This window comes from Xenopus tropicalis, chromosome 8, assembly GCF_000004195.4.
Source record: "Xenopus tropicalis strain Nigerian chromosome 8, UCB_Xtro_10.0, whole genome shotgun sequence".
Taxonomy (NCBI): domain Eukaryota; kingdom Metazoa; phylum Chordata; class Amphibia; order Anura; family Pipidae; genus Xenopus; species Xenopus tropicalis.
The window spans coordinates 86,680,071-86,819,238 of NC_030684.2; the positions used below are offsets into that span (position 1 = coordinate 86,680,071).

Sequence of the window (139,168 nt, forward strand, 5' to 3'; positions counted from 1 at the left end):
GAATAGTGCTTTTGCCTATACTACTGCCATCTTGAGAAGTTGCCAGTGTTTGGCTCACCACTGTTGCATTGACCACACGTTCACAGCACTGGACAAGTGGCAACCTTAAAACTATCACAAAATCTTGATGGCTACTTCTTAAATATATTGCAAAAATAATGCCTTTTGTCAGTCAGGAAACTTACAAAATACTAGTCTACTCATTGATCATCTCCTGACTAGACTATTGCAACCTCCTCATATTGGTCTACTAATTTATTAGTAACAAATTGTAGCATCAATATAAACCCCTGACCCTTACCTACAAAGCTCTCTTTGACAATGCCGCCTTACATTTTTAACCTTACCTCCAAACCAATGACTTTGGTCCTTCAGTGAGCTTAGACTTTGTTCCTTTCTAGAGTTGGGTTACTAGAAAATACAGGTAGCCAGGGCGTGACTAACTTTCATTAGACATAAACATTCCCAAAAATCTTTTTAGTACCTTGTATTTCACTTTTCCCTTCTCTGTAGATTGCAATTTAGTGTGGACAGTCCCTTATTTATCTGTATGTTAATTGTTTTATACCCTTATATACAGCTTTGTAGAATATGGTGGAACATTGCAAATACATTTAATAATAATACCAACCTGCATAAATGGTCAGTCCTACTTCAAAAAGGATTTTTTTTCATTTCAAGAACCCCTTTGAGGTCCAATAGGCACATATTAGGGCCTTTTAGCTCATAACAAGGTTATTAACCAAGTGGATTATGGATGTTGGTCCATACCTCCCACTCCAGACCCTTATTTCTGAGGAAGGATTCAGTATTATTTATATTGTGTAGGTGTCTTTGGATCAAGTCAATGTTTACATGGGCCCTTCAGATTAAAGAAGAACAAGAGCTTTATTTTAGAATGTAACAAGTATTCTTCCTTTAAGTGAAGGAAAAGGCAAAACATAAAAATGGCAAAATAAAATGTGATTATGACATAATAGCTTTTATATAATAATTAAAATAACATTTAAGGGCTATAGCACATGCAGTTGTTATATGCAAGAGAGATCAAACACGGCTATTTACCACAGATTGTTTTACCTTCACTGCAAGGTTGATTACTGCTTCAAAACATATTTATGCAGATAATAGATACTATGCCCTTTAAACCAATCTGGAATAAAAATTTGAGACAGAAAATAATGCTCTGTTAAATATTGGTGCCCAGCTTTGTAACTTTGAGTTCTTTAAATACTGGTTAAAATTGTTTGAGAACTGTAAACTTTAGGCGTTATTGTAGTAAACAATGTAAAAGAAAGCATCAAATCTTGCTTCCCAGAAAGTTTTACATTAGATGATTCTCCATCTTACAACTCTCTTAAAGGACTTCACAGTATGCTATCAGCCAGGCCATGCTGCTTGTCTGAAAGAACGAGAAACATAAGTTCTTCCTATTGTCAATTTTTATTTCCTTGTTTAGAAATCCCCAAACTGCAGAGTAAAGATAAACGTCTGCTTAAGTCCAATTTTTGCTGTCCCTGAGAGTAATGTTCCTTTGCACAGATTCAGCATGCAATGAACCATGCACAGATTCTCCAAACTGTTGTCAGCAAGCTAACAAATCACTACTGAATACTGGTGCATTAAAAAACACATGAAAACATCATACATAAATTATACATGCTTATTCAGCATATATAAACAAACCATGACATGTACAGCAAAGCAAAATTTAAATTGTTATATATGGTGATGTACTTTTTAACATTCTGTGCTGCAGTTGGTATTGGCCAGAATGAGAAGGAAGGAAACTATACAACCCGCTCTCCATCATCAAAAGCAATTTGTTTTCTTTTTCAGCTTCTGTATTATTTGACTGCTAGAAAGGAGCGCTTTGGCCCACATGTTCTCAATAGAAAAATAAAATTGTGCAAGAATAGAAGCATAGAAGTGGATATGTACATATAGACATCACATTTACCATTCAACCTTAAGTTACCATTATATTCTGAAAGAGAAGTGTTTTCAACAATTCTTTGCAAAGCAGTACTTTTCCACAGTCCCATCTCAAATGCTGGTATAAAACACCTCAATATTAATTGCTTACGATACACTCAGCTCTTTTGTTTTACTTATCCCTTAAGGCTACCATCTTTAACATTGCTCTTCTGTCTTTCTGTAAATAATGGTCATGAAAAATGGTTATGTGTTTCTAATCATGGACTCATTCTGTCCTAAGTGATTATTTTGTACAAGTTTCCAAGAAAGAATGAGTCTATAACAAAAAGCCAAGTCTTGAAATTACAATATATATATATATATTATAATTATAGGAATTAAAGGGTACTCTTTTAAATACACATTGTATAAGATACATTAAAGAAATGACATAGCAGACTTGGCCAATGTCATTGTTATTAGGCTACTATGGAAGCCATTTTTAATTTGCCCCAGAAGCAAAAATGTAAAAGCAATTCCATGGGCTGAGATTTGTAACTCCCTTTTGCAAATATAAAGTTATTTGAATATTAGAGCACACTTGAATATTGGGGGTAATTAGGCATTTAATCTAGGGTTGGTGAAGTTGTCAGCCCTTTAAAAAAAAGAATTTACCTATGTTTTTAATGTTTGATATGTTATAGAATGTGCTGTCCTTTTTTTAAAAAAAGCTTTTGATTTATTTGCCTTCTTCTCCGCTCTCTTTTTAGCTTTCAAATGGGGTCACAGACCTTGGTAGCCAAAAACTCTATTGCTCTGTGAATTTTACTATTACTTTCAGGCCCTCTCATGTTCATCTTCCAGTTTCTCATTCAAACCCCAGTCTAGTTGCGAGAGTAATTTGGATTAAGGCAACTCAATAGTGGCTGAAGTTCCAAACGTAATCATTTAAAGCCAAGACAAAGACCAAATGCATATTGTCCTAGGATGTTACTGTCTGTACTAAAAGTTATTGTGAAGGAAAGGTGAACTACCCCCTCTCAGATTACAGCAGCCTTTGGTGCACTTGAGAAAATCGATCCACTTTTAGCATTTTACAATAAAACAGAAAAGCCTATTTGCAGCTCTGAATATTTGAGGCATAAGAGGTATTTTAACCTAAAATTATTTAAAAGACAATGTAAGAAAATGTACCAATTGCAAATCTGCAAAGAAACCATAATAATTCTCCAAAGCATTCACCTTTTAGACAGTCTTTGAGTATTGCTTGAAGTCCAAATGATTTTACAGCAATAACACTGAACAAACTCTTTCTAGTGCTGTATGAAAGGTACCCAGACATTAAACTTGCACAGTGCACTTATTGTAGGGGTATGTGAGTCACACAGTGCACTGGTCTGGCACTGAAGTGCTATGGATTTGACGTAAAAAGAGGCTGTCGGGTTCTTGCTGTGAAGAGGTAATTATCCCTCATTTCCCATCCAAAGCATTCTGTGAATACATAAGCAAAGCATTCAAGCGTTTTACTCAGCATAAAATCTCCTAAACAAGAAAGAAAGCCATGTATTTTAGCAAGAGGTGTAGAAACAGGAAAATAAATGGGAGCATAGGCATAGTTTTATCTCTGTGAATGAAAATTATAACAGTAAAAATTTAACAGTAGGTAGTCTAGCTGTCTAGAATTTTCACGGATTTCTGGGATTAGCTCACCCCTAAAACTAAAGTGGCTAATTATCAATTATATTAAACATATACTGCAAGCCTGCAGAGCATTAAGAGGCCAAGGATCTTTAGCACCCAAGGCAAGGGCAGCAATCTGCTTTCCCCCAACCATGGCACGTGCATCACATATGGCACCCCAGAGGAGTATTTTTATTTCTTATTTGCAGTAGTAGTCATGTTTTTTTATGGCCATGATTGCAGTAGTCTACATTTGTATGAAGTCATGTAGAACTGTGATAGTTAATTGGATTTAAACAATATAATGGCTGCACACTTTCATTTACACTTTAACATTTTCTGGAATTTAGACCCTTTTTCCAAAATGGCTGTGCCATAGAGGTCTCTGTTGCCCACCACAACGTTTACTATAGTCTTCATAACATGTCTAAACTGTTCAATATTTAGCCATACATAGTGTGGCATTAATATGTGTCTGGTTTAAAAGAGCTAAAGTGGCATCTACCCAGTATATGGCATATGAGCATTGATAAAAACACTAAGGGGTGATTTATCAACATTCTAATTCAATTTTTTCTCTGTGAAACAATATTATTTTGAGCAAAAACTCCCAGACTCGCATATTACTTATTTATTAAGTGGAAAAAATAACCAAAAATCCAAAAATTTTCATGTAGAGGTTAATTTGAGATGTCCAAGGCAAAATGTATGCGATTGTTTAATTCGAGTTTTTCACATTTTTAAACAATGGGGTTATGTAATAAGGCACTAAGTTTGCCAGGGTGCAGTAACCCATAGCTACCAGTCAGCAGACATAATTTACTGGTCATGTGTTTAAAAGCAAATATCTTATTGGTTGGATTACTGGTACTGGGAAAACTTAGCACCTTTTATTACATACAGGGGATGGGGTGCTGGGTGCAGCATGATATGTAGGACACCCTGTAATTCTGGCCAGGCCATGGCAAGTTGTACATAACTACACTCTCACACATTCAGTTTTCTATAAAACCATTCATTTCATTTGGACAGTCCTGAGAGGTAAAGATGCAGGGCTGGTATTAAACAGTTGCCTTTACAATAAAACACCAAATGGTGTAATAATAGTGCAAAGTTTGCTACAGGACTTATTTCACTGATAGCAACCAGTCTGCATCAGCATGGTCCCCTGTTTAAAAGCAAACATTTTAGTTGCTACGGGATATTGCACATGAGTAAATTTTTTTCCTTTTGTTACATGTGGTGTTAATTACATAGATACTCGCTTATAGGTTATTATAGTATTTTGTTCCAGGTTGGTGGTATTTGGCTCCCGGTGTGAGGTTTTGGAACTGCAGCACAATATCAATTAGAGATTTTAATATCATATGTCAGACGTGGAGATCGTGCTTAATGGTGCACATTTTATGATGCGTTTGTTATATAGTAGGCAATGACAGGATGATGTCAACTTTATATGAACATAATATTTTCATTAAAACATAAATATGAAACAATGCTTAATAATATGATAAATTTTGATACAGGTACTTTTCCAGGTATTTAAGCAGAAGAATCTTCATTATGACAGTCAGAAGTAATTACAGGATTAGTTGCAATGGGCGTGTTGTACTCCCTTAAGGAAGAAATGGAGAACAAATGTTTTGTAAAGAGCTTCTGTCAAACTTATCAGAGCAGCGATTAGAGGATTTCTGCATGTCTAACTCTTGTTATTACACAGACAGCGAAGACATAGATATTGAATTTTCAAGACAAGTGCATTCAACCATCGCATATGCATGTCATGGCAACAATCAGGTTTCAGTTTGTTTACCTCTAACTGCCTGGATTCAGACTGTAGTTCAGATGTCACTAGTAGTCTCTGGGATCAACAGGGATATGGCCAGCTCAGCAAATGTTCTATGTGTTCTAATTACATTCCCCAATGAAGTGAATAAGTGTCACTTTAATGGGAAAACTATACCCCCAAACAATGTAGGTCTCTATAAAAATATATTGCATAAACAAGCTCATACAGTAAGTAAAACCCTGCTTTAGCTACATAAACCATTTTCATAAAAATATACTTATTTAGTAGTGTGAATTAAAAATTAAGGGCCGCCTCCTGGGTTGATAGGATTCACAGTGCACACAAACAAGCCAAGGCACACATACATGCTAGGCCACATCAGCTAATAAATGGACAGAGTCCTGCCTTTTGCTTCCACCCTTCTTCCTGTTACAGTTAAAGCTGCATTATTCCTAGTCATGTGATCACTGAGTGATTACACAGCCCATCACTAAATGGAGGATCAAGGGAAAGGCGTAAAAGGGCAATATTTACTGATATATATATTCCAGTTTGGCGAGATTCTTTGATAGGCCACTTAACATAAAATAAACTATCTGTTGGTTAAGTATTAATTCTGGAGGTATAGTTTTCCTTTAAGTGTGCTGCATCTATACGACATTTGCTATAGAGGAATTGCTCGTGAGGATAAAATAAAAAAAATGAAGATGAAATGAGGAAGGGGCTAATTTATGATGGAGTGGAAGGCGCAAAGTGCAAAAACAGGCTCCTGTTAGTGCTTATAGTTCCATCCCCTTGTGCTATACAAAATGTGCACACAGCAGCTACAGCGCTCACAGGTGCAACAAGCCCTGTACCTAACAGTGTATGGTGTTCCCTGGGGCTCTGCAGCTTGTTTGTTCTAGAATGGTGGCTACATAAAACAGCCAGGGCCTTCCTGGAAATAAGTCTTCATGGCTTCATGTTATTTTCAAACTCTTACTTTGGTATAAATGGTTTCTCCTTACATATTTATACATACAGCACCTGCACAGAAGGGCATCGCATAGTGCAAGCTGCTCATTGCACCTCTTGTGTAACATTAAACAAAAGGCTAAAAGCACACAGATTAGGAGCAGAAGGGAGTCCAGTCTAAAGCCAGTCTAGAAAGAACTTTGGGTAAATACAGGTACTCTACGTACCTTTGGTCTGCCTCCTTGTGCTCTCAGGCCCTGCTTTCTTGCAACTCTGTATGGTGCACAGTAAGCAGCATGCATGAGGATGCCCAGGGTCCTCCTTTGTGTATGCTGTTTACATGGTAGGCACAATTTGCACCTGCTGGCATGTTGTTGCTTGCCAGGTAAAATATGTTATGTTTCATACCAATAGCAGAAAGAGTTGCACCTAACAACCCTAGTTGCTATTTTAATTTGCTCCTGTTTTTGCACTTATTGTTCCCTCCTTTGACATTGAGCCCCTTAGTTTAGCATTAGTATCAGCAGTTACTTAAAAAAGATTATTTGCACTTCATTATCTTAGAAGATTGCAGTGACAGGTCACTCCTATTTTCACAGTAAGCAGAAAAAAATAAAAACTTAGGGAGGCTTATACTTATTTATTATAACAATCAACTATTTCTGATTCCCCAATACAAATATTCTCATATCTTTATGGAACTGCATTTTGACGTTTCTACTTAACCTCCATATAATTTGACATTAGAATTTCTTCGTCAGCTATTATTGATGGCACATTACTATTACTTATGTCCTCTTCATCTAAATTGTTGTGTCCTAAGTACATTTTATTATCAGTTTTAAAGCATTAGCTTTACATTTTATCTCTGTATGCATGTACATATTGGGTTTTTTTTTCAAATTTGAAATTTCCAAATGTGCTTAGCTTAATAGTTTAAATAGTTTCACAGTGCAAAATTATATAAAATGTACAAAGAATCCTACTGGTAATTGCAAGGTTCTTTTATATTTTGCTGGCTATACCTGATGAAATGTTAATCACCCTTCTATTATTCTACAGGGGCCATGTGGAATCCAGGAAAAAAAAGGTTTTCTATGAAGATGCTAGGCGAGAAGCAGGCTGGCAGATGAAAGAAAGCTTAGTGAGACAAAAGAAAAAAAAATGGCTTAATCTCTATCAGTGTCTGTCTGCAATGACCAATTACAAGTGATCAGAAAATATGAAATGTTAAGACCCATGGCCTCTATGTAAAAACCTTGTACAATTAATAGAGAAACTATTTGCTGTGCATGGGGAAAAAAATCATTTCACAGTTCTGCCCTTTAATTGCTGCTAGGTTTTCTCCAAACTGAAGATCCAACAATTAATACCCATCTGTCAGCTTAATACTGACAGGGTGCTTACTGCTGCCTGGTATGCATCTCACCCACACAGTGGCCTTCACCTTTAGTAAATATTCAGCTGGCTCTTCTTACACAGTTGTACAATACAAGCAACATAAGTGAATTAGAAGGTTAGGTATGTTAGTTGGTGTGAATTAAAAAGGTCTCCAACATAGTCAAGCAAATAATGTACCTATCACTGGCAAAGTCAGTCAGGGGCAGGAAGAAAGCACAATGGGCTCTATCCTTTCGCAGGAAACTGCTCCAACAGAGCAAAGCAAAAGCAGTGTGTCCATAACTGAAACAAACCCAAGATAGTGAAAATGAGGCATGAAAATGAAAGCTTTGTATTTGTCACACATGCAGTTATAATATCTTTATCTTAAAAACACAAAAGAATTCTGCATAATGTACTGTAAGTCTGTAAAGTGGGAATGTCAAACTGGTATCACTTCAGCTGCTGCAAACTGATCTGTTTGGCTGAGACTAATGGGAGTTATAGTGCAGAGCATTGCAATTCCCTTAAAGTGACACTAAAAAACTACTCAAAATATTAATGTACATTAAACATTACCTATAGGTCATTAATCATTTTTCACTGACGGACCTGCTTTTGTAAATAATTGTTACTTGAAGTTTTAGCATAACTAAAATGATGTTTCATAAGGAGAAAGGCATGTGGTGTATTAAATAGAAGAATGTTTCTACAGCAGAAGGGTTAATCTCTAACACAAGCAGCTAAAGATAAAATAAACCATGGGAAGAAATCAATTAGAACATCAAAGAGAGTGGAGAAAAATGCCTCAAATAAAAGAGGTAATATAATCAGCTGGAGGAGTCTTACAATAATGAAGTGATAATGAAATGCAATGCTGAAAAGCTCACAGGAAATCTGCACAAGGCATGGGACCATCTAAGCTGAACCAGGCTGATCAATGAAATCGCATCTTGATGGTGGGCGGCTTAGTTTCATATTTACAGGGAACTCATAAGGGTATGTAGGTCTCCTGATTGTCTTTGTTTCTTCTGGGTTTGATCCATAGGCATAGAAACCACGCTCAATAAAATAATTCAGATACTTAAACATTAGTATTTTTCTATCCCACAGATCTGTAAAGGCAATGTTTACAAGGTTTTACTATGAACCATCTTTATTCTCTGAAAATGTCTTTATTTTATAGATTTCTTAAACTGTGTGTTCTGTAGCTCCTTAAATGTTTAAATAGAAATTCATGAATATAGTGTTTTGCCCCAAGCTGATCTTTAAAGCAAAACTGTAATAACCAGGCAGTGGCTTTAATATTAACATTATCGAGACAAAAAAGGATTGATTAGTTCTCAGTAGAAAGCTTAATAATAAAAAATATGCAAAACTGCCATGCTTTAATACAGCTACATGTAGGGGCAGATTTACTAATGCACGGATGCTCCAAGCGTATTTTTGCCGAATTTCTCTGCGCTTGTGCGACTTTTTCATACGGTTGTGAGACTTTTTCATACTTTTCGGATCGCAAGCATTTTCATGATATTTTCATGATATTTGCGATCTTCAGAAATTTTCGTATCCAATCCGAATTTTTCCTATTCGGTATTCGAACTCATGATTTGATAAATCTGCCCCATAGTGTGGCTTTAGCCACTTCACTTAGATCCGCTTCAAGAACATTTTGCAAACTTGATAAAATCTAAATTGTTTTCAACTCATTGATAAACATTGACTTTTTCACCCAATTCATTGCTTTTGTACAGTTCATATAAAATCAAGTCAAAAATAGAGCTGCTGACCGAAACACTGGGCATCCGAAAGCCCCTTCTAAGCTACTGTATCAGAAACTGTATTGAGTATTAGGGATGTACCAAATCCAGGATTCGGTTTGGGATTTGGCTGAGATTTTTCAGCAGGATTCAGATTCAGCATTATACATACAGGCAAGTAGCTTTTTCCTGGTATCCCTGAAACCCAGCCTTGTTTGTCTGAATGCCAGATGGTGACACACAACTCATTGCCCCAGGTACATGTTTCCACTCATCCAATGGCAGCAAGCTTTGCACCACTCCATCCAACTCTTGGCAATGCACATGGTAATGTTGGGTTCTCCTGGGCATGCAGCCACACATATCTATCTTGTTAAGCTCATCATTAGTCCCTGCACTGATGTACTTAAAGAGCTTAGCACTGAGTGCTCCTATAAAGCACATTCAATTTTTTATGCACCACATGCTCCATACAGAGTGGTCTCTGTGAGCTTGGCAAAAGTTGTATGAAGAATTTCAGGCTCCAAATTCACATGTTGTGGAAAAAAAAATTATTGTAAAGTGTACAAAAGCACTGTAGTGATGGACTGATTTAAGGCTTTTGTGAACTTGATCTCCCCCAAGATCTATTGTTGCTTATAAATGTTTCACCAGTCACTTCACTTACAAATGACAGACAGCACAGTTTTAGCAGGACACAAATTTGACAAAGTGACTTGTTGGAAGAAAGGCATCCTATGATGATGCCACATTTAAAGTCACTGAGATGGCATGGCTGTGTGCTATATTATCTGTGTCAGCATTGGCCCTGGCTTAAATAGGCAATTTCACCAATTCGAAAGGGTATGAACACTGTGGTTGTAGGCAACTAGATTCAACAATCCTGCAGATCTGTTTGTTGGACTGATGCCATTAAAATCAGTTCATTAGAAGTATGGTATCCCTTATCCAGAAACCCAATATCCAGAAAGCTCCAAAGGCCATCTCTCATAGAGATAGATTTTTAGCAAATAATTCTAATTTTAAAAATTCCCTGTTCTGTTATAATAACTGTATTAAACTGTAAATGCACTTGATGGTTACTAAGCTGCATGAATCCATATTTGTGGCAAAACAATCCTATTGGATTTATCTAATGTTTATTAGTGGATTTACGGAATAGTAATCCAAATGACAGAAAAATACCTTTTCAGGAAAACCCCAGATCTGAAGTACAGGTATGGAATCCCTTATCCGGAAACCAGTTATCCAGAAAGCTCCAAATTACAGATGCCCGTCTCCCATAGACTCCCTTTTAATCAAATAATTCAGAATTTTAAAACTGATTTCCTTTTTCTCTGTAGTAATAAACCAGTACCTTGTAATTGATCCCAAATAAGGTATAAATAATCCTTATTGGAGGCAAAGCAATCCTATTGGGTTTAATTAATGTTTTATTGATTTTCAAGTAGACTTAAGGTATGGAGATCCAAATTACGGAAAGATCCCTTATCCGGAATACCCTTGGTCCCGAGCATTCTGGATAACGGGTCCTATACCTGTACTCCAAATAATAGATCCCATTCCTGTACACAACAGACAGCTAAAATGTAGGAAATTCTTCCTCCTGAAGACATAATAATGACAGAGAGGTCATTTTTTTGCAGAAACTGCATTTTATGGGAAAGTGTTCATTAGTGCTAACGATTTATGAAAAGGTGGCAACATTTGTTCTGGTGCCGTCATTAATACAGACCATGTACACAAATCAATTTGTGCCACTAAGACTTGGTAGAACAATGTTTTATGTCTTTTTTCTTTTTGCCATACGCACAGCAAAGACTTTATAAGATCTAATTATCACAAATAATTTCTTACGTGTGATTTCTACTGGGGCCATGCAGAGCAAATTCAGAGGAGGCAGGAGCTAGCTTGTGAGGAGTCCTGATGTAACGAGCATTTCTTGTCTAATTGGCAAAGAAACAATCACACAGGAGAAAGATTCTGGGATTCTTTAACTGACATACAAGACAACAGTGAAAATGATATGTAGCACAGAAACTAAAATCCCTAATGATTTTTAGGCAACCTGAAAATCAAAAAGATAATGTTATGGGCTTATTTCTTAATTTTCAAGTTTGCTTTTCTAAATCATATAAACTTGCATAAAGAATACTTGCTTGTTAAAACAACTTATGTGCTTAAAAAACTATCAAAAACATCTCAAATTGAAAACATGTACCACAGTATAGTTTAGTGGTGTCAATGAGTCTAAGAGACAATATACTCTCTTTTTTAACATAAGCTCAGTAAGTAGGGCTTGTGCTGAAGATAGTTTTTGCCTATTAAGAAATCTCTACGGTTTCTGTTATTTATGTAAAGCCAGATTTACTTTAGCACTTCCTAATCCCAAAGAACCTTAAAGGAGATGATAAAACTAATTACCACTCCACTGAGAAGCCCCTGATAATGAGCTGCTCAAAGGCAACTGCTTAGATGAGAGGAATTTTCAAAAATTAAAAAGATAGTACTTGTGTTGAAATTACATTCTATTTATTGTATAACTTTTTAGTAAAGCTGTTTTAGGTGTATACTGCCCCTTTAGGGGTAGGCTGAGTATGCAGCTACCTAGGGCCCTGCAGCTAGGAGGCAGAATTAGAAGAAAAAAATTACTATACGGCTGCTCCTGCCTGCCCTTTCTTGCATCAAGTTCTGTGAAGTGAGCAGGAGCATTATGAGGCAGGAGGCAGCAATTGGATTGGGGTTGTGGCTGCAGGAATCAAAGTTGCTAGGGCAGGTGGTAGGGAGGTGGTGAGTGGGAACCAGGACAAGAGGTACTTGCCTTGGGCACATAGTACTTTGTTCTGAGAGTAGCTGCTAAGGGCAAGTGAGTCATTTATATCCATGTATTGTTACAGCAGCATTCCATAAAATACTTGTCACTTCCAGAACTATATATTGCATTACATACCATTGTTATTAACAGGACATTCTCCAGAGATGTAACTAGAGGAAATACATGGGTTTGCCACCACACCACCAATTTCATATAATATTTTAATTAAGAAAAATTGCAGTATGAAAGAGCCCTCAATTGATCACAAATACAGGCACACCGGCAAAATGCACACGTACCTTTAGCAGTATTATTTGCACTGATTTTTATAATGTACTTTGTTCAGGCATAGCCAGACAATGAGAGGCAAGTCTATGAAATAATGGAGAGATTATGCCAAGTGCAGGGTACTCAACCTGAAGCTCTCCTGCTATTGTAGAACTACTCTTTCCTTGACCAGATGACAGATGAAAGAATATCCTCAAAATGCTAAGCTACCATACAGAGATGAGAGACACATTTATCCAGTTATTCTGACAGTGTGTTTACAACTCATTTAATGAATTCAGTTACTTGCAACCTAATATTTGACAGCATTCATCAGGTGTTGAAAGTTGCTTGGATTTGTAGCCGAGGGATACAAAACACAATGTTGCTATATGGAGACCCCTACTGTACAAAATACAAATGTTGCATAATTCAACTTTTATTTTAGCTATCATTTGGACTGAGAGATGAGAATAACATTAGAGATAAAATATTATTACTGGTATGGGATATATTATCAGGGAAGCTCCAAACTATGTGAATGCTATTTTCCCCACAGGGTCCTATTTAAGCAATCCTATATTTAAAGCAAGCTTCACACCAATCACCACAGATTGTAAAGAAGAATTACCATTGCAAATTTATAGCAAGTATGAACTTAGACAGTAAGATTACAGTTGCATAGATCTTTAGCTTGGCCGTATAGTACATGCATGGCCTTCTTCTGTGCATAGCAAAGCTACAGCCAGCTAAACTAAAAAGTATGTATAGGATCTATAATCTAAAATGGTTGGGACTTGGGGTTTTTGTATCACCATACCTTACGCAGACTAAAAATCATTAAATAAATAATTCAATAAACCCAATAGGATTGTTTTTCCACCACTTAGGATTCATGAAGCTTAGTTACCATCAAGTACAAGGTAGTGCTGGGCGGTATGACCAAAAATTTATATCACGGTATTTTTCAAAATTATATCGGTATCACGGTATTTGACGGTATTTTTTTTTCCCCATGCATGATTAGGTGACCACCCCAAACACCCGCCACCCGCCCCGCCACCCCAAACACCCCCCCATCCGCACGCAGCCCCCCCACCCCCCCATCCGCACGCACCCCCCCACCCCCTTCACATAAATATAACCCCCCCAAACACAACCCCATCCCCTTCACATAAGTATAACCCACCCACCCCCACCACCCCCCCCATCCCCTTCACATAAATATAACCCCCCACCCCACCCCCCCAAACACAACCCCATCCCCTTCACATAAGTATAACCCACCCACCCCCACCCATCCCCTTCACATAAAATATAATTACTGGCCAGGCACCCCCCGACAGCTCACATTGGTATCCGACTCTGAATGCGTCCTAGCGATGGCGCTTTTGTAGAGTGTGCGCGCTGACGTCACGTGCGCGCTGACGTCACGTGCGCACCCAGAAGTATTCAGCACACCGGTATGGGGGTATGTCAAAAATTTATATCGGTTTCAAAAAAAAAACCGGTGATCGGTTTTTACCGGTATACCGCCCAGCACTAGTACAAGGTACTGTTTAATTATTACAGAGAAAAAAAAAAATTGAAAAAAAATTAGATTTGCTTAAAACCGACTAAAGATGTAAGATGGACTTCCCGTAATTTAGAGCTTTCTGAATAAGGGTTTTAAAATAAGGGATCCTGTCCCTTTACTAGGTAAACCACTAGACAAGTTTTATGAAGAAATGAAGAAATTATAGGAAATATACTTGCAATCTATGGTGGTGAAAATTGAAGAGCTCTTTTACAAAGAGCCCACATTGGCCTGTGTCAATAGACACAATACACTTGCCCAAACAAACCAGGTGCAAATGCAATTTGCACAATTGTCTCATTTGTTTTGAAGCTCAAGCATAATTGTGCTCAAGCATAATTGTTCTTTTAACACTTTAAATTTTTGTCCAGTGCTTTGTGATTACACTGGAATTGTGAGAGAAAAAAAAACAAAACTTTGCATATTATGTAAATTATTTACATAATGTGCAAAGTTTTTTTGCACATAGGCTAATGCCACACGATTCATATGGCTTAAATGTTCGGCAAGCTAAAACTGGGCATTTTGGCCACATGTGCCTGTACACGAGCATATTCAATTCATCCAGGTGCAGGCACAAGTAGGAGCGTATGGTGCGTATTCTTGGCAAGCATTTTTCAGCTTGCCGAAAGTATACACCATACACATCAAGTGGCATTAGCCTTAATGTTGTATGTACCTTTTCTACAAACCCATGCAGGTTAGTTCCTAGGAAAATGAACCAATAAGTTAAACCATTTTACAGTGTTTATTTTGAGAATGCGTATATCAAAATGAGGGGAGGACGTTATATTTTTGTGAGCCTATCTACCATTGTGTCACACAATACAAAATGAAAGCTATTGATAACAGCACCTCTCTTCTGGTACTTTCATGTCTTAGTTTTTTTTACATCTGATCTCCCAATTAATATGGTGGACTGACTTTTCATTTTCATAGTTTTGCTGCAGAACAGTATGCAACTCCTGAACATTATCAATGGAATGCCCATACATTTATTTTGTGAGTTATAAATAGAACATTAAAAAAAACTTGGAACAATAAGAGCTCTTAAGAACTCTTTGTATTCTCATCCTCAGGCAGTTGATCCCAGACTGGATATCGAACATGGTCCGGCAACCTCTCTAGTGCAGTCTACAAAAAAAGGTTCAAGTTAGTCTGGTACTTCTTATATTTAATATTTTTAAATAGAAAAAGAAATACTGCATGTAAATAATGTATTACAGCTAACTAAACTGATTCAAGCACAAAAAAAATCTAACAAAATAACTGTCTTTGGTACAAATCCTGCATTAAGAAAAATAGGATTCCTGGTGATTTTTAAAAATTGAGCTCTAAATCATGCTCTTGGCAAAATGAGTCGCCTTAAACAATATATTGGATGTAACTGTCATTCAAAATCAGACTCCCAACTCTTACGTGAAAAGAGAAGGAAGACAGACAAATGCTGAGGGGGCATAGTATAGATTACATTTATTATTTCAGAAACTTTTAACAGATTATATTTAGAAAACTTCTTATTTCAGTATGCTGAAGCTTATATTATGTTTTCATTTTTGCAATAATTCCCCTTTAACAATCCTAAAAAAGGAAAATGTTACAGGTTTTCTCACACCTGGTAGTATGCTATAAATCTATGTGTGCATGGGTATTCCTGTAGTGTAGCTTAGTTTTGAAGGAAGGTTTGAGGATATAGTAGCTTTTAAAGCAAAACCAGGCTACTGGCTTTTTGCCAGAAAGGAAGGATAGACTGTTACATAGGGACCAGGAAGTAGCCTCCCCTGTGCAAGCACAGAACTAATGTAAATTTAGTTCAGGTTAGCTACCTGAAATTACACTTCCATTGTTGCAATAGAAGTTTACAAACATACAGTTGTTATTTTGATGATACAATAAATCTCACCTTTGTTATCTCTAAGGCAACCCCTTCTGGTAGATTCCGCTGTATGTACTCTAAATAAACATCAGCTGTGCTCCCAGTCAAATGTCTTAACTGTAAAAAAAAAAAAAAAAAAGTGTAATAAGGCAAATTAAAATAAAGTAGATTTAAACCTGTCAGTCAGCTATTCTATGTCTTTCTAACAAGGCTTGTGTATTTTATCTTTATTGATACGTACAAAATATTTAACGGGCTGAAAGGATGTTGGCTATGCATTTATATTATGTTATGTTATAACCAAGTAAAGAATTGATTGAGGGCTGCTGAAATTTGCAACATGCATATGAGTGCCACCACTCTGCAAATAAACTATGATAATTAATAAATGATCCAGCTCTATTTTTAAAAAGCTAATTTTACACTTACTTCAAAGCACCTGTAATGCGTCCTCATTTCATACTGCACTCTGTGTTTTTTGAAAATGTGCACAGACTTCAAAAGGGTGAATCTTTCAATTTTTTTCTTTGGTTCATGCCTTTAAAACAAACAAACAAACAAACAAACATTAACTACTGATGCTATATATAAACAGTACATATATACATTATATTATATATACATTATATATACATATATTACATTATACCAGTAAATCAGACTAATATTGTAGGACAAGACAGAAAAACATGATAAATTTATGAGAATACAAATATAAAATAGTTTTGTATAAGGCTACAAAGCTTTAACAGAAATAAGCCCCATTTTAGCTGTGACAGGTGCCTCATTACTATAATATAATAGGGATTTAGGATTTGCATTAGAAGACCAAACAAATATAAGCTGTGAAATCCAGTTCTTGGCAGTAGTAGGTTCTTTATAAGTATATGTGTATATTATCTGAAAATATTAAATGGTGACTCTATACTGGCCAACTTCTTTGCAACCGATTAGTTTCACCCCCTACTACTACTGCTGCCGTTTTAAGTCTTAAAAGACATCTGACTTGCTGCTACCTCTTGGGGCACTTCAATAGCACCTAAACTGCCAAATTATATTGCAGTGTCACCCAATGTAACCTGCAGCACTAAATACCCTCTTAGATTGTAACCTCTACAGGGCAGGGTCCTTCATCCCTTTGTCACTTTGACACTTTGCTCTGAATGGTTACAGTGACAGTGACAGAATGTTACACATGCATTCCTTTGTGGGAAATGTAAAAACTGTTAATTGCACAATGAAATAATTACAGCCACACTCAAATTTAACACTTACACTTTTTCCACATTAATCCCAAGTTCTTTAGCAGCAAGGACTGCAAAGTACTCATAACTGTCAAGCACAGTTTTATCGTGACATTTTGCCAGCACTTCTATTTTCTTGTACAGTGTGTCTGGTTCATCTGTGGCTGATATCTTTATAAATATAAATAGAAGTGTTATATAATACCTGCATTATATATCAATATATAACAATACATATAAAGGAGAAGGAAAGGTAAAAACTAAGTAAGCTTTATCAGAAAGGTCTATGTAAATACAGCCATAAGCACTCACAGTAATACTGCATACTGAGTCCTCTATCAAAAGAAACACATGATTTCTTGTCTCTTTTTTTGTAAACATGATGTGACATGACTTCCTCTCTTAGAAACCTCCTTAATTCCCTGGGCCAGAGTCTGCACAGTTCTCTCCTGCTCCCCCTCCCAAGAGAATTCTAAGAACTCCCTCCCCCATCCCTTAGGAATGTGTGATCTCAGCACTGAAGGCTAGACTGCAGGAAGGAAGCTGCTGAAAATGGCAGCTTCTATCTTAAGCAAACGGAGAAAGATTGTAAAGCTGTTTACTCAGGTATGGTAATGGTTTCTGCAGAATAAATATATTGTTCTAGGTGGCACTAATGTGGCAAATCTATTGGCAGTAAAATGCCAAAATGACTTTCCTTCTCCTTTAAGGAACGTTAACATATGAATGAATTCTTTTCCAGGCATTCCATGGGTGAGCTTCTCATCTTAATAGCAGAAGGATGCCATTTCAATTATATCAACCAATATGAATTGTTTTTATCAATCAGTAATACTTAAATATCTTAAGCTAAAATGCCAATCATAGGCGAGCTAGTAAAATAGATATATGTCTGCTAACTTATACATCTAACCCTCAGAAAGTATTACTGTATTATACATCTACACAAAAGCTAGCAAAACTAGCCCCATCAGCTACATTACTTCAAAAGTGGTTTCCTCCAAATGTTTCCCCTAAAGCTTTGAACTAGAAACCACAAAAAAATCAACTATCAGACATGTAGTTTTCACTTTTTGACACTCCTGGTTGATCTAAACTGCACATGGTCCAGGGCACAAGTTACATCCCAAGATTTACACATAAAGTGGGTTTCCAGTGAAAAGTAATTTTGCAGCTGCTGTCCAAGTATTACCATTTTCTCTTTCTAAAAATTTTTATCTCTGGATAAAAATCCACTCAGTGACAAGTAAATGGCAGTATTGTGACAAATTACATTTACATTTCCTGTCAGTTGATTCAGATTAACACCAAAAACAGAAAAGTATATAATTTAAGGAAAGAAGTTTACAGCATATATGCCTAGTCTGCAACCCTCTGAATGTTGTTCTACTGCCAACTCCGTGCAATTATGACTATCTTGTCTCGAGGCTATACACACGAATGCTTGACACAGTTAACAGCCTTACCTTTACAAGCTGCAGGACAGTTAACTTGCACTAAAAAGGTTTATAATAACTTGTTACTGAACAACTACACAAAATGCTTAAAATGAATAAACATATACATACCAAGTTTCTTACTCTAGACTGAAATGCTTCTGAATGAATCCCTGCTGAATGTATCTTTCCATTGTTTCTAAACAACAAATGTGTTTTGTTTTTTTTTTATCATCAAAACATTCAATGCAATTCCATGCAATCAAATTATTTTACTATAAAACATGGGCATTATATATAGGTTACATAAAGCTACAGCAAATAAGAAAATACTTATATTAACCTAAACAGAAAATAATCATGTCACTTAGATCATGTATGCTTTCTGAAGCTCATCCTTTAAAATGACCACACATGGGCAGATTAGATGCCAATTCATTGTCCCATAAATAGAACAAAACTATCACGTTTCCCTAGACAATATGTGATTGGATTTATTTAGACACTAATCAAGCATAGAAGAAAGTCCAATTGTTTGAGAACTATATGTGTCTGTATATATAGACACCCTGCATTGCGATTTTGATCATAATATGGGTGGCTCAGTGGGATAAGTCTGTGCTTGTTTGTTAATCTAGCTAGCTTTACATCTATTTGTCCTTAATATGTAGTTTATTCTTGTATGGCATAAACCAATGCAAATAATCTATATTGTCCTTTTGTGTGCAGTATAGAAATGGCTGTAGTTCCCAGAGTAATGGAGCTTACACAAAGAATATCATGGTAACCGCCTGTAGCAGGGCAGGAACTTCAGGGTTTTTAAGGGAGCCCATTCTGTGAGTTAAAGGGGATGCTAATCTTAAAATTAACTTTTAGTATGTTGTAGATGTTATTCTATTTTAATATAATATGCAGCTGGCATCTATGTATGTTTGATTTATTTAGTAAGGTAGTAGAAGCCCCATTAAGGAAAAAATGTCTCTTTACCTTGTTACTCAATAGGTAAAACATTAGAAATCCTTTTGATTTTTATTTGCATTACGGTCCCCACTACCGTTTTCATTCATGGTATTCACATAAACAGTGTCTTCCTTTAGTAAAAAAAGAGGTTTCTATGTATCTCTTAAATTGCCAAAAAGCTGGCAAAGTTTGAGACAAACACAGGTCGCGTCTCTGAATGTGGCTCAGAAGCAGTAATTCTGAAGCCAAGACAATGTGCTTAAAAGTCTGAGCTAAATTGACAAAAAAATGTATTCTCATAGAGCTTTGATAAGGATAGCATGTATAGGAGGTCTATGTATGTGAAAGAAAAACAAAGAGGGGACAGGAGTGTACTTTAGAATGACATACAAAGTATATTAAGGCCATGCTGCAGTTCAGCAAAACATACATGAAGAAGATATGCCACACTCCTAGTATTTATATGTGCTCTTCAAAGAAAAGCATTTGCCTGTAAAGATTTTTTTCCCCATTTACCACAGGTACTTGGCTTTCCCACCTGTGCTGTTGAAAATCTTGTTATATGAACATTAGAATGTTGATAAAATATAGATCACATTTAAGAAACATTAACACCAAAAAATTAAAATGTTTTAAACAAATTAAACTATAAATGCACTGCTGCCCTTCACTGGTAAAACTGGTTTGTCTGCCTCAAAAAGACTGATCCTGGGTCCAGGCTTGTGCCACACATAAAGACTGCTACGGTTTAGTGGAGTTTAAGGAATAGTAACATTTAAAATGTAACTATAAAGCATTATTGTCCTGCTGAAATACACTGTGTGTTCCTGCACCCGGGCCAAATCAGTGCTTCCAGGAGCAAACACACGCAGCGTATTTCAATCTGAACTTGCTTGAGCATGCAGTTTTGGCCCGCTACATGTGCCTGCGAAGCAATACTTCACTAGCCTAAAATGTAGCTTTCATATTTTGGTGCTACTGTTCCTTTAATTCTTTGTGCATCCAATTTTTCTAAATAAACTTTTACATAAATAAAATGTTTTCAATGTTTTAATAATGTAGGAGGGAAAGTGTCTTCACTCCCATAAAGTGACAGCTCTCCCAGGCCCCAGTAAGTTAAATATACAAGAAATTAACCAAAGGTAGATTTGGATACATAGTTTCCTTTGAGACAGATATAGGGGGCATCACATATGCAGGTGTGTCAAAACAATGAAAAGAAATGCTCTTTTTTATTATTCATGTAGGTTTGCCCTGGTTCCATTAGGTTTAGTTTATTGTAAAATACTTACAGACCATATCTAGATTTGCCAGAGACTGTGCAGAAGTGGGATGATATTGTCCGTAAAGCCTGTAGTGAAGAAACATGTGATATGTAAATTAAAGAGTACCTTGAGACAAGTGAATGTCTGCCTTATGGGAACATGTATGTATGTATGTATATCTTTATTCATAAAGCGCTACTTATGTACGCAGCACTGTACAGTAATACAAACAGGGGATTATTAAGATAATAGATAAATACAAAGTACAACAATAAATACAGATAAATACAGTTGCAATGAGTTAAGAGTCAAAGACACAAGAGGATTGGGGTCCCTGCCCCGTAGAGCTTACAATCTATATGGGAGGGTAACTTACAGACACAAATAGGCAAATATAAGTGCTGTAGGTCACAGTGGGTGACATTACAATATAAGTGCTATTTTCCTTGTCAGGTGCTGGGCGAGTGCTCCAAAAGGTAGTCTTTTAGTTTAGTTTTAAAAAGACTGAGGGAGGATTCTCTCCGAAGGAAATCAGGGAGGGCATTCCTAATGTAAGGGGCAGCAGGGAAAAAAGGTTTAAGGCGGGAAAGTGCAGTAATAGTGGGGGGCACAACCAAGCGGTTGCTTTGCGAGGAACGAAGGAGTCGGCCAGGAACGTACGGAGACACAAGGGAAGAGATGTACTGAGGGGCAGAGGAATGGAGGGCTTTGAAGGTTAAGAGAAGGAGTTTGTAAGATATTCTTTGTTTAATAGGAAGCCACGATAAGGACTTTAGCAGGGGAGGGGCCTGAACTCTCCTGGGTGAGAGGAGGAGAATTCTGGCAGCAGTATTTAGTATAGACTGTAGGGGGGAAAGATGGGAGTTAGGGAGGCCGGTTTGTAACAAATTGCTGGACTGCAAATTGCCAAGTCAAATGAACACCGAGTGATTCATATATATTATTATTATGTTACATTAACTGCATGTCTGTTTTCCATTAATCATCTATAGACTGAAGGGCAACAAATATACCAGCACTTGTGCATGTCCAGCAAAATCTCATACAGTAAGCAGCGTGCAGCAGTAAACTACCGCAGTGATTACCGCAGTGACAGCGATTACCTGGTACCGGAGAAAATTAAATGTGCAATGGTTCAGAAGGACAAATCCCCTTCGCACACTCATGTTGCTAAACCTCTTAGGCTTCCGTATCCCGCATGTCCTTCCAGACTTTCTGACAGTAACTTATTTCCGTGTGCTTACATATTACTGTCGTACGCTACTCTCCTGTGACGTATTTCCGCATTTTAGGCTGTCAAGATTTGTCCCTTCTTTGACGCCGTTTAGTGACGTACATCCGGAGTCTGCGGCCGGCTGAAAGAAGTAGACATGGTGAGTGAGCATCTTTCGTCTATGGGGGCTGGCGAGTTGGCAGCGGGGAATATAGGGGTTGTTTGGCCCTAATGGCATCGTTTGGACAAGAGAGACAGTGCCTGTGTTCTCTGGGCGTCCTTCCGTTCCTCAGTGCCTAAGCCAAAGAATGTGATGCCACCGCCGCTCAGTGACTTGGCTCATTTTTCACAATAGCTTCCTACCTAATAGGAGCCGGGCAGTGCCTTCCTATGTAATAACAGTGGCGCTGGCAGCTGGGGCTAATCGCCCTGGTGTCTCTAAATAAATGTTTGTGCTACTACTGTACCAGCAGTCTATGTAGTTCTATTGTTGCCCATATAGTGTATCACGCAGGTGTGCTTATTAATGCACTGAAATGGAGAAGCATATATTTTAACACAAATCACAACGTGGCTTTTAGAGTATATGATTCAAAAGGGATTTATTGGTATTTATGTTTCCCAGTATGGAATTAAAGCAGCATCATGAAAATAAGTGAGCAATGCACACAAAGCATTAGGTAAACCTGTGCCTAGTTCTTTTTGGCACCATTCATGCTTACTTTAAGCCAATGCTAGTTTTATATGCAAAATGAATCTTTAGCTTATTGCAGCAGAATATAGATTGCATTTCTAAGCCTGAGGCCAAAGACCACTATCAGTGTAGGGCATTTTACTCAGGAACCTGTAATAGACAGAGGAAACATTAGTAATATTAGTTCAGCAGTAATGTGTTACTCACAATAAGTTGGCATGTAGCAAACACACACAGTGTTTAGGAGTAAAGGTGGCCATACACGCTCAGATTTCAGTCTTTGGATGAAGGTTTGGATACCGATCATACTTTTAAATGCAATGATCTAAAACTAACATTCAGACTGAAATTGTATAAAGCCCTAAAAATAATTGCAGACAACAATTGTACAAAAGTGACATCCTGGAAATACATTGTAGGTCCCCCAAGGGGTCCAAAAACTATGTTTCGTACAATTATGTTGGTGCATGTATGGCCAGCTTTACAGGGAATTTGTTAAGCATGCAATCGGTGCTACTCAGGAGAGCCCTAGCCTGGTTTAAATTAACTTTTAGTATAAAATAGAGTGATATTTTGAGAAAGCTTGCAGCTTGTTTAGCAGCTCTCCAGTTTGAAGTTTCAGCAGCTAGTGTCTTATTTTTTGTAGCAACCAGACAGTGATTTGAATAAGAGACTGGAATAAGTAAAGGAGGGGGACTGTACAGGAAGATAAGTAAATAAACTCACAGATCAATAGTTTTTTGCCTGCTGGTGTCAGCAACTCCCATCTGAAAGCTGGAAAGAGGTAGAGGAGGAAGGCAAATACATATATAAAGAATAAATAATGAAGACCAATTGCAGAGTTGCTAGGAATAGACTTTTTTCTAACATACTTAAAGTTATCTTAAGGTAAACCATCCCTTTAAGTGTCTTGTATTTCTAGAGTACCTTAACTTATGATCTAGGTCCTAGAACTGGCAACACCTCATTCACAGGGTCTTAAGTTATGAATTAGGATTTACTGAGGCCCTGTGCCTCCTGCCTGTCCTCATGACCCCTTTATGCCTTGGCTAGATTGAAGCTAAAGTACAAATACACATATATACATATTAAGTACAAATATATAGTACACAGGGAGGAGCACACCCTATACAAGTCCAATTGTTCTTGGCGCAGGTCAAAAACAAAAATATAATAGAAAGAGTGCCGCACACACAGGGACTTGATACAAAAGATAAAGTGTTTTTATTGAAAAAATTCCAACGTTTCCAGGCACAACAAGTGCTCTTCCTTAGGGACAGAGCACTAAATGTGTTCTTCTTCAGGGTCAAACTATATATATATAATATATATATATATATATATATATATATACACACACACATACATACATACATACACACACACACGATAGAATCTCTTTTGCTTCTTTTAGCTCTTCTCGCCCTAACCATGGTGGTTTCTCACCTTACATGATAGAATCCTCATGGATATTAATGTTACGTTTGCTTATTTATTTCTTATTTCCTTTTCTTTCAGGGTCAGAGTCAGAGTGGTGGACATGGCCCAGGAGGTGGCAAAAAAGATGATAAGGTAAGGGCCACATTAGAGTTATCTTATTGGGGTCTGGGCATTTTCTTTTGTTATTTTCTTTGTGCATGAAATTCCCTTACAAGGATGAATTTCTGCTTGCCAACTTGTCTTCAGACATAAAGAATGTTTACAGTGACGTCCTAGCATCACCTCTGAGCTTTTTTTAATGTGTCCCCAGATTTAAATTGATATTAAAGAAATGGATCTTACTTGGGATTTAAAAGGGTAAATTAAAAAAACTGAAAGGGTTTTGCATGTATTTATATATTGTATGTTGTTAATCTGAATGGGTAATACTGTGTATTTGCTTCAGAAGCTCTGTATATAAAAAATAAGCTACTATATAGCCATGGTGGCTGACATTGAAGCTGCAGTAGGGTTGTAAGGCCCATATTTGCATTGCAGATATTATGTGCAGAATACAATATTGTTAGTATTTAAGTAGAGATGCACAGACTCTCTATAGATTTATAGTATGAATATTCCTGCCAAGAAATATAATAATATTCACACTTTATGGAGATACTGGCCCTAAGGTCTATTGATTAGACTAATTCCCAGGCATTAGGGCACTCAACGACTTTTTACATTTCTGGCCTCCTATGCATAACATATGAATTGTTTTCTTATTAAATAAAATTAAATAGTTTTATCTTAAGTAATAACATTTTGTTACACCTTGAACTGTACTATGTTTTGACAGACCATTCTCCAATCCACCTTGATGATTAATTAGAAGATGAAGAATTTAGTTTAGTTGCAGCTATTTGCATACAGTCATTTGGGCCATGACCTGGAATGAATAGAAAAAATGAATAGCATTTAAAGTTTGTCTTATATGATCCCATTGTATAACATCTGTCTGTTTGGCTTACAGGCTGATTGGTCTGTTACCTTCAAGTAGCAAAAAAAATTCACAGCTGCGCTCACCTTAGGCGATTTTCTGTGGTGCAAAGTCTCCTATCCATATGGCAGTGCCCCAACAACGTATAGAACAAAGCAGAAATAGAGACTGCATTCAAACAAAATTTCAGCTGGGGAGCTTACCCCATTTATTATGCCAATGTACCACAAAAAAAATCAACATTTCCAACCAAAACGTTGATTTTTTTTGGTGGTACATTTGCATAATAAATGGGGTAAACTCCCCAGCTGAAATTTTGTTTGTTCTGTTACCTTCAAGGGCAGCCAGTTTATGACCACCTTCAGAGGCAGTCTTTGCTATCTAGTAATTTATTACATTGTTTTTTTTTATTTTGTGCATGAAAGGATAAGAAGAAGAAATATGAGCCACCAGTACCAACCAGAGTTGGTAAGAAGAAAAAGAAAACAAAGGGACCAGATGCTGCCAGTAAACTGCCTCTTGGTAAGTGACAGAATGCCCATTGTTAAATACAGATAGTTTCTGCATAGGATAAAAGCACATAATGCATTTTTTTTCACACAAAGGCAGAATCTGCACATATACATTTTTAGTGACAGATTCTTGCCCTTTTTGGCAATTGTCCCCAGCAGAGAAAATGCAGTAACAGTAAAGTGTAAAGTTCAGTATCCCTGCATTGGGGATTCTTAAGTCCCTTTGCTGTTCACCTGTAAATCATTGCTGTTGCATATATATGTATCCCATGCTGCAATCAGTTTTTCTGTTGCCTTGTGGTCCGGACTGAATGGAGAACACCTTGCATGTCAGAAAGCTCTCTTCATGTTTCACACAGCAAATTACCATACATTTCACTAGACAGTATATGTTTTTTTCTTTGTCACCTCAGCTGTGTTACATTAGTAATTCTGGGAAAAGCCTGGCAGGACTAAATGCTGAGGCGAGTGTTAGTGCTGCCTGCACGTAAAGTTGAAAACAATTTTTTGCCATATTCTTCAAGGTTCTTTATTTTTCAAAGCATTTGTTAGAGCAGAGTATAAATTGCAAATCTGTGTAAATGTTAGTGAAAATAAAATCATAATTTGAAATCTGCCACTTAGAATCCACTTTTGTCTTTGATTAATTTAGTAATTGGTGAATTTAGCAGGACATTGTGCTCACATGTAATGGCTGTCTTACAGTAACACCACATACACAGTGTAGGCTGAAGTTACTGAAGCTGGAAAGGATTAAAGATTATCTCCTAATGGAAGAAGAATTCATCAGAAACCAAGAGCAAATGAAGCCTCTTGAGGAGAAGCAGGAGGTAATTTCTTTATGATGTGTTACTGATATTGATTCTTCTGTTGGTACAGTAGGTGGAAAATTGCAATGAATGTTAATGTTCAGCACCTCTTTGCATCATTTTCCATTGGGTCGGTTATCCAATGTAACCATTTTGGGGCCCAGATTATCATACAATGATATGGGGGCCATAAAGATCTTTTGTAGGGTAACATCCAGCCCAAGGACCTCCAGATGGACAACCCTTATATAGCTTTTTCTTAAAATAAATGAATATGCACAATTTTCTATAATTGGCTGCTTTGTTTCCCAGTAAATAACGTTCTGTTGTCTGATATAATTTTAGGAGGAGCGATCAAAAGTAGATGATCTTAGAGGAACTCCCATGTCAGTTGGTACTCTTGAGGAGATAATTGATGATAACCATGCCATTGTATCTACGTCAGTGGGATCGGAGCATTATGTCAGTATTCTCTCCTTTGTGGATAAGGACCTACTTGAACCAGGATGTTCTGTTTTATTAAACCACAAAGTAAGTTGATTTCTTGATAAATTAGGCAATATTCTAGTAAAGGATTTGTATGTAAAGTTTCATCATAAATCTATGCTTTGATTAGATTTTGCTCCTTCTTATTTTATGCCAAGAAAACATACTTTTTCATTGGATTAGAACTGCTTTGCCTTCTGCCTTTCTACATCGTGATTTAAGTTATACTCTTAAAAAGGGCCACTAGGGGGATTTGGGATTGGATGTATTTATCAAATGTCAGTACAATTTTTGCCGCAGGCTTAGCACTTAGACTGGCTATCTTTTGTGTTGTCACTCTTTTGGACTACTGACACTAATGTCTGCTAATAGATAACTTTTTAATTACGTTACTCATAATGCATATTTTGCAGACAACTAATCTTATCCGGATTACCGAAGAACAGCTCCTTTCTGCTTAAAGGGATTCTGTCATGATTTTTATTTCTAAATAAATTCACTCTACCATTTAAAATTTTATTCTTGAACCAACAAATGTATTTTTTTGTTGTTGTAATATTGGTGTGTAGGCAGCCATCTCAGTGCATTGTGCCTGAGTTTGAGCTTTCAGAAGGAGCCAGCGCTGCACATTAGAGCTGCTTTCAGATAATTTATTGTTTCTCCTACTCCCTTGTAACTGTAGAAGTCCTAATCCGGACCTTGTTTTTTTACCATCAAGTGCTATTTTGATATCTATTGTGAGCTGCTATCTTGCTACCTTCCCATAGTTCTGCTGATCAGAAAGGGTTAGGGTGATATCACTCCAACTTGCAGCTCAGCAGTAAAGTGTGACTGAAGTTTACCAGAGCACAGGTCACATGGCTGTGGCACCATGGGAAATTAAGAATATGGCTAGCCCCATGTTAAATTTCAAAATTTAACAGGCTTTAGAAAGGATATTAACTATTGCCCAAAAACATGCTATAATACATGGTAGTGGTTACAGGTTGCAGTCCAGTGTATTCATTCTGGTTTCCACCCAGGTGCACGCAGTGATTGGTGTACTCATGGATGACACAGATCCACTGGTAACAGTGATGAAAGTGGAAAAAGCTCCTCAGGAGACCTATGCAGATATTGGAGGGCTTGATAACCAAATACAAGAAATCAAGGTGCAGCATTGTTTTTATTTCAATTAAAGTATTTTAATTTGTTTTATTGCTACCTCACTTTGTCTTTGTTACCTTTATGCTTAAAATAGAATGTATTTGTCTGTACCAATATTTTCAAGCTATTTGGGGGGGGGGGGTATTTTTCAGCATTGTTAATGTTGTGCTTGTTATGTTATTTTTTTTCTTAACCTCTAATATTTGACAGAGGGTTCATGTTGCAACAACATTTCTTTATTGTTATATGTAGGGTTTATTCTTTTTTTGGGGGGGGGAGGGTTGGTATCATAATGCCAGCGAGATGAGAATTATTGTATATTCTGTGGATATAGTAAACCTGTACCTTTTAAGTGATTGTTGCTTAATTACAAATTGCATACAAGGATTAACCCCTTTTCTTATCTTAAGGAATCTGTGGAACTTCCCCTAACTCACCCAGAATATTATGAGGAGATGGGCATAAAACCTCCAAAAGGAGTCATTCTGTATGGCCCCCCTGGCACAGGTACAGTGTTTATAGGCATCTCACCAATACAGACTAATGCTATGTTGATTTGTAAGTACAGAGTCAACCTGTTTCAAGTTCCTTTCTTATCCTTACAGGTAAAACATTGCTGGCCAAAGCAGTTGCAAATCAGACCTCTGCCACTTTTCTCAGAGTTGTGGGCTCAGAACTTATTCAGAAATACCTAGGAGATGGCCCAAAACTTGTCCGGGAACTGTTTAGAGTAGCTGAGGAACATGCACCCTCCATTGTGTTTATTGATGAGATTGATGCGATTGGTACAAAGAGGTAGTTATACTGTTTACTTTTTACTCATTTCTGCCTGGAGTCGTGTTTCTGAATATTTATGCATATATTTCAGTTCTTTCATTTTTACCCAGGGCCAAAATATATAAAAATGTAAATATATTACAGAGGTAGACATAGAGCCTGTTATGAAGTGAGGGCCCTTGCACTCATTTATTAAACAATTGCTTGCCTATAAAAATGGTACTTAACAAACCTAATCTGTTGTCACATCATCAGGAAAGAAAATTGCAAAAATATCACTCCACATTATTAGACAAAAAAAACTATAATGCACTGCAATGCTGGACTGCATACATACTTCTATATGAACTAGTAAAATGGTGCAATTTATAGGCTTTGGTATATATGACCAACAACACATGAGCTGATTTTCATATGCCAGAATACATTAGTAGAGAAGTAATAACTCTACACAACTGATTCTAATCACAAACAGGATACAGTGAAGAATTTAGGAGTCCCACACATGCAGCTGCATTAAGGGTATTTATTTTGGCCACAGAATTTGTAGAAAAAGAATAATGTTAAGGGCTGTCAAGCAATACTTAGATCTTGATGAATCTGACAAAGGGTGGCTTGACTGCCTGAAAAGTTATTTAATTCCCACACACACTGCGGCATCTGTATTCTTTTTTGTGTTTGACTTTTATATGTGACACCCAGACAGTCCAGAAATACAGAGAGCTGAACTTTTAGTTTATGACCCCCAGACATATCAGCATTTCAGTACATAAGATAGATTTATCAACATGGTCTAGCAATACAGTGCACTGGGCTTTGTGTATATTACACCTGACAAACCAGCAAACAGCACTGTAGTTTTTGTGCATATTAAAAATTGTACATATTGGACTGAGTGCCAAAAACACAACAATCAAGCTATGCATTGCTTGAATAATGGCTATGTAAATTGTAATATGTTTTGATGCTTTGCTGATTTTCAGCCCAAACTTTCATGTAGAATATCACATTGTTAAAAATATTTTACTTTTAATTGCTCTATGCATTTCTGTTTTTTCATACAGATATGATTCCAATTCTGGTGGGGAACGTGAAATTCAGAGAACAATGTTAGAGCTTCTCAATCAGTTGGATGGGTTTGATTCACGAGGAGATGTCAAAGTCATTATGGCAACAAATAGGATAGAAACACTGGACCCAGCACTGATCAGACCAGGTATTAATAACACACTTAAAAAGTTTGCACTGTGCCAACTTCAAAAATCATTTAATTATGGGGGCAGTTAGACATGGAAGTTTGGTAACATATTCTTACTGAAACATACTTAGTATATTCAACTGCAAGCAGGCAATTCAGGTATGTCTAAGAAGTACCATTATTAGCTGTGCTGAAGGTAAGCATTGTACACACAGGTCTCTTTGTAAAAGTTATGTATAGGCACATCCAGTGTTCTCTCAATATATTTCTGTTTAACAGCACCCTAAGATTCTCTTTACACAAGGAGGTAGTCAAATTAAACTGAGTTTATGTATGCATAAATTTATCTAGCTCTACTTTTATACTTTGCACTGTACAGTTTTTAGAAAAAGAGGCCAATAATTCTAAAGGGGGACAACCCAGATTAAACATTGGCATGGCATATTTTTTTCAGGCATATAGAAAAGGACTTCAAATTCACCTTGAAATTAACTTTTACTATGACGTAGAGAGTGATATTCTGAGACAATCTGCAATTGGTCAGTTTTAGGTTACTTAGCTTTTTGTTCAGTAGCATTTTTGTTTAGAATTTCAGCAGCTGGTTGCTAGGGTCTTGTTTACCTTAGCAACTACACAATGAATTGAATGAAAGACTGGAATATAATTAGGAGGGGCTCTGAATAGAAAAGGAATAAAAAGTAACAATGATAAAAAAAAATTGTAAGCTCACAGACCAATAGTTTTTTTAGCTGCTGGGGTCAGTGACACATATTTAAAATGCAGATGAGGAAGGCAAATAGTTCAAAATCTACAAAAAATAAAAAGACTAATTGCAAAGTTGCTAGCAATAGGACATTCTATAACAAATAAAAAGTTAACTCAAAGGTGAACCACCCCTTTAAAGCTGTGTTCCCTATTGCCCAGTATAATCACTACAGATAATGGATAATTGCCATATTAACCATAGACATTCCAGTACGATGGCTGAAAAATGGCAAAGGAGCACTCCATTATGCTCCCATGTTGCTTGTATCTCTCTGCCTTCCTCTACATAGTTGAAAAGAAAAGATGAACCCACTATAATCTTTGATTGTTCTTTTTCTTCTTACATATTTTTATTATGCAAAAGAACAAAACAAAACACTTTGTTTGGTAGGTGACACCTTTAATACAGTGGAGGAAATAATTATTTGACCCCTCACTGATTTTGTAAGTTTGTCCAATGACAAAGAAATGAAAAGTCTCAGAACAGTATCATTTCAATGGTAGGTTTATTTTAACAGTGGCAGATAGCACATCAAAAGGAAAATCGAAAAAATAACTTTAAATAAAAGATAGCAACTGATTTGCATTTCATTGAGTGAAATAAGTTTTTGAACCCCTACCAACCATTAAGAGTTCTGGCTCCCACAGAGTGGTTAGACACTTCTACTCAATTAGTCAACCTCATTAAGGACACCTGTCTTAACTAGTCACCTGTATAAAAGACACCTGTCCACAGAATCAATCAATCAAGCAGACTCCAAACTCTCCAACATGGGAAAGACCAAAGAGCTGTCCAAGGATGTCAGAGACAAAATTGTAGACCTGCACAAGGCTGGAATGGGCTACAAAACCATTAGCAAGAAGCTGGGAGAGAAGGTGACAACTGTTGGTGCAATTGTTAGAAAATGAAAGGAGCACAAAATGACCATCAATCGACCTCGCTCTGGGGCTCCACGCAAGATCTCACCTCGTGGGGTGTCAATGATTCTGAGAAAGGTGAAAAAGCATCCTAGAACTACACGGGAGGAGTTAGTTAATGACCTCAAATTAGCAGGGACCACAGTCACCAAGAAAACCATTGGAAACACATTACACCGCAATGGATTAAAATCCTGCAGGGCTCGCAAGGTCCCCCTGCTCAAGAAGGCACATGTGCAGGCCCGTCTGAAGTTTGCCAATAAACACCTGAATGATTCTGTGAGTGACTGGGAGAAGGTGCTGTGGTCTGATGAGACCAAAATAGAGCTCTTTGGCATTAACTCAACTCGCTGTGTTTGGAGGAAGAAAAATGCTGCCTATGACCCCCAAAACACCGTCCCCACCGTCAAGCATGGGGGTGGAAACATTTTGCTTTGGGGGTGTTTTTCTGCTAAGGGCACAGGACAACTTATTCGCATTAACGGGAAAATGGACGGAGCCATGTATCGTGAAATCCTGAACGACAACCTCCTTCCCTCTGCCAGGAAACTGAAAATGGGTCGTGGATGGGTGTTCCAGCACGACAATGACCCAAAACATACAGCAAAGGCAACAAAGGAGTGGCTCAAGAAGAAGCACATTAAGGTCATGGAGTGGCCTAGTCAGTCTCCGGGCCTTAATCCAATAGAAAACCTATGGAGGGAGCTCAAGCTCAGAGTTGCACAGAGACAGCCTCGAAACCTTAGGGATTTAGAGATGATCTGCAAAGAGGAGTGGCCCAACATTCCTCCTAAAATGTGCGCAAACTTGGTCATCAATTACAAGAAACGTTTGACCTCTGTGCTTGCAAACAAGGGTTTTTCCACTAAGTATTAAGTCTTTTTTTGTTAGAGGGTTCAAAAACTTATTTCACTCAATGAAATGCAAATCAGTTGCTATCTTTTATTTAAAGTTATTTTTTCGATTTTCCTTTTGATGTGCTATCTGCCACTGTTAAAATAAACCTACCATTGAAATGATACTGTTCTGAGACTTTTCATTTCTTTGTCATTGGACAAACTTACAAAATCAGTGAGGGGTCAAATAATTATTTCCTCCACTGTAAGTCATTTCCATATTAACATTCTTATACAGCTGTAGGGTATATATTCAGACTGAATGAAAGCTGAAATGATATTCTAGACTAGTTTGAAATAGTTAAGCCTTAAATCTGCAAATGTGAATGTGACATACAGTATATTACCATAAAAGTTATGGGTAAGGTTGCCAACATGATTGTAACTCTGTTTAGCAGGGCCCTGTTTAACTTGTATTGCTCAGCATTTGCCTGTAATCTGCATGTTTGCATACATTACTTTATTGTACAGCACTGCAGAATATGTTGATGCTTTATAAACATGTTAGTAATAATTATTCCAGAGCTACATTCTTGTCTTCTTTTTAAGGTGGAAGTGCCTGAAAAACAGTAAAATCTTAACATGGCTTTATTTTATTATTCAGGCAGAATTGATAGGAAGATTGAGTTTCCGTTGCCTGATGAGAAGACAAAGAAAAGAATTTTCCAAATTCATACCAGCCGAATGACTTTAGCTGATGATGTCACATTGGATGACCTGATTATGGCCAAAGATGACCTCTCTGGAGCAGATATAAAGGTATGTGTTCCCCAGACATAAGGAGTTAAAAAGGGTCAGGCAAGACCCACTTAACTGATAATTCCACTTGCTTTAACTGACAAAATGCACCCATATTTTTGCAGGCTATTTGCACTGAAGCTGGTCTGATGGCATTAAGGGAGCGTAGAATGAAGGTCACCAATGAAGACTTCAAGAAATCAAAAGAGAATGTCCTCTATAAGAAGCAGGAGGGCACCCCAGAGGGGCTTTATCTTTAGTATTCTTCCTCAATTTACCTCCCTCCCCTCATAATGAAAATGGAAAGTATGTGGATTCGTGTACATTAAGTTTGCTGTATCTGGTTGCTTTTAACAAGTGTAATCAACCAATATACTCAGTGGCCAAGATCCTTTATGCCTTCATATGTGTAAGAGCTCAGTCTGTAGTGGCCCAGGTGGTTTGAGACAGCTGTTAAATATGCATTTTCAAAATAAAAATGCTTCTTTAAATGCTTATTTTTTCATTAATTTCATGCTGACACAGGAACACTGCACACTAAAAACACACACAAAAAAAAACCTGTAAAATATCCTTTTATTTTCTAATAATAATAGTAACGCAGACTTTCACGCTGGGCCAGATTATAGTCTTCCAGCTCCTGTCCCTAGGTGGAGGAAAACCAATAAAACAATCATTAGAGCATCGTTCTTTAGCTGCACATTATATCTAAGCTTTGCTATATTTACTTGGCATCTTGAGCTGTATAATAGGATGTATTACACCAGTTACATTAGTACTACAGTAGTACCCCCTCCCCTTCTTTTTCATGTTTCAGGGACCAGGAAAAATATATTATGTAATGGTGGAACCACAAAAAAATTCAGATGCACTGGTCATACTGGCCAATTCAAGCAAGAAACTCAAAGCACCTCTTTTTTTCTAATCTACATTTTATCTTGTCTTATATCAAATGGCTCACCTCAATAACTTCAAATTGAACACGTTCTTGTTCTGCCCTTCTCTGGACAACAACCTGAGTGGCAAATACAAATGGTGTGAGTTTGAACATGCATTTTAATTAATATTGTAATGAGAGGGGTATGTGTAGTACTCTGTAATAAGGCCCAAACTGAAGGCTGATAAAGGTAGAGTGCAGGTAATAGTGGCTGCTGCTGTGTATACAGATATACACACTGGGACTTATTTATTATAGGAGATGCACCAGATGGGCGCAGCTCGAATTTTGCCCACAAAGAGCACAGCACCCTGTAGGGAAGTCTTATTATTACAGGCGGCTCTAGCAACTGGTTAAGCCAGTGTTTGGGCTGAACTTCTTCTGCACTGCACCACCCAAAGTATTACTTACAAACACTGCTATTCCTGTAAGAATTGCCAAGGCAATGATTATGATAATTGCTGCAAATCCTGGAGATATGGTCTTCATATTAATACGGGGAGGTTCATTGTCAAAGAAGAGAACCCGAATTGAATCTCTGTCCACTTCTATGTTGCGCCCATCCAGTGGCAAAGTGAATTTATTTTGTTTTAGCTGTTGGTAGAAATAAGTAATTTAATAAATAATGCCACAAACATGTCTGCAGCTTTTATTTATGATATACTGGGAAGCAGAGGAAAAAAAAAAAACACAGATCATGTGGTTGGGCCCATATGTTTTCCCTAGTGCCCCAGCCACATTTAAGCTCATTGGCAGAAACTGCCCTTGGTACAAAATATTACAGTTAGTAATTAAGCACAGTATCTCTGTTTTTGCTTTTGACTAATGACAATTACTGCATTCACTTTATCATTCTGTTAAAGCTAGAGTGCATTAAATCTTGGAAGTTGATAGGTTTGGAATGTTACAAATGAACCATAAAACTTCAAGAAAAAAAAACAGGTTTGGTACTTACATCCCGCTCAATATAATATGCTACTGTAGCGATGTCAACCGGTTCCTTTGTTCCATTTGGACAAAATAACTTCATGGTAATTTCATACGTCATTTCATGAATCTTCAATAAATGTTATACAGCCAAGACAAACAGACCAATAAGGGTGACAAACAAATGCTTCAGTAATATTAGAAAGTACATTTGTGAAGTTTAGATAAATAAATCAAAACAGATTTGCTCTTCTTAGTTAAATGTAATTTATGGCATTGAATTTGTCTCCGTCCATTTACCATATCCAGCATAAGTGACAGAACATAAGTAATCAAAGTAATACCCCTTATTAGCATAGCAAATTGGATAAACTGTTTATGTGAATAGACTAGATCTGTTGAACCATTAGGTACATCCCTACACAGAAGGTTTGGATAGGCTGAGATGCAAATTACAACACTCCTCTCCTCATACATATTAACCCGACCATTGGGTGTTCTCTTTTAAGGTGGTAAAGAGCAAAATGACTGTTAAACAGGGTCTCTGTTTCATTGGTGACCTAGAGTTAGGCAAAATGTCCTTTGTGTATTGTAGTCTATGTACCAGCAAAGCAAGAGAAGTCTGAGTTTATACCCTATTCACAGAAGCTTTTATAAATGCTATGGTCACTTATAATGGAAACACACACATTTTATACATAGAACTTACATTTATTTGCAAAATCTGCGGTATTTTCATGATGTAGTGGGACACCTTACCGAACAGGATCCTAAAGAAATATATTTAGAAATTAAGAGAGAAAAAACATTTTCTTACATAAGCAGATATTAGCTATTGTGCCAGGAAAGTGAGTGACTGTGCATTTAATAGAGGTTACAGTATGGAACCAAAGATGCAATATACATGTTTATGTTAGTGGCATTTGCAGGTTCCTGAGAGCACTGGATTTTGCAGACATTTGCACCAGTCTTCGACCTAACCAGTGGTAAGAGTTTGGGGCAGTTTTAGGCTATGCCAGTGGGAGAGGTTTGTAATCCAAAGATGGAGGTATCTGCATAAGTCTCTCCGACCTGCCATGTGACAAAGGGTCAAGTGTATTTTCAAGTCTGTAGCAGTGACTGGCTGGTGAGGATTTGTGGCACTTGCAATGGGCATCTGCCCTTTGGTAAAGGATTATAACCACAGGCCTGCATACTGGCAAGTGAATGGAGCAATAGCTGACCCATCTGTGTAGTGGGAGGCAGCTATATCAGGTTGACAGAGAGGGCTATAATCACTGACCTGTGCAGCTCCTCTTCTCTTCCCTTTAGAAGTGCAAAGTCAGCTTTGAAGATGAAATCTATCTGAATCAGGCTGAGACAAAGGTAGACCCCTATTAATGAATTCTCCTATACTGTATAGCTGGCCATTTTAATCATATTTTAAACTAGATACTTTAATGATAATTTCACTTTTTAAAGGAGAAGGAAAGTCATTTTAGCATTTTACTGCCAATAGATTCACCACATTAGTGCCACCTAGAACGCTATATATATTCATTAGAAAGCTTTACTATACCTGAGTAAAAAGCCCTAGAAGCTCCCTCTGATAGCAGTTGCTATTTTTGCTTGGTCTTGGTAGCTTCCTGCTGCAGTCATAGCTGTTGGAAGCTCAGATCACACATTCCTAAGGGTGGGGGAAGTGAGTTCTTATGCATTCTTATGGGAGGGGGGATGAGGGGGAGCGGGAGAGAGGAGAGAACTGAGCAGGCTCAAGCCCCAAACCTGAAGCAGCCCTAAAAGAAAGGAAGTCTAATCCCAAAGAACATGTTCCCAAAAAAGGAGACAAGAAATCCTGTTTCTTCTGATAGAGGACTCTATCTGTGCGTGCTTATGGCTGTATTTACATAGACCTTTCTGAAAAAACTTACTTAGCTTTTACCTTTCCTTCACCTTTAAATAGCAAGGGTGGCTCTGTCTGCTAATAATGTCCTGTGAGTTTTTTTGTTCTAGGGCTTCCCAAGCTTCTTTCTCTTTAAGATCAAGTAATGTCTTGAGCTGCTTGAGCTTCTTCACTTCATCCTACCTATTCATTTTCAGACAAGGTATAACATACATATATATATATCGGACATGTTCATGCTACAGAGTGCTGACCAACTGCATTTGAACTGCCTTGTTTGTAAATTTTTTTTTTTAAATGCTCTTTTATTTATTCCATCCTAACCCAACTTTTTGAAATGTAAACATAATTTTAAGCAACTTTGCAATATACATCAATTAAAAAATATGCTGTCTTTTCATGATTTTTTATGTAATAATATGGTTTGAGTAGTTCCCTAAGCCTGGCCCCCTGTTCTCCTGCTGATCTGGCTGGTTACTTTGAGACTCAAAAAGTGTAACAGTAGGCAACTGTCTTCAGCCGGCATCCTCCAAATCCCACAATCCCCTGCACATGTGATGTCAAGGAAAGGAAAATCACAGTGCAATGCATTGTGGGTTATATAGTTCCTGTGTGCTGTCTGTAAGCTGTGGAGAAGTCATTACAATTGGTAACATCAATGTTTTAGTCCCTCCTCCCCCGCCAGGATTTGAAATTAGTTGTGCAGCTGGATTTCAGCATATAAAAATGGTATTTATTCATATTTTTTGAAGGAACAGATTACAGTGATAGGTATATTAGGGGTTTCTGTGTTGTGTGGGGCTCTTTAACAAATTTTGGTTTGGAAGGCAGAGTCTTTTATTAACATGCAAGAACAAATACCACCCTTAAGATACATTTGGGGCGGCTTTGTGAATAAGGGTATGATACAGGGGTTGGAGGTTATAATTCACAATTCTGCAGTTACAAATGGAAAGGACAACTGTAAAAGCTGCGTGAGAGCCGATATATAATCTGCCTCAACAAATGTAACCCAGATAATTACCCACACAAATAACAGCCATAGCACTTGCATAGCTAAACTGTTCTGTGCCTGTAATAAATTATACTCTCATTCTCTTTAAAAGAGAATGAAATTTAAAAACTTAGTAAGCTTTATTAGAAAGGTCTATGTAAATACAGCCATAAGCACTCACAGAAACACCGTACTGAGTCCTCTATCAAAAGAAATACCTGATTTCTTGTCTCTTTTTTTGTAAACATGTTGTGCGGTGTCTGACTTCCTGTCAGAAAATTCATTAATTCCTGTGGCCAGAGTCTGTGCAGTTCTCTCCTCTCCCCTGCTCCCCCCACCCATAGGTGTGATCTGAGTTATAAGGGCTCTTTACTCAGGTATGGCAATGCTTTCTGTAGAATAAATATATTGTTCTAGGCACTAATGTGGCGAATCTATTGGCAGTAAAATGCCAAAATGACTTTCCTTCTCCTTTAATATATAGTTATTCATAGGCAGTTATTTGTACTTACTGAACACTGACAAGCTTCTCACACTTAGGGTCATCACTTGTCTTGTCAGTTACTCTGACTCCAGCACTGTCCACACACCAGCATTGGTTTGAGTCTTCATCACATTGCTTGGCCTTAAATGCTCCGCTCTCTTCACACTCAGGGTCATATACATTGTCAACCTCAAGCCTATCCCTTCCAGGGTGGCTTCTTTCACTTCTGCTCTTATGAAGCATCTCAAGGTGCATTAGGCGACATTTTGGTGTCACTGAAAAGTAAGAGGAAAGTCTGGCAATCAAAAGGAAATCGACCCCAGATCAGATAGTCATAGCTTTAAACCCCTAAAGGGGTTTTCTTTCTATCAAAAGAAACACAGGATTTCTTGACTCCTTTTTTGTAAACATGTTCTTAGGGTATCTGACTTCCTCTCAGAAAAATCCTTCATTCCTGGGGCCAGAGTCTGCGCAGCTCTCTCCCCTCTCCTGCTCCCGCTCCCATAAGAATTCATAAAACTCACTCCCACCACCCTTAGAACACCAAGCTAAAATGACAGCTGCAATCAGAGAAAGCTTATAGGGCTATTTACTCAGGTATGGTAAAGCTTAATAAAAATAGTGTTCTAGGTGGCACTAACGTGGCAAATCTATTGGCAGTAAAATGCCAAAATGATTTTCCTTCTCCTTTAAAAAGAACTGTGGTTGCAAAGTAATAGTTTATTTGTAGGTGCTAGAACAGCACTTATCGGACATCACTGGCCCTTTGATTCCTTTTTTTCACTGGCCCTTTGATTCCTTTTTTTCACTGGCCCTTTGATTCCTTTTTTTCACTGGCCCTTTGATTCCTTTTTTTCACTGGCCCTTTGATTCTTGTTTTTCACTTTGCAATCATCTTTATATTGGCGTGACGTTTTTTCATTTATAGATCTGTAAACCAACCCATAACTTACTACTAACCCAAACCAAAACCCAGTACTCATATTTATCGATACATTTTGCATTTCACCTGTTTATAGGGCATGCATTAATAAATATATTCTACACAAAAGAGCATATAACTAAAAATGATATATGGGTAAATAAATATTGATTGGATGTAACTGACCTCCAGACAGATGTGATAGAAGAGATCTATATTAGTTCTTTAATGTGCATAATATTATGACTTCACATGGGGTGATGAATGGGTCTATGGTACTTACATTGGTTGCAGTTGACAGTCATGTTGTCATATCCACTATAAACAGCTTCACAGGTCCCACAGCGATTCAGGTGACAGGTTACATATTCATTGTACTTGCAGGAAGCATCTTCACAAACTTCATCATATTCACAGTTTTCATGAGCCGGAAGGGCATCTGGACATTCATCATCTAAAAGTGGCAATGGCACTTTATTTGGGTAAAATATTTTACTGCTGGTTTGGTGCTATTTTTATACACATTTAGGTCTCCTTACAGTACTTCTTAGCTTGGGATGTCATCCACAGTGCATTCTCATATCAGCAGGCATGGAAGAGCAAGTATAATACTTATACTTTATCAGTACTACAAATAAAGACCTTTTTTCCCTTTTGATTAAGCAATAAAGCATAAGCAATTAAACAAGAAAACCACCCAGCAACCATGGACTGCAGATTTACTAGTTACAAAGTGGAATGTTATACAGAACATTATTTTTCCTCTGCTATAAAAAAAATAAAATAAATATAAAGGCTATTAGCACACTATTTATAATGTTAAAATCTTTAAAGTATAAAGCACTAACAATTTCAATACTGCACATTATTATACCATATATACAAGTGCATTTTTAAACTTAATGAAACAAGAATGTTCAGTCCTGCTGATCAACAAGACAACCGATATTGTTCAATTCGTCTCCCACCTTACACATAACGATTATTGTATGGAACAATGTTTTGTACGATAATATCGGGGCATGTACGGCCTCCTTTTCTAGAGTTGACAGACAAGAGCCAAGGAACCGTTAACGTACTAATTAACCTCCCCAACCCCCACAAACATTTACCTTAGAAATATCAGATTTTTAGGCATATTGTATTATATTTCTGGGCTTGGATGAAGTATATAGTGACATCAAAAAAGCATATGCCAGAGGCCCCTTTATCTTGTTGGGCATATAGTCACATATCATTTACACACACTGTGTTTGCAGTACAGTGGGTGGGGCTAAGCCAATACTGCAATATGTATTAAATACAAAAGACTGGCACACACACAACCAAACAGTGTAGAGGGAACATTGACACAGGCACAAGTGACTGCAATGAATGTGGAGAACAGATCTCACCTTAACCTTATAAAGTGTTTTCAGTTCTAATAATGGTTTAAAGCAAATCTTTTCCTTACCTGGAACTGCAGAGACCATTTCAGTGCATCTCAAGATCAGAATCAAAAGGAAGAATCTGTTCAAAAATGTGTTTTCCATGAGAATGCAAGTCTAAAGTACAGCACACAAAGGCAAAATCTGAGGTCCTCTCTCCCTCATACATTCTGAGAGCTTCTAAAGGTTCCAATCGTTTCTTTCCGCTTGATTGAAGCCCAGTTTTGCCATTATTGCCTGAGGCCAAACGCTGTGAGGATACATATCTTAAGCATTAAGAGAATGGGGCATTACTGGAACTGAACCCTTTGTGCTCTCAAACTCATTAGCAACCTGCAGAGGAAGCCTGCTTCTACATAGTTTATGCTTTACACTCCAAAAACATAGGTTAAACTGCATCAGTTACCTAAGCTTTAAAGCCAAAATTTATAGCTATCTTCACCCTTCCAGAACAACCTTTTGATGCATAGTGCTGTTTGAGAATGAACCCATAGGTATCTATAATTAAAGCTCAAATGTGTCAACAATAAAGCAGTAATCATTACATGCTCAAACAATGCATCAGGTTCTCTTCCCAATGTAAAGAATAGGGTGTTATAATGCACCAGTCTGTGTGTTCAAGAGGTTCTTGTTCATATATAGCAAGTCATTGATCCAGGACTCCTGGGCTTCAGTTTATGCAAGTTGTATTACTTACACAGCTACTACGTGTTGACTGGAGGTAGGTCTTAGGGCCCCATACACGGGCAGATAAGCTGCCGATTCACTCTACAGGACTCAAATCATCTGCTTAAATCTGCCCAGGTATGGCCCTTTACATACAGTTACTATGCACATCACCATTATATTCTTTATTGGCTCTGAAGGCTCTTGAGTAATTGCTCCTGCTGACAAGCCCACTGTGACACTTCTACTGAAGGTACAGGTATGGGACTTCTTATCCAGAATGCTCGGGACCCGGAGTTTTCCGGATAAGGGATCTTTCCGTAACTTGGATCTCCATAACTTGCTGCTAAAAATAATTTAAATATTGAATGAACCAAATAGGATGGTTTTGCCTCCAATAAGGATTAATATATCTTAGTTGGGATCAAGTACAAGGTACTGTTTTATTATTACAAAGAAAAAGGAAATCATTTTTAAAAATTAGAATTATTTGCTTATAATTGAATCTATGGGAGATGATCTTTTCGTAATTTGGAACTTTCTGGATAATGGGTTTCCAGATAAGGGATCCCATACTTGTATTTTATAGCGCATGAAAATCGAGTTTGGTCCTTTAATATTTATTTTCTATAAAAAAGAGCCATGGTGGAACAATTCTTACCCTGCAATTTAATGGAGTGGAAAAGTCTGGATTTTGGGCCAACAGACAAAATAGTACCCTGGATCAGCTGGCTGTTAATTTGTTACATTCTAGACATTGCAAGAGAGGTGTGAACTATATTTTCCAGGTTTCTACAATTACTTTTAATAACAGAGGTTGTTCAAAACCTCTCCACCAACTGCTACCATGGAACAAACATTATTTCCCAGCCACCTTCTAACAAATATAAATAACTCCACAAATCTTTGGGATTCATCCCATTGTCAAACAGTGTTTCCACTATATACCTATTTGGTCCCCATATTGGCTATTCCCCTTTGAAGTGGCATTTAAGAAAGTGGCCCAAAAGTGGTCCTGCTTCGGAAAAAAAACAGTAGTCTTATAACAAATGAAAAAACAAGTTACAGAATCTTTATTCTATACCATCATAAATCACTCGCAATTGGTGAGCGTTTGGTGTTAATGGCAAATCTTTGGATTATTGGTCATGTGAGCGCTTAACATTTTGAAATATAAAATTCTATGTCTTGTTGCAATTTAACATAAGTATATCTGATATCTTGTTGTGGCACAGTCTTAAAACTGCATCTTCACAAGCTAATATGATTTAACTCTTTTGGCCTGGGGTAGACAAAGAGCAATACATTTGGCATCAAAGAAGTCAATCTAAGGGGCAGATTTATGACTGGTTGAGCCTTTCGGCTCCAGCAATCATAAAGGACACCCTGTTTGAGTTAAGTAACTCACACATCATTTTTGGGAAAAAGAACCAACCTACTTATCTTGCACATTTATAAAGCGGAAACTTTTGGGTGTGGATGTATTTTATTGTTTTTCCTTAAAAATAAATATATATTATAAAATGTATTGTACAAGTTTGTTGCTTTAGAGATGTTGCCCAGAAGGGAAACAATTCAATAATTCTGTGGTTTAATCTTCCAGCAGCAGATCCAGTTCCTCTAGGGGAACTCGTACTCTCAGCTCCTTTTCAGTCATTAGATCAATGGTCTCTTGCAGCTGCTCCGGGAAATATTCTACAGCATCCAAGTATAGTGCCTGAGTAAGTGGAGTAGAGAAGTAAAACAAAATTGTGAAATGATGCAACTACATGAACAAGGTGGCACACTCGGTCTCTAGAAACTGCAGACTCACTAATGTCCCAAACCACCCATGCAGCCTGTCATTGGCTCTAATGGTTTTTATCTCAAAAATTCATTTAATGCATTTTTTGTTTTTAAGCCAACAACAAGCTTTTCATATGTCTGCTGGCAGAAAGAAGGCCAAAAGTGACATTAGCCTTGAATCTGAATCTAAACATCAAGCAACAACAGAAATTTAAAGCCATTTATGTAAATCATTCACTTGGGGGCCCATTCATCAAAGCATGAATTTGGATTGTTAAACGCACGATTGGAAAAATTTTTTAGTAACCACGATAATTTCTGATGTGCGTAAATTGTGCGAAGATTTGTGTCATGATCGTACGAAAATATCGTGGTTGTAACCTGAAAGTTCCGAAATTTCCCTATCCAAACCATCGTAAACGGCACGAAAACCTTTCTGACTTTGAAAATTCAATGCATGATTTTAGAAGCCTTCCATAAGGCTCAATGGCTTGAATGAAATCCGATATGTTCCTAGTCATTGTGAAAAATTCGACTTTTGCACAAAAAGTTGCGTATTTTAATGATATATATATATTATCGTGGTCAGTGCGAAAAGTTCTAAACGTTAGAAAAAATATTAATTTTTTGTAATCGTGGTCATCGTGCTTTGATAAATGTGCAACTTAGGCTGATGCCACACGAGGCGTAGGGCTGAAATTTTCGGCAAGCGGAAAAGCGCTTGCTGAAAATTCAGCCCTACGCCTGCTACTTGTGCCTGCACCCGAATGAATGGGATACGCTCGGGTGCAGGCACATGTAGCCGATATACGCATGAAAACGTGAGACTTTGCATTCTCTCGCGTTTTCATGCGTATATCGGCTACATGTGCCTGCACCCGAGCGTATCCCATTCATTCGGGTGCAGGCACAAGTAGCAGGCGTAGGGCTGAATTTTCGGCAAGCGCTTTTCCGCTTGCCGAAAAATTCAGCCCTACGCCTCGTGTGGCATCAGCCTTAGTCTGCATACTGAAAATTTGGCCCACATTTTACAAATCATGATCACTTTTATTTAAAACACCTGTAGGTTTTCTGGTAAAGCTCTCCGTTAATATGTATATGTGCTCAGGCCCAGACTGGCAGTTGTGTGGATTCTGGCAAATGACAGAGGGGCTGCTGTAAGGTGCCATTGACAGTCACTATTTAGTGGGCCTGTGGGGGTTGTTTGGGCCTCTGTGTACTTGAAACGCCAGAGCCTATTTTTGAAGTACAGACCTGTATGTGCTCCAGTGAACTGTGCTTAGACAACAAATAAAAAAAAGGCTCAGCACAGCAGAAACAATACCATACTGCAAAAACGAAAGAAATGGGTCACAAATTACAAAACTCTCTCAACATTTACTTTCATATAGGCTGTGCTTAAATCCCTGCAGCCCTACACACAAGGAGTTGTATATATAAAGCTGTTTAAAATGTCTTACAACTAAAAGTAAACTAGAAGTGCTAAACTCTGAAACTGAGAACTGACACATCATATGCATAAGACCATAATAGATTCAACTGAAAACGAGTCTTCTTTAGCAAGGCACCTACAGTGGTAATAGATACTGAATAGAATAAAACAAATGGTAGTCAGTATCGCACAGAAGACTTTTCTTTGGTGCACTTTGCAATCAATTATACATTTATCAAGAGACTTCCACTGATTATAGTTTAGTATTATAGTATTGCTTGATGCTGTCAAGACCATTTCATAACAATTCCCTCTAATGGTGAGCATCAGGCAGGAATGCCCCCTGTCCCCACTCCAGGCAACCCTCCTATTAACAATATGGGGCACAATTAATTTACTAAAAATGACCTCCCACCCCAGAAACCTTAATTACATAACTCCCCTACCCATATCTCTAAACCAATATTTAACCACACTGTGAAGATTCTTTATCTAGGGTGACATAAATAGACCCAAAAGTCAGCACACATAAACATTCACAGAATTTCACCTCTCATTCACTTGAAGGCCAACAACCTGCACTCACGTGTGGGTTAGGCGATTTTCCCTCATAAACACTGACTGGAGCATTTCTTTTAGAAGTAAAACTATTTTTTCTACAGTACAATAATAATGACAATATTCTATTAATAAATAGCCTATAACAGTGTAAATACTATTGTCCCCACCATTTCTCATTTTATTCATGTTCAAATTATGCTTGCCTCATTTATTTTCAGAATAGAAGGTTTTACTTCAAATGAACTGCAACTGGTGCTACTGCCAGACCTTTACTTTAAAAACAAATAGGAAACTAGGTTGTCCAGTGTGTCCCCATCTTTGGTACCCAATTCCCTTCAGCAGAGCCAGTGCACACATAATAATGTATTTTAACATAAATATGACAATAAGTCCCACCCAGTATGACCAGGAAATAGGAATTGTCTGGCATTAAGGTCCAAGGAAATCTCTGGTCTCACCTTTGCCCATGGGCAGCTCTGTATTGCTTTGTAGAACAGGCCTTTGCTTCTCTCCTTGTTTCCCAAAGACACCTTAAATAAAACACGATATATATTTAATAATCACAAGAGAGAAGCACATTCCAAATGTTGTATCTGATTTGGGGATTTGGATTTGAAATTTTCTTAGTGTAACTATGGAATGATTTTACAAAACTTGATTTGTGCTTCTAGATCAGTGCTGTCCAACTTCTGTTGTACCGAGGGCCGGAATTTTTCCGACCTACGTGGTGGAGGGCCGATAATGGAAGCCCGTTTTGACCACTCCCCTTTTTGAAACCGCACCTACTTGAAACCACACCCATGTTATCACATGACCATACCCATATTAATGGTTGTAGTACAGCAAAAACCTGCCATACTCTGCCTGCCCTACCCTGCCTGTGTGTGCCATACTCTGCCTGCCCTACCCTGCCTGTGTGTGCCATACTCTGCCTGCCCTACCCTGCCTGTGTGTGCCATACTCTGCCTGCCCTACCCTGCCTGTGTGTGCCATACTCGCCTTCCCTACCCTGCCTGTGTGTGCCATATTCTGCCTTCCCTACCCTGTCTGTGTGCCATACTTTCACTGTGTGTGCCATTCTTGGCTGGTTTGTGCCATACTTGGCCTGTGTGTGCCATACCCTGCCTGTGTGTGCCATACCCTGCCTGTGTGTGCCATACTCTGCCTTCATTACGCTGCCTGCATGTGCCATACTCTCACTGTGTTTGCCATTCTTGGCTGGTTTGTGCCATACTTGGCCTGTGTGTGCCATACTCTGCCTGCCCTACCCTGCCTGTGTGTGCCATACTCTGCCTTTATTACCCTGCCTGCGTGTGCCATACTCTCACTGTGTTTGCCATTCTTGGCTGGTTTGTGCCATACTTGGCCTGTGTGTGCCATACTCTGCCTGTGTGTGCCATACTCTGCCTTCCCTACCCTGCCTGTGTGTGCCATACTCTGCTTGCCCTATGATGCCTGTGTGTATGGCACACACAGGCAGCCTACAGTGACACAATGCTGGCACTGCTCCTACAGTCTGCAAAATAACTATATATTAAAAAACTTTTTAATTGAAGTACCACCTCAGTATATGTTCTTTTTGCAGTGTGCAGGGATTATTTGTGGGTTTCTACTGCTCCTGAGGTGTGAACAGGGGAACAATGGGGGTGATTACAGCCTGAGCCTGAGGTGTGAACACTGCAGGGGGTGAACAATACAGAAACTAAAAGGTGTGAACAACACAGGGGATTACATATTTAAACAATACAGCCTGATTACAGCCTGAATCTGAGGTGAGAACCATGCAGGGGGGGCAGTTAATCACAGTACTGATACCATTTAAAGCTTACACAAGAGTAAGCCATCAAAGCAGCCAGACAGGTGGGGGGCCACACAGAGGGGGGTCGCGGGCCGCCAGTTGGACAGCACTGTTCTAGATATATATCTGACCCTATACTTTCTGGGTAAAGTATTCTACCAGTTTCATCAGCCTACTGATCTCATCTATCACACACTGAATAAAAGAAGGGGGCAGAGGAAGAAAGAAAATAAAATATATATCACCATATTCATGTTTCAATTCCTTGTCCAGACTCTTATCAAGAACGCAGCAGACAAAGGGTGTGAGCACTTATTGTGCAGTGGTTATAGGTGGTCACATATGGGCCAGTTTTTTATTTATTGCCAGTGGAAAGGAATTTCCAGGGAGCAAAGATTTATCATGGGCGAGTAATCCCCGTGGGGAATTATCCTAAACTCTCTAAACTGCCACAGTAGTTAATCTGCAATTAAATACATACCATAAAGTGCAAGTACAGCCTCCAGAGCAGAGGGCACCTGGAACCATATTCACTTTGAAGAGCATATTCAAAAAGGGCCTTGATTCGATTGGACAAACCAGTTTCAGGGAAAATAGAGTGAACCTCCCCTTGATCTGGCCTGCAAAAAACAACAGCAATTATCAGAGAAAAATACACTAGTTTCCACAACAGTATGGGCAATTCACACAAGTACAAATCAAGTACAATATAGGTAATATTGATAAAAATGTGTAAAAAGCCATTAAAAACATACAAATTTTGCCACCATAACACCATCACCATGTAAAAGCACAAGTATTAATTTTATGCAGTTGTGCAGGAGTGTTAAATTCTATGAAAAAAAGGTGTTGCTATTTACCTAGCATTGTACCCAAAAAAAAAATCACGCTTTTATGTTTTTTGGGCTAATCTCCATTAGCTGTCTGAACCTCCCCCCCCTTGTATACCAATTATAGTAGATGAGTCAAAAGAAGTTTAATGAACGTTTGTTGTCTATTTTGCTTGTTGCTGTAACAGTCTAGCTTCTTAATAGACAACGGAAGGTTTTAAGGGAATTGCCAACCATTATTAGAGGGGTTAACTGTTTATAGCAGTGAAAAGGCACCCAGATCATCACATGCATGCTTTTATTCTTTAAAATGACTTTAAGAATTAAGGTTACCATATGCTCTAATACAAACAATTAAAGGTCTAGTAATATGTAAATAATCAGAAAAGACTTGCCATACCAGGTATTATTATCGTGTACATGTGCACTATTGCAAATTAACATTTACAAGGAAAATATATTGTACGGATAAGGTTAGGGGTCATACATTACCTTTGTACAGATTCTACTATTTTTTTTCTGTCCTCCTCTGCTCTGATGGCGAACAGACATGGTTCCAGAGCTGGTGTCATTCTCCTGATACTGTCTATAAACCTTCTCACCCTGCTGGCATTGTGTAATTTACCTTCAGTTCTGATGTAGGATTTCCACAGAGAAACATTGCAGGGATATGTCTTTAAGGCAGACATCAGTATGTCTCTAAGTGGACTCAGAGGATAGACACTGACCTTATAATGGTGTCTGAGCAGATTTGTGTGCATCAGTGTAATTGCTTGCAATGGGCTGCTGGCGTTCTGAGCAACATTGTCCAATGTTTCAGGAGTCATTGGGATGTCAGCAGCCTGTCTTAATACCACAACAGCAGCATCAACGCTCACAGTTAGATACTGAAAAAGTGCAAAGCATCCAGATAAGCTAACACGCCCCCAATGTGGCTGTTGCCTCAGGCAGTCCTGCATGGCGTGTTCATATACTTTGCGTGCTTTCAGAATACTAATAGCATGCTCAGGGCTATTATAGGGAGTGTAAGGAGAGCTTTCTGTAAGGCTGGTAAGTATATGAACAGCACGGGACCCCGCATTTTCCTCTGGATTGTCCAGTAGCTTCCCTTCCAGTTCTGAATACAGCAGACACAAACTGCATAATTCCTGGTCCTTTAACCCTTTGCTTCCTGCTAAGCTTATGGCTGTATCAAACACCTTTCGGGCATCATCAATATTGCCCAGAAGCCATTCTAGAAGAGCATATTCCTTCCAGAGTGCCAGACTGTTTCTGTTTGATGCTTCCTTCAGTAGGCTCTTTGCCAATCGCTTGCTCCTCTTGCCCTGAGATCTCAGCTTTTTCTTGTTATTTGCTTGCAGGCACCAAACAACCTGGGGAAGAAATCATGCAATAAATGTTTTCCTCCGATAAGTTAATGAACTTTTGCCATAGAAGCTACAATCTCTTTAATTTTTTTATGTACAACACCCATCCTGGATGTGGAGGCCAGCAAACTGTACATCCCTATTTCAGAGACATCAAACTTAAAAAGACACAATGACAAAAAATGACAAAAAATTTATAAAAAATTTTCCACAAAGCAATAATAAACAAAAAACCCATAACCATTCATGCAAATGCTATGCTAGTATTGGCTCTTATAAATCCAGTATAAGCAACTCTGTCTAAGAATATTGCAGTAGGCTACTACTATTTAAATGAATATTAAGGGCCTTTTCAACTTTAGCATATGAGGAGTGCCTTCAAATAAAATAAAATATTAAAATTTGAATCTGCCTATTTTAAAAAACATAAATACACTTTGAAAGGGCTGTCAATTAGAAGCTATGGTTGCCTCCCGATATCACTGTTACTGACATGCCCACAATTTATTTTGAATGAGATGTCGAGCAAAAAGAATCGCTGCTAAAATGAAATAAATCTTTGCTTGATAAATTTCTTTTTAGATTTCAGTCATGGATTGCTTTTGAGAAATTGGTTGTACTATTGCTAGTTATGGCTTTTTCATTATATGTGCTCTCTTAATAATACCCTACATCTCTGAACTTATCTCTAGGTACCATCCAACCCGCTTGTTACACTCCCTACTGACCTGCTCCTCAACTCCCCTCTCATTCCCTCCTCACACACTCACATTCAAGACTTTGCAAGGGCTGCCCCCCTTCTCTGGAATTCGCTCCCACAATCTGTCAGACTTTCTCCCAATCTCTTTGCCTTCAAGAGATCTCTAAAACGCATTTATTTAGAGAAGCTTACCCTAATCTAGTTTAAAATAACCTCAGTGTGCTGCTAAAAGCAATACCCTGTGCCGCACCTCTCACAACTCTGGTCATGCCCATTCCCACACCTTGTGTCTCAACCCTTTCTCCTTGTAGATTGTAAGCTCTTTTGGGCAGGGCTCTCTTCACCTCGTGTATTGGTTATTGATTGCTTTATATGTTACTCTGTATGTCCAATGTATGAAACCCACCTATTGTACAGCGCTGTGGAATATGTTGGCGCTTTATAAATAAATGTTAATAATAATAATAATACAGATTGTATTTATGTATTCATTATTTTAAACGTTACTTTTCTAACTGGTATTTTATGCGTTAGAAACTTTTCTTCTCTCTATTCTTTCTTCCATGGCATTTAAACTGATATTCTCTCTCTTTCACATGTTTTATACTATGGTGAATGTCAGAAGTTAAATATACCTTTGAAATTTCATACTGAAGCCACCAAACTGAGATGTTCCTCTTCTCTTCTCCATGTAAAAGTGACAGAGCTGACTGAAAGATATTTTGTATGAAGGTTTCCCCTTCTTTAAAGTATCCTATTTGTTGCCTGCTTCTGCTTAATGTGTCTAAATGACCAACTGTACCGATTCCAGACAGAGGGATTTCAAACGAGTTAAGCAGCATTTCATAAGGAGAAACATGATCAAAGATGGAGGTCTCATCAAGAGCAAGGTAAAAGCAGCGTGGGGAAATGTTAGCCCCACAGGGGACCCCAAGAAAATGCAGGAATGATTTAAAGAGCTGGAACTGCATTTGAGGACTGGTGATCTTGAACATTGACGGGCCAATATCATCAAAAAGAACCTGAAAACACAAAAAGGAGAAGACATTAGGAATAGGCTACAACCAATAAAACTACATTCCTTAATTCTATGATTTTAATACATCAATAATATTATGAAAAAGGTGGTTTAACTTCTTGACAATATTCAAACTGCAGCCCATCTCTTTATGTTAAGGGCTATGACATATGGTGCTACTTGCAGCCAGCTACATGCCATAGCTACAAAATGCCACACATAGATACAATCATTAGTATTGCCTATTATGTAGCTGCGACAAGTAGCTCTGTGTGTCACTGACCTAAATCAGGAGCCCTGGTACCAGCCAAACATATACCCTATACCTTACCTGCCTCTCTGGATCCTCACATTCATCCTCTGTCTGCTTTTTTGTGGTGTCTGGACGCCATGGCAACCAGTGCCTTGCTTCCCTTGAGCATTCAACATCCAACCAAATCTTGTATCTGGGACAGTTTTTGCCTCTTATGCTTAACTCTTCATCTGCTTCGTCTTCATCATCCTCCACTAGAAAAAAATTACACACGGTAAAAAATGTGAGCATCTACAACAGATTCTCTCTTAGACATCAAATGCTGATCAAGTTTTTGAAATACACTGAACTGCAAATGTATCGGTCCAATAAGTCACATTTCTAGACTCACCCAAATCTCAAAATCCACTGGGACAAGAGCTATGGTGTGCAGAGAAATATGTGTTCAGTTATTAAATACAAAGCACGGAGCAGCAAAAAAACAGTTTGCAAGACCCAATCTCTACTAATTTCCAACAAAATATAAATGCTGCAATGTCAGTCAGTTTAATCATGTATCATTTTTCCAGTCTGTGTCATCACAGCTGCTGTTGAACTAGAATTCCCTGCATGTCCCATGATGGCATCTTAGCTCATAAATCACTGGATAGAGACAGGTGAATATTTGTATTATTAGAATTAATAACATGTATATGTAAAGTGCCAGCGCATTTTTTCTGCATCTTTTTTCCTTCATGCTTTTTAAATTCAGATCTTTTAATAGATGTATAGACATTTGTGGCTTTAGTGGAAATGAGTTTAGTTGTGGCTTTAAAAACCTTTAAAACCACCAAAATTAGAATGCTGATAAATGGGCCTCAAAGTACTGTATGTACCATGCTCAAGAATTAAGTCATTATGCTCTGACCTAAATGAAATTTGGGTTATGCTTTTTACATACAGCCTTTGTTAAAGGACATCTAAAATGGTTTCCCCCACTGGAGGCCCAGACTCCAGTTGGAGGAAACAATATTTTTTTTCCAAAAAACTGCCCCCTGTGCCAAGTGCCAAGCCCCACCCCAGGAGGAAGCTAGCAGCCATGTTTGGGTGACAAGCACGCCTAATAAGTGAGTCTCTGGGTTTGCTCTTTATTCACATGCGTGTGATGTATGAGCAGTGGACACAGCCCCACAATCTTACATCACACACATGCAGATAATGAGCAAGCTGGGGCATGTGCTCATTATGCACACACGTTTGCCACATGGCAGTCTTCTTTCTGCTGATGCAAGTGACTTAGTGCTCGCAGGGGGCAATTTTTTGAAAAGAAAAATTATTGTTTCCCCCAACTGGAAAGTGGCTTCTATTAGCCCACATATTCAGTGGGGAAAACATTTTTGATGATAGGTACCTTTTAATGCCCGAGCCACTGGCATTTCTCTACATTCCTGCTCAGGCAATAAATCAGTATCCTCTGTGTCTGTTCTTAAATCACACCTTGTACATTGCCTGCATTCCCTTTGATCAAAACTTAATTTAGATGTCATTCTTGTTTTTTTTTTTTTTGCCTAAGCCAGAGAGGAGAGTCACCATTTCGGACCTTAATAGGCGCTGTCTGGAATATTAAATTAAAAAGCAAAACCTGAAGTTCAGAAAATAACTGCTTTTTTTCAAAAAGGACTAAGTTTAAATGGAAAAGTTGTTTGTTTTAAAGTTTAGGAGCTAATATGACATCTATATGATCACTTCCACACTATTTTACCTTTGCTTATGCCTGTAACAGGAAATAAATTACTATTTTCACATAATTTGCCATCTGACATAAGTTAAATCCTTGGAGAAGCAGTTGCAGATAAGTTGCACGGGAACACTAAGCAGTAAGATAATAAATACAGGCCCTATCTTTGTGAAGATACTACATTACCCAAATTGTTAATGATGATCCAGCCCCCTCTCTCCTGTTGGCGCATCCAGGAGCTCCATCCCTTTGCTCCTTTCTCACCAAAACGAGGTTCCCCACTGTCCCAAAAAGGCTCAAAAAAGTCAACCTGGTGGAAAAACAGAATGTTAAATGTTTTTAGAACCTTAGGAAGAAAAGCTGAAATAAAACAAAAATATAAAATAGTACAAAAATGCAACTGCAAATATGAATCACTGTCATTAGTAAAATAGAAACAAAAATAGGCATTTATGGACCTGTGGACCATGTCTGTGTACAGAGCAGGCACTGTAAGTTCATAGAAGCACAGTACTTACCATCAGAATGGATACAAGAATTATTTGAATATCAACATCTCACCCCTTTCAATAAACAACAAGATATTAGGGCATATTACATCATCCTACAGAGAACACCAAGGTGGGCTTCTAAAAGCACATTTCACCTGTTTTGCTTGTGTCAGCCAGAGGCAGAGCATGTCATATACTTTGCTACAAGATGGGGTGACAGGTTATCAGTGACCACTGCTTTTCTACCCAAAAGCACCATCTGCAGTCAAAATGCCCATGTACCACAGACATTAACGCATGGAAGTAAAAAGTATTTCTTACACAGTTTGGGGTAAACAAAGGCATTTTTAAGTTTTATCTTTTAATAAAACTTAACTGATGTATCCAAAGTAAGAAAAAAACATTATGAAGATAAAGAGAGAAAGAATGTAATTACCCTAATAATATAGTAAACACTTAAACAGTCTATTCTAAAGTTAGACTAGTGAGAGAGTGCCTTGTGACTTATATCTTGATTGTCCTGACACAACTGGGACAGCTGGAACCTTTGGGCACCAACCAGAATATGCCAATCGAGTGGTGACACTACCATGGGGCAGAGAGTGTAACTGCAGCATGGCCTGTTTCCAGGTGGGGCCCACAGGAAGGTTTCCAGTGCAGCTGCAGTGCTGCAAGGAACCATGCTGTGAGGCAATGAGAAAGAGACAGAACAACGGGGGGGGGGGGGGGGGGCATAATCTGTGCCTGGCCATGAGGCATTAGCTCATACAGAGCTGAGTTGTAAATAGCTTTTGAGCTGCAAAGAGTAAAAGAAACTTAGCAGAAAATCTACAGGCTAATTTTTTTACAGTTGCTGTTGCTGACAAAATTTGTCCCACTGAGTCCCAACCTCAAATATGTTGCCCAAAGGGCTGTGTAAGAATGCAGAGACCACAGATTAAACACATAGGGGCTGATTTACTAATCCACGAATCCGAATCACGAATGGGAAAAAATCGGATTGGAAACGAACATTTTGCGTTTTTTTTCGTCGCCGTCGCGACTTTTCCGTGAATTGTCACGACTTTTTCGTAGCCGTTACGACTTGTGCGAATTGTCACGAGTTTTTCGTATTGAACGCTAGTAAATGGTGGGCAAACCTTTCCGATTTTTTCGCAACGACTACGAAAAAGTTGCGACAATTCGCGCAAGTCGTAATGGCTACGAAAAAGTCGTGACAATTTACGAAAAAGTCGCGACGGCGACGAAAAAAACGCTAAATACCGATCATTACGAAAAAAACGCATTTGGACACTTTCAATCCGTTCGTGGATTAGTAAATCGGCCCCATAGTAGACCTTTTGTAAAATTGGCAAAATGTTTTATTTAGTGTAAAGTATCAGAGAACTGTATAGAATAGAAAACAGGTATCAAAGTATTCAGTATGCTATGTGGGAGATCACAGAGTACGCAAATAGAGAAATCTGTATTATTTAGCCCAGCTGCATACTGTAAAGAATTTAAACTCCAAACTAGTGAGCAGCGGAACAAAAAAGATAATTTAAAGGGGAATTCAACCCAAACACAACTTTTTGAAAAGTAAGTATGATTTCAAGCAACTTTGCAATATAAGTATAACTTTATAAATGATTGAGCTAAAATGTTCAACATTTTATCCCTAAAACAGAAACTAAGCTTCACAGATCTGATTAATGTAACAAGCTGTAGTGGCAAAAAATACTATAAGATAAGCAATAGATGAAAACGTTTTTGTTTAAAAGTGACTATGTATATAAGGATTTTTATAAGACAAATAATGCATATGCAAAATCCCCTGCTAGTTACAGCTCAGACATACAAGCAGACTGCAGTTTTTGGTTTCTGCCCAGTTAAACCAGGAGCAGGTTTGCGTACATATGCAAGATCCCCTACTTACTGCAGGTCACCACTGAACAATTTTTAATATTTGCTTTTTCTTTATTTTACACACCTGCTCTTTGGTTGTCATATCCTTAACACTGTCCGGTTTATAAAATGTGAAGTCAGTAAGAGCTTGGAATAAGGATATTACTTTCTCTGTGTGTCCAGCCTGGCGTAAGAACTGGCACTGTTGCAGAAAAATATCTGTGGGGGCAGATAAACACTATTACAGGTTGCAAAAACAAGGAGAATGATAAAGAAACATCCCCAAAATCGTTGGACTGTGACCCTCAATAATTCCATATAATAATGTTTTGTTAATAATAAATTTGAATGTAAAACAGGTAAAAAATACATATAGAACATATAGTTGCATCCATATCATTGACAACATGCTGAACCCTTACACCCTGCACTGTGGAAAAATGTGCCTCCCCCCACCCAGTCAACACTGCAAAACTGACATACAGCAGTTACTGATATAATTAAAACAGAAAAACTAGTTCAGTATATTTACTCTTCATCTATAATTGTAAAACTATCTGTATATTGAAAAGTAATAAGCATGATAAGTGCTGGTTGTGGAAACTGTAGCACATGTCAAACTCGTGACCCGCAGGCCACATCTTGCCCGGAGTGTAATTATATCTGGCCCGCAAGATCATTTTATTATTATTGTTGTTTTTAATGAGCCGGCGATATGAAGCGCCACACAATAAACTACAGATCCCATAATGCAGCCCTTCAGCTGCCTTGCTGAACACTTCCTGCGTTAATTAAGGGGAGCGGGACCAGTAGTGAGGTCCTCTGCGACTGTACCCGACGAGTGTGACTGGTATCTGATGTGCGATAGCGGCTCTTACCAGCACCACTCCCGCAGGTACGCGCTTGGCTCCTGATAGCCGGGGGCTAAAAGATTGGTAGCAGCAGTCTTTCTGAGCTGAGTAAGCTGTGGGCAGCAAATGGGGTCGCTAGGGTTTAGACTGCGCACACCATGCTAGCTGCAGTATTGACAGTATTTACCGCAGGTGTGCGCAATACAAATATCCTCTGAACTAACAGTAATAATCCGGCTTCGGACTCAATCATCCTTGTAAATAACTTGTATATATTTATGAAATTGGTACCTACACCTGGCAATACCAAATCATGCTCTTTAATTAGTTGAACTATATAACCGAGAGTGAATGGTTATTACAACGAATTCAACGGTCCAAATAGAGTATGTTTGCATGTGTTTTTAACTTCTATCGTTGATCAATGAATTTAGAACTCACTTGACGATTTTAAATAATTAACTATTTTAATGATTAATCAATAAAGGTTAAGTATTATGATTAAGCAAAGACAACTGAATTTTAGTGTGTTCAATAAATGTTTATCCTGTTTGGCCCGTGACCTAAAGTGTGTTTTGGATTTTGGCCCCCTGTGCAATTGAGTTTGACACCCCTGCTGTAGCATATCTAATGGTTAGCCTTATAAGCGCTTTTTAAATATCAGTCTTTTAATAAAACCTTTTCTGAGCAAAATAAAATTGGATTATATGAGGAAAATAGCAAGTTTCAACAGTCAGTGTAGGCCATAACTAGGGGTTGTATTAGATGTAAACAAGAGGACGTAAAGGCAGAACTTTTCTTGCATGACATTAGGAATTTAGTTCTCCACAGTGTACAGTTACTTTTATCTCACCCTAAAACTGGCACTTCCAAGTGCTCCTGTTGAAAGGTTAACATGTATGTATACTACATCTTTTGTGAACATCCCTATGTGTCTGCACCCCTGTCTCTACCTTACTTTGTTATACCTACACTAAACAGAAAGCAAATTAAATTTGATGGAGGTACATTCTATGCCATTAATCTAGAATACTAATTGTATATATTTATTTTAGGGCATATTTAAAGGAACAGTAACACCAAAAAATTAAATAGTTTTAAAGTAAATGAAATATAATGTACTGTTGCCCTGCACTGGTAAAAGTTGTGTGTTTGCCACAGTAACTCTACTATAGTTTATATAAATAAGCTGCTGTGTAGCCCTGGGGGCAGCCATTCAAGCTGGAAAAAAGGAGAAAAGGCACAGGTTACATAGCAGATAACAGATAAGCTCTGTAGAATACAATAGTGTTTTATCTGTTATCTGCTAAGTGCCTGTGCCTTTTCTCCTTTGAATGGCTGCCCCATGGCTACACAGCTGCATTCTTTATATAAACCATAGTAGTGTTTCTGAGGCAAACACCCCAGTTGTACCAGTGCAGAGCAGCAGTACATTATATTGGAATTTCTTTTATACACTTTAATTTTTTGGTGTTACTGTTCCTTTAACAAAGTTGGAATTTGGAAATTCTAGCTTGATCTTTTTTCATATTTATCAAAACTTTTCTGAAAGTCAGAAAGGATTTCAAGGAATTGACACTACTACTAGTAGTTGTGTCCATTTGTCTTAATGCATTTAACGACACTCATTTCCTATGGGTATTTGTGCTTAGCAGCCGTGATAAGCACAAAAGCCCATCTGAATCATTAATCCCTCATGGAAATTGCAGTTACTATGGTAAAATCTACTTATACCTGAAAATTCTGTCCCTGTATTCAAGAATGAGCTGCCTCAATGATCATAAACCCACTGCCACGGTGCTCATTGCTTAATATACTGGTTTGGGCAAAAATATATTGAGGGCTCCTCTAAAATTATAAGAGGTCACAGCTTAAAAAATATAATACATCCAATACAAAAGGAATGATTTAATTATGAAGATAAAAACATACTGTAATGAAAAAAAATATATTTTTAAAGCTAAAAAAATGTTTCACAATATTCTCTCATGTATGATATTTTATACAGTATGCCACTAGGTGGTACCATTTTGCTGCATTAGGATTTGCAAACAAGGAACCACATTTTTGGACAATGACAAATTCCCGCTGAAATACACAAACAAGTGTCCTTGGTTTTACTGCAGTAAAATTACGCAGATGCCAAGAAGCCATACATAAAATTTACTTTAAATCGCATTCAAGGTATATATATATGACAAATTCCCAAGTAAATATACATTTTTACAGTTTAGAATTATTTTACAAATGTTGCTATACTACAATCTCTAGCAACCTCCCTTTTTAAAGCTATTGGATTACTAGCAACTACATGCATATAATACAAGAGGGGAGGTAGTTACTCCAGCTGAATGCAATGTTGCCGAATATAAATGATTTGTTGGACAGAGGGAGATTTACACTAAGCAGTGAGAAATTCCTAAGTATAAAGATCATCATCTTATATTTTATTGAAAACCATTACACAATAACCATTTTAAATCTAGTAGGTAGGATGGAAAAAAGACTTTTAAAGCATACTCACCATACATGTTGCTCTCTGTGTCTGGCAGAGCATTGTGGGAAAGCATAATACCATCCTGAACTGCTGCCAGTGTGCTTAGGCATTTGCCATAAATACTGTTCATCTTGGACACAGAGAAAGTGCTAAACTGACCCTGGCAGAAGAGCAGATATTTCTGCCACAGCTGCGAGTCATTTGGGTGCAAGAAGATCAGTTTCTGCCATTCCTTGAGAAGAGTGGGTGCCTCCCAGAATTCCTCACAGAGCTTTAGCTTTGCAAGCTTTAATTCAGTGCTGCCCGGATTACTCTCAATGGCTCTTTCTAGTATAGCTAGTTTTTTCTCCAGTAGCAGCTTCACAGATGTCCGATGGCCATCAAGCTCTCCTTTGCTGGTAGAATACATGCTGGGCTGCTTCACCAACTCATCCTTTAGAAAGAAAAATAAAAAAAACAATGCCATGGTCACTATATGCATTTTCAGTGTGCCATTATTTTAAATACATGTAAGAGGTGTGGCTTAGATCTGCTTTAATAAAACTGAATTATTATTATAAAGCTATTATTTAAAATAAAAATAAATCAGATACCTAAAATAACAAGAATGATAAAATAAAAGGCTAATTCAACAAGATGCTGACTATTAATCACATACTTCATTATGATTTTGGAACAATTACCCAACTGTAGGAGAAATGAAAAGTGTTTTCCAGTGCTGAAACATACTAAAAATGTCAAGATATTATGAATAGCTATGATCTAACCACCTGAAAAGAGACAAACTCCATCCATAGTTGGATATCGTTAGGGCATTCTCTGATCCGCTTGTTATAATCCTCCACCTTTGCCAAAATATTGTTGTCCCGGGGTACTGGCTGTATAGTATCATATTCTGGACCCCCTTTTCCTTCCAACCACAGAGCTGTAGAAGAATCATACACTCCCAAAGGATTCACCCAGCTAATAGGGCCACTGGAGGAAATAACACCATCCTTATCAGGATCTAACACAGGAATAAATTCCCCTGATTTCAGACTTGCACTTTCCTTACAAGACACAAAATCTGCATTGGCACTGAGAAGCTGCATTGTGCTCTTGGTAAAATAACGCTCATTTTTCCTGCGTGCTTCTTTCTTCTCAGATAATGCGTCCTGCCAATTAATTTGCTGCTTCTTTGGATTGATGCCCAGACAGGAATTTCCTTTCCGTTTGTACCTGAAAATACAATACACCTGAAAATGAATATATTTTTACTTGAACATACCTTAAAGGAAAGCTATACATTTACTATAAATTGTATTAAAAATAATAATTTGCAAAATCCTGTGCACTAAGTGATCATTTGGTGCTTAAAAACAAATATATACTGTCTCTGCTTTGGCTCAAACCTAAACTGATGCCTTTAGCCAGAAAGCAAAAAGTATGGCAGAAATTAAGATAAATGCATTTAAAAGTTTAATCTCTCTCTCAATCACAGGAGCCCACCCAGTAGGTTAGCACTGCCACTCACCAATGGCTAAAGTTGTTGGTAAGCAGTGCACCTGAATGATGGCAAAAGCAAAATAGAATTTTTTTAGGAATTTTGACTTGCCTCTTGGCTTGCAAGGCTTAAAATATGCATCTCTATTTACACACCCAACGCCACCTGGAAAAATGGGGTAATTTATCTATTTCTACAATTCTTTAATGAACATGATCTGAGTTTAAAAAATGTCTGTAAAAAGAAAGGTCTTCTTTACTGCACAAGTCTAAGTGCTTGGAATGACTTTCAGGCTTCAGTGCCCAGCGCAGAATAACTCACCGTGCTATGTCTCCTTGGTACAGTGACTTATATTCCCAGTTGGCAGGGTCAGATTTCTTATCAATTCGATATGTCTCCTCTGTCACAGACTGCACTTCATCTAGCCAGATACCACGGCCAGGGAGCACAACACAAGTGTCCTGCCTGGCAGAGAAACTGAATATTGAGATACTGAAGGAGGAGGAAATTGTTCAACAGAAAACAAACAAAAAAAAAAAAACATAAAACAGAGATGAGGAATATTTGTCTGATTGATCTTAGAGCAATCTTAGAACAAAATGTAATAAAAATGAATTCATGATTATCTTTTCCCTGTAAAGCTTTCGAGAGTTGTTTATTTCCCCCCAAATCCTCAGAGACTTGTCCAAACCTCTTAAACATTATAAATAAATAAATTTGAGACATACCTTGCCACACTTTCAGTCTCTTTAGATTCCCTTGTCTCAGGCCTTGAGTCAGAGTCACTTGTATTCCCTTCTTCATCCTCATCATAACCCCTCTTTTGCTTGTGCTTTTTTTTCTGTTTCTTTTTTTTTTTCTTTTTCTTCTTCTTCTTTGTTGCCTGAGAATCAGATCCACTTTCTTCAAACAGCTCTTGCTGAAATGGACTCCTGTTATAGATCAAATTAGTAAGTTCATAATTTGTCATCATCCACAGTTCACATGTAGAACAGCATCGTATTGGCAAGAAAATGATTTTTGCAACATGCTTGTGTTTTTTTTGTTCAATAATTCCCTCAGCTATATGTACAAAATGTACAAAAAATGCTCTAGTTTTTATCTAAAATATCTCTGCATGTTGCTGCATGTTACTGACACTACAATAATATATTGTCTAGACCAGTGCTATTCTGCTTTTTTTTTTTTTTTTTTTAAAGTGAAGATTAAACACTAGGGGGTGGCAATATGACCTTCCAAAGATTTGAACCCCAAATCTTGCAGTCCAAACACTTTCACCATCACAGTGTACTTAATTGTCCTGTGCACTTTATGAAAGTACCTAGTGTAAGTCAATGCAATTTTTATGGAAGATGTGCACTCCCAGCCACAAGGTTAGAGATTTAACTCAATGATGCCCTACAACTTGCTTTTCAAACTTTCTAATGGTTGCCTTTTTAATTGCCCACCACTGGGATCACCTAACTGTAGCTGGGAATGATAGGAGCTACAACATACATGATCATTGTTTAATACAGACAATATATTAAGGACATTTATTAAACATTCATAGGATCTGTTATCCAGAAACCTGGGTACAGACACACAGAGCAAGTTTTTGCAACTAAATCCACTCTGTATGTCTGCACTCAGGCCAATGCAATGCCTGTGGGTGCAGACAAAGGAGAGAGCCGGTGTGAGCGGAGGGGCTGTTTCTCATCCTGCACTTATATGTAGGCTGAGGAACAGTCCAGTGTGGCCCTAGCCTTAGGTCTCTTAGTGCATATCAAACAATATATTGTACACTCCAAAAAATGCAGTATAAAATAGAAGAATCTCTATTAATCAATTATAAAACATACAAACCCCACACTCCATTGCCTAGATATACACATAAAGGAGTTGGGCATTACTTTAAAGCAGAGATTTTGGTTTCAGAGTTACATTACACATCAAATGTACTCACTCAATAAAGTTTTCAGAATCAAAAACATCCTACAAAATCACATAAGTGATTTTCTAGTTGTTTAGGTCAATCAGAAGCATTTTAGGAGTGCTAAACATAAAAGCAAGGAGTGGAACTGCAGCACTCACAGGTCTTATGGAAAACAAAAATACATTTTTTATTAAAAATGGACTGATGTTTCAGCGAGCAATCTAGCCTTTTTCAACATAGCCAGATAAGCCTTAAGTTGCAAAAAAGTAAAGGGGAGTGACGTCATCACAGTGTCACATATTATTGTATGTGCAATAGTAAAACAAACTTATAAATGACATACAAATGAAAAAAAAAGATAAAATAAAATAAATGTAAAGGAAGTGAGTGAACACGAACATAGAGACGTTGCAAACAAAATGATACACATATATGAAATGGCAACATAGTAAGTAGTACAGGTATCGGACCCCTTATCGTGAAACCCGTTATCCAGAAAGCTCCGAATTACGGAATGCCTGTCTCCCATAGACTCCATTTTAATCAAATAATTCAGAATTTTAAAACTGATTTCCTTTTTCTATGTAGAATTAAAACAGAACCTTGTAATTGATTCCAAATAAGATATAATTAATCCTTATTGGATGCAAAACAATCCTATTGGGTTTAATTAATATTTTATTGATTTTTTAGTAGATTTAAGGTATTAAGATCCAAATTACGGAAAGACCCCTTATCCGGAATACCCTTGGTCCCGAGCATTCTGGATAATGGGTCCTATACCTGTACTATAAACAGTGTTTACAGAAACAGTAATATGCGTGGAATGTTAGAGAGCACTTCAAAAAGTTGTAGATATATGTAAAAAGAAATTAACGCAACACGCATTTACTTTCCATTTCCCATCACTTAGGGTTTATCTGGCTATGTTTGGTGTTTGTGAATCACTTTGAAAAAAGTTAGATTGCTGGAAAAAATGTCAGTCCTTCTTTAATAAAAAATGTTTTTGTTTTTCATAAGACCTGAGAGTGCGGTTCCACTCCTTTAATTTACTATACAAATCTGCTACTGCACCCAGGCAAGTTATTACGTCTTTGATGTGAGTGCCAGCTAACTTCTACACTGTGTGTGTGTATATATATATATATATATATATATATATATATATATATATATATATATATATATATATATATAAATATGTGTGTGTGTGTGTGTGTGTGTGTGTGTGTGTGTGTGTGTATATATATATATATATTATATAAATATGTGTGTGTGTATATATATATATATATATATATATATATATATATATATATATAAACAAAAATTTTTTGGAGTGAAACATCCCAAAGAAACTCAGCGCTTCTCGGTGATAATCCTTAGTGAGAAATCTTCAATGTAATCAAGTGCAGCTTCCTCTTGAAATCAGCTCCCCTTTAGATGAGCCTCAAATGTGTATGTAGAAAATATCGGTGGAAGCGCATAAAATAAAACAGAAACAAAATATAGTGCAGACCATATGAATAGTATGTGCACCAAATCCCAAAAGTGCTCTACAAGTTATCTACAAACATTTATAAATATAAACATAAATAACTTGTAGAGCACTTTTGGGATTTGGTGCACATACTATTCATATGGTCTGCACTATATTTTGTTTCTGTTTTATTTTATGCGCTTCCACCGATATTTTCTACACATATATATATATATATATATATATATATATAATAAAAAGTTTACTTTATAAGTAGACTACTAAAAAAAAAAATAATTATTCCAGCTGGCACCAGTGAATCTTATTGGAATCTTGTGTGGGTTTTTTTGCCACTTTCCACATCTTCTGGCTTGCTTCTGTCATCAAATATTTTTGTCCCTTTTAAGCAGCGGCATTATATTAATAGCATACTATTACTATTTCAGTTTATTTGCTGAAATACTTTATTATACATGCTTCCACTGGAGGGAAGTGGGAGAGATTAACATGCCTATAGTACAAGATACCTGGGTGAGTGGCATGCAGGTTGAGGAAATTGTGCAGACTGCAAAGCACGCTGGTGTAGTGAAAGAGCGTCTTCTGTGCAGAAGCTCTTGTTGCTCAGCCAGTCCAACTCTATAGATTTAAAAGGCAAACAAATGAATGAACATAATAAAAATATTTTTTTAAATGAGAAGGAAAAGGTAAAAAGTAAGTAAGCACTCACAAAAACACTGCACTGAGTCCTTTATCAAAAGAAACACAGGATCTCTTGTCTCCATTTTTGTAAACATGATGTTCCAGTGTCTGACTTTCTCTCAGAAACATCCTTAATTCCCCTGCCAGAGTCTGTGTAGTCCTCTCCTCTCTCCCTTTTCCTGCTCCCCCTCCCATAAGAATGCTAAGAATTCTCTTCCCTCTCCCTTAGGAATGTGTGATCTCAGCTATAATGGCTAGAGCTGGAGCAGGAAGCTATTTAAAATGGCAGCTGCTATCTTAAGTAAACAGAGAAAGCTTCTAGGGCTCTTTACTCAAATTTTTACGGCAGTGCTGTTCAACTTCTACGGTGCCGAGGGCCGGAATTTCTCTAGCATACATGGTGGAGGGCCGCTAATTGAAGCCAGTTTTGACCACTCCCCTTTTTGAAACCACACCCACTTCAAACCACACCTATTTTATCACAATGGTGGTAGCACAGCAAAATCCCAAATGCTTGGTCCTTACTGTGGGGATATCAACCATCATTCATATGTGAAAGAATTATGTCATATTAAGATATACCCTTAAATTCCATATGCCTCCTCCTCCCCTGTGGATAGCAGAGCAACCCCCAGTACATAATTACACACCTTCGGGACCATTTAATGGCTATTTACAACTGCTAACAAACTCCCACAACAAACCCCTGCCAGGTTTACCTCCCACAAGCAGCATAGGGCAAGCAGAGTATGGCACACACAGGCAGCACTCTGCCTGTCCTATGCTGTCTGTGTGTGCCATACTCTGCCTGTCCTACCCTGCCTGTGTGTGCCATACTCTGCCTTCCCTATGCTGCCTCTGTGTGCCATACTCTGCCTGCCCTACCCTGCCTGTGTGTGCCATACTCTGCCTGCTCTACCCTGCCTGTGTGTGCCATACTCTGCCTGCTCTACCCTGCCTGGGTGTGCCATACTCTGCCTGCTCTACCCTGCCTGGGTGTGCCATACTCTGCCTGCTCTACCCTGCCTGTGTGTGCCATACTCTGCCTGCTCTACCCTGACTGTGTGTGCCATACCCTCCCTGACCTATGCTGCCTGTGTGTGCCATACTCTGCCTACAGTACCTATGTCTGAAGTGTGAAGAAGTGAACAATGGGAGTGATTACAGTCTGAGCCTGAGGTGTGAACACTGCAGGGGGTGAACAATGCAGGTATTAAAAGGTGTGAAAAACACAGGGGATTACATTTTTAAACAATACAGAGGGATTACAGCCTGAATATGAGATGAGAACCATGCAGGGGGCCAGTTAATCTCAGTACTGATACCATTTAATGCTTACTCAAAGGTAAGCCATCAAAGCAGCCAGACAGGTGGGGGGCCACACAGAGGGGGGGTCGCCAGTTGGACAGCACTGCTTTACGGTAATGCTTTCTGCAGAATAAATATATTGTTCTAGGTGGCACTAATGTGGCGAATCTATTGGCAGTAAAATGCCAAAATGACTTTCCTTCTCCTTTAAGGGGTTGTTCACCTTCCAAATACTTCAGTTCAGTTTTTTTTTCAATTTTTTCTTATTTTTGACCATTTGGTTTGTATAGCTTGAAGTACCTAAACCTAACTGTTTTGCCAACCTGACTGTCCCTTCTCAACCTGACAGCTATAGCTTCTAATACAAACGACTACTGCTGCACAAATATGGCCACCCCCTCACAGAGGAACACTGGGGATCAAATAGGTAGAAGCATCAGGAAGTAGGTGTCAGTATCTCTTTAGGAAATAGAAATCTGGGTCTTCACTATGCAAATCTGGTCTTTTCAGATTTTGTATCTTTTTTTTATTATTATTATTTATATAGCACCATCAATTTACGCAGCGTTTTACAGAATAGAGGGGTACAAAAGACATAACAGTTAACATGTACATATAAACAATACACAAAAATGGTTTGCAGTTACACTGGATGAGGATCGGAGACACTAGGGGGAGGGACCTGCTCGCAAGAGAGGGGAGATAAAGAGCTGAGACAGTGGCATTCACATGTCTGCAGCCTTGCTGCCCGCTAAGGAGATGTCAACCCAAATATTGCACTTCGAAGGAGGCTGTGACATGGAAAAAGTCAAAAAACATTAAATCTTATTAAAACAATGCAGGGAATCTTTACAAAGTGATTGAAAACCGATTAAAAAGTAACAAAAGTGGGGTAATCGAGTTTAATTGCCACTAGCCACAGGTATATGTGCAGGGCTGGAAAGGCTGCTCCATTCCATCCACAACACAGGACAGCATTATGACTGGGTGAAATGAGTGCTGCCTTTTCAGAGAGGCCTGGGAACTGAAGGAGCTGCAAAGAGTGGTCACAGGAAAAGTAGCTTTTACATCCATGGTATCTCTTAATTGGAAAAATTAAGTGGTTTTATCAGCTTTATGGATAATTATAGTGGAACTTTCCTAGCTCTACTGAAACAAATTTGACATCTCTGGGAAATTCTTTGTTTAAATGTTATTGCATTACAAACCTCAGTCTTTTATGTCTGCAGCGCAAATCATTTTTTGGCTTATAAACATTGCATTTCTCCGAAATGGCAGATCACAATTTTAAACAAGAAACAAAAATGAAAATAGAAATTCTGAGACACAAATTATATCAGGAAATTACACCCTTTAAAGAATACTGCAAAAGTAATATGGACACAGCATTGTGAACATATAGTTTATTATTTGTTCTTGCTGTTTACAACCCCAGATCTACCTGAACCTAGCCACTGCCACAATGGACCATGCTCACCTGAGCTAACAACTTAAAAGAGAAGGGGGTATAAGACATACAAGGTTTGGGGATGGGATTTGCATATTTCCTTTTTTCCTAGTTTCTATTATGTATTATATATTATGTATTCTTCCATTATCCTCTTCTCTGCCCAGTCAGCATTTTCTTGTTCTACTTAGAGGGTCATATTAACAAGGGCAGTGTTTTATAGAGAAAAAGTGTCTAATCAAAGCAAGCAGTGTGACAACTACCACTGATGTAAAAATGTAAATACTGGCACAGTTATCAGGCAAGACTTTTCAAATGACAGATTTATACAAAAGTAAGTATGTTGCATTCACTACTGGCTAGGTAGCAACTCTAATTTCAAAACACTTCAAACAAATGATTAAATCTTTATTGTAATGTACTAGAATAAGATTGTGATGGCAAGACACTTTTAAGCATTCTTTCACATATTACAGAGCAGCAGTCAGTTACATTACTAAAAATGTAACACACACCTTTAGTGCATGGGCCCTATTAAAGGAGTGATATAGGATAAAAAAAAAAACACTAATCTTTTAGGCAATCATGAATAATTAATGGTGCTGGTTTAACTTTGGGCTAACAAAATGGCCCCTTTATTGGAGCTCCCTATAGATCCTCTCATGTCCCTGTCTGTTTCAAATGATTGGTGGGTGTGTCCTAACAGTCCCCGCCAGAAGCACAGTAGGAGGGGGATAGCCAATCACAGCCCTGCACTCACACAAGCAAAGACAGGCTTCAGTTCCCTATCAGGTCAGCCTGCTGATTGGTTCCTATCCTACAGTACAGTGCCCTTGGCTCCCCAAAGCAAAGCATGGGAAAGGAGGCAGCAGGAAGTGGAACAGATGGGCAAGACTAGTGGACTTTTGGAGAAATCAGCCGGAAACACTCTTTTTAAAGCCACACAATATGTGCCCTTTAAGATTCATGTACAATACAGATTATATATAGACTCCTATAGTACAAAATACCACATTTATTATGAATGCCACAAAACTGATCTTTAATAAATAAAACGGGCTTCCCTTATTTTAAATTATATTTACATATCATTGCAGATGGCTGTTGTGATGTATACTGGAGACACAGTTGGGGAAAGGACGAATACAAGAAGTTTTCCAATTACCTTGGCGTGAAGGAGATTTCTTACTAGAACTAGAAGAGTCTGCAAAGGCTGGAAATAGAGCCATTACTCCTGTACTTGTCAACAAACGCGTCGCATTCAAAAGACGTCAACGTTTCCCGACAAACCTTTCGGCACGCTAGCTATTTTGCCGGACTCAAAGTGCTCTGGGAAATGTAGTTTTTTCTCTACGCTTCTACGCTTTGCTCTTAAGTACCGAAGTAAGTATACATCCACTATAAATTTAACACATAACAATCTTTAATTTGTCTATTTTCTATAATTTTCAAGAAACTGCATGTGTGTCTCTTCACTCCAGCGAGTAGCGCGCAACAAACAGGCGCTATCTACCTAATTGGCGCACATTCCAGCAGCGTCTCTAAGTGGCGCAAGGCACACATTTTTAAGTGTTCCTGGGGAAATATATACTTAACTTTGCATTTCTTTATTGTTTAGTAAATATTTATTGGGAAATGGATTAGGTTGTAATTAAATAGTAAATGGCATTTAATGGGGTGGCCACAGACCAGATAGGGCAAATTTGCACTTTGCCTCAGTTCAGCAAAGACAGTCTGGTAGCCCTTTTGGTAATTGTACTGGTGGGTTCTACTTATAATAAAGTGAGCCAGTCTTGTTGGGTTATATAGTGAAAGGTTGGCTAATGCCACATGTAGTGTATGTAGCATATTTCGGCAAGCCAGAAATTGATTGCCAAGAATACGCTATATACACTTCAAAAACCTCCTACCTGTGCCTGCACCTTGGGTTATATAGTGAAAGGTTGGCTAAGGCTAATGCCACATGTAGTGTATGTAGCATATTTTCGGCAAGCCAGAAATTGATTGCCGAAAATACGCTATATACGCTTTAAAAACCTCCTACCACCCGGGTGCAGGCACATGTAGGAGGATTTTTAAGCATATGTGGGATTTTCTCGGCAAAGGGTTTTCGGCTTGCTACCTACCTGTGGCATTAGCCTTAGGCTCTAATCAGCCCTGGGAACCAATCAGCAGGTAGTACTTACTGGACACCTGTTTAAAAGCAAACATCTTATTGGTTGCTATAGGTTACTGCACCTGGGCAAACTTTATGGGTCATCAAAAATGGGTACACAGAGCTGCCAACATGAAGGGAACGTTTGTTGGGGGTTCCCATGGTGCGGTAGGTTGTCTAAATTTTTTCCCCCCCATACCTGGAAGTGAGATCATGCACATTTGTGTGTCACAAAGTATAATTGTAAGTGCAATCTTCATGTTTTATCCCACAATGCAGAGACTCTTTTCCAGTATTCAAGCATCAGTGCAGTTGCAAGGGGGTGATGTGCTTGGCACAGTTTCACTGCACCTACAGCAGTTGCGTCTGATATATCAAAAATAACCGCAGCTGCATATGTATTTGGTTGCAAATCACATGTAATTGCATGGGAGTCCATCTGGCATAATTTCCGCTGTTTTGCATGTGAATGATTTCTGTGCCCAATTCTTTAGGCGCAAGTGTGCAGCATATTGATGTTGGCCACAAAGGAAACCCTGTAGATATTGCCTGGGCAGGAGGTGGCAGTAGCTCCTGGGTTCCAGAGTCAACAGGCACAGCAGCAAAATGAAAGGCAGGAAGGACTGAGCGATGCGGAGTGCAGCTATACAGAAAAGTGTTTTTAACACTCAACTGAATGTGGACATAAATGAGCCCTAAAAATGCATTCATTGCTCTCTACTCATCTATGGGATGAAAACGTTTTCTGCTTCCAAGAAATATTTTATTTTCAGGTGCTGGACAAACCAATCTATTGCCTTTAAATAAATAAATATAAATAAACAAAATTCAATTTCCTCTTATATGTATTTCATGGTACATTATCTTATACTTCATAATTCCACAACAGAAGAACAGATGACTGCAATCAAATTCTAATTTAAACTTTAACTTCAATAAAATAAACACTAGTAAGTTTGGAATAAAAAAAATAAAAGGGACCAAAATTTACACATAAAAATATAGGCACGCTGTAGAATGTGTACTAGCATTTTGGTTTATTAATTCAATAGAATGTGTACATATTTATGTTTTAAAGGATATCTTGCTGCCATTTCCATGGCCACTCTGGTGGTTACATTGTGCATCGGACATTAAAGGAACAGTAACACCAAAAAATGAAAGTGTATAAAAGTAACTAAAATATAATGTGCTGCTGCCCTGCACTGGTAAAAGCTGTGTGTTTACTTCAGAAAGTCTACTATAATTTATATAAATAAGCTGTTATGTAGCCATGGAGGCAGCCATTCAAAGGAGAAAAGGCACAGGCACATAGTAGATAACAGATAAAACACTATTGTATTCTACAGAACTTATCTGTTATCTGCTATGTAACCTGTGCCTTTTCTCCTTTTTTCCAGCTTTAATGGCTGTCCCCAGGGCTACACAGCAGCTTATTATATAAATTATAGTAGTGTTACTGTAGCAAACACACCAGTTTTACCAGTGCAGGGCCACAGTGCATTATATTTTTATTACTTTAAAGCTCTTTCATTTTTTAGTGTTACTGTTCCTTTAATGGTGTTGCTGTATATGCAGAGAAACCCAAAACTTTTAGCATCAATAATTCACTTTGCTGCAGAGTAAGGCACAATGTTAATTATTAATATTAAAGGGCCCTGACTTACTTTTATGACTTCATGGTTAGCTAACAGCTGTTGTTGCCAAAACTGCTTTAGAAATGCAATGCAATGTGCAAATGTAATTTTTTTCCAAAAATGCAAAGCATTTCTTGCTCACAGTTAACTAGTACAAATGCAACAATATTTCCCCAGATTTTATGTTGGAATAGCGTTACTTCCGGTGTGCTCAGTATTAGCATTCAAATCACTTGGCACAAGTCAGCTGTGGCTACAGATGCAACCAGCTAACAAAAATCTGGAATTTGTGGTGGTAAATCCAGTCTGGGGGTAATTCCAGGGTTCCAATGCAGCACTGAATGTGTTACCTTGTTATGTATCTATTTGAGTTGTGTTATTATAATTAGCATCTATAAAGGTACCAAAAAGAGATGTGCATCCACTTAAAGGGGTTATACACACCTGTTTTCAACATAAGGCCATGTCTAATGCATAAAGTTTGCATTAGATGTGAATTCTGCCTATTGGTTTACACTTGATCCCATCGCCTTGGTTCTTCAGAGCAGCCCTGTGTAATGAATTCCTTATTTGTAAGCCTGAGACACAGGTAATTGGGGAAGGGTGGGAACGCAGGGCTCTTTCAAGACTTTTGTCACAGCTGCAGTTTGTAACTCCATGAGCAGGGGACAAACTCTCATCTTAAAGAGGACCTGTCACCCCGACATAAATAGCTGTAAAGTAAAAGTCCTTTCCAAATTACACATAAAACCCAAATTCATTTTTAGATTAACACATCCATACCCATTATAAAAGCATTTAAATATCCCAGCTGTCAATCACATATTACTTTAGCTTTCCATTCAGCACTACCTGATGTCACTGCACATCTCACTTCTCCCTTCCCTCCTCTTCATCTAATTGTGTAGCTAGTGCATGGGCATGGGCATCTGGTCCCTCATTCTGGCACATAAACAAGATTTTTGCATGATACAAAGCTTGCCTTAATAACAGTGTCCACAAAATGGTGCCTGCCATCTTGATTGAGTAATTCCAAGACGGAAGGAAACAAAATTGATATTATTTATATAGAGTAAGTAAAATTTATTTTGCTCAAGAAAATAATTTGGAGTTATTTCTTTCGGTGACAGGTCCCCTTTAACTCCTATTCTCTTATATGGCAAATGCCTGAAAGTGCAGGAACACTCATTGCCACACCTGTGCTTGCATGCATTTGGCACAATAATGTAACTAGTTTTCCCCGGGCCCGGGTGCAAGGCATGCAGCCAGGACCCCCACTCCCCCTCTGGACACATTTTTTGTGACAAATTCGGTCATGATCGCACCCTCCACACCCCTGGTGTTTTGTCCTTTAAGGTTTCAGCGCTTCCTTTAGAGATATGCCTTGACACTTTTTGTATCCTTTAGTGACTGAAAATAGAGCAAACTCTATTTTCACTCTAGAAATCTTATTGAGAATTGTGAATAGAGACTTGACTATCAAGATGACTTGACTATCAAGCTAAACATTTTAGCCTTCCAGCTTGGCAGGGAAAAAAAGTCCAATGTCATGCTGTTATTGTGCACTTGTACCTCATTGGTAGTCTAGATATTAAACCATCTGGCTACCCATCATGCATCATAGCAGACAATGAACTCTAGGGATCAGAAAAGTATTATGCCGTTCCTCATCTTTAAGGCATCTGTCATACAGAACAGAAATATACAGCTTATTTTGCTTGAAGTCATTTAAGGTTATTCATTCCTGCTTGTGCCTCAGGTACATAAACCTTGAAATAAACTGTAAAATCCCTAACTCACCTGTACTTGTGCAGGGATGAGGAAAACATATCCAAGCCTTTATGACGTGCATGGGTCACTAGCCTACAAAATCATAGGGGTTCATTTATTAAGCTGGTGCTGCCTGCGAACTAAAGATGCACTTAGCCAAATTTTTAACCGACAATGCATTCCAGCATAAATGTAATAGCATAAAAAAGATGTGGGCGTACACGAGCGTGAGATATCAATAACATTATTTTATTTGATTTAACTTGTGCATATAAATGGATAACCATGCAGATCCAATGACACACTACTAACTGATATCATTTGTGCTTTTGACACTGGAGTTGTATTGAGCGCAGACCTACTGCAAACTACAGTGCTGTGTGTAAACTACAGTGCTGCCTTGCATATTGCACTTTATGCAAAGCAAGGTCAACTGCTGTTTTTGTTCACAGCTGATGCAATATTTTCCTCAAATTTGAATATACAAATTAACCTTTGGTTCCATATTTGAATTGAACCAAAAGCTAATAGTGTTATTTCGGGAAAATCACTTACAAATTTTTGCACAATTGTTCAGTTGGAATGGCTTAGATGGGGTGATTGTTAGCAGTACAAAGTATTTTTAGTCATTCTGCTGCCTTTGAGGGAAAGGGTGACAAAACAACCAACAGAAAGGATGTTTTGTACGCTATACCACTGAAAATCTTTTGTGTTAAACAAAAAAATGGATCAGTCTCATGGAATCAAGCCTGGGTAATGACACTGAAGGGTTATTTTGTAATAAGGTGTCAGTATCTCATTAAAATTCTGAACACTTTTTTTTTTTATAAACTTTTTATGTATTTGCTTCAGTCACTGCAAATTAAGAATGCAATTGATAATGCTCCTTCCTAAGACTTTTAACCACATCAAATAATATATTTGTTGAGCCAGTCAGCATTGTTAGCATACTTTTCTGCATAAAATTGAGCTAATGGTTGTGAGGGCTTGTCTGTGTTTGCATTCCTATGTCTCTGTAAGTTTGTATACCTTGGAGTAAGTTTTGCTGGCACTTGGCAACCAGCCTGGGAAACAGTGTATGTGTGCATTTAGCATGTGTGGTGGGTGTGTAGGTCTATTCACACAATGAATAAAAGAGCATAATAAACTATTAATGAGCATGTACAAATGAAAGGAAAGTTATTGTTGCATTACACAACATTTGATTCTGGAAATATGTTACAAGACCTTTTGCATACTTCCCCACTGATTGTCTAGTTGCCGGGAGATTTATTGCAAATTGTGCCTTCACTATTACAATTACAACTGCAAATATATTCTCCCTCTGTCTCTTGCATAACATAAAAATTAGCATTATAAAATATACATGCCACAGTTGCACGCCTGCATTCTCAAACTGTTCTTTTACCTACAATTTGCAACATGTGGTAATGTCAGCAGTTAGTGTTTGCCCGAGAATACAACAGTAGCTCATAGGACTTGCTCTTTATGAACTAGGCAAGATATGTATTTTACATAAAATCAAATATCTTGTTAGAAAATAGGTCACAAAATGACATAATGGGATGGAACTCTGCCACTTATAATATCCTTGTAGTTTATGGTACATTATTCCCTATATTATATATACTATTACCAAACAATAAATGTTAATGTATCTCTAACATTTCCACTTTACCCTTTATTCAATCATTAGTCTAATGTACACATTACATACTATTTCTTCTATTCTGGCCAAAGCCCAGCAAAAGCAGCGAGTGGTTGCTGGAAAACACACCAAATAGTTTAACATTTCTGTGCTATGATCTCATAAAAGAAACTTTCCGTTCAGCGCTTGCCAGTTCTGTGGGAGTTGTGGAGCAGGGTGCCAGGTTACACTGTAGGTTACACTGTTTCTCTTGTGATACACAGGAAAAAGCAGTGCATTGCAGAGGGAAGGCCCTCTGGAAGTGAAGGTTCTTAACTATTTATTTCACCAAAAGGTGACATTTATACCTTTTATTGTAGGAGAATAACTACAGAGGTAGCAGGTCCTGCAGTTGATGGGGGGGGGGGGGTGCAAAAGTGTAGCGGGTCCAATACGGCCCAAACAAATGAGCAATGTCATTATATAGTATTAGAAAAAGTTAATTTACCAATATTTTGAGGCCCTTAATTATAGGGCGGCACAAATCTAGTTGCAGCATGCCACCCAACTGCACCTAAATTTGCTTGCATGCAGAGCACTGGGGACAGGACGCTACACTAGCCACCCACACAACTACAGACACACAAGAAGAAGCATCATCTTTCATCCAGAAAACAATAGTGTCTCATCTTCTTACAGCCTTCTAAGAGCCATTCTCTACTTAGACACAAGGGGAGAGCACACTGTCAAGAGGCAATAAATGGGAGTTATAGGTGGGAGTTGACTCCCACCTATAATACCCAGGCATTTTGTGGCTTAAATTCTGCTAAGCATTTAGCCAAGAGTCACACACTTTACCAAATTTGTCTGAGCAGCCCCTTCTTACATAGATAAGTTTATATAATGGAATCGTCTGGTTAACCTGATTCTGCCATAGCCGCATTGACGGGATTCTGAGCTTTCCAATTCATAATAGTGCATTTCTTAGCTACACTGAGTACTATTGCTAGGAGAGTTCTTATAGCCCTGGTGGGGGTTAGAATTGTAACCTGGTTTAGTAGCATTACCAAAGGGTCGGGTTGTATGTGGACACCTATAGTATTCATGAGATATTCAGAGATAGCCAGAATTGACTTATCCTTGGGCAGGACCACATGATGTGAATATAGTCAGCTGGTGTAGTAACATCTGGAGTACTCCTCAGGGTGTTGTACTGAAATCTTGTGTAATTGATGGGGGGTGAGGTTTATTCTGTGCAGAAATTTGAATTGGAGCAACTTTTCTCTATGGCTCCAACCAGATACTCAAATTTTGAATCTAATATATCAATCCAGTCCTCTGCTGTGATACCTGGAAATATCATGGGTCCAGCTTCGTAAGTGGGTAAGGGTCGCAGTAGAGTCGACTAAAATCAGTTGGGAATAGAATTTTAAGAGCGGTTTAGTAAGTAGTGGGTTATGTGCTATATCCTCTATACTCCTGGGTGTTGTATCTATTTTATGTCCCTGTATCTGAGAAGATATTGCATGTCTCAGTTGAAAGAATCTAAATAGCATATTGGCATCTTTGATATATTGAATATTATATCTGGCCCATAATTGGGGGTCTGGAACATTTTGCAGGTGTGGAATATTCGGATTGTGCCAGAGCGAGGCATAGGGAGAGAGATGATTAGTGGGTCTAGGGCAGTGATCCCCAACCAGTGGCTCATGAGCAACATGTTGCTCACCATCCCATTGGATGTTGCTCCCAGTGGCCTCAAAGCAGATACTTATTTTTGAATTCCTGGCTTGAATGTAAGTTTTAGTTGCATCAAAACCATCTGTACTGCCAAACAGAGCCTCCTGTAGGCTGCCAGTCCACATAGGGACTACCAGCAGTTAAACACAACCCATATTTGGAACCCCCAGGAGCTTTTTCCATGTTTGTGTTGCTCTCCAACTCTTTCACATTTGAATGTGGCTCACAGGTGAAAAAGGTTGGGGATCCCTGGTCTAGGGCATAAATGAAGAGCCGTTTGCCAAGCCTTGTCCCACCTCCTGCATCAGAGAAGTTGTTTTGGGTGTGTATTTGCATCCCCTATATAAAAGGTTTTTAAAGTGATACTGACACAAAAAATGACTTTTCAAAATAATAATGTGCATCAAAAGTTAGCTATAGGTCATGCTGACCATTTTTTGTTTAAACTTTTGCTTTTGCCAGTACCTTGAAGATTGATCCCGACTGTTTTACAGCCCGACTGCCACTTCTTTCCCTGTTTGTTATCTATCTCTTCACTGACATTACATGACATAGGCAGGACCTGCTTTTTTTTCCCCCTTACTTCTAGGCAGTCCGTGCATTACCTAAAAAAGTGACCTGTTTCTCCTCACATCTGAACTGTGAGTTTGCTGTCTATTAATCATGCTGTTTATTATCTGCTCGTGCCTGTGCGACCTGTGTTGTCTCCCCGCTCCCACATACTTTAATGCCGGACACAGCCCAGAACAATGTCCTGCACGCTGCTCTGAGAAACCACAGCCTTTAACTCTTTGCTGTAAGAGGTCAATTTTGCGACCTGCTGTAGATATTTGACAGAAAAAAGTCTTGCTTTAAACACCAACCGACTTTTGCAGCACAAACATGGCGGCGCCAAGAAGCGTCAAGAATCTGCTCCTGGAAACTTTAGTGCCAAATTTCTGGTTATTAAACTGAAAATTCCGCTCTTTAGTGCAAATGCACTCTCTGCACTAGTGATGCAACCTGCCCCTTGACCTGCGGCATCAGGAAGGTCATTTCAGGGCATCCTAGAGCCCAGAAGTGCCCTGCCTGCATTCATAGCTCTGCTCTCAGCTGCCACATAATTACTTGACTGAGAGTATAAACTTTTCTGTACCAGCCACATTTCTTATACAACAAGACAATATAATGCACCAGAAATCCACACATCACTTAGGTACTAAACTGCACAAATACATTGGCCAATAGCAACCAATTAGGTCTTTGTTTTAATTTTTTAATTTGTGTTGGCGTTATTGGAAACTGAACTTGCATAATTTGCCAAATGTGTCTATGCCACTCAGCCTTTTTAGTGCTAAAATATCATATATATCATAATATCATATAGTGTTTACTCATTTTTAAAAATCTGGGACCGGAGTAAGTCCGGTAGGCAGTCCATAGATATTTGGGAATTTTACAGTTACAAGCCTATTATGTGGCTGGAACATTGCTTCTTTAACTATTAACATATACTTTTAGGCTAATGTCCCATGGAGTGTGATAGTCGCCTGCAACAAATCTCTGCTACCGCATAGGTCTTTGCACTGGCAACTCCTATTGTTGCCAGTGGAAAGGCATTTCAGTTAGTAGCCTGTGGGTTCAGAGTGGTTAGACATTAGACTCAGCTGATTCAGTCCCCAAAGAGTCCAAAGAACAGCAGTGTCATTTTAGTACAAATACAGATGTTTCCATTTAAAATATATTGGTAGCATCCAATCACTAAAACTTTATGCAAGTAAGCCATTCCCTTAAGTACAAGGGGGTTACGCTAGGCCTGAGGTACTGTTACTGGTGTAAATATATTCTACACCTTTATAAATAAGTTTTTGGTGTAAATTATATTTATAAATATACCACATACAGCTATAGTTGTTTCTAGTAATACTGGTGCTTTGTCACTAGGTGTCAGTGCTGCTATCTGAGTGTACTGGATATGCCAGAAATATGTAAGCAATCATGCTAGGTAGAATCAGGCTAGGGTTACAGCAAGTAAGACAAACTATAATTCAATTTATTTCTAGTGTCATTGGCACTTGGAGATCTGCTGACAAAGCCCAAATCATAGGGCATAGTAACAAATTGCAGAGACATGTCCTTTTAGGGCCATGACAGACAGGGAGATTAGTCGCCGCGCGACAAACCTCCCTTGTTGCAGGTGCCATCCCACCGGCTAGAATGTAAATCGCCGGTGGGATGGCATTTCAGGGAGATTAGTCGCCGCACAAGGGAGATTTGTCGCGGGAGGCTAATCTCCCCATCTGCCACGGCCCTAAATGTGTTGCATTTCCATTCTGCCAATCTACACATTCCATTATCCAGAAACTAAACAAGTTCATCATTATTCACTTTTAATAACATTGTTTAGTTGGGGTATTTTATTTTACCTTACAAATCACTGTTGATTGGTATACCTGTCAGGATGTGTAGTTTGGCATTATATGAGGGACCAAAGTTTGCTGGAACTATAATCTAAAATTAGGTTGGTCTTAACATATAAAAAAAATGAAAAATCAGAAACATTTTTGCAAAAGAAAGAAATGTAAAAATCATACAAAAACCTGGTTGTATTACTATGCAAACGCTTTAATAATCAAGAATGTGGCTGAATCAACCAATCATATTCAGTCTCATATCAAATAGTAGTTAGTATAAACATGACATGATTGAGCTCAGATAAAGTTTGGCTGTTCCTGTAGGATTATTTCTCTTGGTCTTTTACTCCAAAAGCCATGGTCCATAAATTACGTTTAAAACACAAAAAAGATCTTATCACTGAAAGGTTTCAATCGGGCCAGGGGTACAAAAAGGGGTACTAAATCATTACGCCGTCTATGGTTCACAGTCATCAAAAAGTGAAGAAAATATGGTTCAACAGTGGCTGTACCAAGATCAGGATGTCTTTCCAACATGAAGATAAGGAAACAAATGGTCATGGAGTCCACATGGAGGCCTACAGCAATGTTAAAAGACCCATGAGAAGTCACCACCAAGTACAGGCCCCAAAAGCAGCTGCATGCCAAATCCAAAGTCTGGCAAAGACCAGGGGAATCTTCAATGATCTTGAGAGCTTCAGTTCTCTGTGATAAAGGAATAAAAAGTCTATCTTTAAAAAAGTACAGGTCATCACCGCACTTAATGAAACATCTCTTGGCAAAGTATCAACAGCATAACTATTTTAATTTTATGCAGCAGAGCAGGTTGAAGTAAAAGGAAGGCTGTTGTATGGAAGGCTAGTTGAGCCCGCCTAGGTTTAAGTCCTCTAGCAGTATGCAGATACTCTTATTTCTTATAGGTGGTGTAAACCAAGATAGGATGAATAGCGCCTTCCAACATATGCCGCCATTCTTCTAACACCAATTAAATGGCTAAAAGTATCCTATCACCTACATCATAATTGTGCTTAGAATTTAACAACTTCCTTGAGAAGAAGGTGATGGTATGAAGAAGGCTATGTGGTCCCGATCGTTGAGATGACACAGCTCCTACTGCAAACTCCAAAACATCCACCTCAAGTATGAATGGTTGTGCAGGATAAGGATGACATAGAATGGGAGCTGTAGTAAAACTTTTGTAGCTCCAGGATTCCCCAATGTCACACGATTCATCAAAAGAGCAGGATAGACACAATGGTGCTTGGAACAACTATACTTAAAGGAGAAGGAAAGGTAAAAACTAAGTAAGCTTTACCAGAAAGGTCTATGTAAATACAGCCATAAGCACTTACACTTACACTTATCAAAACAAACACAGGATTTCTTGTCTCCTTTTTTGTAAACATGTTCTTCAGGTATCTGACTTCCTGTCTTAGAAAAATCCTTTATTAGTGGGGCCAGAGTCTGTGCAGCTCTCTCCCCTCCCTCAAGAATGCTAAGCATTCCCTCCCCCCTCCCTTAGGTAAGTGTAATCTGAGATAAAAGGGATAGAGCTATACAGCAGGAAGCTATGGAGACCAAGCTAAAATGGCAGCTGCAATCTTAAACAAACAGAGAAAGTTTCTAGGGCTCTTTACTCAGGTGAGGTAATGCTTTCTGCAGAATAAATATAGCATTCTAGGTGGCACTAATGTGGTGAATCTATTGGCAGTAAAATGCCAAACTGACTTTCCTTCTCCATTAAGTGCAAGGAGTGTGTTTGAATGTAAATATTCTAATGAATGGTGTCTATAGGCACATCACTTGCATCCTGACTTCAGGAATTGGTTGCCTGTTTTATGCTTGTATGATTATTTTTTTACAATTGTGTTTTTTCAGCAATTAAAAAGCTTGCCAGGTATTAGACAGTAAGCTTTTTATTTTTGAAAATGTAACTTATAAAGGCTGGAGAAGGCAGATGTCTAACATAATGGCCAGAACACTATTTCCTGCTTTCAGCTCTCTAAGCTGTTAGCAGTCAGTAGCCAATCAGTGACTTGAGGGGGTGCCATATGGGACATAACTGTTCAGTTAGTTTGCATTTGAATCTGACCTGCGTGCTCACAAACAAACTGAACAGTTATGTCCCATGTGACACCCCCTCTTCCCCCCTAAAGTCACTTGACTAACTAAGAGGTTAGAGAGTTGAAAGCAGGAAGTAGAGTTCTGGCTATTATGTTCGACATCTGCTCACTTCAGCCTTTATAGATTACAAAGTAGACATAAAAATTAAAAAAACAGAGTATCTTTCTTTTTTTTTGTTTTCTAGGTAGTTGGAGAGAAACAGATCTGCTCTTATTTACAGCTCCGTCAGCCTACATGGAGCAGAAATCGCCGTTCCTTGTAGCTGCACTCAAGGCACTGTGCCTGTAAGTGCAGCTACACAGAGCTGGGAATGAGAGTGGATCTGCTTCTCTCTGCCTGCATACAAAAGACAAGCAGAGAAGCAGGTGGTAGGCTATGTGTGACTGTGTGGCACAAATGTTAAAATTCAGTTGAACTGTCAGAATCAGCTGGATATTATAGAATTAGTGGTTTGAATGTTAATTGTATGCAAAGTAGAATTATCAGGGTGGGTTAGACTGGTTAGAATGAGTGGGATAAAATAATTATGAATGTAATGCATAGAAATTAATTTACACAACCCAAAGTTCAAAAGCAGTTGAAAGATCAATAAAATGGCTTAACTGATCGGTTTCTACCTGAGGAAATCCCCACAATCTAGAATATTGGGACAAATACATTTACACCGTCCAAATAGTTAGTTAACTCTCTTTCATTTGGGTATTAAACACAAAGCCCAATCAGAAGTGCAAAATTAGTTTAAAGTGAGTTCAAAGCTTTTAGCATTTCAAATTGAGTATCTGGGCAAAATGATGATATTACCTATGTTTTGGTTCTGTGTAACCTATAGTGATGCTCTATTTTTATTTTATTAGATTATGATTTTTTTTAAAAAATGGATTTGGGATGCTGATTTCTCATCTTACACATAAAAGCACCCAAGACTTTTTTTAGCATGCCTTAAAAGTTATGAAGGGGTAAATGTATTAACCAATAAATTGCTACTGTTCATTAGCATAACTGTTCTGTGTATCTCTATTATTAATATTAAATAAATATTTGGTTGTTATTTGTTAGGATCTGGTAAATTCCTCAAAATCAAATGTGAAGATGGCAAATTTAAAACAACATTGATTGAAGGTTCCCATTTTCACAATCTATACTTCACATTTCAAAGGAAACATGAATAACTGGCATGGTAGCCATAGTGTTCTGGACATTGTAATCATTGTATACTATATCCTAAACATTCTGTACAGCAGTTTTTAACATTTTAATTTGTACTCACTTGCCATTTAATGAAACATCATCTTACCAGAATGAGTAGAATGCAAATGCCAGCAAAATACAGAGAGGGTTAAAGAAAGTCAGTGCTTGTCATAAACTGTAATTTCTGTTATTATTCCTACCTTATTCCCTTGTCAGTGGGATCTTTGTATTTCCCAAAACCCAGGTCATTGAAATAGGAAGGTTATAGTACTCACTGGTGTCTCTTGACATCCTCTACACCAGGGAATAGGAACAGTTGGCAGGCTGACAGCCAGTTGTAGAGCAGGTTCTCCTCTGATACTTGAACCTTTGTGCTATTCCCTGCTCTGTCCAGTCCCAGTTAAAATAATATAAGAAACACCATTTTTTTGTTTTACAGTATTTAAAACCAGACTGCTGCTAATCACATGGAAGCTTATTTTATGTAATAGACTGTAATTCATGTACATTTATATCCATGGGATGAAAATACTTTTTAGATAAAGGCCACATAGTAGAGCTTAGGCAATATATATGTAATATTATAGTGCAGGTTAACCTTATTTTTTTCTGAGTATACAGTGTCTGTTGATATTCCCTTACAAATTCTGAACACTTTACATCACATCTTTATTACAGACTTTGCTGTCATTGCAGACTTTGCTGCCAAGTCAAAATTGTTGGGTTACATGAAAAAATATTATTTTAATGTAATTTTTATTTTTACTTTATTGTGTTATTTTGAAGGTAGATAGTACATGAATACTCAGATATTTTATTTGGCCATTTTTTCTAAATACAGGTATAGGACCCGTTATCCAGAATACGCAGGACCAAGGGTATTCCGGATAAGGGGTTTCTCCGTAATTTGGATCTCCATACCTTAAGTCTACTAAGAAATCAATAAAACATTAATTAAACCTAATAGGATTATTTTACATCTAGTAAGGATTAATTATATCTTAGTTGGGATCAAATACAAAGCACTGTTTTATTTTTACAGAGAAAAAGGAAATCAATTTTAAAAATCTGAATTATTTGGTTAAAATGGAGTCTATGGGAGACGGGCTTTCAGTAATTTGGCGCTTTCTGGATATCGGGTTTCCGGATAACTGATCCCATACCTGTATTCTAAATGCTTTTATCTGTATATAAGGATAACATTTGTTCATAAAATTAAGGGTGAAGACACACAGAGCTACTTATTAGCAGCTACTTGTCACGGCTACTAAATGCCAGAACATACCCTGCTATAGACAATACGTAAAATTGCTTCTGCTAAAACACACGTAGAGACAATTATCAGCACTGTCTGTTTCTGTAGCCACAACAAGTAGCTGCTACTAGTAGCTCTGTGTGTCTTCACCCTTAAGGGCTGCCATCCCACCGGCGAGAATGTAAATCGCGGGTGGGATGGCATACGCCGTGCAGCGATTTGCCGAAATTGCTTGAAAAGAAACTTCTGCGATTTCAGCGCCGCGTATGCCATTCCACCGGCAATTTACATTCTCGCTGGTGGGATGGCATATCGGGGAGATTAGTAACCCGCGACAAGGGAGATTTGTCGCAGGCGACTAATCTCCCCGTGTCCCACAGGGGAACTATCATGAATGGGAATGTGCTTAACCTCTGACAGGCAGCTTGTGTTCTAAACCGAGTTGTGGGAGTGGTCCAACCATTGACATCTAAAGATCATCTTTACTATCTGATAGAAAACCTGGAAAGACTTTGAATAAGGTCTAAAAATCAACCTAATTCATCCGTACATTGTCTGACACTTTCCATTTCACTCACCAGAGTCACTAACATACAAGACTTTATTTCTTGGTTATCTATGATAAAAACATGAAAGAAGCCAAATATTGCTTGCTTTTCTGAGCAGCAGCAATCAAGTTATTTAGCACAAAGGCCCAGCAATTTGAAACATACACTGTACATGCCAAATGAGCTGGCAGATGACGTAGGAGTTGTAGTTAAACTATAATTCAGGACATCCACTTTTACATTCCCATAAAACCACAATTTGTCTTTAGTATAACTTGTAAATAAATGTTCTAGGAACAGAAACTTACACTACTGTTTGTGCAATAACATTGTAGTCACTCTATGGGGCCGATTCACTAACGTAAGAATATGAATCACGAAATCCAATCATTTCTGATGATTGAAAATGTCAATTTCAATGAAAGTTCTTTTCGTTTGAATATGAAAATTTTGTACTTACGTTCTGAAAGTTCCAAAATTTTCGTATTGATCGTTTATGGCGCAAAACCTTTCTGAATTTGACACTTCAATGCATGATGTGGGAAGCTTTCCAAAGGACTCAATGGCACTCTGCAGCTCCAACCTGGCCAAAAGAAAGTCACGATAGTGAAGCTTGAATGAATTCCGAAACTTTTATACTCGTTGCAACAAATACAATTTTGTTGCGCAAATTGTCGCAAGTATGAAAAAGTTGCAAAAATTAACAAAAAAGACGCGGAAGATATGCACAGTTCTAAAAGTTTAGAAAAAATACACTTTTTCTATTCGTAACCAACTGTACATTGATAAATGGGCCCCTAAACGTATGCAAGCTAATCGATAACAGAATATATGGCCATTTTTTAAGGCTAATGCCAGACGAGGCATTGGGCGGATATTTTCGGTAAGCGGAAAAGCGCTTGCTGAAAATTCCGCCCTACGCCTCCTACATGTGCCTGCACCCATACGCTCGGGTGCAGGCACATGTAGCCAAAATACGCGTAAAAACACGAGACTTTGTATTGTCTCGCGTTTTTATGCGTATATTGGCTACATGTGCCTGTACCCAAGCGTATCTCATTCATTCGGGTGCAGGCACATGAAGGAGGCGTAGGGCGGAATTTTCAGCAAGCACTTTTCCGCTTGCCAAAAATACCCGCCCTACGCCTCGTCTGGCATTAGCCTAAGAATACTGGACTGGCTATAGCAGAGTAAGTGCTGCAGACTGAACAGATGGGCTTGATTAGACTCAGCTGGCCAAGCAAGAAGCCTAAAAGCCTGGCTGGTCAGTCTATAGAAGAGCTCTGATTGAGAGACATAGAGAGGTGTCTTCAGATCCAACATACAGGAGTCTATGTGCCTGTACACACACAGTTGCCTCTGCAGAAGTTTGGAATATTGCTGCAATTGCTGTTACTGGTATGGAGGAAGTCTCTTTTATACACTTTTTTGTAACACCTGTATCTGGCTATTGAAGTAAGATTTGTATCGGCGTGAATTACAGGAGGGTGATCATCTCATCGATCGGGCGGGACAAAAGATTTGTGCCCGAGTAAAGGCTGCATTTAGGGTTGAATCGTCAGATAGGGATAGAATTCCCATTGTTTCCAGTGGTCGCAGGAAAGATCGTAATTGTAACATGTATGGCCACCTTAAGTCTGCTGGTAAGCAGCACAAAACTCAAACGCAAAACAGCCTGAAGTGCTGTGTATATGTGAATATAAAGGATAAAAACAATAAGCTGTACAAATGCAGCTCCATTCCTTTACTTTCCCTTTGCACATGCTTGGTGTTGAGGGGTGTGGCCTTATGATATGCCACAGCAAATCAGCTTTCACTCAGCTCTGTCACTCACATTTCTGCATCACTGACCCAGACCAGGGAACCAGAGATTCTGGAGGGTGGGGGACAGAAGGCTGTTTCAATAATTAGCCATAACTTTGTAATGGTGCTAAATTTTTAAAAGCTATAAATTGTCAAAATGTTTGTCAAGACATTATATTTTCAATTTTATAAAAATATTTGTCATGATTGTTCCTCTTTAAACAACATCAGATCAGCTGAAAGCTTCAAAATGAATTTTTTTTTTACATTACAAAATGAGTAAAAAAAAAAAAAGTGACATATCAAAAAGAGAAAACATTGTAATATGTAATCCCTTGGGATTTGATTGTTATCTAATGCAAGCCTGCCAACCCCCAGCACACAAACAAGTACTGCTGTGATCTAGATGTTCTTTCCATGTGAAATACATTACCAGGACTACAATATGACATTTTCCCTTGCTCACTGTTTTTTCTGAGTTCCGGTTTTGCTTAACAAATCACTCTTAAAGTGATACTGACACCAGAAAGTAAATTTTTTTTACATCTATCATAACATTGTCTTTGCAAGAACTTTATAATTTTGCCATAAAAATATTTGCCTGAGGCATTTACATAACCTGTCTGATCCCCCGTGTTCCTCTATGAGGGGGCTGCCATATTTGTCTGTTAGCATTAGAAGCTGTAACTGACAGGCTGAGAAGGGACAGTCAGGTTGGCAAAACAGTCAGGTTTGGGAACTGCAAGTGACAATTACTTACAAAACCAAGCCTGTCAGTGAAAAAACGTCAACATGACCTATAGGTAGCTTTTTATGTATATTCATATTTTGAAAAGTTGTTTTTTCATGTCAGTATCACTTTAAGACAGGTTTTCCCTGAAAATGCTTTATTTCACATGTGGATTATAAAATATAACAGACATGCTATAATAACAAGTTGGCACAACGCTATGAAAAAGTTTTTTATAGTCACATGGGTCATTCTTTTGTGCAACTGCTGGAGAAAAAATATTTCCACAATTGAATTCATTATCAAGCTGTTTTTAATAATTAGATAATGTATAACTGGCATTTCATTTTGTCTGCAGTTTAGAAAATGGCAAATGCTATGTCCAGATGTAATTGGAGCTACAGAATGTGTAACCCCCCATGGCACACAGATATATTGATGTACAAATCAAGGGCCAAGTGGAAAAGAACTTCTTTTGATGTTGTCATACTTGTTGCTGAGTCACGTGTGAACGTTTTTAATCCAATTTTTCACCCTTGTTAGTTTATTATATTATGACCTATTTAAAATGAACGTATAGTACCGCAAACTCGCTGGGGATAAATGAGTACGCGATAATAACGTTAAAACCAACAAACGTAGATGTTTTTTGCATATAAATCAGAGAAAGCTGCCAGTAACCCACGATTTGTTTTGCTTTAGTCTTAATGAATGTGTTCGGGTTTTCACGCGGCAGCTTGTTATAAGAGGCTGAATAAACCCTAAGACAGTGTTCCAGATGTATAATTTGTCCGGCATTCAAGTAATGGAGACAGTACATGCTGTTTTATGATACCGGATATATATCTCTGTTCATTCAGCTGACAAGCTCCCACCTCAACAGAGCTGAGTAAAAATCAGTCAGTAGATCTTACAGCCACCCGTCTAAACAGCAAAGCTGGCATAGACCAAGTAAAAAACTCGCACCCGGCAGCCCTCCATGGCACGGTAATAAAAACCGACCAACCAACAATTACGCTGGCCTCCAGCACAAAGTTCTATACACAGACTGCTGCCACCATCAGCACTTGACGCATTGCAGGTACAGCGCAACCAATAGCAGCGCTCAGCTCTTCCGGGAAAGCATTGCAGGGTCCCAATAGCCAATCACCACACTCCACACATAATCTATACGAAGACCTCACAGCGCCAACTAAGCAACGAGCTTGTGTGCGGTGTAACGAGTTGCTAGATGTTTAACCTTCCGCGCTGAAATGTAGTCCCAATGTACAGCTTTCCCACTTAGCTGTTGTGTGTATGTACTGAAAGGTGTGGGTATAGGAGGATAGTGTGAGTAGGTCGCTGCTGGCCAACTGTTGCCATGCCTGATAGAAAAGCAACCTCTTTAAATTAGAGTTTGCCTTGGTTTTTAACAGTGCAAGGTTAAATATAATACATTTTCCACGAGGGAATAAAGACCAAATAGTAGAAAATGTCCCTTGCAAAGCAACATCAAATCATTCAGATGGACAACATAAATACTTACATTTTAATTCAAATAACATTATTTTTTTTCCTTTTAGGCAAAACTTCAGTGCTCTTATGTACTCATGCCTCTAATAATGAATTTAGTATATGTGTATACATAAATAATACATTGGTATGAAGTACAAGGAAGCATAAAAGCTGAAGATCTGAACTTGGTGCCACTTGCATGTAAAATGCAGCCAGTGCTATATCACTATGATTCTTTTGGGATGTAATTAGCAACAAACCAGAAAGTTGCCTACCAGATTGCAACAATGAAGTTGGGCCTCCCACTCAGCTCACTGAACCGGGCCATAAGGCTTATGGAGCACACACTTTGGGCTTCTTACAGATAACCATGGCAAGTAACATTCCTGTCCCAGCTGAAAGATACTTGAATGGGACAGACGTGTTTCACAGTAATCACTAATACTGTTTCATTCATAAACCAGAGTGTGTGGCTGTTTTGTATTTACATTGGCCAACTATTAGTTGTTAGTCTGACATGTGAAGTACCTTGTCTGCTAGGTGCTTTTAAAGGGGACCTGCCACCCTAAGAAATAATTCCAAATCCTTTTTTATTATGTTAGTCAAACAAAATAATTCATTATTTAAATCTTGTTTCCTTCAGTCTTAAGCAAGCAGGCAATATTTTGAGGACAATGTTATTTAGACAAGCTTTGCATTTTTATCCGAAAATCATGTTTATGTGCCAGAAATCGGTAGCTGATATCCATGCCCATAAATACCTTTCGATTAGGTATGGATGTTTTAAAAATAAATAATATAAAATGTTTATTTGAAAATGACTATTATGCAGTTTTTCATATCTGGGGCACAGACCTAGATAAGCCACAAGTTTTTGCTTAAAAGTCTTTTGTCCAACAAAACACAGAATTGCATTAGACTGTGCATCTTGAAGATCCAAGAACATAATTAAATCACTTAATTTTGTGGAAGCAACATCATATAAGTAACCAATAAGATGTTTGCTTATAAACAGGTGGCCAGTAAATACTACCTGCTGATTGGTTGGTCGGTATAGTTGACTAGCCTTGTAGTTAGGTTTAGACTGGGATTCCAAATAGGCCCTGATATTTCAAATACACAGAGGCCCAAGTAGCAACCCACCTGCCCAATAAATATTCCATGTAGTATAACTCATGTACCCATGAATATAAACTCAAACTACTTAAAACGTTAACTAAACAAATGCATTATTAATACCCTGTACTAAGAACAAAATACCATAGGTTGCTTTTACATTATTTAAAATTTAGAAATGACTAAAAATTCTAATTATATTTCCTTATGCATGTTTAATCTAGCAACTAGTAATGGTATTAGAGTCACATTTAAAGCAACAATATATATATAAATGGACAATTTTGTTTATGGATGGGGGCATGTATATCTTTGTGGGTGGGTGTATGTTATCAGTAGGGGAGAAAAGGGTGCAAATATGTAGATACTTTTTTTTATATATCGAGTGTGAACAAGTGAATACAAAAAATATATTTTTTGCCTGTGAGAATGCAAAGTGCTAGAAATGATCCATACACTAGTCTTTTATCTAGAATTCAGCCGCTTTGCAGGTTGTGCCAGGCCTTGTCCTTATTTAAACAGTTAACTAGTTACAGCGTGGGTAAGGGTTTGGCATCAAGGTGTGTGAAGTTTGTTTTCTGTGTCAATATTTAGCATTTTGAAGATTTTAGCTAGTTTGCCATGCCATCAGCTAAGTTTCCTGGATACAATCCCTTTCTCGCCATTATTTTTTAACGGATGCTCGGGTTTAGCTAACTTTTCCATATATTTGAATAATATTTTGGCGGATCTATTTCTTATTGTTTTACTGACGAGTAAACTATCTAGTGCATTGAGAATGCCAAACTATGAAATTAAGTTAAATCCTTTACTACAGTTTTGTATGTCACTTAGAAAGCTATTACCTAAGTAGCAAGTAAGCATAAAAAGAGCATTCCACTGATGTTTAGTATCAACAACAGACATCTAACATGTTACAAACAATACAATAGGTATCAAAACAAGGCTTTAAATGAGTTTCCAAAGCAAGGACAAGCACCACTGTCTGCAGTTTTTCTAGCTAAACTACAGATTGGACAAAATGCAGAGTTTTGGAATATGGCTTCTAATGATCTTCTGCTGTGTATTTTGATTTTGGCTTTGTATACAGCGACTGTTCTTTCTTTTAATCAAGATTTTAAAGTAGGTGTTTAACTAGGGATGGATTAACTATCACTGCATTCTGGCTTTGTTTGACAACAGGTTAACCTATTTATTTATTTTGTAAGTCTTAGATATAATTCAGTTGTACTGAAAAAAATAAACCTGTTCATATGTAATAGATTCTCCAGAGTGGCTAAATTACTCCAGAGTTGCTCATACAGCTTTCTGTCACTGTAATGTGCCTTATAAATAATTTAAAGAAACGTGCTCTAATAATGCAGGTTCTTTGAGTCCTTTAAATGCTGAAATTTCAAGTAGGTTTAAGTAATTCAACATTAAAGAGGATTTTGTTAAAGAAATGTAGAACAAAGACTATTAAGCATAATTAGGGACTACCTCCAGGTATAATGTGCAGTGTGAAACTCAACAAAAAGCAGCTATATATAGCATGAACCCTTATGTTGCAGATAAATTCATCATCAACAGATCAGTTTTAAAATAGTTTTATTACAGAATCCACCTTCTATTGTGTAAAAGGTAATAAGCGTAATCAGTGCAAGCTTAAGTACTAAACTAATTAGTAAAGAGATCTGTACTGATAATTGCTATTTTGTTTTATTGATTCTATACAGTATTATAGATATGTCAAAGGATTTATGTGATGATTGGTAACTTGGAATCAACTGTATCTATAAAAGAACCTACATTGTTTAGATAATCCTAACTCAGCGTGAAAAAAGGTTACAGGTTATAGCCACATTACAAGGCCACCCAGCGAATTAGAGCAATCAGGAAAATAATTGACTGGTAAATTATTCTTCCTGGCTTGGATATTTTGAAAGCCCCACTGCATATGTAAGCTAACTCACAGTACAAAAGGAAAAGTGAATAAGCGCAGTAGCCTCATACAGTCAGACATATCCCAGAAAGTGAAAATGCCAATCATGTTTGTTATGTTTGCATATGTTTCCATGTTACTCATTCCAAAGTATATGCCAAATTCTTCTACAAAGGTTTGGTTTTAAATCCTGATTATAAGTAATTAGTGGCAGGGCAACTAAAGTGTTAAGCACAATCTATCCTTGTGAAAAATAAATTAAACCCATCATTAATATTCATTTATTCATCTAGAAGATTTAATTCATGCTGCCCCACCACCACCCCACCCCAGCCCAGCCCAGCCCAAGGGTCTACTCTAGTTATTCTCTTTTAGTATGATTAATATTAATAAGAGCATCTTTCATCGGTATAACCTAACACCAAAGTATAATTGAATTTAACAAAGGAAACATAATGAGATACTTATAACATGTAACTTAGCACCCACACAGATGAAATTCTAGATGATACTAATTACATCTATCTTCTCCCTTCTAAACCTGATACCTCATCAAGGGTGTGCATGTTTAGGAAGGCTGATAAAGGAAGTTTTGGTAGAGTATGCTGGAATGTCTCAGGGATGGAACTACACAGGAGATTTTGTTGGATATATCCCTGCATCAACAGATGGCATCCTATGAGTCAATATTATTGTAGATGACCAAACCACAATGTAGCTAATAAACTACTTATTGTACAGTGCTGCGGAATATGTTGGCGCTTTATAAATAAATGTTAATACACAAAATATTTTGCCATTCTAGAAGAAATTAATGTTGGAAAGGAATCTATCCTTCCAAAGTCTCTTGTGTAGTTCTGCCCCAACTTGCAACTTTCCAGTTGTGGCTTAAATTCTTCTGTAACAAGGAAGCTAGTATTTGCTGTTTAGTTACACCTGCAGACAGCTTCCTTGGTATCGGTGTATAAATAAGATGAAAACATTAGCACAGGTCTGTGAAGACACACAGAGATACTTAGTAGCAGCTACTAATCACGGCTACTAAACCCCAGAAAATCCCCTGCCATACACAATACTGAGAATTGCCTCTGCTAAAACACACGTAGAAACAATTATCGGTAAATGATCAGCATTGTCTATTTCTGTAGCTGTGACAAGTAGCTGCTACTAATTCAGTGTGTCTTTACCCACATGAACAATAGGGCTGCTAGGATTTCCTTTTACAGCTAGTGGACTGTAAAATGGTGGGGATAGAGTAAAAATCAATTTTATGGAAAAATGTGCCATGCATGGGCCCTCCTAATTATTGGCTTTTCAGAGGGTGAATTTTGCCAAGGTTTAAGTTGCAAATGTTTGAACCCTAGCAGAATTGATAAATAGGAGATGCAATAGAGCTAGAGCTCTCCCTCCCTGGGATAAATAAACCAGATAACTGTAATGTGTTTCTTTGATTCTGTAACTTGTCATTTTACTGCTCCACCCCCTATACCCCAAACTTTCTGCAGCCTCTCCTTGCACCAAATTGCTTAGAAAACGTCATCCGCCCGCAGCAGCAGCAAAGAGGTATCTCCCGGGGGTGTAGTCAGACGCTGGTGAATTGGATGAGGAGTGTACTTGCTATTTCCCAACCTCATAAGGTCAAGTCATTGTGCGCCTACAGGAACCAGCTGGTATGTGCAGAAAGTAGGCCATTTCTTTGCAATCTATATGCGTGGAGCTGAGTAGGTTTTGGACTCTCATACCAAGTTAAACGCAAAACAGCCTAAAATAACTTGCTGTTATGCTAGTCCATCTCTTATGGGCTTTTTATTAAAATAAAGCTGTACCGACATCTCCGAGGTACCAAGCGTTAAACAGCAGTCATTGCGACTACAATCATTCCCGGTCTTCGGGCCTTCCATTCCCTCTCATCCCCCAACCAACCAACCAACCCGCACGGGTGCAGCTCCTGCCTGCAGTGTAACATACCACCAGCGCAGCTTGATAAGGGGCGTGGATATGTTTAACGTAGCGAACGAGCAGCATTGTAATTCCACTGGTGGGTGTGGTTATGCAGGTGATGGGCGTGTTCAGCAGCCGCAGTACCGGCCGGATCTCGGGTAATGTGTGGCCGTTGGCGGAGGGATACGCGTATATAAAGGCGTGAGGCTTCAACTCACACCCCTAGCACTCTGTGGATCTGCGTGAGTTGGTTGGGGTTCTTCTAGCAGCTTTGTGGAGACCCTAGGAGTAACTCATTCCGTATTCTTCACGGACATCCCGAGACCGCCATGGTAGGTACCGGAGGTGTATATGCATTGTTGTGAGCAGGTCGTTTCAACCTTTGCCTGTGGAAACGAAGGATACGGCTCCTATTTGGCAGGGGAAGTAATACCTTACTATGGATGTGCTGTTACGTTTTGTTGCTTTGGGATACAGGCTCTACACATATGATCTAGGTAACTAACGCCCTTACGCAGTAAAATAGGTAGTGAAGAGGCTGCCGCAGAATGCAGAACGGTGAGCTTTCAGTTCGCGGGTAGAGAGAAGGCGCGTTGCCGGCTCTGTCATTTCCGCGCTTCTCAGGTGTAGTGTACTGGTGCGCGAACCCGCCGAGCGCCCCGCCCTTCTCTGCGGCCGACACCCTGCAGGGCGGAGATCCCTGGGCGCCATCACCCTACAGGGCGTTCAGGGTTGGGTGTATTGGCTTATGCTCTATTGAGGCGAATCCCCGCGCATGTGCTGTTGGGGCCTCACTCGCACATATAAAAATAGCCCGGATCCCGGGGACTTAGCTGTTAGATGTTGGGCTGATTCGGTATAGTGTGTGCGGTATGTGCTATGGCTGCCTGATGGCTTACCTAATGGCACATGTTGGAGGGAACGCCCTAGTTTGATCTGTATATAGCGGGCTATGGCAGGGGCTGCCTCTACTGACTGACCTCAGGGCGTGTGATTCCTCTCTATTAGCGTGGCTTCATGACGTGTCACTCATTGTGTTGTTGCTGAAGCACAGGGTGTTTCCTCTCTATACAGGGCTTCCTTGTCCCTTGGGCAAATGGAAATAAGCTTACATACAGTAAAGTTATACGTAAGCTGCTCCTGGATCACCTTATCCTATAAAGGATGCATGTCTGAGACTGTGTATTCTCCTTTATTTGATTTAAACGCCTTTACTTGGCCAGTTCAATGGCTATTGCCCATATTGGTTGTGCAGACCTGTGTAGTCAACCCCTTCAAGGCAAACTGTTAGTGGTGTTCATGCACTTGCCTAATTAGGAGTGTGCTGGTGTTACTTACATTTGCTCACTGCCCAATAATTCTGACAGAACTAATAGCCATCAAACCAGAATAGTTACTGTTTTTGTTTTTTCATTTGCTTGCAGAGATGCTACACAGTTATAGTTTTAGGTTATTTCTTTAGGTAGTCATAGGCAATGTTAGAAACTCAAGTTTTAATTATATTATACCATAAGGTATATAAAAATTTGTCACCTTGTGGTTTTGTCTGGCTCACACTTTGAGTGGCTTGGTGCTTAAAAGGAGGAGCTGGGAATCCCTTTAGGCATTGAAATGTACTGTTTCAAAAAATTATTGTGCTGTCTTTAATTTTGACTGGGCCTATAGACCTATGCTTCGATAGGGGACGGTTTTACATTCTGAGTAAAACTTCCAGTAGAATTGCTGTAGGATAAGCATCCCTATGTAGGTTTCTAGGGAACATCATGACTGATGTTGAAACGGGCTTCGGTACTTCTGCTTTAGTTATTAAGACATTATTGGTGTTTGTTATCTAGTTCTGGTCCCTGGCACTGAAGCAGAGGTTGGCTTTCCTGGTCTGTTAATAATTTGCCTTCTGCTACATTATTCCAAAAGCCAGAACCACAAATTCAGAGAATATAAAGCAGCCAGATACTGTTTTTATTAAGTATACAAATAGCTTTAAATCCATTGTGAATGTTTCCCTTATATTGGAAAGTTGCCTAGTGCATTTCTTTCGTTATGTAAGTTTTTGGGTGCAGAGGCTTTTTAAGGCAGTAGAATTTTTCAAAGATGAAACCTTTAAATAGGATACCTGATATCTTTTATTTTATGTTTAGCACAGTTATTCCCTAGGGTACCAGTAGCCAGTGCATTCAATATACTTATGGTATAAATAGTTTATTTGCAATGCACTATTATACCATAATATATAATATTATATAATATGGTATATGGGTACTTGTAGCCTTAAACAGCATGTAGATCATAATGCTTGTGTTTTTGGCCTTTTAAGCCTTGAAAGTCATTTTTGCTGTACTACATAGTTAATTCACTTAATAAAATGTGAGAAGTGGTTTCTTACCTATGTCATTCCTAACGAGACAAAATTTGTTTAAAACTACACCACATATTAGGTATAATATATGTATGTAATGTATATTATGGCTATGCATGTAAGTAAAGAACCGTGGTTTCACATGGCTAATTGTACAAAGTAAACTAAGATGAAACAAAAATTCTTCATTGTGTACATCTTGTGACCTAACCTTGTTGTGTTTTGCCATCTTTGATAGGCTGATCAACTGACAGAAGAGCAGATTGCTGGTAAGTTTATGGAGGTCCACAGTATTTAGTAACTACTCAACTTTGGAATCCTTTTAGCTTTGTAAGGTTATGCAGTTACTCCCATTCTTGGGTCTGTTTAAATTATCTTCATATTCCCTTTAAAGAATATTTATAAGTTCATGGTGCCATAAATGCTATATTGGCATGGAAGTTTGTGTCCAGCGGTTGCTGACACATTCTACAGCTTTTTACAAAGACTATACATCATTCACTGCTCCAGTGCTGCTTACAATTTAAGGTCCTGTTCACAAATTGAGCATTGAATGCTTTGAAACTTAAGTCAATGTGACCCCTTCAGTGACTGTCTAGAATCTGATGTAAAAGTTGCTTTGAGCTTAAGGAGAAAATATAATTTTTTTCTAATATTTTTAATTAATATACTTTAATTCTCACAAATATTATTTTTCCTCCTAACAGAATTTAAGGAGGCTTTCTCCTTGTTTGACAAAGATGGTGATGGTACCATCACAACTAAAGAACTTGGGACAGTTATGAGATCTCTTGGTCAGAACCCAACAGAGGCTGAGCTTCAAGATATGATCAATGAAGTAGATGCTGATGGTAAGCTTTTGGAAGGTCAAGATATCTTAAACCATGTTCAAGAAATTATCATCATGTGCTTAGAGGTATTGAATAGCTGAAACATTCTGTTTATAAATAACCTGTTAGCTTTATGATTGTAGTAGATGTAATTTAGTACTCTAGTTCTACTTTAACAAGCTAGAGTCTAGTGATTTGCAGTAGCCCTGCAATAGTGGTGATCCATGGTATCCTGAGCAGGGGTGGGGGGTGGAAATATGAACCTTAGCAGTCGGTAAACGTTGTTCCTTAACTAATGCAGGCCCAGAGTATCTTTGGAGATTCAGATCTTCCCTGCTTTAAGGTTGTGGTTGCCTTGGGCTAGTACAAAAACATGAAACCTAAGGTGTATATTTAAACTAAGTCTTTGTGCTCTTGTTCTTATTTAATTGCCCCTATTCTCAGTAACTGAACACTTTGACCCTATCAAACATACTACAATTTATAACTAATACTACATTGATTTGAATGGGAATCTCCTGAATGCACCTCTCGGGGAAAGTGGTTTAAGAGAGTATTACATAAATTTAAATTAACTGTTCATTTGCCAGTACTCCATCTGCTTTACCACCTTCTAGCTTCAAATCCTGTTTTACTCACAGCGGTAGTAATTGACTTGTGACACTTTTTCTTCAGGCAATGGAACAATCGACTTTCCAGAATTCCTAACCATGATGGCAAGAAAAATGAAAGATACAGATAGTGAGGAGGAAATTCGTGAGGCATTCAGAGTTTTTGACAAGGTAGAGATTCTAAGCGCACAAAGACTTGGCTATTTAATAAAACCTCAATTTAGCATCTTTTATGTAATTGTATATGGGTGCTTGCATCACAGTGATGTTATATAGTAGTACTTTATATTCATGATTTACAGTTATTAAATGCCTGGTGCTGCTCACAATCATGGCAGCTTATTTGGCTTCAAGATGGCAGTCATCAAGGCTGATCAGTATGGCCTTTACCATTTCACTTTTCCTGTGCTGTAAAATAACCGAGGTGCCGATATACAAGAATGTAGTTGTGTTGGTTATAAACATTAATGTGTTTAAAATATTTTCCTAATAACTGCATAAATACTTTGGACTACCAAAAATTTTAAGTAATCAGAGGGCAAGTAACTAAAAATTGTTTGAATGTACACATTTGGTTTGAACCTAAGCATTTTAGTGTGTGTGTGTCTCCATAGTGCAGTCCCATTATAATGTAAGCCTAATCTGGAAAGCTATAGAATACACTGTTAGAATGTATGTGCTGATGAATGTTCCAAGTAAAATGTTTTCTGTTCATAGGATAAAAACCTATGTTACAAATAGGTCTGTTTTTGCAAAAAGGAGAGTTATGGCATGTGCTTGTCTGTAGCCATCTCAATTTTTAAAACCCTTGCTGGTTGAGCACTGCAGGCAGCATCTCCCAAGTGATACTGTGGGAATTTCACATTCCCCATAGCATTGTCTGTAGTCTGCACTGCACAAAGTGCTAGAGTGATGGTAGTGCAGTTTATGGAGCAGGCATCCCGTGGTATTACAGGTCACATTGAAATGCTTACTGGCATAGAAATTGCTGTGCCATGCTCTGCAACTATATCCTCACAAGCTACATCTAAATTAGAACTTTTGTGACTTACTAACTAGTTAGCTATGGTTTTAAATAACTACCACTTACTCCTCAAAAGAGAGTCAAAAATTAAGTCTCTTAGGCTAATGCCACATGGCATCTTCTCTGCCTGAAGATAAGCGCATGCCAAGAATATGCCCTGTATGGCATTAGCCATCACTCATGTGACGTGATGTTGACAAGGAAAAATGGCAATATTTTCATCTTTTTGTTCTTGTATTTGTAGGATGGCAATGGTTACATTAGTGCAGCAGAGCTCCGCCATGTAATGACTAATCTAGGAGAAAAATTAACAGATGAAGAAGTAGATGAAATGATCAGGGAAGCAGATATAGATGGTGATGGCCAAGTCAACTACGAAGGTAAAACATTTTTAATTTTTTTTTTTTATAAAATAAAAAATATCTAACTTTGTGTCTCAATGTATCAAGAAACTCGTACCTATTTTTCCTAAATGAGTTATTGATATATGGACATGTAATAAAACTTACTGCAGATTCACAGCTATTGCAAGTTAGAATTCAAAGGTCTAATTGATTTATTTTTGAGAACTGGGCTGGCGTTGCATCTGCTACTAAGTTCTATCCCTTTATTATCATGAAAAATTGTTTTGGGGGAAGCGTTTGCATGTAAGCTATGGCAACCAATCATTGCCTGCTTTCAAATAGCATCTCCGTAAATATTTTCTGGCTGCTAGCTGTATAAGTTACTAGACCTGACAAATTCATTACTTAAATACTTTCAACTCTTGTTGCAAAGAAATTGTAGACTTCCAAACACCTTAAGGGTGTTACTATCAAACAGTAGCAGGATCTTTCTCGGTGAGCATTTATATGCAAGGACCAATACACCTGTATATGACAGCCTATGCACAAGGATAGCCAAATGCTGCAGAGAAACTTCCACTCCACTTTTTTTATTATTATTATTTATTATTAGGCTAACAATACAGCATGACAAGTAATTGAAAAGTGCTGACAATATTTTAGTTTAACTGTGATGGCCATGCCCAGATAGTTGGCTAGTATGGTCAAAATAGTCAAAACTGCCGGACCAGGCCTGACAGTGTTGGCATATTAATTTAAACAATGTAACTTAGCCAAAAGTCAAATTGCAAAAGTATCCAGAATGTTTTGTGGTGACTGGTGGCCATCTGTTTATAGTACTCTGGTCATGCCCACTTAAAAGCTTAGTTACCAAACTTCCTGGAGCCTGGGTCAGGTGTGTACATAATAGAAGCTGGGCTTCCACTCTGTTTTGCATGTGCCTGCCTTGAGCGAAGAAGTTGGCTACAAAGGTACTTGGGCTGGTCAATTTTTAGCAAGTAAAAACATCTGGCAGTGATTATACCTTTCGTTATTCCAAGGGGGGTAATTAATCCTTTACCACTGTTTCAGAACTGCAGATGTGTTCTGTCTTGCTGCCTTCAAAACACCAGCCTGCCTGCCTTAGGCCCCCTACATACAGATGTTTCAGTTTATCTTGTACTTGTGGGCTCTGCAGCCCCCCCCAAGTACAAGATATGTTTAAGAAAAAAAAAAAATTGGTCTGTTAACTCTTAATTACAGTGCAGTGGAAAGCATCATAACGCCGCATGAACACCTACTAAACACCCATGTGTAAAGGCCCTTGGTGTGTTATGTAGCTCATCAACTAGTTGTACTATTTCTGTAATAGTTCTGGCTAAAAATGTCAATCTCTTAAGTGTTTGAATCCTATAGCTTCCTTTTTCTGGCTGTGTTTTTAAAACGTTTTCACTTTTTTTTTTTCTTCTAGAATTCGTACAGATGATGACTGCAAAATGAAGCCTCCTCACCTTTTTCCCCTCTAGAAGAATCAAATTGAATCTTTTACTTACCTCTTGCAAAAATGTTCATTTACTCATTCTGTTTCTGTATAGCAAAACTGAATGTCAAGAAATACCTTATGTCCACAAAAATCTGCATGTAATGGTTGGTGGTCCTGTTCCCAAAAGATCAGTCTAAACATCAGTTTTACAGTATATTAATACTTGTACTACCTTAAACAACAAGGAAGCACTTAGTGGACTCCTTACGTTCCATTTGCTAATGATTACTCCACTGTTTGGGCTGGCCAGTTTTACATGCATGCAGCTTGACAATTGAGCACAGTCAGATCTTTGTATTTAAAACAGATGAAAAAAAAAAAGAAAAAAAAAAACTCAATCCACTATCTTTGGTGGAGTATGTTTCAATTTGTAGTGTAAATTGTCATAGCTGGTTTACTTTAAAATTGGTTTATACCTCAGAATGGTATGCAGCAAAATGGCTGAAGGATGCAAATTGTGAGGAAAGCCCCTAATGGTTGAATGGTTCTTTTGTACTTGGTGTGCTCCCAATATCTAACTATGGATGGCATGTCTGTTCTAATATTGGTTTAACATTATTTGCATTGCACTAAAGTGAAACGGGTGTCAGGCTGTTACCGTTCACAAAATTTTTAAGAATCCTTCACCAAGCAGAGCATTTTTGGACTCATTTTAAAATCTGTACCTGACTTGGAGCCTGGCAGAGTAACCTATACCTATATAGGACTTCAGCACAACAATCAACATGGCTGTTCAAGAAATGTCAATGTCCATTCCAAGTTGTAAATTCTAGTTTTTTTTTTTTGTTTTTGTTTTTTTTCCAATAAAAGACCATTATCGTAATTTTTTTTGTTGTAAAACTTAATTTATTCATCCATGTACAGTTTTATTTTCATTGTTTCACTAGCTGAAGATACTCCTAGTTGCATATGTAATGTCTTCCCTTCTATATCTTCATCCCTTATCTAGTATTGATACTTTGGTTGTAATCTTAGTGAAGGCTGTTACCATGTGTAAACCTTTTGCTGGTGGGCAGGTTTGTGATGCCATGCGCTGCTAACAGTTGCACCATCAGCAGAGATTATGCTGTAAATAGCCATGTTTTGTTCTACCGAATGCTTAGTTTTTTGCAATGTGTCTGAGTATCACTTACTGTTTGCATCGATCTATACTTTAGACTTTTGTGACTTTTTTTTTTTTTTTTTTAAGGCACTGCACATTAAACCATTTTTGCATGCACAAACCAGTACAGACCTGTAATGGCACATTCTAGCTGTAAAATGAACTTGTTTTGAGGAATAAAAGTGTAAATCCTAGGTATTAATCTGTGTTAAAGCCTAGTCAGTGATTTTCCTTCATGCTTTTATGTTGAGTTACAGCTTCAAATCAAAGCTGTTAATTGACCCATATTGCTCTGGTTTTTGGCCCCAGCTTGATGGTACTGTGGCTTTGTTGCACAGATTGAGTTGTGTGTGTGTATACAGTATAATGGGGGAGGCACCCAGGTGTGTGGTTTCATGACCCCAGACCATGCATATGATGACCTGTGGGGTTAATGCAGCAAATTCACATCCTCTGTACAAATGTGTACCACTTCTGTTGCATAATTTAAGGGACTTCAGATGGTATAACTAGAAGATCTGTCAGCTTCACGCAGTGGCGTCTAATATAAAGCTAAGTAAGCGGTGCTGTTACTGATATCTTGGTGGTTTAATGGCAAATTTTAAGAAGGATATGCACTAGCTTGTGCACACTGTAAAAAAAGAAAAATGCATGCTGTTTCCAGTTGTATTAAGCTGTGATGAACACAAATTTATTTCTACTGTAGTGTACAGCTGCATTGTTTCCTTCCCATTCAATATTTGTCCAGTGAGACTTGGCTTGTAGTGACAAAAGCTGTATAGCAACACCATATCTAAAAGTAAGTCGTCCACCATAATGTCAATTTTATCTAGGGAGCATACTATTCAACTGTATACGCTTACTAGAGCAGCTTTTGGAGTACCTACACTAATGAATACCTATGAAATCAAAATTGCAAACGGCTAAAATAAAGTGGAACAGCTTGAAAACTGGCTTCACGTGTGTGCTGTTTGTTTACACATGACAAGTATATGCAGATATAAAGATTATTCCAAGGTAATGGGTACAGCTACCTAATCCGTGCCCCCACCCTTCGTGATAAACAGCATGACTGTTATGAACAGAAAGCCAAAGAACATGGCATTAGAGGGCCTAATCCATCTAACAGTGTGAATGGGCAGTAAAAAAAAAAAAAAGTCCTACACACCAATGGACAACTCGTTGATCTGCAATTTTGGCTATAAGGTTTTTTTTTTGTTTTTTTAAAGCTTGGGCCCTGTAAGTTTACAGCCAGTAAGGGTTCTTACAAGTGCATTAGTGTGGGTGCAGTGCTAAACTTCTCCTTGCCTTTTACTACAGAGCCTGTGGTAGTTGTTTGCTCACACTCTAGGGCAATACATGCTAAGCCTTTGGGGGGTGGAAATGGATGGGTGTGAAGAACTGGATTAGCAATGGCTGTCATGTATTGCAACTGACTAAACTAATAAAGCCAAATTAAAATCAAACTTTATTTGTGGTTTTTAAATATATGGGATAAGGCTATCATTTAATGGCTGGACTGCAGGACAGACTTTGGTCAGATAAATGTCTGAATAGGAAGGGAGATATGTCTAGTTTAGCAAAGAGAGAAGGATGAAAAGTAATAATAGTTTGGGGAGCATAACCATTTTAATCGGTTAATTCGCTCCAATAGGTTAAGACCAACTTGCGAAGTTGTTACCCAGTATTTGCACCAGTCAATCTATATTCTGTTCTTTAAACTTATTTGGGTCTTGATGGACACAATCCCCAAGGTCCTTCATCACCTTCACATATTCTAGACCTTTATGGGACATTTATAGGAGGAGTTTGCCTACTAATGTGCATGATAGATTTCTGCTAGTTAACCCATTTATGCCTCGATTTATGAATGTATCCTGAAGCCCATAGATCACCCATTAGTCACCTTGCCTCACATATTTAACTGAATTGAACACTTAATATCCAAGGAGACCACCACTCAAGGTATCCCCCCTCCATGCTAAATCAAGGACAATGCCATTGTTAGCAAGTAGTGAGAGATTTACAGGTAGTGCAGTCAGCGGGGTCTTCGTCTATTGATACTATAAGTGTCACTTAAAGGAACAGTAACACCAAAAAATGAAAGTGTATAAAAGTAACTAAAATATAATGTGCTGCTGCCCTGCACTGGTAAAAGTTGTGTGTTTACTTTAGAAAGTCTACTATAATTTATATAAATAAGCTGCTATGTAGCCATGGAGGCAGCCATTCAAAGGAGAAAAGGCACAGGCACATAGCAGATAACAGATACAACACTATTGTATTATACAGAACTTATCTGTTATCTGCAATGTAACCTGTGCCTTTTCTCCTTTTTTCCAGCTTGAATGGCTGCCCCCGTGACTACACAGCAGCTTATTATATAAATTATAGTAGTGTTACTGTAGCAAACACACCAGTTTTACCAGTGCAGGGCAACAGTGCATTATATATTTATTACTTTAAAGCTCTTTCATTTTTTGGAGTTACTGTTCCTTTAAGCTGATTCATAAAGTAAGTAGTTTAGGGGCCCAAAATGTGTTTATTAATCTTATACCAGTCTTGTTGTATACCATATGGATCTGGTGATTTCCCATTAAGGACAGAGCAAGTTAGTTTTGAAATTAACAGTGGTTGTTTTTTTCCAAAGCAGAATGTTTATATATACAGTATATTTGTGCTTCTATATTCTATTAGGGGCAGCTGCATCAAAATTAGAGCTCACCACAAATATTCACCCGCTAATTATATTTATCAATGGGCAATAGCTAGAGTTCATTGTTTGATAAATATGAAATCCCATAGAAAGCAGGTACATTTTTTGTGGTAAACTCACATTTGAATGCAAAATGTGATGATATGTCAGGTATGGGACCTGTTATGCAAAATCATCAGGATCTGGGGTTGTCCAGATAAAGGGTCTGTAATTTGAATCACCATATTTTGTCTACTAAAATCATGTAAACATTAAATAAACCCAATAGGATCGTTTTGTCTCCAATAAGGTTACATATATATATATATATATATATACCTCAGTTGGAATCAAGTACAAGGTTATATTTTATTACTCAGAGAAAAGGGGGAATTATTTTAAAAATGGGGGATACATGATAGAGTTGCTAGTTTATACTGCTAGCCATATGAAGTTTTGGGTGATACTATTGGTGTCCGATTAGGTTTACCTATATATTAATATTACCAATATTAGTAACATATCATTGTGTTTAAACATTGCTACCTGTTTCTTCATGTTGACTCCCACGTTCTGTTTTTTATATGGAAATTTCAAGCAGCTGTTTAACCAACAACTAAGGAAAGGAGCCTGCATTCCATGAATGCACCAGATTAGGTAAGACATTCACAAACTTGTGCCACAGAGCACTAAATGGCCAAACAGTATTTGATGAGTGAGCAGTATATTTACTTCCTTGTAGCAAAATTCCCTCTGCCTTCATAACAGCTTGTCAGGGCTCAAGAGAAATAATCCAGGGCATAGAACAGCAAAGGTACCTGACAATATCCAATTCAGTGTCTCGGTTGCCTTTTAAGTCCTTGATTCCTCCCAGTCCAGTTCAGACAAGGGGATTCCATGCATTCTTCTCAACTATAGCCTATTATCAAGCAGGGCCCAGTTGACTACGTGCTGTCGCTCAGAAAAACAGTGGCCCTAAGTAGCAGCAGTAGTTTAGGTTACACAGAAAGACATGCTGACTATATTTATCTGTTACTGGAGTGTAATGGGAGTTATAGATGTAAATTAGCCTGGGGAGAGCTACTTTTATCACCATGATACAGCCTATCAGATTGAGAGGGAGACCTGGCCACTTCCCAAAACTTTTACCCAGCTTTTTCAACAGTAAGTCCACATTAAATTCTTAAATTTGCTTAGACCCTTATAGACCTAAACCCCATGGTATTGGAATGACCCCACCCAATTTAGGCCTGTATGGATCACTGCTGGGGGGGGGGTGCCAGTCTATCAATGGGCATGGTAGTGGAGTCCTACCAGTTCACCCTTAGTCCTGAAATTACCCCAATTGATTCACTATCTTAAAGAGCTTTTTAAGGTACTTTTCTGCAACTGTCGGGTACATAAGGGCACTTATTATATTATTTGATAGAAATCAAACAGTATACTGCAGTGCACTGCAAATGAAGCCACTAAGGCTGATTTATAGAGAAAATAACTTTGCTGGAGGCATTCTGTGTTCCAAGGGGACAAAAGACAAGTGTTCACAGAAGGGATATGGAATAGCTGGCACAAGACAAAATTATCCATTATACCAGTGCTGTCCAACTTCTGCGGTGCCGAGGGCCGGAATTTCTCTAGCATACGTGGTGGAGGGCCGCTAATGGAAGCCAGTTTTGACCACTCCCCTTTTTAAACCACACCCACTTCAAACCACACCCATTTTATCACAATGGTGGTAGTGCAGCAAAAACCCAAATGCTTAGTCCTCACTGCGCGGATATCAACCGTTATTCATATATGAAAGAATTATATTATGTCATAAGACACCCCCTTAAATCCATATGCTCTCCTCACCTGTGGATAGCACAGCAACCCCCAGCACATAATTACACACCTTAGGGACCATTTATTGGCTATTTCCAACTACTAACAAACTCCCAGAACAAACCCCTGCCAGGTTCACCTCCCCCACAGGCAGCAAAGGGCAGGCAGAGTATAGCACACACAGGCAGCACAGGGCAGGTAGAGTATGGCACACACAGGCAGCAAAGGGCAGGCAGAGTATGGTATACACAGGCAGCATAGGGCAGGCAGAGTATGGCACACACAGGCAGCACTCTGCCTGCCCTATGCTGCCTGTAAGTGCTATATTCTGCCTGCCCTATGCTGCCTGTGTGTGCCATACTCTACCTGCCCTACCTGTATGTGCTATACCCTCCCTGCCCTATGCTGCCTATGTGTGCCATACACACAGGCAGCATAGGCCAGGCAGTACATACAATGTCTGAGGTGTGAACAGGAGAACAATGTGGGTGATTACAGCCTGAGCCTGAGGTGTGGTACAGAAGAACAGGAACAGCACCTCTTGTCTTTGTAGATTAAAATGCCTTTATTGCAAAGTTTTTTGGGGCAAACAACAACAGCAGCAACGTTTCAGGTCACATAAGACCTTTTATCAAGCTTGATAAAAGGTCTTATGTGACCTGAAACGTTGCTGCTGTTGTTGCTGTTCTTCTGTACCAGGATATGCCGATGGAAAGTGGCCATTGGGGAACTACTTCTAACTAATCACAAGGCTTGGTGCTGACTACTACTCTCCAAATTGAGCCTGAGGTGTGAACACTGCAGGGGGTGAACAATGTAGGGATTATAGCCTGAATCTGAGGTTAATCTTGGTACTGATACAATTTAAAGCTTATACAAAGCATCTAAGTCATCAAAGCAGCCAGACAGGTGGGGGGCCACACAGAGGGGGGTCGCGGGCCGCCAGTTGGACAGCACTGCATTATACAATGGTGTCCTGTTATTATTGATTTTATGTTGCAATTCAAAGGGGTAGATTAAACCAATTTCATACAATATCAGACAGTGAAATTTAAATGCATACTGTCATCCCATAACATTATTTCACACACAACAAATATTAGCATTTTGCAGCTTCTCTAAGCAAGGTATAATTTAAGCACCCTCTCTTGTAGTTAGACTTGTTGAACTCCTAATGAATTAAGCACTGAAAGGGCCATTCTCAATGACTGACAAGGGGACATCAACAGCAATTAGACCATGATTTAAACTTGAATCCGTACAAGTGAACTGAGATCCTAGGCATTTTGCTTAGCTAGGGGCAATCAAAAGTTCCTACATGATATAGCCCTAAAGCTGAGGTTGCCAGAACTATCCAGTTCAAGTTTCCCTTTGAGAGCCAAACTTTGGCCAAGACTCCCTTAGCTTATAACAAGGTTTCAAGATACAGGAAAACATCACAGTATAAGTCATACTTCAAACAATATCTAGGATAACAAACAATCTAGGAGAGCTAATAGGCATACAGCCATATTATACCCTAACTGATCTATATGACCTTCAGGCTGAGCCCCCCATGCCAATGTGCCAAGCTCCTCTGGGGACATGAGGCAGATACATTTGCATGCTGAGAGCCAGATGATGAAAAACAGGATAAATACCTGGATCCAAGATGTGCTTTTGAGCAGCTTAATTATAGATTGGGGGGGGGGGGGGGTATCATAGAGTATTATTTAAGGCTGTAATGTATTTTAGAAAAACACATACGGTTAAACCTGTTTAGTAAGACATCTGATATTCAGCAATTGAGGAAAACTTTTTCTATCTGCTGATAATGACACAGAATAACTATAAAGCCTAACCATGCATTACATGACCCTATCTAATGTAACCTGCAACAATACAGCAATGAAGATTAGAGGGTTTGCTGCCTAGAACCCCCCCCCCCCCGACCCCAAGAATGAAAAATACCTCTTTTAAATTAAATTAAGATTTTGTTTATAAGCATATATTGTGTTAAATAAAGGATACACCTTTTAATGCCTAAGTTATCATGTGTGTACCAGTCAAGCATATATTGTTTAGAAAACTTTTCTCAGTTTCAGTATTTTATATGTTGTCTTTTTTGTACTATTTATAATAAAATATAGGGGTCAAATTATCCCAGTCCTTTTTTATCCATTTTTTGGAAAGGGCCTGTAATTATAACCGACTTTTTAATATAGTTTATTCCAATTTTTACATTTCAATTATTTGCAAATGAGATTGCAATTGAAAGCACTTTGTTATGCTCAACTCTGCCTCTTCTTACATTAACAACAATCAAACAGAAATCAGCTCCTTTCATCCAAAACTCCACACAACAATGCCTTGTTAATAAAATATTTAAGTGTTATGAGTAGTCAGAGAGGTCAATAGCAAAGATATTGCTTAGAAATAAAACAGAACTGTAAATTCATCTCACCTTGCTCTTGGCTTTCTATAGCCAGCTATGTTTATATATATATATGCATATACAGCGCCCAATCACCCACAACACTATGCCTTAGTACACATTCCTTACATGGCATTTTAAGGCCACCTGTGCCACCACAGGCGGAGGGTGATTTTTTTGTTTGGGGAAGCTAAAGATGGGCCATACATAGACTGACCTAAAGCTAATGTAAGACTTAGTGGATTCACTGCTGACATCAAAAATGAACCTCCCAACTACCTCTTGCGGTTCCCACTGGCTTCCAGGGATCCTGTGCAAAAGTGCGGGTAGGAGTGCTTTTTTCATCCTAAAATGGTCAGGATGTAAAAGTATTCATAAAAGCACTTCTGTGAGGGGTTCTCCACCCATTTGCTTCAGTGATCAGTTAGCTTAAATGTGTTTTAGTTAGTTTTATAGAGAGAAAGAAAGTGGGTACTGACATCCCAGGCACCTTATACACAGTCAAATGCAGTCTATATTTAAAAAACCAGCACATTATATACAGTGACATACAAGTAGGTACTGGCACCCCAGGCACATTTTATGCAGTGAGATGCAATGGGTACTGATGCCAGATATTCACGCATGCGCTTGCACAATAACATTGGCACTGATACACAACTTCGGTTTGTTTCCCAGTTATGCAGTCGCATGAGGGCTCCACTGTAACTGACTAGAAATGAACATAACAGTGCCAAAAATAAGGAAAAATGTTAAGTGCAAAAAAACAACTATATAAAAGCAATCATTTTATGGGGAAAGAGTTAATTTAGGACTGGAGCAAGCATGATAGGAATATTATAGATGCCAGATGACAACAAACTATTTAATTTCAGCTAGTGCCAAGTAGGTTAGGGGAGGCTCAGCCCTCCCCTAGCCTTATTGAAAATCCACCTATGTGTGCCACCTTTTCTGACTTAGGTACTAATACACATAACTTATCAATTACCTGAAAATGTACATTGTGACAAATAATGGTTTTCCACTTCAGCAAAACCATTGGTTGTAAAATATGTGTACATATATTTTAAATGTTTAATGCTACAGTGTGCTTTTTCAAAAAATGTGGCAGAAAATCATACATATGCCATTAACCATTAACTCTTAACTACTGGAAAAGTTATTGGCAATGTTTATGTTTGCATGGGGGATTCAAATCCTAGTTCTTGTGCTTCTTCTTTCTGGAAAACAGCAGAAATGTTTATAGCAGAGATTTTAGCTTTTGGGCAATGTTACTTGTTTTCTGACCAAATCATCTGGTGCAAGCAATGCTATTCATGTCATATTATTGTGCACACTTGGGGTGTAGCGCTGCTGGTATTTTTAACTAGTGGAGAAAATGATTCCCTTGGATTGTCAAGTTAGGAGTAGAAATGGGAGACAGGTTTAAGTATGGGGCTGATATTAATATATTGGCTCAATTACTTGATCCAGGTATTTGAAGTTATATTTAGCCCATAGCTGAGGGTCTGGTACAGAGAGTAATTAAGGAAGTTGTGGTTTTTGCCACAGGGGTGTAAAAGCGGAGCAGTGATTGCCTTCCCAGGGGAAGTACTGAAGTTCAGCTTTCCAGGTTTGTTGTGTAGCTCTCATTAAGGGGGTGGGAGTTCTGTGACTCTTGGTGCCCAGGTACAGTAGGTTACTAAGGGCCTCACAGGAACCTATTATCTGGGTTTTAAGAATAGTAGCAGCATTTTGTGTGGATCGGGATACCCACCATCACACATTTACCAGCTTTGTAGCCTTTGAAGCAATAAAGAAATAAACTTGGGGCTGCTAGGCCTCTCATGTGCATAATGCTGTAATGTTGTTAGTGCCGTCTTCGGTTGTAGGCTGCCCAGGAGAGTGTTATCTTGAGTGATTCAGGTTCATTGATTCAGGTTTTTTACCATCTGAGAGTTCAGCAACTATTTACAGTTATGCCCTGTTTAATGCAATAGCATTTGAGTTGTACTTGCATCTTAGGTGATCGTAGCTCAGAAGCCTGGCAGTCAACATTACTGCCATTGTTTCACATTACATGTATTTATCTGCCACAAAAAATTTTAAAGAAAAATGACCTACACAAAGGTAATCTGCATGTCAGAGATTTCCCATCACACACCCCCCCAAGCTGTTCACTACTGTCATAAATGCTTCGCCACTCCTGCTAGAAGATTGCAATAAAACATAGATCATGTTCACACTAATAAGTTCAGTTAGCTCCGTTATTAGCTAATAGCTCAGTTATTTAGCTACATGCAGTTTATGTAAATCTTTGTGGATGGTTTGTAATTTTAATCTGTCTTTATCAGGAAGCTAATTATGATAGGATCTATGCCATCATATGTGAATGGTTTTTGTTTCAAAATGTTTCTGCAAGGGCCTCCAAGTATGAAGACAGTAAGAGCCACTTTAGTAGTAAACTGGTAAATTTGAGTGTATGACAAAGTAACATTCATGACATGCAAAAAAAGGAAAGGCAGAGAAGGTGTTACTGAACCAACAAGGTTTTAATTACAAGGCACTCTTGCTGCCACTCTGTGCCAACACTGGGCACTAGCACTAGGCATGACCACTTGCTATAGACTGGCCTATCGTGTACGCTAACAAACATATATCATACCACAGGCCATACACAGAACAGCAGGAAGTGAAAAGGAGCTGATAGCATACAATGTGGCAGAAGCCAACTGCAATTGTTTTTTTACACAAACAACATGTTTCAGTTAGTTTTTCTACAGGAATTTCAATGCTGGTTGTTTTATTGTCTGTCCAAATGAATCATTTTGTCCCAGAAGTTGCCCTTGCTACCCATCTGTTAGGCCCAGCAAAACCCATGTGCATTAGGGACTGTATACTATGGCAGGAGCTGAGAATGATGTCAGGAGAATGTCATGTGGAAACTGTGGTAGATTTATTTTAATTGCCTATACATTATTATCACATTGTGCTGCCTCCAAGGATTTAACAGCAATTTTTTTTCAGGGCACACCATTGCATTTGCACAGACAAGAACAAACCTCTGTTTGGTGAGAATGTAACTGTTCATGTTGCTTCCATTTCTTCTAGCTTTTTGCCTTTCAGCAAAGTAATGTTTTTTGTTGTTTTTTTTTTAAATGCTTGAGCTGATTCTGGCAGTGGAAGGGTTACACGTGTTTCCTACAATCTACTCGAAAGCATTCTTCTAACCAGGAAATGTGAAATTGCTGTGTCCCTGCTATTTGCAAGCTATAGTGCCTTATATGGTCTAAAAAACCTTTCCCTCCCTTGTGCGCAGTGGCTTGCCTGTGTTACCACAACTGACAGGGCTTCGTACATCTGCTTTCCCAGTGGATATGCTGACAGGAAACACATAGTACTGTATGTAAACGCAAGAATCCAGGATCAGAAGGTGATGCCTTGTTCATGGAAAAAGAGCATGTCCTGTATTATACAGAGCTTTATTAATGTACAGTCTGTGCAGGATTAGCTGTATGATCCTGTATTCAAATATAGATTTATAGTTTGTGCTAGTTCAGATGGAAATTACTAAAAAGTCTTATTCTCAGTACGGGCAAAGGGATATTGCTGTTTTTTTTGCTATCATACATATGTCTTACATAACAAAAAGGAGGGACACAAAAGAAGTTGTTAATAATACATAATAATATATATAAAAGATAAAAGGTTTACAATTACTCACAATAACAGCATGTATAGCCTGCTGCGACAGCTGCCCAAGAGTGTATGGTATCATCTACAATATCCCCAAAAGAGTATATTTTAGCTCACAATGTCCTGATTGTCCATACATTATCCCACAGTGCCCTCAGATTTCATAAAGTAGCTGGCATTGCTTTAGAAGTATACTGTACATGAAATCCAATAATGTGCCATAGAGCACCGTGTAGTTCATTTTTTTATAGTGCCTAATCTTTCACACATTCAGTTGGCTTGGTAAAATAGGTGCAGTTAGCAACCAACTAGCTTCCACACTGTAACAGAGTGATGAAACCAACTGGTGATTGTTTGCTATAGGTAACTGTGCTGGTGCAGTTTAGCAACTGTATTAGTAAATCAGTATGATCAGCACAAAAAAAGACTAAATTGGTTCAATAGTGTATTAAATAGAATAATTTTTAGGTTTCAGTGCTTGTTAGCCCACAATGCTACCATGGTACATAAGGTAAGGCGACCCCACAGTGCATAAGGTAGCCTATAATGCAAATTCTACACATATGGCTCATGACAAAAAAATATTTTCATGTATGGCCCAGTGGGGTGCACTTTGTACACATTCAGCTGTGGGGTTGATAAATGATCCATATTATTTCCAATACTGCATTATTTTATCATGGACAAAGAATCAGTTTTGAACCAGTGATGTAGTTGCTACTCAAACTTCCCTACCCGTGGTGCACTGCCTATTGTATATACCTGGAGAAAACTGCTGTTCTCTGCATTGCAGGGCCTATTGGCAAAAGCATAATCTGCAGTCCAGGGTCATTAAGCCATAAAACCTGTCAATGTATAGCAGAATTATGCATAGCTCTTGCTTCCTGGCTCTTTTCAGCATTTTAATGCTGTTACTTTATTAACCATTTCATGTCATACAGCTATAATACTAAATGAGTATTTAGCTCACAGCACAAGAAATCAGAACTTAATTTGATTTTGAATGATTCTGTCGCAATGGCCCATTCCATTAAAGTGTTCATAGTAATCTTTTTCTGTGACCTTGCCATATAAAGGCACAAGCTTGCAGCATGGCCGTTACAAAGCCTGAGGTACTGGGCTAGTACTTCAATTACTTATGCATGCGATGACTATGCCCACGGCATGGAATTAGCTTGTAGTGCAATTGTTTCCAAGCCAGAAGTAGAGGATTTTCCCTAGAACTTCAATGCATGTAGGAGAGATTTGACTCCCTGAAGGGCAGTTTTTCTTAATGGATCTCGATTAAAAGATTTAGCTTCAGCGCTCACTGACTGGTTTACAATAAATTACACGGGTCATTTTCATTGCTGTTGTCTTTGTAGAATTAAATGGTGCCATTTATTGGTCCCGTTAGAAGGGCATACTGGAGCCTTGTTGGACTGTGCTGCATTGTATTTCTTTATTAGATACTATATTAGATACTAAATACTAACAGCTAGACTGCAAGCAGGAAGCTACGTAAAATGGCAGCTGCTGACTTAAACAAACGGAGAAAGCTTCTAGGGCTGTTTACTTAGGTATGGTAATGCTTTCTGCAGAATAAATGTAGTGTTCTAGGTGGCACTAATGTGGCAAATCTATTGGCAGTAAAATGCCAAAATGACTTTCCTTCTCCTTTAATGGGGTTGTTCACCTTTGTACAACATTCACAATTCTTTTTTTTTTCTTAACTTTTTATTGATTTTAATTATATAAAAAGAAATACAGAAAACAGCAAACAAAAAGAGGAAATTATATTACTAAAACATAGCATAGATAATAATAAAAATAATAGAAAGAAATGATGAAATAATCAAGGAATCAGAGGTCACACCATTCAGACAACCAAAAGCTCAGGTCATATTACATATGGCTTGCTTCCCCTTAATGTGACACTATCCACATAATCCCAGTTTGACCAGACTTTATGGAAATTCACTATAGTATCATGTTTAAAGAGGTGTATAAGCTTTCTAAGCTTTTGCAATTGCCCCTCTAGCTGCTGTTAGGATGCTATTTATTAGACGCTAGGCCACATTATGCACGTTGGGTACGTCATCTCCCAGTATGCAGATAAGTGGGCCTCTTTGTATGAAAGTTATTCTTCTCAACAAATTGTGTTAATTTGGGGCATGACCAGAACATGTGGAGCAAAGTGCCTAATTCAACAACACACCTCAAGCACATTGAAGCAGTAGCTTGAAAGAGCCGAGATAAAATGAGTGGTGTATGATACCATCCAAAAAAAATCTTGTATAAAGGTTCTTTTAAAACCACACAAAAGGGGACCTTACTCATATTGTTCCAAATGCGTTCCAGTGTATCAGAATCAATGGGGGTATCTAGTAGCTGTGCCCACTACATCATATACAGTATTTACGTAGGTTTTTTTGTATGTCTACTGTATTTGGTATTGTGTAGAACTTACTCATTAAGCACTTCTATTAAAAGTTAGGGATTTGGGATAGTCCCACTTTGGAAAAGCATGAGGACATAATGCCTAAGTTGGAGGTACAAAAATTGAAAAATATGATGTCTCCTGGAATCTTTAGAAGCTCTTCATGAGACAATAGTTTCTTAGTTTTAGGGTCAAATAATGAGCCAATATCAGTTATGTTTGCTGTATTTAGAGCATTAATTATTTAAGGCTCCTGACCTGGCAAAAACTATATAGGGATTGCAGTCTGTTTTACTATCTTCTGCCAAATAGTTAGTGTATGCACCGTGGGGTTCAAGTATCTTGTGCTCAGGTAAGGTTGTTTCAAAGACCAGTAGGCAGTAATTATATATGTCTGGAATTGTCAAGGCTCCCTGTTCTTTGGAGGCTTCTTTAATCTAGGGACCGCAACTGGCAGAGTATCAAACAAGTAGAAAAGACATTGGAGAAGATTCATTTTTATGGATGCTATTCGTCATATATATGTGTGCCACCTTTTGAGGTCCGCTGATAGGACTTTGAATAACTTACTGTATATAACCCCCCAGGTACTTGATAGTTTCATTCCTCCATTAATACTAAAAGTTTAACTGTAGTAATTTTATCTGGTGCAAAGGCAAATTTATGGGGAGCGCTTCAGATTTTGAGTTATTGATTTTGTATCCAGAAACATTGCTGTATATCTGTAGAGATCTATGCAGATTAAGTAGTGACGTGAGGGGGTGGGTGATTAGCAAAACATCGCCTGCATATAGTGCTCTGTTTTATTTTTTATTCTTACCCTGTATGTATATTGGGGTTAGCTCTGGTCTCTTGCGCTAATGGTTCAATGCTGATGGCAAAGAAAAGGAGTGACAAAGGCCACCCCTGTCTTGTGCCATTCTCTATAGTTAAATACATTGAAATATTATTAGCTATTTTAACCCAAGTTTGGGGATGGCATATAGAAAGATTAGGCCCTTCAGTATTGGACCCTTGAATCCAAAAGTGCTTAAAGTTTCAAACATAAAGTCCCATCTAAGACGGTCAAATGCCTTTTTTGCATCTAACACTAGGAGGAGCATGTGAGAGGACTTTTTGTTAACTAGGTTAATTAAATGTAATGTATGACCCTCCTTGTATTGTCCCCTGCCCTGCGACCAGGTATAAAGCGCACTTGGTCCTGATGAATGATTTTGGGGGAATGGTGCTTATTCTTATTCTTCATATCACAAATCATACAGAAATGGCATTTGTGAGCTACAAAACATGCCACAGAACAGCCTATTCAACAGCAGTTGCAACCTGTGCCAGGAATGGCACATTAGGCAGAATAGCAGCAAGTGCTAATTTGCACTTCTGTGTTTAGTGCAGTAGATAAATGGAATTTTACAAGGAAGTTAAGTGATTTTTATTTAGGAATATCTTATATTTTCATAAACTCATAAAAGTAATACCCCACTGGAGCAGGGAAGCCACAGTCTCTAAGCATGTACAGAACGGCGCTTTGTGCAGGAGATAGAGGTTCTAAACACCTTTCATGTGTCATTATGTAGCAATTAGGAAGCAGGCCATCAGAAGGATTAACATGTCCCTTCTGACCTCTGGCAAGGACTAGTGATGCAATCACAAAACAAATGAGACTTGTTTTTATGAAACAGCAGATTAAGCTCCTGGAGGGCTTGCATTCATTGCTTAGAACGTCCTTTATTGAGCAACAAACGTATAATCAGCCAGAGATAATCAGATAAAGGGGGGTTTTGGTAACTAAATGCTAACCGGTTTACCTCATAGCTTGCATAAGGTTTTAAATCTGTGTGGGTTGAAGCTGCCATTAAATTATTGTTAATATGTTCTAAAACCCTGATATTGTATGTTCTAATCATATCTTCTCACAGTCTTTTAAGTTGTGCGTGTTAAGGTTATCAAGTCTTTCCTGATATACTTTGCTGTTTTCTGGAGACAAAATATAAAGATTTCCACACCTGCAGGTATGAACAGACACTTAAATAGGCAAATACTGCAGGCTCCCTGATGAAACAGCAGATGCAGCAAAACACATAGGGTGGCATAAGAGGACAGTGGGTTGTCCCTAGCGCCCATCAGCCCCAAAGTCCGGCAATAGAAAAATTGGTTGATGGGTGGTGCAAAATGTAGGGAGATTAGGCCAAACGATCATATTAAAATGGTGGGTATATGGGCCATTGGACTGAGGACAGCATCAACAAGCTGATGTGATCCCCCATCCGACAGGAAAATTAAACCTGTCTGTTTGAGATCTGGCCAATTTTAGGCCAAATATCGGTTGGGTATGGCTGTTGAGGGTGTCCATACATGGCCAGTTAGGCTGCTGTCTTTCTCCTCTCTCCTCTTGGACAAATTTGCTAGCTACAACAGAATGTAGTCCACCTAGTATGACTTTTAATGTGTAAGGGCATTGTCCTGCACCATACCAAGTTTACAGTGATGGTGGCTTTGATGTGTAGAATGATGTGACCCATGCAGAGTAATGTGACTGGGATGCTTTTACTACTGAACACCACTGTGGTGGAACACATGAAAGACCCACTGTGAGAAATGCAGAAAAAAAAACACTGGTGTGTAAGAACCCTAAGGATTACATTTCTCCTTACATGGCTTAGCCTGCTGTATAACATTTAGATAAAGTGTTAATCAATTTTAATAGATTAACTGCTGCAAAGTGATTAAAGGTTTATATGCTTTTCACATTCTGCTGGAAAACAAGGATAGACTTAGCTGCAATAGATTTAGATGCCAGTACTAGCTGTATTGGTCAGTGGTAAGACTCATGGCAAAATTCTCCTTTCTCTACTTAACCCCTACCAGTGAACATTGGTACATGTGCAGTGTCTTGTGTGTGGGGTTGCCAACTTTTCTGGACAGAAATACCAGCCTCTCTACATTTTTATCTTTTTTCCTTATTAATGGTATTGGCATTAAAGGAAATGGAAAGGCAAAATTTATAAATACTACCATTACATAGTGCTAGTATTGATAAACAAAAACGCTACACTTTGGGGCCAATTATATTAAGAAAAACTTATAAAATCTTACTTTAAACTTTTTGCTCTATCTAAAGAATGGCGCGGCCATCTTTGAAGTTGTTTGCCCTCTTCCGTTCCTTCGGCGTCTGTACTGCGCATGCGCAAGCTTCCTTCCTTCCCCCAGCCTAGGCGCGCGTCCTTTTCTGCGCATGCGCTTATAGTGCGCGCTCCTAGAGGCCGGTTCAGAGGGTGAAGAGGGAGAGCGCGCCTGCCTGAGCGCGTCCACGACTTCTGCAGACTGCGCATGTGCTGCCTGGATTAGAAGTCGTGAAGTCTTCAGAAGCGCGATGCATCATGGGAGCGTTCCTGACACAACTCAGTGGTTTTTGCAGCGCTTTGGATTTAGTGCACCTAAACGATCCGGATATGGGGAGACTTAAGGGCAGCGTTGAGACCACAGATGGTAAGCCTGCTCTTAGAGATTAACTCTTGTGTAGCCTTTCCTTCTCCTTTAAGGAGATACTACCACCATATATTACATTTTGTTTACCATCATAACATTGTCTTTCCATGCTATTTATAATTTTGCCTTAACAAGTATTTCCTCAATTTTTTTTACATTACCCATTTGATCCCCCATGTTCCTCTATGAGGGGGCTGCCATATTTGTGCAGCAATAGTCCGTTAGCATTAGAAGCTATAACTCACAGGTTAAGGGAACAGTAACACCAAATATGAAAGTGTATAAAAGTAATTGCAGCATAATGCACTGTTGCCCTGCACTGGTACATCTGGTGTGTTTGCCTTTAGAAAGACTACTATAGTTTATATATACAATACTGCTGTGCCACGGGGGCATCCATTCAGAGGAGAACAGGCACAGGTTACTTAGCAGATAACAGATAAAGCCGCATCATATTCTACAGAGTTCATCTGTTATTTGCTATGTAACCTGTTCCTTTTCCCCTATTTTCTAGATTGAATGGCTGCCCCCGTGGCTACTACTGCAGAGTCCTCCCCCTATTGTGCCTTGGTTATCAGCCCACTGTTGGTCCAAGTCCCTAGGGACTTTGCATACTGCACCAGATACTACAATGAGTTGTCAGTAACATATTTAAATATGATTTTTGCAGTTGTTTGCACTTTATAGGTCAGTAAATATGTGCGTGTTGTCGTACATTACCCTGCTTTGCTGTCACTGTACATTGCCAATTGTGCATATTCAATGCTGCGCGCAACTTGGAGAAAATCTTTTTGACCACGCCCATTTTTATAAACACATCACCTTAATACCACTCCCGTTTTACAAAATTTGGCAGGTTATTTAAAGTTTGAATACATTTCTGGTGTTTTGGGGACTTGTTTTATATGTTATTACAGTTTTGCTAAAAAAGGTGAAATTGTCCTTTAAGCTGTAAGTCTCCCCCAAGAGACTTGCTTAGTTTATTAATCACAATTGTATCTAAGTGCAGATGTTGCTTGTTAAGTTTTCTGGGCTCTCTGTCAAAAGCTACTTATTTAATTAAGTTTAAGAAACTTTGTATCTTTTTTAGCATTCGATGCAGGAGATCAAAAGCAAATGAGGGACTTTTCAGTGCGAATCTGGGACTGTGGGCTGAGCTGTTAAAATCGGGACTGTCACACAAAAATCAGGACAGTTGGAAGGTATGCTGGGAGGCCCAAACAGCCCACTAAATAATGACTGTCTATGGCATCACAACAGCCATTCTAGTATTTACCAGAATACACAGATTGCCAGTCCAGGCCTGGTTCCAGTGCAGTTAATAATTAATATCAAGAATGTCAACATCTGAACTTTAACAACAATAAACACATATAAGTTAGGTAAATGCACTTTAGGAAACTTTGCTGACTCTTTAGCTTTTTTTAATGCAAGGTCCAGTATTACTATGGGCTATATCTGTACAATTTAAATTCATTTCTATTTACTGGAGCATTTTAATTTCCGCTCTATCCCTTTTGCATAACATAATATTATAAAGATGGAGAATTCAAAAACTCATCTGTACAAAAAGCTGCATGTCTGTACACAAGGGGTGCTCTTGTGTTTATTATAGTGATCTCCACATGATATAATATCATTACTTGCTTTTTTGTCTTACTGTTTTATAACTGCACTACATCATTTTAATACTAAACATTGTGTGGCCAGTTCTGGAATGTAGTGAGATATAAAATGATTTGTATTATTTACTTTAGAACCACTTAAATTCCTTCTTATAAATATAGATTTCCCCAGCAGCACTGTATACCTAGCTACAAGCCATGTGGTACATGTTTGTACTCAAGGTATTATATGTGTATTTTTGTCTTAAAGTCATTGAGGGTGTGTGAGGCTCACCAATTTCTTGCTTTTTATATGTGACTCCTGCACATCCAAGAAGTGAGCAACGGAGTCCAACTCCAAGATATAAGTAAGGGCCATGTGGTTTAGGTAAATTATATTTCTGAATGTCACAGGAGTATCCGTAAGTGGATTGGCTTTGAGAACAGCTGTTTTTTATGCCCACAGGTAAAATGAGATGTGTTTGTACCCTAAAGGTGACTGCTGAGCCCACCTGAAATTTTTTTTGTAGTCAAGGCATGGTTAGTTCTAGTTATACTACTACATTTGTTTTTTAGTAAAAGGGATTTGTATCAGCAACTGTGACTGGGAAAAAACTAACCCAGGTCAACCTTTTTCCTAATCTATCTAATATTATCTTTTGCAAAGCTCATACTATGGGCTATACAAAAGATAAGGGCCGCAGCAAAAAATTTGGGGTACTATGCATTTGTAGCACTGATGAGTAATAAGTGCTCAACTGCTCTAGAGCACAGAATAAGCCCCATGATCCATGGGGTATCAGTCCCACATAATTATATTCTAAACTCTTAATTAAATACAAAAAGTCTTTATTGAAATATGGTTACAAAATACATACCAGCCCCACACATTTTATTTCATTTTGTAGAAATTACTTGTTTTACAAAATAAAATAACTCTGAATAAGAATACAGTTTAAACTTTTATTACCACTTGGGTATAAATTATGATATTTTTACTTATATTTATTGATTATTTACATGGAATTGTATGTGAAAGACATTTTGGTTGCTGTGTTTTAAGAAGTAAAATACGAAGTAGCCCCACAGTATGTATGTTAGATTTTATCAACCCCTATGCAGTTATTTGTATAATATGTTAGAAGAATCAGAGATAATGAAATGGAGGCTGATTGGTCAGATTTTAGTTGGCGGCAAGGGGTTTATTGTTTTTAAACCTATGTAAGCTTAGAGCTTCAATGACTTAATACCATGTGGATATGAAACACATAAGATCATAATTTGTGGGGCTGGTATGTATCTTTTAACCATACATGCATTTCTGTTAAAGGGGGGCTTCATAATACATACAAATGTATTGGGCCCCAAAGCTTTCAATGGCAGCCCAGTTTAAATGAAATATATAATGGAAGAACCATACTCTCACATCTTCCAAACCTCTTTCAATCGATAGTGTGGTTAGAATGTAGAATCTGTGGAGAATATCCAAGATGAGTTAAAATCCCTGAAAGTGTTAATATAAATAAGGTCCCAGCATGGCAGGCTCTTGCTGGTTGCAGATAATATGCAAGCCAGGCATTTGTACTCGATATTTAATAGATTTAGAATGAGTCCAGAGAGCTTTATATTCAGCCAAGGGGAATATGCCACTCTGTGTGGGCACATTTCATTTGTTGGTTTGGCAGAACCACTATCCTGTTTCCTGATTCTAGGGGAATAACAGAAATAGTCTTTTCTTTGGAGCCATTGCCTATTGATTCAGCACCAGCTGCTCAGTATAATCCAAGCTTGCTCGGTGCTGCTGAACTCTGCACATTATAAACAAATCTCTCATCTGCAGGCTCACTTTTCATTTATTCCTTTGTACTTTTAATAAAGGTACAAGGCAGATATGGGTTCAGAGAAACATAAACAGCAGCTGATGGAAAAAGCTGGTCAGGGACAAGCTACAAATAACAGGAATGCTGCTTGCTGTGTGCTGAGTTCTACCAAGACTGTAGGGAAATATATGAAACTGTAACATTCAAATAACACACCGAGCATTGTTCTTTTCATAAAAGGTGGATTGGATTAAATATGCCATTCTATTCATTTCACCACCAGTTGTATTTTCTCATTCTTCTTCAGCTTGAAAAGGAATAGTACAAGAAGGAACTTATGTCTTACACCTGTGAAGCAGACTGGGATTTAAAGCAGGCCCTGGCATTTCAGGTACACGGAGGCCCAAACAGCCTCTACCAGCCCAATAAATAGTGACTGTCTTTGGCATTTTACAGCAGCCCTTCTGGTATTTAGCAGAATCTACAGATTGCCAGTCCAGACATGGACACAAGTACAGTATTCCATAGAGGTTTCCTTCCCAGGTAGTCAGCTAAGGAGCAAATTGTTATATATCCAGGTCACAGTCATATAGAAGTCTCATATTTTTAGCAGTAACCAGGCACATGGATCAATCTGTATTTGGCTTAGGGTGAGGGTTATCATATTCATTTGTTCAAGTGTGTCTGACTGCCAAGGCCTTGGCAGTGTCTGTGGATATACAGAGTGGGTATAAAGTATATATACTGTGAGTATATAGAGCCTTAAGGTCTGATAATCCGCTTACTTCCAGCTAATCCTATGACCTGTAGTCATGTTGCACTGATTGTAACAGCAGTCTGCTCTTGATTTGTCCCTCGTCTTCTTCCTTAGGTATGATCTTTAGTCACCCAATTTAAACCTGTTACTGCTGCCAACAGTGAGGTGCCAAGTGAGCTGTAGTTAGGCAGGGTATCATTGCCATCCTCATGGTTAGGCCTTGCTTGATTTCTTCCTACTGTTTCACTCTGCAACTCATTTGTTTGTTTAGGGTGATGGCAGATAAGATTAGTCGCATGAGGTAAAATTTTGCTGCTGTGTGTAATTACTCCAAATGCTTTCCCACTGGCAATAATGTAAATCACCAGCAGGAAAACATACACACTGCTTCATTTTTTTGAATTCCGATTCACTAATCCCCTTGTGTGCCAGGAGTCTTAATTTCCCATTTGTTGTTATATTACTGTGCAAGTGCTGCATTAGTTCTGGCAATATGTAAGTAAAAGGTTATAAGGTTATGATTAAAGCCATTTCAAGTTCTTCTCTAGCATTCTAAGTGGTAATGCGTTGTTGCAGGCTACTTTGACAAGAGGAATGCTTATAGATCAATTAACAAATAAGGTTTTCTTCTGACACTGGTCTGTGCAGATTCTCCAATAAAAGTAGAATGAAAGCTAAAACACTGAGGGGAGCCTGTCAGTGACTAAAGTTACTCGCTTTTTATCATGGGCTGGCTCATCTTTTTTCCAAGGTACTTTCATGTCGAGTGCCATGCTTTCCCACTATGTTTTGCCTTAATTCCAAGGATCTGCTTCCCTGGGTAGGTGTATGCTCAGTACAGAACTTTTGGAAAAGCTTACAGTATTGTGCCCATGTCCAGCATGAATTATAACAAGCAGCGAAAAAATGGCAGTGCCACACTGTGCAGGAAAGACCTAGATTGGATAGTTTTTAAAAAAGAAAGCTTGCCTAGGATAAGAGCTAAAGAATTTTAGTCACTGAAAATGATGGTTGCCTAACTTTTGTAACCTTCGAATTTTTTAACCTTCATGCTCATTTAACTACATTGCCTCATTTTATGCAGCTCATGTAGAGAAACTCCACATAAACGTCACTCATCTTTCTCTAGAAAGCATTCTTTGTCCTTAGAGCACAAAACAATCTAAATAAGTTTGCATACATTGATAAATATTTTTGTGCAGTGTGTTAATTTGACTGCTAAATGCCAGAATATCACAACATCTTAATTTATAAACTTCCTGTGGCTTCCAACAACCCACCAATAGTTATTAATCAATATGTAGAAATTGTATGGTACAAGGAGTTTTTTCTCTGCATGCAATGTTGCAGCACTCCATAATAACGAGAGTTACAAGAGTTGGGCCCCAAGGAGGCATGTGTTAGGGGCACCCTAATTGTGCTGATGCCAGTGGCTTCATATAAACCTTCAAACAGAGGAATAATTAGTTTGAAAGCCCCTTTCGGTCAAGGTTTTTATATAGTAATGTGGTTTAATACAGTATTAGCGCACTGACAATTAATTTTTAATCTTTAAAGAACTGCTCTTGCCTGAGGATTGTACCCAGATAAAACATTTACAGGCACATGCAGGAAGTTTGAGCAGAGAAGGACTTTGAACAGATCCCAGATAGTACTGAAGGCCACATGGATAATTCTTTCTATGACTATTATCAAAGCTTTCTTCTACTTTTTATAGCTCTGAAGATTTCCTGTCTATCTGAGAGCAGATCTATAAAACACATTTAAAGATATCTGGCTGTACTAAATGAACCTTGGGAAAAGCAGATTTAATCAGCCCTTTATACCCCAGGGCAAGGTGTGTGAATAAGGTCTGCTCACAGAAGGACACCTACATGTCAGAGCTATCACCCACATTGTGCCTATGTGAGCATCTAATAAAAAGGGAACATAATATTTAGCAATGTGTAAAATACAGACTCCTTACTTATTACCAATTTTTTTTTTTTGTAGACATTTTTGCCAACAAAACATATGTAGTCACATTTTCAAAGAGAACATTTTTTCTAACATTGGTGGAAATTTACAGTTAAGCCTATCAACCATACCGCAATTAGGGCAAGGTCACACAAAGTGTAGATCTGCTTTTCTCAGCCCTGCGTTTTTCTGTCATGGTAAGAGAGGCAGATCTGCTTCCCCATGCTACTCTGTATTCCTGCACTGAAAACAATAGTATCTACCTAACTGCATTCACACACAGCGGAAAAGATCTGAGGTCAGCTTAAAATACACAAAATTAGGCGTTTTTCTATCAGTCTAAAGGAAAAATTTAGGGCTGAGAGAAGCGGGTCTACACAGGCCTCCTTGTCACTTTGCTCAGTGTGTCAAGTTATGGTCCCCATACACGGGCTGATCCGCTCGTTTGGCGATGTCGCCAAGCGATATCCGGCTAGATTTTTTAACCTGCCCGATCGAGATCTGCCCGATTTCAGGCCAGATATCAGTCGGGCAGGCCTGTTGGTAGTGCCCATACACGGGCCGATTAGCTGCCAAGACGGTCTAAGGGACAGAATTGGCCCGTGTATGGGGACCTTTAGCAAATGAAGGGAAAGATCTTATTGGTGATTTAGTTAAGGTAATTTGCTACCTATGTTAATAAGGCCTCAAATTTAGTTTCAACGACTACTCTCTAAAAATAAACAAAGAATATACTCCTAAATATATATTTTATTAAGCTTGTATATATATATATATATATATATATATATATATATATATATATGAAGCCTACATATATACAACAATAAAGGGATACTTATGAAGACAAAAATGGTGTTTATTATATATATATATATATATATATATATATATATATATGAAGACTAATATAACATATAAAAGCCTGTTGCCTTCACCTCTATCTGTGTTTCTGTGTTTATATTGTAGGACTTGATGGACTGGCAACATTTAATTGTCTTTATGCAGCTATTTCAGTCCCTCATTCATGTAATTTGGGGCTTAGTGAGTAATACCAATGATCCTTTGGACTTGGGCCAGATAAGATTCTGCTGCTATGGTACTTAAAATAGACAAGGCTTCATTCAGAAATAGCTGCCCAGCTTAACCCAGATTCACTTCCTTGCTGACACCCAAGAGTATTCAGAAACCAATCTTCTTACATCACCCTGGGAGATAGCAAACACAACCAGCGGTCACTAGGTACTGACTGCAAACATTAGGTCAAGTTAGTTATCATGCATGATTTATTTGCCAATACATTTCATGGAGGCTGGCACATATAAGATACTAATCCTATATTATATATTACTGCTTAACTATTACATACAGCAAGCAAAATCTGTGTTTCTTTAGCTGTCCATCAGGGTCCCCATCCATGCCATACACATCAGGAGCCTAATGGTGCAATGACAAAATAATGACGTGGGTGTTAACTGCAGTGCATATAAGTGCTTTGAACTCTCCCCTGTATTGTGTGGTTGTGTTGGCTGCTTAGAATGACCATTCCCAGCATCCTTAACCATTGTATCAGTGCTGTATATTATTTTTCTATGTAGTGAGCCAGATATCCACAATACCACATACTCAGGGCCTTATTAATAATAAAACGGTAGAATAGTAATGCTATGAAATCTCTTGGTTGCCAGTGATGGGCATTAGGAGGCAGGCTTTAAAGTCTCTATGGTTATTATGCCAAAGAGAATAAATGCGCAATAAATAAAATTTAATATTTCTTGTACTGGTCAAAATTAACAGTAATAATCTTTACATGTGTGTTCATTGTGTCCTATATAAAGCAAGCGAAAGGATCTACTCCATACATCCAAACATTAATGAATGGAATCTAAACATGTTCTGCAATAGCCAAGCACAGTCACAGCCAGGCCAAACCCCAGGATGTCTTCAAGCCTGCCCACTGTGTTTGTGTATACCCTGCCTATTAGGATACACAGGATTAAGCCAAGTAAAAATACTTTAGTATATGCTAGTGCAGATTATTGCTAGTCTATATTTTGGCTTCAGATGTGCAGTACAATAACTTCCCTTATGCTTTTATTCGCTTAGCAGTGATACTTACAGGTACAGGTATGGGATTCCTTATCCTGAAATTAGGATGACCATCTCCAAAAAGAAGGATTCAGCCACTATGCGTGTGTATGTTTATATAATGAATATGCATTTTTACTTCATGAAATATAACCGAAGTACAAATTATAGTACTTAACAAATTCATTAAATCCAAAGATTTACCTAAATCAAACATGAGTCATAATGGGTTGAAAAATATAAAAAGCTGTGGAAAATATAATTAGTAGAAATATTTATCAAATATCATACTGTGTTGCCAACGTCAACTACATAAAATTATAACAAAAATGGTCAGTGGTTATTGTGGCCTTTAGTTCCTGCTGTATACTGTAAGTAAGGCAATTTATATAATTCCTAATGGAGAGGCCCCAAAAAGGACAATGTCCTGTTAGAGGTGGCGCAGGACAGAATGCTCAAAAGCAAGGCTGTCCTTCCTAAGGAACAACATCTGCCCCCCTCACTGGAAACCCATTATCCAGAAAGCTCTGAAAAACGGAAAGGCTTTCTGCCATAAATTCAGCAAATAATGCTGTTTTAAAAATGATTTCCTGTTTTCTGTTTCCTTATTTCAAGGTAATAAAGCATTACCTTATACCTGATGGATACTGAACAGCATGGATCCAGACTTAAGATATGGTGATCCAAGTTACGGGAAGACCTCTTATCTGGAAAAACTTAAGTCCCAGGCAGTCTGGATAAAAGATTCTATACTTGTACTTGTAAAATAATGGTGTCAAAACAGTATTATACATTTTAAAAATGTGTTACTGCTTCTGCTTTCTGTTGATGTGTTTATGCTCTTTTCTGTTTCAAGGGATCTTGTGACATATATTGTATAACTAGTAGGAAGAGCAGCTGCCATTTTTACTTCCTCCCACAAACACCAAGCCGTGTGTGTGTGTACAGTACACTAAAGGGAATGATTCGACATGCTTGTAGAAGTGTCTGCACTTTGCACAGCAGATTGTAATGATTCTTTTGCTGGGAGACTGGCTTCTAAAATAGGCAAGACATAAGCCATTTTGGGAGCAGAAGATGCAATGACTGTCAAACCTAGGCAAATTTGAGAGTTTACACCAGCAAATGAATGGACTATGCCTTCATTCCCCCAGTTCTTCCTATTACAGTTAGAACCTGCATTACTTCCTGTCAGGTGATCACTGAGTGACAATACAAAATGGGGGTTAAATGATCTAACAGATATTTACTGATATGTATATTCCAATTGGCTAAGATTCTTTGATAGGTTGCTGTATTATTGTATAAAGTTTTTAGAAGGGTTTCATCCTTTACAGTGTCATTTTTACTTTTGGTTCTATTTGTTTTATTTATTTAGGAATGAATTATATATCTGTTATATAGCGTAGTAGACAGAGCTGTCAACTTGACAGCTGTGGTACCCAGTGGGAATGTGGCATGCATTAGTGCACCACCAAAATTTTACCCCGACACCTGGAAGTGACATTACATCTGCTTGTGGAAGTGACATCATGCGAGATCGCCACTGAAACCGAAAAATTCTACTGCGCAAATGCATTAAATTACATCACCAAATGCTTACTGCACATGCGCACCTGAAATTCACCATAGGACATCGTGAGACTTTGGAAAAATAAGGAGAATGCTGCTGGGGGATGGGAGAATGGGGGTGAGGCTTCAAAAACAGTTAACCCCCAAAGAAATAGGGAGGGTTGACAGCTCTAAGTGGAGTTGTGTCATCTGCATCAGCAATAGGATTTGGAATTAGTGCAGTCATAACAGTTTACTCTCTCCAAAAACTGTCATATGAAATATGACTGTTGGTTAGTGATGCTCTGTCATTCCCAGCAATGGAAACTAGGTTTCTGTGACAAGCTGTCATCTCAGTTTGTTCTACTATAATTAGTAGCTTTTATCACCACTCATATTGGCATCTGCCAGGAGAAATGAATTCTGGGAAAATATTACATACAGAAACTCTTTCAGCATAATAATTCTGTGAACTGGTGTGCAGTTTGGTACTTCATTCTTTACTATTTGCCCAATACCATATGTGTACTGAAGATTATGAACTTTTATTGACTAAGTTATACAAAACACATATTAATTATTTCCAGTGCTTGGTCATTAAATTCTGCACCATTATATGCTTCAGTGTCATTTAAAGCATTTAAGTAATTATAGCTTACTTTTACTTTATTATAAAAGAGGAAAACATAAGGGTTGATTCACTAAAGTGTGATAACACTTATCGCATGCTTTTTTTGCGTTAAAATTGACGCAAAAAAACGTGCGATTCGCTAAAGTATTATCACATGCGTTAAGTCGCATATTGCATGCATTAAATAGCATGCAACCGAATGCGTTAATTTTACCGCATTGCGTTAATTAGCACGCATAAATAATACTAGCGCATGATTCACAAACACTTAGACGTGCTAAATATCGCATTAGTCTATGCGAAAATTAACACCTACTTGGGGCAGGCGGTAATTATAGAAAAGTACAGTTCATGAGCTTTTGGCAACACAATATGGACTTTGCAGTGGGATTTATTCAAGTCTGTGTTGGCCCTAGAGTGATGCGGGCTCCAGTTTGCAGGGAAATGGTCATTTTCTGAAAAGTAGTTTTACAAAAGTAATGGCGTGTATGGCTAATATGGCGTGCGTTTTTTCGCACGCGGTGACAATTTGTGCGCGCTGCGTTAATTAGCGCCTGTTGCACCAAATACCGCACAAAAATAGTCTTCGCGACTTAAATAACGTAAACAGCATCACGTCTAAATTAACGCAAGTATCCTTTTAGCAAATAGTGCGTTAAGACGCGAAGAATTAGACGTGATAAAATTTTTAACGCATGCTATAAATAGCGCTCGTTTTAACACACCTTAGTGAATCAGCCCTATAGTGTTATATATGTATGTGTTTCTCCCCCGATTCTGAGCTTTTACAATGCAACTGCTTTCAGATTGTGTCTCCTTTTAAATGTAACTTGAGAAGTCATGGCGGGACCTGGGTGTGGGTAGAGTTCTACTTGCATATCTATCACTGGATGGGGCATGGAGACATTTTTAAAAATGGAGGTGTCAGGGAGCTGTTATCTGGTTACCTTCCCATTGTGCTGCTGATTGGCTGCTGGTGGGAAAGATCAGGGGTGCTGCTGCTGTTAGAGGTAACTTCAGGAGCCAAAATTCCAATTTTTTAATCTGAATTTCAGCACTTATTAGTGATTCGGCCCCCTATCAGCACAAAAACAACTACGTATGTAGGGGTGGCACTAGAGGCCCAAAACTGGGTGGCAGGTGACATCACTCCAACTTGCAGTGTAGCAGTAAAAAAGAGACTGAAGTTTATTAGAGAACATGTCACATGGCTGTGGACACCTGGGAAAGTAAGAACATCTTGCCCCATGCCAAATTTCAAAATAAAATGTAAAAAATCTGTTTGATCTTTTGAAAAACAGATTTCAATGCAGGATTCTGCTGGAGGAGTTCGATTAACTGATGCATTTTGTAAAAATATGTTTTTCCACGACGGACTCCCTTTAAACCAGTGTGCTTCCAATATAAGAAGCCTCTGCTTACAGAGTAGTAATCCATGACACTGGAGGAAAAAGAATAATATATAGAACTTAATGGACAGGCATAATTTCCCTGAGGGAATCAGCATTAATAACTTACACTTGCCATTGAAGCTTCCTTTACTGGGAATCCAACAGCCTATGTACCATGAGCCTTAGGAATTGTTAAAGGCCACAAAACAACAACAAAAAGAATTAATAATACAAACATCAGTGTATACATGAGAGGATTATTTAACCTTTTGTTTGGCAGTAAACATGTTATGCAGCAAAGATTAAGGCAGCATTACATTTGTGAAACTTTCTGTTTTTCCCTGCTGTTGTTTTTAATGGCCTTGTTTTGGAAGTCTTCAAAAGAGAACAATCATACCTCTGAATAGAGATGCTCAGTCTGTGTAACTAATGGCACATTGTGGATACACCAAACTCTGTTTTAAAAGAAGGAAAGTCATCTTGGCATTTTACTGCCAACGGATTCACCACATTAGTGCCATTGCAGCTGCCATTTTAGCTTGGTATTCATAGCTTCCTGCTTGCAGCTCTAGCCATTATAGCTCAGAGTACACATTCCTAAGGGTGGGGGGAGTGAGTTCTTAGCATTCTTATGGGAGGGGGCACAAGAGAGGGGAGAGAGTAGAGAACTGCACAGACTTTGGCCTGGGAATGAAGGATTTTTCTGAGAGAGGAAGTCAGATACTGAAGAACATGTTTCAAAAAAGGAGACAAAATCCTGTGTTTCTTTTGATAGATGACTCAGTGCAGCTTTCTGTGAGTGCTTAAGGCTGTATTTACATAGACTTAGTTTTTACCTTTCCTTTTCCTTTAAAACAAATACATATTCACTCACACCCACAATATATATAAACCCAGCAACTGTGTGCAGATAGTGGCACTGCTAAAGGGAAACTGGGGTGGTTTGAGGCAAGTGGAATTCAAGAATTCGCTTGACTTAGTAGTATTTAGGGTATAAGTTGCTTACATATTTTTATATCTATATCATATGTATATATAAATAAATATGATATTTACATTTCCTATGTGATTTACTGTTATTTTATACATATTAATCTTTAGCTTGGCAATGAAAAATGTGTTTCCTGATGATACCTTATGAGCACCAGTACTAAGTGGGCGTTTATTTATTGATTGGACTAAGCTTTCAATACTGATACTATAGTTGTTAAAATGATGCTAGACAGTGGGGCGTGAGCCTTGAAATGTTGCATTTGTTTGTACTCGTTAAAAGTAAACTTAATTTTAGTTGCACACAATTCGGATTTCTTTTATACCATAGGACCTGCAAACACTTGGTGAAAAGGATTGCATATTACTGAATGAACTTTTGGGACATTAATTAGTATGCAACTGACACAAATTTGGCACCATCTGTTTAACTTGTTAGTGCATTAAATCACACATTGATCACTGTTTGGTATCTCAGAAATGGTATGTGAAAAAACATTTTTTATTTATGATATATATATATATAATCATAAGTATGTGTGTGTGCATAGTCTTACATTTATAAAGACAAAATCTCATCTGCCACTTAATCACTCAGACAGTTTTTGAGAGCCCCCAGCAAGGAGACACATCGTGGATGGTTTTGATTGAAAGGTGGCCATACACCTTCAGGGTGTGCGATATCAGGCGAATCCAGGCTAATTCGGTCGTTTGGCCTTTGGGCCAAACAATCGAATTAGAACGACGGGTATGGGAGAAGTCGGATCGGGGACCGTATCAACAAGCCGATGCGGTCCCCGATCCGACTAAATTTTTTGCCTGATCGATATCTGGTCGATTTAAGGCCAGATATTGGTCGGGCAGGCTCGTCTTTGGTGCCCCTACATGGGCCCATTAGCTGCCGAATCGGTCTAAGGGACCACCTTAAGTAGTTAAGGAACAGATTAAATATAAGGCGACCTAATAAAAAAAACAGTTGCACCCCACTTAGAACTGTAGTCCAATTGAGCGCTATGCTCTGTATGTGATCTTTCAGCCAGTTGCCTACCCATGTACAAAGAGCATTACTGCGACCAACAGAACTTAGTTAAGGAAATCCATGTTAATTCCTACTTATGCCATTCCACAACATAATCTCAACTGCAATGTATTAAAAACCTTCAAATAAGTTGCTTGCTACAGATGTTACTTGGCCTATAATTGCCAGGGCGAAATCGTAATCCCCCCCCTCATGTTGCAGTTATGATTTCCTCCAACCCATTGACACCATACCAGATGAAAGAAAGAAAATCACCAACAGCAACACAAATTGCATTGTACTAAGCTCTCTAAGTATGTGCAGGTAAATTTAATTCTGATTTTTTGGGGATTGTGCATGGACCAATTTATATATATTTCCAACTTTTTATTCAACAATTCTTCAACAAATTTTATGTTTGCAACCTACATTTAATTAGATCATATTATGGTTGATATTTCCCATGATCACTTGCACATTTAAACTTCCTTCCTCATCTGTCAGATCAAACCATGACATGAAATTTATAAACTTGCTAAATGAGATGGCATTGCTGTTGCTTCAGTAATTAAACTTGACAATTCTTTAAATTTGCCTTAAGATTGCAGCAAATCTCTACATTGTGCAACTGATGGAAAAGCCAAAAGACTGTTAGAAAGTAGAGATCCATCTATGTAAGCGACTTGGGGTTCTTTATTGCAAATGAAAGAAAAAAAATATTCCCCCTTTTAACAGAAGTTCTATAATAATGCTTGTGTTGAGCCTCTATCAATTACTGTGAAGAAAGACTCTGGAAAAGCCAGTCTTATGGGATTGGGTGTCAATAGGGTCAATAGATATGACTGCATTCCTCAATTTGCCCTTCCAACGGGTATATACACAGCAAATGGCCCGTGCTCCAAAGCCGCAAATTATTTTCAGGTCTTTAATAAGCAGGAAAATATATGTTCTCTCAAGATAGGATTTTTGTTCATTTTATATTTTCATTACTTCAAAGACTGAGCATCCCTGAAATGATGTATTCTATAACTCTTTTGGTTTGATCTCCCTAAACCATAGGGTGTGGGGTTTTTTTTGTTTGTTTTTTGTTTTTTGGCCGCTTGCGCCTAGCTGTCCTTTCATATTATAATGATGACATGTTTATGATGTTTCACGGCCTCAAATAATCTGTACTTGAAAAGCTTTGTCAGGGCTCATATGAAGCAGATAATGATGCCAAACCCCAGGGATAAGTAAGAGCACGGGAGAACATATGGTGCTTTTTGGTGATTTTACTCAAATGATACATGTTTTAAAAATGCAGTAGGAATAATACACAATAACCTTACTGTAATGGATCTATCAATCACTTGGTGCAGGGATTAGTATTGTCACAATTTTACTAAAATTACAGAGACTGTGGGGATTCAAATACAACTGCACCTGCAATCTGCTGCTGTCACTTTTGTGAAGAAACCACAAAAATCTATGGATTATAACGTACCTCCTCATATTGTGCTATGCCAGGTCTCTCCTATCCCTTTCCTCTCTTCTCTTCTTTCCTTCTTTTGATAATCAATTCCTAATAATCTAAAACTGAAAAATTGTCACTTAAAAAAATGAAATGTATGGATAACTTCATATAGATGGTTTGGAGCTAGTAATTATTGCCCAAAAATCTGTGTGTAGAGGAAAACAGTTAGTTCTAATGACAATGCTTTAGCCACAATGGGATAGCACAATATTGCAATGCTGGTCGTCTTTATTCATTGTGCAACTACCAGAACCATAGAAATAACAGTAAATTTTCAAATGCACAAATTAAATATGTATATTAAAGGGATGATTGCCTAATTATAAATAGTTGATAGGTGCTGCATTGAAATAAAGCAATACAGATCAGCTAATATTGCAGAAAAGACAGGCTTTGTGGTTTAATCCTTTCAGAGGCTGCATATATTTACAAATTGGGTCCATGTAAGAAAGAAAATAATTGCCACACTTGTGAAGAAATTGTTCTTTAGACTGTGCTTGCTCTCTGTAGAAGAGAAATCATATAATTTAATGTCTGAGCTACAGTGGTAGAACACCCAGTCAGTCTTATAATACAGAACAGCAGCAGCAGAGGACAAGCTGGGCACACAGTAAGTGGGACTGCTTCAGAATAGAGGGGTGCCCTGTAAATCTTAACGTGTAGTTGTATTACAGCTGCAAGTATCCAGATTGGCCATTCCTTGCTCCAATGATTTATCCAAATCATTTGCAATTTGGCTTTTGCCAAATAAATATTTTTTTTATTTTCAAAGGAAAATTATGCTGGGAGATGCTGGGGACCAAGAGTAAAATCCTTTTTGGCCTAGCCTGAAAAATGCCCATGTAAGTTGAAAATATCTTGATTAGAAGACCTGTGCCAAATGCATTCTATCTTGGCAAGGGGTGCCACCCTTTTTAGAGAAACAATGCTGCTGCTTATAAAGCTGTGATTATGGTTTTGAAGCACAAATGGGGGCCAAAGGTATTACACAGTAGATGTTGCTTTGACTGTATTGTTCCCATTTTTCTTTCTTTCACAATTTTTCTGCTGCATATATACAATTAGTCCATATTGCATTGCAGTATGTTTATTTAACATGCACTGCCAGCTGATCCTGGGGTTTATATCTCATGGAAGAAACAAGGGGGCTGTTGCAGGAATGCATCTTGTTTTTTTTGGGTCACATTCATGCTACTGCAGCACTGTATTTACCATTCTATACCATACCTCCCAACATTTGAAAAATGAAAAGAGGGACAAAAATGTTTTGACCACGCCCACTTTTGTGGCCACACCCTTATTACCACACCCCATTTTATAAAAAATACTCTTATATAGATGAAATGGCGGGATCAGATGCAAATGTGCTATACCCTCATACTGAACGACCTAAGGAAAACAATATAGCAACTCCTACATTAATATACAAATATAGAGAGAAGGTAGTCAGTTATAAGTGAGTTATAACTATGTACCAGTTTTTTCCCCCATACACAGTACCCCCCATACACAGTGCCCCCCATACACAGTGCCCCCCATACACAGTGCCCCCCATACACAGTAGCCCCCCCATACACAGTTCCCCCCATACACAGTTCCCCCATACACAGTGCCCCCATACACAGTAGCCCCCCATACACAGTGCCCCCCATACACAGTAGCCCCCCCATACACAGTACCCTCATACACAGTGCCCCCCATATACAGTGCCCCCCATACACAGTAGCCCCCCATACACAGTAGCCCCCCCCACACAGTAGCCCCCCACACAGTAGCCCCCCACACACAGTAGCCCCCTATACACAGTACCCCACATACACAATAGCCCCCCATACACAGTAGCCCCCCATACACAGTACCCCCCTATACACAGTACCCCCCATAGGGCTCTGCCTTCGTCTTCTCTCCTTATGCGGCTCCTTGTGCGGCAGCGACAGGCACAGGCCCTTTTATAAGGTTGCGCCCGTGCGTAATGACGTCACACGTACCCAGGGGCGCAACCTTATAAAAGGGCCTGTCGCGCTGTATAAGGAGCCGCATAAGGAGAGAAGCCGCAGGAGAAGTCGGAACGTCCGGCTCCAGCCAGCGCATACCGCTGTGCTGGATAGTTCAATGAATGTCCCGCAATGCGGGACATTCATGGAACTATCCGGGACAGCGGGATGCGCCATAAAAATCGGGACTGTCCCGCGAAAAGCGGGACAGTTGGGGGGTATGCTATACACTGGCCCTATATTTAAGTGGGTACCCCTGTACAACATTCACGAATCTAACAGTTCACATTAATAGAACAATCTTTGCTATATACACAGGGCTGTCAACCGCACTATTTCTTTGGGAGATTTTAAAGGCTCTCCCCCGTTCTCACGTCCCCCAGTAGCATTCTCCTGATTTTTCCAAAGTCTCACAAAGTCCTGCAGTGAATTTCAGGCGTGCATGCGCAGTAAGTGTTCAGTGACATCATTTGCTGCATTTGCGTATGTGCAGGTAGACTTTTTCAGCTTCAGCTGCAATTTTGCGCACACATATGACATTGCTTCTGGAAGTGTGTGTGACGTCTGTGACGTCACTTCCGGATATTGGAGGAAATTTTTGAAGCCCCCGGCTAGCGTAGCTGTCAGGTTGCCAGCTCTGTATACATAGTTAACAAAAACCTGCAGCTAAAGAGATAATTTACCTCAGTGACCCCTATAAACACAACAGTTGCTTTTTTACTTCCTTATATGATGGCACGTATAGTAGTACTGGCAGCAGACTTAACTCCTATTGGCTGTGTCTCCTGTCAGTCTGACAGTATGTCAGTATGATTTTACAGGTATAAAAAGAAGTTTTTACAGTGGCCTTTTTACCACTGTAATTTATGATTTTTTAACATGATGAGAGCATATACTGTAAATCTGTTAGGGACAATTAAAGAAATGAAAGGCTTCATGGTACCAGGGTGGATAGCAAACCACCCACTTGCCTCACATCAGCCCAAGTGCCTGTAGTTAGTACAATGATCAATGTGTCTCTCACTGGAATGGGCATCCTGTTTGGGGCACCTTTCAGTAATTAACTCCAGCAATAGAACTGGGCAAGTTACAACAAGCAGAAGCAATAGGGACCCATCCTGGCTAAAATTGCAAACTTGACCTATCCCATTAAAGAGGAATTCCACCCATTTTTTTGCAAATGAACAAAATGTCATTCTAATCAACTCTCCAATATTCAGTAATTAGGAGATTTTAGAGGTATTTGTAAATACTGAAAGCAGTATATGTCTGAGTGTCTCTACATTCCTAATTCTGACACTTGACTCAATTTTATAGATCAGCTCATTAACAGGCCTGTGAAAAATTGTCAGATTGTGGGACTTGGAGATTTGGCCTCCGTTACATTGTTTGAAGAGTCTGAAGCAGCAGGGGGAAGGAAAGGTAAAAACTAAGTAAGCTTTATCAGAAAGGTCTATGTAAATACAGCCATAAGCACTCACAGAAACGCTGCACTGAGTTCTCTGTCAAAAGAAACAGGATTTGATGTCTCTTTGTTTTCCTCTCTCCCCTCTCCTGCTCCCCCCTCCCTCAAGAATGCTAAGAACTCACTCCCCCCCCCTTAGGAATGTGGATCTGAGCCAATCAACAGGAAGCTGACTCATAGTCTTACTAACTGAGCATGTACAGGGGTCTTGGTCTTGGTGCAGGAGCGAGGCATTATGGGAACTTTCTTTACACAGCTCAGTGTTTTTTTTCCCTATGAGGCTTCTGATCATCTGAATGGGAGAAATATGGGGAGACTTAAGGGCACTATTGAGAGAACTGAAGGTATGCCTGCAGCTTGAGATTAACTCTTCATTCGCCTTTCCTTCTCCTTTAAGCAAACAAAAAATGGGTGGAGATTCCTTTTAACATCAAAGCATTATTACCTTCTCTTTTGTATCTTGTCCCTTGTGCTAATGTTTTGTTTATAATTGTTACTAAGCAGTGCAGCAACACATACAGAAGCTGAAGAAATGCCTTAGAAACCCCGGGAATGCATTTGAAAATACAAAAGATTGCCAATAATCGCTCCTTAACCTGCCTTGCCCTGGATACACCTCCGCCCCTTCTTGTGCTATATAAAAACTTGTGTTGACACAACACCCAGCAGCACTCTACATTCCAGTGAAGCACATGATTAAAAGGAAATGAATCCCTGCCTAGGGATCAGTGAAGTACCGGTATGAATGAATGACTTATTGGCTTGGGGAAGGGAATACTGGCAACTAGAAAATAAAATATGAAAATCAAGCAGTTGCACGTGGGTTCCTAGCAGTGCAGAAACACTGGTACTGTTTGCTCATAGCAACAAGATAACACTAGGGCTATCCCAGAGCATGTAAAGTCTGTTAAATAGATGTCAACTTTCCCTTGTGGAATCCTCACTACCCAGGCAAATAGCAACCATTCAGATGACACCAGCAGCCAAAGTCTGGCAGCGGAGCTGGGAGTTATAGTTCACAAGTAAAACAGCACTGGTTTTTGATCATTGATTCATGTAATGAAGTGTGTGGTCCGGTATTCTTTAAAAGTAAAAAACAAAATACATAGGATCCATGTGAGTGAGCTCTGCAGTCTGAAAATACTATTGCAAAACATGTATCTGAAGGCTTTCCTGACCCCCAGAAACCCCTGGCAACTATCAACTTCACTATGCCCTGCAAAGATTTGCTGCCCAGGTAGGGCACAGTGCCCACACAGGTATGGTATGAATGTAACTGACCGTTCTGTCTCCATCTTGGAGCAGCCTCATGCATGAACATTACAACTATCCTTTTGCAGCAAAGCGTGCATCCCTCCATTATATCATACATGAACATAACTACACCTGGAAATGGCAAGGCGTACATCACCCTATCATATCCGTCAAGCTAAAACATGTCCCTTCTGTGTGAATAACATACAAAAGAAGGCAGGCCCTGTGCATAGGCATGCTCATTCCTTGCTACCAGACAAAGTCAAAGGAATACCCTCAGAACAATTTTTTTTAAAGTAATCCACCTTCTGCACTGTCTGGGCATGTCTTCATTTTGCCACCCCGATCATGAGATAATGCCCCGGGCTGGTCATTCCGATTATTTGCAAAACAAAGAAAGAAAACTTTCCAGTTCACTTATTAGGAAAGAGATCCAGGATCCTTCAGACTACTTTTCTGCCCGTTTATGGGCACCCCGACTGATATCTGACCAAAATTGGCCATATCTCGATCAGCGGGTATCTCGGCACAATGGCGCCTATGCCTGCCGGTTTAATTAGATCATTTGGCCCAATATCGCCCAATTTAGTTGGGCATATCTGACATCAAGCGAGCAGATTTTATTGTGTAACACAAACCATATGTTGCACAAGATCAGAGAACTGTAAGAGTGCAATCAGCTGTTAGCTTTGTTCAGCCTCCTCCAATACAAATTAGCACCTATGTGCATTAGTGATAGTGGGTTCAGGCCAACCTGGGCACATGGCTTGTGGGTCATGGACGGGTTCATGTTGGGCTCCTCCGCCTGCGAGCAAACACTGCCGGCTGCCTTTTCCAGCTTCTGTACTTATGTGTGCCCCCACCACATCCCACCCCGTTTTGTGACATCATTGCGGGGCAGGTCAGGCATGGGTCTATAAATACAGGGGAGAAGCTAGAGTTCAGGTTGGGAGCAGGTTGAGTTTTTCTCGATCCGCATGTCACTAATGTGCATCTATCTATATACATTATCTCACTGGTGTGCTGGAATGACTGAGCTTAGTATGATGATTTTAATACATTTTAACTTTTGTGGCCCTAAAAACCATCAATGTGATGATCCAGCAATAGCATATTGTTCAGTCAGTGTGAAAGGAACCGAGGCAGCCCGTGCGGTGTGTTTTCTTTGTGCTGGAGAATCCTCAGAAGCCCAGACCTATATAGCAGTGCACTGCAGCTGTGCTTTGTGAACCCAAGAGATTTCATGTTATGTTCATTATAGAAAAAATAAACACTCACTGAGCAGGAAATGTAGGTCACTGTGTGGGTGGGAGTTTTATTTAAACCCTTTAGGAGACAACCATGATACGTGCGATAGATTCGATTATGGCATTAAACAGAAAATAACAGCCTGCCAATATTCTTCTTACCTGTTGTAATATGGAAATACATTTGTTTACCTGTCCTGGTTGAAGGGCAACTACATAACTACATAGCTAAGCTTCTTTGTATGGATTCCATGAATGTTAAATCTCAGTATGATCGTGTAAATCTGCCATTTGTCTGTGTTGTATTTGCTGCTAAAGAAATTCTATAGAGACAGTTACACCTGTAGCCAGTTCAGTCCCTTAAGTTTAGCTGCCATATTGTAAAATTAAAAAAAGAAAAATACTGTACATGCATATTTCCTTCAAAATGTAAATAACAAACTAGATTTATAAAATGAAATCAATGGGGTGGCACTGTTTCAGTAAGTAGTGATCAGACCAGGCACTAGTATTACGGGAATAAAAAAGCACTTATAAGAATGAAAACTGCATTGTACAGAGTTTCTTGCAGAGGTCAAACCCTTACCCACAGTATGCTGCATTGCCTGCTGGGGCCAGTTTACCCACTGTTAAATTACCCAGCTGAGGTGGATTAAGGCTGTAAAGTTGGGGCCTTTTCAACACAAACAAATGTATTGTATATGTACTGTAGCTTTATGCTGCAACAAGAGCAGCTTTTGCCAAGGTAGGTACTGTAACCCATGGCAACCAAATATTTGTTTCGCTTATGCTAAATGCACCAGACCAGTAATGCTGGAAATGCCCATTACATAACCTCCCCTTTGTCTCATTTTTACCAGTCCCTTAAGGTTTTCACATATTCATTTTCCATCTTTGACAAAAA

At 38.4% G+C, this 139,168-nt stretch overlaps 5 protein-coding genes and 2 long non-coding RNA genes across 10 annotated transcripts; 3 read left to right on the forward strand and 4 right to left on the reverse strand.

Moving 5' to 3' along the window:
* Positions 1-13,189: 13,189 nt before the first annotated feature.
* Positions 13,190-22,182, reverse strand: mrps10 (mitochondrial ribosomal protein S10). Of its 2 annotated transcripts, NM_001016991.2 has the most exon segments (8): positions 13,190-13,488; positions 14,118-15,272; positions 16,042-16,131; positions 16,444-16,552; positions 17,290-17,429; positions 18,827-18,893; positions 20,947-21,005; positions 22,023-22,124. In NM_001016991.2, coding segments are annotated over 7 exon segments (612 nt in total). In that variant the 5' UTR covers positions 22,086-22,124; the 3' UTR covers positions 13,190-13,488; positions 14,118-15,188.
* Positions 22,183-22,216: 34 nt separating this feature from the next.
* On the forward strand, positions 22,217-33,984 carry psmc1 (proteasome 26S subunit, ATPase 1). Its single transcript, NM_001045689.2, has 11 exons — positions 22,217-22,292; positions 24,345-24,398; positions 25,668-25,764; positions 26,460-26,584; positions 26,909-27,094; positions 28,072-28,200; positions 28,606-28,702; positions 28,801-28,990; positions 30,037-30,188; positions 33,354-33,508; positions 33,613-33,984. Exons 1-11 carry the CDS (start codon positions 22,290-22,292, stop codon positions 33,745-33,747), a joined length of 1,323 nt encoding a protein of 440 aa, NP_001039154.1. The 5' UTR covers positions 22,217-22,289; the 3' UTR covers positions 33,748-33,984.
* A 61-nt stretch (positions 33,985-34,045) lies between these two features.
* LOC100488881 (epithelial cell adhesion molecule) lies at positions 34,046-41,681 on the reverse strand. The gene is made up of 9 exons (XM_002933223.5): positions 41,087-41,681; positions 39,917-40,087; positions 38,740-38,986; positions 36,634-36,705; positions 36,061-36,121; positions 35,380-35,481; positions 34,836-35,018; positions 34,449-34,502; positions 34,046-34,133 (listed from the first exon to the last, which is right to left on the reverse strand). Exons 1-9 carry the CDS (start codon positions 41,163-41,165, stop codon positions 34,071-34,073), a joined length of 1,032 nt encoding a protein of 343 aa, XP_002933269.2. The 5' UTR covers positions 41,166-41,681; the 3' UTR covers positions 34,046-34,070.
* A 1,092-nt stretch (positions 41,682-42,773) lies between these two features.
* Positions 42,774-68,575, reverse strand: nrde2 (NRDE-2, necessary for RNA interference, domain containing). Of its 3 annotated transcripts, none has more exons than XM_031890600.1 (14): positions 68,408-68,575; positions 64,316-64,424; positions 61,122-61,325; positions 60,715-60,885; positions 59,681-60,128; positions 58,938-59,343; positions 55,648-55,781; positions 53,374-53,497; positions 51,549-51,724; positions 50,835-51,221; positions 48,625-49,505; positions 47,784-47,922; positions 45,963-46,034; positions 42,774-43,443 (listed from the first exon to the last, which is right to left on the reverse strand). In XM_031890600.1, exons 1-14 carry the CDS (start codon positions 68,469-68,471, stop codon positions 43,318-43,320), a joined length of 3,441 nt encoding a protein of 1,146 aa, XP_031746460.1. In that variant the 5' UTR covers positions 68,472-68,575; the 3' UTR covers positions 42,774-43,317. The 3 variants fall into 3 exon arrangements, with proteins under 3 accessions (XP_031746460.1, XP_031746461.1, NP_001072867.1); XM_031890601.1 differs by having other exon boundaries at positions 43,194-43,443; positions 60,715-60,870; NM_001079399.1 differs by having other exon boundaries at positions 43,194-43,443; positions 60,715-60,858; positions 68,408-68,523.
* Positions 68,539-69,922, forward strand: LOC101732164. The gene is made up of 2 exons (XR_208932.2): positions 68,539-68,625; positions 69,892-69,922. It is a non-coding gene; the product is annotated as an uncharacterized LOC101732164 (long non-coding RNA).
* Positions 69,923-78,754: 8,832 nt separating this feature from the next.
* Positions 78,755-84,179, reverse strand: LOC116406962. The gene is made up of 3 exons (XR_004219926.1): positions 84,140-84,179; positions 79,580-79,839; positions 78,755-79,269 (listed from the first exon to the last, which is right to left on the reverse strand). It is a non-coding gene; the product is annotated as an uncharacterized LOC116406962 (long non-coding RNA).
* An 8,729-nt stretch (positions 84,180-92,908) lies between these two features.
* calm1 (calmodulin 1 (phosphorylase kinase, delta)) lies at positions 92,909-100,194 on the forward strand. Its single transcript, NM_001008159.2, is given in 6 exon segments — positions 92,909-93,016; positions 95,279-95,309; positions 95,748-95,891; positions 96,546-96,652; positions 97,750-97,885; positions 99,300-100,194. Coding segments are annotated over 6 exon segments (450 nt in total). The 5' UTR covers positions 92,909-93,013; the 3' UTR covers positions 99,329-100,194.
* Positions 100,195-139,168: the final 38,974 nt, after the last annotated feature.

Excerpts from the sequence above, each read along its gene's own strand:
- mrps10 (XM_031890478.1), bottom strand. The coding sequence starts at position 22,085 with ATGAGTGTGCGAAGGGGATTTGTCCTTCTGAACCATTGCACATTTAAT. Across the intron at positions 16,553-17,289 it reads GGGATTAATGTGGAAAAAGT|GCATGAACCAAAGAAAAAAA; the intron begins GTAAGTGTTAAA and ends TTTGTTTTAAAG. Across the intron at positions 15,273-16,041 it reads TTGCCTTAGAGATAACAAAG|ACTGCACTAGAGAGGTTGCC; the intron begins GTGAGATTTATT and ends CTTTTTTTGTAG.
- psmc1 (NM_001045689.2), top strand. Across the intron at positions 25,765-26,459 it reads TGCCAGTAAACTGCCTCTTG|TAACACCACATACACAGTGT; the intron begins GTAAGTGACAGA and ends GCTGTCTTACAG. Across the intron at positions 26,585-26,908 it reads CTCTTGAGGAGAAGCAGGAG|GAGGAGCGATCAAAAGTAGA; the intron begins GTAATTTCTTTA and ends ATATAATTTTAG.
- LOC100488881 (XM_002933223.5), bottom strand. The coding sequence starts at position 41,165 with ATGGAAAACACATTTTTGAACAGATTCTTCCTTTTGATTCTGATCTTG. Across the intron at positions 35,019-35,379 it reads CATATTATATTGAGCGGGAT|CTAAAACAAAATAAATTCAC; the intron begins GTAAGTACCAAA and ends TTCTACCAACAG. Across the intron at positions 34,503-34,835 it reads TTACAGGAATAGCAGTGTTT|GTTGTTGTCCAGAGAAGGGC; the intron begins GTAAGTAATACT and ends TTTGCCACTCAG.
- nrde2 (XM_031890600.1), bottom strand. The coding sequence starts at position 68,471 with ATGGCTCTATTTCCAGCCTTTGCAGACTCTTCTAGTTCTAGTAAGAAA. Across the intron at positions 64,425-68,407 it reads GAAATCTCCTTCACGCCAAG|AGTTGGACTGGCTGAGCAAC; the intron begins GTAATTGGAAAA and ends TTAAATCTATAG. Across the intron at positions 47,923-48,624 it reads ATAGTAGAATCTGTACAAAG|GCCAGATCAAGGGGAGGTTC; the intron begins GTAATGTATGAC and ends TGTTTTTTGCAG.